General features: G+C 32.4%; 15 protein-coding genes, 1 long non-coding RNA gene and 1 pseudogene across 28 annotated transcripts; 11 read left to right on the top strand and 6 right to left on the bottom strand.

Moving 5' to 3' along the window:
- Positions 1–697: 697 nt before the first annotated feature.
- Positions 698–9,635, top strand: LOC114182202. Its single transcript, XM_028069005.1, has 7 exons — positions 698–1,418; positions 1,528–1,760; positions 2,733–3,411; positions 3,763–4,114; positions 5,167–5,261; positions 8,217–8,411; positions 8,652–9,635. The coding sequence occupies exons 1-7, from the start codon at positions 1,221–1,223 to the stop codon at positions 9,303–9,305; spliced, it is 2,406 nt and encodes an 801-aa protein (XP_027924806.1). The 5' UTR covers positions 698–1,220; the 3' UTR covers positions 9,306–9,635.
- A 278-nt stretch (positions 9,636–9,913) lies between these two features.
- Positions 9,914–12,175, bottom strand: LOC114181398 (pentatricopeptide repeat-containing protein At4g19191, mitochondrial-like). The gene has a single exon (XM_028067844.1). The coding sequence runs from the start codon at positions 12,029–12,031 to the stop codon at positions 10,187–10,189; it is 1,845 nt and encodes a 614-aa protein (XP_027923645.1). The 5' UTR covers positions 12,032–12,175; the 3' UTR covers positions 9,914–10,186.
- Positions 12,176–13,748: 1,573 nt separating this feature from the next.
- LOC114180361 (alpha-galactosidase-like) lies at positions 13,749–19,605 on the bottom strand. The gene is made up of 15 exons (XM_028066664.1): positions 19,189–19,605; positions 17,757–17,815; positions 17,606–17,662; positions 17,461–17,495; positions 16,833–16,936; positions 16,678–16,753; positions 16,527–16,585; positions 16,385–16,450; positions 16,140–16,223; positions 15,826–15,890; positions 15,632–15,714; positions 15,451–15,541; positions 15,319–15,368; positions 14,102–14,242; positions 13,749–13,999 (listed from the first exon to the last, which is right to left on the bottom strand). The coding sequence occupies exons 1-15, from the start codon at positions 19,413–19,415 to the stop codon at positions 13,913–13,915; spliced, it is 1,284 nt and encodes a 427-aa protein (XP_027922465.1). The 5' UTR covers positions 19,416–19,605; the 3' UTR covers positions 13,749–13,912.
- A 5,036-nt stretch (positions 19,606–24,641) lies between these two features.
- On the top strand, positions 24,642–29,032 carry LOC114182057. Of its 2 annotated transcripts, none has more exons than XM_028068805.1 (7): positions 24,642–24,828; positions 24,922–25,341; positions 26,097–26,216; positions 26,337–26,390; positions 27,552–27,715; positions 28,303–28,485; positions 28,689–29,032. In XM_028068805.1, exons 1-7 carry the CDS (start codon positions 24,787–24,789, stop codon positions 28,912–28,914), a joined length of 1,209 nt encoding a protein of 402 aa, XP_027924606.1. In that variant the 5' UTR covers positions 24,642–24,786; the 3' UTR covers positions 28,915–29,032. The 2 variants fall into 2 exon arrangements, with proteins under 2 accessions (XP_027924606.1, XP_027924607.1); XM_028068806.1 differs by having other exon boundaries at positions 24,643–24,805.
- Positions 29,033–29,156: 124 nt separating this feature from the next.
- Positions 29,157–30,772, bottom strand: LOC114182058 (probable aquaporin TIP-type alpha). The gene is made up of 3 exons (XM_028068807.1): positions 30,434–30,772; positions 29,940–30,190; positions 29,157–29,794 (listed from the first exon to the last, which is right to left on the bottom strand). The coding sequence occupies exons 1-3, from the start codon at positions 30,564–30,566 to the stop codon at positions 29,408–29,410; spliced, it is 771 nt and encodes a 256-aa protein (XP_027924608.1). The 5' UTR covers positions 30,567–30,772; the 3' UTR covers positions 29,157–29,407.
- A 1,849-nt stretch (positions 30,773–32,621) lies between these two features.
- LOC114181695 (probable leucine-rich repeat receptor-like protein kinase At1g68400) lies at positions 32,622–35,270 on the bottom strand. The gene is made up of 3 exons (XM_028068219.1): positions 34,213–35,270; positions 33,633–34,022; positions 32,622–33,547 (listed from the first exon to the last, which is right to left on the bottom strand). Exons 1-3 carry the CDS (start codon positions 35,081–35,083, stop codon positions 32,949–32,951), a joined length of 1,860 nt encoding a protein of 619 aa, XP_027924020.1. The 5' UTR covers positions 35,084–35,270; the 3' UTR covers positions 32,622–32,948.
- Positions 35,271–39,755: 4,485 nt separating this feature from the next.
- On the top strand, positions 39,756–45,998 carry LOC114180260. 6 transcript variants are annotated; one of them, XR_003603651.1, is made up of 6 exons: positions 39,756–39,987; positions 40,966–41,128; positions 42,382–42,763; positions 43,718–44,337; positions 45,143–45,319; positions 45,412–45,998. XR_003603651.1 is itself a non-coding variant. In XM_028066549.1 (6 exons), the coding sequence occupies exons 1-5, from the start codon at positions 39,906–39,908 to the stop codon at positions 45,255–45,257; spliced, it is 1,362 nt and encodes a 453-aa protein (XP_027922350.1). In that variant the 5' UTR covers positions 39,756–39,905; the 3' UTR covers positions 45,258–45,285; positions 45,412–45,998. The 6 variants fall into 6 exon arrangements, 3 of the variants coding, with proteins under 3 accessions (XP_027922350.1, XP_027922349.1, XP_027922351.1); XR_003603653.1 differs by having other exon boundaries at positions 45,149–45,319; XR_003603652.1 differs by having other exon boundaries at positions 40,969–41,128.
- Positions 45,999–50,598: 4,600 nt separating this feature from the next.
- On the top strand, positions 50,599–55,690 carry LOC114181623 (abietadienol/abietadienal oxidase). Of its 4 annotated transcripts, none has more exons than XM_028068127.1 (10): positions 50,599–51,004; positions 51,789–52,071; positions 52,465–52,789; positions 52,892–53,041; positions 53,365–53,604; positions 53,752–53,835; positions 53,969–54,047; positions 54,389–54,510; positions 54,616–54,743; positions 55,330–55,690. In XM_028068127.1, exons 2-10 carry the CDS (start codon positions 51,839–51,841, stop codon positions 55,430–55,432), a joined length of 1,464 nt encoding a protein of 487 aa, XP_027923928.1. In that variant the 5' UTR covers positions 50,599–51,004; positions 51,789–51,838; the 3' UTR covers positions 55,433–55,690. The 4 variants fall into 4 exon arrangements, with proteins under 4 accessions (XP_027923928.1, XP_027923927.1, XP_027923926.1 ...); XM_028068126.1 differs by having other exon boundaries at positions 50,600–51,004; positions 51,802–52,071; XM_028068128.1 differs by lacking the exon at positions 50,599–51,004 and having other exon boundaries at positions 51,219–51,807; positions 51,906–52,071; positions 55,330–55,689.
- Positions 55,691–57,429: 1,739 nt separating this feature from the next.
- Positions 57,430–61,024, top strand: LOC114182459. The gene is given in 7 exon segments (XM_028069329.1): positions 57,430–57,670; positions 57,780–57,850; positions 58,731–58,779; positions 58,888–58,994; positions 60,274–60,356; positions 60,458–60,477; positions 60,480–61,024. Coding segments are annotated over 7 exon segments (660 nt in total). The 5' UTR covers positions 57,430–57,621; the 3' UTR covers positions 60,761–61,024.
- A 7,077-nt stretch (positions 61,025–68,101) lies between these two features.
- LOC114182276 (receptor-like protein kinase HSL1) lies at positions 68,102–71,918 on the top strand. The gene is made up of 2 exons (XM_028069107.1): positions 68,102–70,859; positions 71,038–71,918. Exons 1-2 carry the CDS (start codon positions 68,255–68,257, stop codon positions 71,448–71,450), a joined length of 3,018 nt encoding a protein of 1,005 aa, XP_027924908.1. The 5' UTR covers positions 68,102–68,254; the 3' UTR covers positions 71,451–71,918.
- Positions 71,919–74,495: 2,577 nt separating this feature from the next.
- On the top strand, positions 74,496–77,241 carry LOC114181068 (protein N-lysine methyltransferase METTL21A). The gene is made up of 5 exons (XM_028067399.1): positions 74,496–74,766; positions 75,378–75,520; positions 76,026–76,210; positions 76,734–76,847; positions 76,925–77,241. Exons 1-5 carry the CDS (start codon positions 74,527–74,529, stop codon positions 77,050–77,052), a joined length of 810 nt encoding a protein of 269 aa, XP_027923200.1. The 5' UTR covers positions 74,496–74,526; the 3' UTR covers positions 77,053–77,241.
- A 795-nt stretch (positions 77,242–78,036) lies between these two features.
- On the top strand, positions 78,037–88,574 carry LOC114182267 (alcohol dehydrogenase-like 6). Of its 2 annotated transcripts, XM_028069095.1 has the most exons (10): positions 78,037–78,416; positions 78,524–78,660; positions 79,660–79,697; positions 80,033–80,355; positions 81,432–81,514; positions 81,605–81,680; positions 81,771–81,832; positions 82,088–82,183; positions 82,264–82,425; positions 88,142–88,574. In XM_028069095.1, exons 1-10 carry the CDS (start codon positions 78,380–78,382, stop codon positions 88,256–88,258), a joined length of 1,131 nt encoding a protein of 376 aa, XP_027924896.1. In that variant the 5' UTR covers positions 78,037–78,379; the 3' UTR covers positions 88,259–88,574. The 2 variants fall into 2 exon arrangements, with proteins under 2 accessions (XP_027924896.1, XP_027924897.1); XM_028069096.1 differs by lacking the exons at positions 78,037–78,416; positions 78,524–78,660 and having other exon boundaries at positions 80,025–80,355.
- A 98-nt stretch (positions 88,575–88,672) lies between these two features.
- LOC114182234 lies at positions 88,673–97,693 on the top strand (annotated as a pseudogene).
- A 3,696-nt stretch (positions 97,694–101,389) lies between these two features.
- LOC114182239 lies at positions 101,390–103,088 on the top strand. Its single transcript, XR_003604049.1, has 3 exons — positions 101,390–101,484; positions 101,600–101,672; positions 102,854–103,088. It is a non-coding gene; the product is annotated as an uncharacterized LOC114182239 (long non-coding RNA).
- Positions 103,089–105,468: 2,380 nt separating this feature from the next.
- LOC114182222 (TMV resistance protein N-like) lies at positions 105,469–109,940 on the top strand. The gene is made up of 6 exons (XM_028069040.1): positions 105,469–105,944; positions 106,122–107,235; positions 107,362–107,644; positions 107,732–108,546; positions 108,635–108,897; positions 109,523–109,940. Exons 1-6 carry the CDS (start codon positions 105,469–105,471, stop codon positions 109,752–109,754), a joined length of 3,183 nt encoding a protein of 1,060 aa, XP_027924841.1. The 3' UTR covers positions 109,755–109,940.
- A 1,074-nt stretch (positions 109,941–111,014) lies between these two features.
- LOC114182224 lies at positions 111,015–114,913 on the bottom strand. 3 transcript variants are annotated; one of them, XR_003604045.1, is made up of 5 exons: positions 114,512–114,913; positions 112,952–113,909; positions 112,659–112,825; positions 112,122–112,386; positions 111,015–111,467 (listed from the first exon to the last, which is right to left on the bottom strand). XR_003604045.1 is itself a non-coding variant. In XM_028069041.1 (4 exons), exons 1-4 carry the CDS (start codon positions 114,697–114,699, stop codon positions 112,179–112,181), a joined length of 1,521 nt encoding a protein of 506 aa, XP_027924842.1. In that variant the 5' UTR covers positions 114,700–114,913; the 3' UTR covers positions 111,854–112,178. The 3 variants fall into 3 exon arrangements, 1 of the variants encoding a protein (XP_027924842.1); XR_003604046.1 differs by having other exon boundaries at positions 111,066–111,495; XM_028069041.1 differs by lacking the exon at positions 111,015–111,467 and having other exon boundaries at positions 111,854–112,386.
- A 1,827-nt stretch (positions 114,914–116,740) lies between these two features.
- Positions 116,741–124,545, bottom strand: LOC114182229. Its single transcript, XM_028069047.1, has 13 exons — positions 124,262–124,545; positions 123,436–123,487; positions 122,671–122,946; positions 122,498–122,572; positions 122,349–122,407; positions 122,101–122,239; positions 121,425–121,521; positions 121,244–121,310; positions 120,237–120,335; positions 119,860–119,949; positions 118,723–118,877; positions 117,312–117,413; positions 116,741–117,221 (listed from the first exon to the last, which is right to left on the bottom strand). Exons 3-13 carry the CDS (start codon positions 122,915–122,917, stop codon positions 117,080–117,082), a joined length of 1,272 nt encoding a protein of 423 aa, XP_027924848.1. The 5' UTR covers positions 122,918–122,946; positions 123,436–123,487; positions 124,262–124,545; the 3' UTR covers positions 116,741–117,079.
- Positions 124,546–134,230: the final 9,685 nt, after the last annotated feature.

The following is a 134,230-nucleotide window of genomic DNA, read 5'->3' on the forward strand; positions in this document are numbered from 1 at the left end:
CTATTTCCAATCATTGTTCAGAGATTACTTCATTATTCTAATGATTAGTACCTTAAGTTGATGGAATTAAGAAAGAACACGACAATTAAGACCATTTTATATTAAGAGATTATTCTGAACTAAAACTTTGAATTCTTTTTTCTTCTGTACATGGACCAATTCCTAAAGTGACCAAAAAGACTAAATCTGAATTTTATTTCCTTGAAGAAGTAATACTTAAAATGCCATTTACTAAATAAATAATTTAATAATAAAATATGTATATCTTTCTAAAAGTTAGAGTATACTAAAGTTTTTAAATCATAATGCAAATAATAAGTTGCCTAGAAATTTTGAAAAAGGTAAATTATATAAACACTGAGGAGGAAAAATTGTGAAAAAAAAAAATATAAACTCTATAACCATTTCATCATCTTTTTGTATCCGCATTTTTCTTCAACTTTTTCATTACTTATTATACTCGTCTCCTATTAACGATGAACGGTAAAACACAGAAAAATTAAAAAAAATGTGTAATAGAATTAACAAAATAAGAATTAAATTTTCTTGTTTTCTAATCATATTCTCCATTTCAAGATCTTTGAAAATCCATGGTAAAATTAGAGATTTGTGACAAACATGTGATGTTGTTCATGGATGATGAAAGAAAAGGTGAATGAAAAATGGTTAAAAGCTGTGGCCAAAAGGCAATATTTGGATCACAAAATCCCACGATCCCATGCGTGAAGAAGAATGAATAACTCAACTTTGATTCATTTGGTGTCCATAAAATGGTGACCCACTGCAATGCTTAATCACAATGTCCACATCTTTCAGTTTCTTCAACTTCCACTCTTCCTTCTCTGCATGAACACAACACAAATTCTGGGAAACTCAAAAACCCCGTTTTTTTTTTTTACTAATGAAATCCCTTCATCTCTCTCCCTTTTTTTTCTCACCCTTATTTTCACGTTCCCTTTGTTTGTTGTTCCCTTCCCCTCAAACAAAACTTACACGGACGCGCTTTCTCTCTCGTTCTCTAACCGTTAAGGAAGAAAAGTGATCATTGCTTGCCACTTTGTTTGGCATCAGATTCTTTTGGAAGTTTCCATTTTGAGTATCTGGGCATCTCTTTCCCCGGCTTTTCCTTGGTTTCCCCAACCTGGGTCTGTTTCATTTTGCTGTCTTTGGTTCGTTCCTGCTTTCTCTGATTCAAGAAAATTGAGCAATTGAGGTGTGAAATGATTATTGTTTTAGCTTTGATTCTCCTCGGGTTTTTTCTTGGGGTGGTGGTGGTTGTGGCCGCCGAAGCTTTTGGGTTGTTGTGGCTGGTAAAACGACTGCGTAGAACGATCGACAAAGACCAAGCTAAAATCGCGTCGAAAACGCAACCGAATGGTACTCGAAGTGATTCCCATCAGCAGTTGCTAAAGAAGGAGGTGAATTTCTGGTTCCCCATGATATCTGTTTTTTTAGTTTTTAGTTTTGTTTGTTTTGTGGGTTTAATTTTGTTGTTGGGTTTGGCTTTTTGTGTTGTTTTATCTCCAGGGTGTGGTTTGGGTTTTGGAGCCTGACAAGGTTTCAAAATATCGGGCAGAGAAACATTCAAAAGAATTGAAGAAGAAGAAAGAGGTGATGGAAGTGACTCCGGTTAGGAAGTATGGAAAAATCAATGGGCAGTCACTTGTGATCACAGATGCTGATGGCTTTCACACCACCATTCAGCTTATCGGGTGCTCAGTGGAAGCTGTTTCAGCAACAAGTCTTCCTTCAAAAAAATGGTAATTTGTAATGTTAAGTGGAAAGAGCAACACTTTTGTTTTCATTTTTGTCTGGTTTTTAACTGAGTCCCCTGTGTGATCCATGTAGCCGACATTACCTAATTGGATAATAAGGCTTTGTTGTCGTGATGGTGGTGTTGGTTTGGTTCCATTTGGGTTAAATGCATGCATTATGTGACTTCACTTCATGGTTGGTGGACTGCATTATGTTTTTTAAGTTCCCTTCTTTAGATAAGTGTGTCTATATGTTGCATGCAAACTGGGAGATGAGGCCATTTTGAGGGGAAGTAATTCACAATGTTAGAGTTACAATTGTTGGTGTTAGGAGTGTTTCAGGGCTGTTTTTGTACTAGTCGTATTAGACTTGATCTAGCCAATACCTTATTGTGGTACTGTGTAGAAGCTGTAGTTGGTATTGAGTTTATTTCAATACAAAGGTATAATACATGTTGAATCAGTGCTATCAACTGTATGTTAGACTCATAGTTCCTCATATACAACAACATTTTTTTATTCTTTCAATTGGATATATATTGAAATGTCCATCATTTTGATTCAACATAGGATTCATAGATTAAAGAATTTTCTTTTGAACTTTTCCTGTTATTAAATTTAAAATGGAGAAGTCTCATTTCCTTTATGCCATGCATACATCCTAATGAGAGGAATGTGAGTAACACATCCTCTAACATACTCTTTTTGAACACACACTCCTATTATTTGGAGTTTGTTGGAAATCATAAATTTTTGTTTGTCTCACTTCTTATTTAATGTTTCTCTCTCCTATTTTTTGGTTCTTAATTATTCTTAAAAATACTATGGTGTTTTGCTAGCACTCCTCTCCTGATGAAGTAGCTTGTTATTTCTTGACTTATGATTGTCTTACTTCAAATGATAATGGATAGATAAATTTTTTATATTATTGCTTATTTACTGAAGAAATTAGGTGCTTCAATGTAATGAATCGTATAGGGCGAAAAAATACCCCATCAAAGTGGATGCTAAGACGTCTGTGATCTACCATGGAAGCAAGACAGTTTACATATATCTTGAGACTGCATGTGAAAAAGAAGCATGGTGTAAAGCCCTTCGCCTGGCGTCTTCTGATAAAAAAGAAAAGCACCAGTGGTTTGCCCAGTTGCAAGATGACTTTCACAGTTATTTGATGTCATTAAATACTGAATATCATTCTCATATGAAACCATCGGTAGGATCAAGTGCTGATGCAGTAGAAAGGGCTACTAAGTCTGATGGGGGTTCCTCTAAGGTTCGTCAATTTTTGAAAAAACTTACAAAAAAATCTTCCCGAGTTGGCGTGGAAAATAAATCAGCTTGGACTTCATTGTCAGGCCGTGAAGAAAGAAAGAGCACTGAGAAGCTCCGTGCTTGTCAAGATGCAGTTCTAGCCACTAGTTACATGAAATTTACTTCAGCAGCAAACCATCTAAAAGTTCCCTTGTTAGAGAATGTTGCACCATCATCTTCAACCTTATCTCATTCAACAAGCCAGAGTCAATTCTCCGATGTAGATGTAGATGAAAAGTTAGGTACTGACGAAGGAACATTATGTTGGAATTTGTTGGTTTCTCGACTCTTTTTTGATGTAAAAGAAAATGTGCTAGTGAAGAAATCCATACAAGAAAGGATTCAGGTAACAAATGTTCCCTTATGATGATATTAGTATGCTTTTCATTGAGTCTGTTTATATATATATATATATATATATATATATATATATATATATATATATTATGTATGTATGTATGAAAGTAAGAGGGATCGAATTACTCTTTATCCCTAACCCATTATTTTCTTTTAATCTAATTGTTAAAGGTGTGTTACTCTTTAGAATCATTAGATTAAAAGAGAATTAATCCCTTCTCACTTTTCTATACTCACACACACACACACACACGGTTTATTTCAGAACATCCTATAGAAACTTCATTTTGTTTTGGTTTCTGTTAGATAACTGTTACTCTTTTCTATATTATTTTTACAGAGGACATTGGGAAACATGAGAACTCCCAGTTATGTCGGTGAAGTAATCTGTAGAGAAATCAACTTAGGAAATGTTCCACCCTGTATAATTCGAATGAGGGTTCTTCCAATGGAAATGAGTGAGGCGTGTGCCTTAGAGGTTGACATTGAATATGCTGGTGGTGCATTGTTAGAGATTGAAACAAGGCTTGAAGTAGGAGAACTAGAGCTCGAAAGGGAAACAAAGGACTCAAATCCAGAATCAAGTAATGATGAGGCTGTCCCATCAGATATTCTTAAAGGATTTGAATATTTGGGTGAGCAATTGAATCTTGAAGAAGGAATGAATGATTTACAAGAGGCAAAAGAAGATGGTGAGTGGATAATTGGTTAGTACGTTGTGTTGACAAATCCAACTATTTATGCAATTTCTCTACATAGTGCTTTGCTGAAATTATACTGGATTTATTTCCCACATAAAAATGGAATTAATGAGGACCATGGTAGTAGCTTTTGTTCAAGATATAAAACCATTTTTGGGCCTCCGTAAAACATCTTCAGCTTTTGAAATAGTGTATCTTTGACATGGTATTAAATCCTTTATAATCAACTGATCTGGAGTTCAATTCTTGTCTTTGCAATTCATTATATTAAATTCTATTTCTTCACAAGATAGTGATTTTTTGTGCATTGTCCACATCTCAAGTTCAAATCCGGTTGGCATATTTGAATACTAAAACCATTCATTGGTCTCATTCTAATAATTAGGCTTTTTAAAGACTGAGTCTTTGAATATTTTGGACATATTGTATACTGAAACTTCTTTTAGCTGCTTTTGGACTACTGTTTCTATATCATCACTGAAGGATGATATACTCTTAATTTTGTTTGGTTGCTTCATAGGATATCGGTTTGTCATCTAAGGTTTCATCACTTTCTACGATAACCATGCATGTGTATTCTACTTTAATTTGGATCTTGATATACCAGGTTGACGGAAGGTGCCTTCCAAATTCCTGTAGTATCTCTACATTGTACCCATGGAATATGACGTCTTCTTACAGTACTAATTTTTTTTTTTTTTTTTTTTATATTTTTAGGAGTAATGAAACAGTGGTCATTTTTAATATTTTTATGTTTTCCTCTTGGATATCCTATCAGCCCTTTAGTCCTTTTCTCCTACAGATGATGAGTTTTAAAAATCGATTTGTGTGTGTTGGTTGGACGATGTTAAAGTGTTTCTTGTATCTAGATATTGTTATATAAAGCTCTTAGAATTTGGGTTCAGGTATAACTGAACTGCAAAAGCTAGTTCATGAGGGGAGGGTTACCTTCCAGTTATATGTATTATTTTGGTGATATCACTAATCAATGTAGATTTTCAACAAAAGCATTCATATTGAGAATTCCAGTCTGTGTTTTTCAGATGGGTCTAAGAGCTCTAAGCACAGTACATCTTCCTCCTCTCAGGGATCAAGATGGAAGTCCATGTTACATTCTGTTGCCAAGCATGTTTCACAGGTAACACCTTGTTATTATTCCCGCTTCAATTTTTCAGCTGTTCTTTCATTATTAGGAATCTGCTATATTATTGTGTAGTGTGGCTGTGCTTGTATGAGGTATGAAGTGTGGTTCTGTGTGTTAATGTTTTTTTTGTTCTCTCCAGGGCTAAAGATATATAGATATATATATATATATATATATATATATATATATATATATATATATATATATATATATATATATATACTTGCTTTGTAGTTTAATGATAGTTAGCTAAATTCTTGTTTAGTTTCTCTTATCATGTTTATTTAATCCACAGTCTTGTTGTTTGATTCTATTATGTTGGTGGGCAATGACTTTGATTTTTAGGCACGTTATTACACCGGCCTTACCTATTATAATTAGGGGTGGGCAAAAAATCTATTTTTCTTGATCCAGTCCACTTTTGCTCCAATCCAATCCATTTATAATCCATTTTATTACAAATCCAATCCATTTAAAATCCATTTAATGGATCTAGATTTCAATCTAAACTACATTTTATATATTTTATAAATTGGATATCCATTTTATAAATCAAGATTTTTAAATATGGATAATCCAAATAATCCAATCCAAATTTTTAATTTAAATTTTTAGTTGGATTAGACTAAAGGTTGAGATGGACTAGGCTAAATTCAAACTCGGACGGGCCTTGCTCAACAATCTATACGGATCTGGCAGGCCCAACGACCATAAGAGGTTGGGCGGGCCTAAAGATACGAACGGGCTAGGCGGGCCTGACAAACCGAACGAATCGATCGGACCCAACGATCCAAAAAATTTGAGTGAGCCCGATGACCCGAACGGGCCAGGCAGGTTCGAAGATCCGAACGGGCCAGACAGGTTCAAAAATTCGAACAGGCCTAGTGGGCTCGAAGAACCGAACGGGTCAGGCGGGCCTGAAGACCCGAACGGGTAAGGTAGGCCCGATGACCCGAATGAGTCAGACGAGCTCGAAGAATCGAACGGGTAAGGCGAGCTCGAAGACCCGAACGGGTCAGGCGGACCCGAAGACCCGAACAGGTCAAGCGGACCTAAAGACTCGAACGGGTCAGGCGAACCTAAAGACCCGAACGGGCCAGGCAGGCCCAATGACCAAAACAGGTCAGGCAGGCCCAAAGACCCGAACGGGTCAGGCAAGCCGAAAGACCTGAACTGGCAAAACGTGCCCGATGACCCGAACGGGCCAAGAGGGCCCCATAACCGAACAGGATAGGCGGGTTCCATGACCTGAATAGGCTCGGCAAGCCCGATGACCTGAACGGGCCCGACAACCCGGTGGGGCCCGACGATCCGAATGAACCTGACGACTCGGACGACCAGACGGGCATGACGACCCAAACATGCTTGACGATCCGGACGACCCAGACGGGCCATACGACCATGACAGGCCCGACGACCCGGATGGGCCTGACAACCTACACGGGCCATACGACCCAAATGGGCACGACGACACAAACGAGCCCAACGACCCAGACGGGCTCGACGTCCCGGATGGTCCCCACAACCCAGGCCCGTTCGTGTCGACGAGTCTGTCCGGGTCATAAGGCTTGTGTAGGTTGTCGGGCCCATCCAGGTCTTTGGTTTTTGGCCTTGTGGGCTTCTTTGATGGGACTTTTTTTTCAGTGTGGGCTTTTTTAGCCCTTGCCCACATGGGCCAGGGCCAAGCCTTGTGGGCTGGGCCAAATTGACACCTCTATGGGTCGGCCTGACGACTCAGACGGGTCGTGCCTGACGACTTGTACGAACTAAGTCATGTTGGCCTTAATGACACAAGTTTTAAAAAATTCAATTTAAATTTCTTTTATAAAGAATGGATTCTGGATTTTGAACTTGATCCAAATATTTGGATTGGATTTAAATATTGATCCAAATATTTGGATCTGGATTTTAAAAAAATCCAAACTACTTTTGCTAAAAAAATGGATTTGGGTCGAAAATCTAATCTAATTATTTGGATCTAAAATGGATGTGGATTGGATCATTAAAAATCCAATCCATGCCCACCCCTAATTATAATTCTGTCAGACAAATATCTCCTGTTTGTAAACTTTTTCAAGAAACATGATATCACATTTTTTTTCCATTAAAAAATTAATCTCAAAGGAGATCTTTGTATGATATGAAACTAGATGTGATACCTGCATATGCTTTGTGAAACCCTGTTGGAGGATTGTACTTTGCTGTACTTTTGTTACCTTGGCTTATTCACAATAGCATATCTCTGCAAATTATGACTGTAGAAATTAGGAGTGCATGGGTTCTTATCGAAGGTACTCATTTTTTGGCATGCATAGAAAATTTATTATCTGGTGAAATGTCAAGAAAATAGAATGTTAGCATTTGTTCATAACTGTATAAGTTGGTATTATGAAAGTCAAGCTCGTCTCTAAGCTGGAAGAAAGGGAGCCCAATAAGCAATATTCATTTGGGTTTAACTAGAGTTAATTCGCATATTTAATTTCAACAATTATAAATTATAAATTTAATTCAATTTTGCTGAAAGCTACTGCTTTTAGAAAAAAGATACATAAATGATTTTTATGTTACAACCCTAATATCCCTTCACACAAGACCTTGCAGCCCTGAAGGACAACGCACAGGCTCGCTTACCTACCTTGCCATAAAATCTAACTTTTTATTGAAAGGATTGTGCTAAAATCATTGTGCCAAAAATCTAAGCCTTTAGGTAAAATAGGAGATTTCTTTTTTCCATCTCTAACAATAAGCTATCAGAAGAATAATGTGAATCATGTCGTGGAGCATTTTCAAGTCAATTAGATGCACATAGAGACACATATCAGTGTTTCATTTATACTAATTTATATTTTATAATAATGCGTAGATGTTATGCTATTTTATCTATCCATACAGTTACAAATAGTTTAAGCTGTGTTATTCTGAAGTTAACGGATTATTCATTATCAAAAGGTTCCTCTCACCTTGGGAGTAAGGATAGCATCCCTCAAAGGGACATTGCGTTTACAGATAAAACCACCTCCCTCTGATCAAATGTGGTTTGGTTTCACATTTATGCCTGATATAGACTTCTGCTTGGAATCATCTGTTGGAGAACACAAGATAACGAATTCACACATAGCTTTGTTTATGATCAATCGGCTCAAGGTATGATAGTCCTCTACTCATTTAGTTATTACAGGATATTGATGAACAAATTATTAGTTTAAATCCGCCACCTACACCTTTAGACCAATGTCTCAAATATCTCAGTTAGTATGATCTCTTTTCATGTTTTCACTGTTGTAATGTATTGTAGTTCTGGACTGAAACCCTCTTTTGCCTATCCTTTTAAAAGGTATTACAACATTTTTCACTTGCAAACTTAATTTATGTTCTCTCCTGCAGGCAGCCATCCGGGATACTTTAGTGCTCCCAAATTCTGAAAGTATATGCATTTCATGGATGCTTGCTGAAAAGGATGATTGGGTTCCCAGGAGTGTTGCTCCGTTCATATGGATCCACCACGAATCGGGAAACGAGGCTTCAGCCTCAGTTGAAACCCATAATCAACCTTCTGGTGGATTGAAAGCTAACGCAGGGACCTTAATTGATGGTCCAGATCTCAGGCCACATAAACCACCAAAGTGTACCAAATCTAATCAGGAACCAGCTAGGAAATCAGATTCTTTGGCGTTTCCACCTTTTTCCTCTTCTGCATTAACATTAAGGAGCAGCAAAAGTTCGGAAGAACTGACAAGACCCTTTTTAGAGTATTGCAAACCACAAGAAACAAGAGATTTACAAGAACTTGGAACTACTTCATTGCAGATCGACAATACACACGAAGCTGATGAATTGGTGAAAATGGGGGATACTTCTGTTTGTGCATCACCTCTCAGAAACGCGGTGATGGACAAACAGGATAGTTCACTTGAACGGGATGATTCAAGGCCAAGAAAAATTGGGAGAAGGGAAAGAATTCTTGATTTGAAAAAAAGGATGAGTGAGAAATTTGAAGAAAAGAAGCGCAACATTGTTGAGAAGATGCGAGGACCATGAGAAATATGGACCAAGTAAATGTCAGAATGCTTACATATTTGTTACTGATTTTTTACCATGTCAGAGATTAGTGCCATTCATAATAAGAATGTGGGATATTAGGTATTGTTTCATTGATGAGTTGTATATTTTTAGGGGTTAGAAGATCAAATGGAACTAGATATACACATCACAGAGAATACTCTTATTGCATTCCACGGGAGTTCCACAACACTGACGTAATCCACTTGTAAATTTGCAATGGCCACAGGGTAAGATAGAATACACATTTAATTGTTGTGTACGAATTAATGTTGTTACAGAAAATAAGATATACATTTATAGTTCTCATTTGAGGAATATTTCCTGTCATTATTTTGCATACTTGAATTTCTATTAATGCCTTTCTTAACTAGCCATTTGCAAGCATTTTGGAACTATGAAGTGGATTGTAGAACGTAGTTGAGATTATTCCGCACATCTTTGTCTTTAAATTTGCTCTTCGTAGTTGCTATTAACACGTTTAAACTTGCATGAATGAAGGCAATAGTTTTTACTTGGAATAATAAAGAAGATCAACAAAAGAAGTTATGCAATATGCAAAAAAGATAGATGATGGTTGTTGTGACTAAATCAAGTAATCTTCCTCCAACTTGTAAGAATGATGTATTAATCCGGTGCAGTAACGGAATGTAGTGTCTGGCAGAAAAGACAGTAAAGGCATGGTGTTTTCAATTTACATTTTTCATCCTATGGTGAAGTTGAACTACACGTGAAGTAGAACGTAACAGAATCATGAGTAAAAACTTAGTCATTTGCTGATATTATTTCTACTGTATAGCTAGCTACCTTATTGAAGAACAAAGTTTAGATCTTCTAGTGTTTTATAAGCCAAGATGTGATCAATTTCCAGCTGCTAAAGCATCATGGCTACCACTGACCTCAACTTGGCTCCAGCCACATTCTTTTACTAATCCTTTACCATCTATCAAATTTCTCATCATATGCGCCTCCTTCCACTTGCCTAAAGAGGTATACAAGTTAGACATTAAAACATAACTTCCGGAGCTTCCAGGACTAGTTTCCAATAACTTAACAGTTGCAAGCTCTCCCAACTCAACGTTGCCATGAATCCTACAAGCACTAAGCAATGAACCCCAAGCTTGAGCTTGGACTGCCAGTGGCATTCCCTGAATTGCATCTAAAGCTAAATTAAGTTGGCCAACTCGACCGAGAAGATCTATCAAACAGGTACAATGTTCTACTGTAGGAGCTATTCTAAAGTCCTGTTGCATACTTTTGAAGTACTTCAATCCATCTTCAACCAATCCGGAATGGCTACAGGCCAACAAAACACTAGTGTAGACAATGGCATCTGGAATTATCCCTTCTTCAGTAGTCATTTTGTGAAAGAGGGTGATAGCCTCATTCCCCATCCCATGGATTGCATAACTATTTATCATGGAAGTCCAAACGGTTAAATCTTTATCCGTCACCTTTTCAAACACTTCTCTTGCTTTCTTGATGTTCCCACATTTGGAGTACATATGTATGAGAGACGTTTGGACTTGTTGGTCTGATTCCAACCCGCTTATAAAAACATACTCTTCAATCTCTTGTCCCGTGCTCAGTGATCCCAAATCAGCACAAGCTGATAAAACAGTCGCAAGTGTTGCCCCATTTGGTCTAATATCTGTCTTCACCATCCTTCTAAACAGATCCAGTGCTTCCGATGGATGCCCTGAATGGGCATATCCTGCAATCATTGATGTCCACGATAACATGCTCTTTTCAATGATCAGATCAAATATCCTTCTAGCAAAGGTAAGGTTACCACATTTTGCATACAGAGTAATAATCAAATTTTCAACGGAATCCACTTCATCACACCCGCATTTAAGTACAAGAGAGTGAACAGATGAAGCTAACAAAAGCTCTCCTACTTGTATGCAACCAGAAATCAGATTTAGAAACACAACAAAGTCTATGCCAACACTTTGCCGTTGCATTTTGTTAAATAAACCAAATGCTTCCGCAGCACGCCCAATTTTCACATAACCCCCTATCATAGTTGTCCAAGAAATTATTGACTTCTCATCCATCAAGTCAAAAACTTTCCTTGCTTCGTCCATTGCGCAAAACTGGGCATACATAGCCATTAGTGAGTTGGCGAGAGAGACCTCCGTGTGCACAATCCCAAGTTTAATCAAGCAACCGTGTATCGACACACCCTGCAAACGAAACTTGAAAGTATCCAAGTTTGAATAACCCGACAAAATTGAAACAAACGTTGAAGCAGTTGGCTCAAAACCAAGAACCCACATTTCTTTCAAGAGGCTGAATGCCTGGTCCATTGAAGACACGCGAGTGTAAGCCGAAACCATGGCATTCCACGAGACAACACTCCTCTGCGGCATTTCATCAAACACGAGGCGTGCAGATTCAACACGGGAGCATTTGGAGTACATATCAACAAGACCAGTTTGGACAAAGGCGTCTGCTTGAAACCCAAGTTTGAGGACATGCCCATGAAGCACAATGCCATGTTGAATGGAAGCGAGGTTAGCACATGCCTTGAGGAGCAAAGGGTAGGTGAGGTTGTTGCCATGGACACCAGAGTGTGCCATGGAAGAGTATATGTTTAAAGTTTGTGTGAAGAAGCCATTATTGGTGGAGTCTCGAATCATCAAGTTCCATAGGTAAAGTGGTCTTCGGAAGCTGGCAAGGGATGAAGAAAGCAATGACATTTACTTCTTCTCAGTTTGAAGGCATCTTTGTTTCTTTTCTTTGTTGTTTCCAGAGAAGTTAGCATGATGCCATTATCACCCCTCCAATTCTTTGTTTCTTGTTTCTTTCTGTTTTTTATTACCATGTTGTGGAATTCAACGTTAGTTCAAAATTTGTTCCGATTAGGAATGCAAGCGGAAGAAACCGGTTTATTATCCCAAAACAAAAAAAAAATAATGTTATTAAATATTTAATATTAAAAAATAAATTTTATTTATTCAATATTAAATATTTAAAATTAAACTATAATTATATAAAATTTAAACTAGAGTATCAAATAATAATAGATAAAAGTGAAAGATTTATAAAACATGTCTCATAATTATATATAAATAAAATTTCCTTACAACAAAAAAAAAATGTATTAATTTTATAAATATTAATTAAACAAAGATGATGAAATCATAAAATATTTTTAAGGAAATATAAAAAACAAATATTTAAATTTAAAAACATTTCACAGTATCTTTCTTTAACTTACCTAAATATAAAAACATGAAGACACAACTATAATACCAAGAAAATTTCTTTAAATAAACAAGTAAAAGTGATATTTTGAGTTACTCGGAGGAATACTTATGTTATGAGCGTAATCTCTTGCAAAGTTTGGAAATCGAAAAGAATTTTATTTCTTCAAAAAAGTAAGTTCTCTTTTCTTTCTTTATTTTTTTTTGTCAGAAAAGATCTTTATCATCTAAAATAGTTTCTGAACAAAAACAAACGTTAAGTGCAAAATATTTTAAAAATACAATTCAATGGTCTTAAACTTTGTTTAACTTTTACTAACTAATGTGTATAAACATAATTAATGAGTTAATTATATTTTTAGTCATTTTGAACGTAAAATTAGAATTAGAATTTGTTTATATTTGAAACTTTGATATATTTTTTCTCAAAATTTTAAAATTAATGGGTATAATATTTTTAATTAATTGACAAACATTTTTCTTTACTTTTATGTTGAATTGTGTTTAAGGAATTTGAGCTGCCAAACGGTGAAAAACACCAATCTAAAATATTATTTATTACGTAAAAAAAATTCAACAGTTAAATTAAAAAGATTACATTTATTTTTGTATATAAAGTTTAAAGATCAAACTGTATAAAATTTAAACTATAAATGAATTTCAAATTAAACGCTTAAATCATCATTTACTTAGAAATTATCTCTGATTTTTCCCAAAGGCATCATGCAAAATTGATTTTGCAATATTGGCTTAGACTCATAAGATTTCTTTGCACCAGAATAATTATGCTATATAGTTACTGTACTCAAAGACAAAATAATCAGATGAGCTCAAACATACATAAAATTTTGCCATATTTAGTCTTTAACCAAGACTATAATTTGAACATTGTAGTATAACAAATCTTTTTTACACAAACAGTACAATTTTTAAAAACACACGTCAATGGTGTCGACAAGTTTTTTCCAGTTACAATTACTCATGGCCATAATAAGGTTAACCATGATTGGATGAGAAAAAAATCAGAATAATTTAAATATATCTTCCTTCTCCAAATTTTTGTATATATTTTAAGAACAAAGTTGTAACAGGAACTTCAAATTTTAAAACTTTAGATGAAATGATAGATATTATTTCAACGTGAGCTTGCAAAAAAATATATAACTTGATCTCAATCATAATGTATAATTTAATATTGAAGTCTTGGAGAGATAACAAATAATATGTATTTTTTTTTTTTTTTGTATTTTCTACTGATAAATTAATATCCTGTTCATTTCCTTTTCCTTCTGTGGAACACCCAATCATTGTCGGTGCATTTATTTCTCTTGATTTCTGTTTTTACCGTATTTTCTGACTCATGAAGTCAACAACTTATTTAGGAGTCAGGACATACATGTTACAAGCATGAGAATCTAATTCAGCAGATATTTCTTCGGAGACAGATGATTGTGTTGAATGCTGCAAGATTCAAAACAAATAGTAAAATGAATCAAACTATTTTAACTATTTTTAGATGATTTGCTTTGTAAAGAACACAATGAATCAAACTATATAACTCACCTTCCATAAATCTCTTGCATCAACTACAGTTCCTGGTTTCAGGCCAATATCTGACCATGATGCAGTAACTTTTGCTTTGGATGAACTTCTATTCCATAATATCACTGCTAACTTGTTATTACTCAGAGGACCAGCCCAAACCTGCAACACTTGCTTTCACTTAAGAAGTTCTACCAAGTAATTTCACATACAAGAAAAATTAAAATTACTGAAAGAATAATTTGTGTAACTTTCGTAGAATATGTCACTAAAATTTCTGTGACCCCGAAATTAGTAATCTGAAACGAATTTTGTCACTACATTTGGTCACAAACGGAGACACTGGTGGTTTTGATTTTATGTACATATCTATTAGCAGCTACTTTGTTTTTATCTGTTAGAAAAACAAACAAAAAAACTAGGTTGGTGGCAGCATCGAATTATTTGAAAATATTGAATAGGGTGAAGTAAGCATGCCTCATTGATGAACCACGTTATGAGTTATAAGTAATCATGGTTTGAAATGCTTCTATTTGAAGAGAAGTATCAATGTAAATGGGCTTGTATTTGGAGACAAGATTATTGAAAAATCTAAGTATAAGTCTCAGTCTTACATTGAGCAGAGAGATAAAAAAATTGAGCACTTTATAGAAAAGAAAACACATAAACTTATTATTTTAAGGTTTTGAATTGAATCTAATATCAATTTCTTACACGGATTGAGTTCATGTCTTATTATTATTGTGTTTCACGAGTGAATCCTCCTTTGAAAAACTCATTATAAATTACCAGGTTAAATATGTTTTTAGTAGCTTCACTTTCAGTGAAAATTAGAAGTAGTCTCTCTTCGAAATTTTGACTTAATTTACTTCCTCAACCTTAGAAAATGGTGAATTTAGTCATTTTAACCAAATTTTGTTAAGTTTATTTTACGTTTCAAACGCATTTAATGATAATATTTGAGTTGTTTATACCATTTGACACATTTTCGCTTTAGTTGAGAAATGCGTTTGAAATATCAAATAAATTTAATAAAATTTGCTTAAAAGGAATAAATTCATGCATTTCTAAAGATAGGGAAACTAAATTGGTCCAAAGTTTTAAAGAGTGATTCATTTCAGTTTTTACTGAAAGCTGATGAACCAAAAACATATTTAACCCTGAATTAAGATATCAATTTTATCATCAGTTTTAAAGGAAAAGAAACACACTGCACAGGCGAAAGAAAATGAAGTTACCTCCAAATCATTATTACTTTTCACCTTCTTTCCTTGAACTCCAAGCTTGTCTGCAACACCCTAGGATGATTAGTTACAAAAGCATTCCCTTTTTTAAGAAAGGATAAGAATGTTAATTTAGTATTTCCATACCTTGGTTTACTGCAATAACTTCTTCGTTGCTTAGCAAATCTTTTGTGGTGGCATCCAGTGTTCTAATGTCACAACCAATCAATAAAGGAGCCTATATGTACAAAAGAAATGCACTCAATATGCAAAACTACATTATTATATGCAAAAACATAAATCTGATAATTTCCTTGTTTCATGTTACCTTAGCCAGTGCCCATATGCTGAAATGAGCACGATATTCTTCTGTTGTCATGCCTCCATTTCCAATTTCTAGCATGTCAGGGTCTGTAGACAGAACAATGATCATAGTAAATGAAAAGTGTACATATTCATAATTACTAAGCAATCTAAGATTGATTACTATGTACAAAACTAGTGTGAGGTGAAGATTATTACCATTCCATCCTCCTGGTCCAGCATAAGAAGCCCATTTGTCATTCAGATCTGCACGAGATATCATACTGTGGAGGGAGAAAATATATCAGATTTTGATGTGGGAAATGAAAGAAAATAATTCCTTGAAAGTGATGAATGTGATGCAGACAGATATAACTCAATTATCATGGCCTTTTCAATTGGGATGAATGTGATGCAGACATGGACCAGGTTTTAAATTGAGTACTAGATAATGAAACTCCTCAAATTAGATTCATGTTACATTGACATTGAAGATAAATAGATTTGTATAATATGATATCATGCATGCTTACCTATCCCACTTATCTTCAATGTCTCCTGTTGTTCTCCAACTATTTCCCACACTTTTGGCCCAAGTTGCTGGATCTTCTGATCCCCTATGTTTGAGAAACCAATTAATACTTGTGAGTTCTTTGGCTTAGATGAGTAACAGAGTAGAAGAAAAGCCTACACTTTCTTCTAGCAATGTAAACTTCTCAAATGAAGAGTCAAGTTCATCAGAATAATGTTTGTGAAACGTGATCACCAATTTTCTCACCATTCACACAAAGAGAAGAAAATTGGCCTTCCAGTGTCTGACAAAGCTTTACTCATTGGAGGGTACCTGTGTTACAAAATGTATCAATCCCTGAATTCTAGAGGTGTGTTGATTGTTTATGTGTATTGAAGGTCACAAATACCTTTCTTTGGGGCTTATGTTGTTATTCTCACAATTATCATATTTCAAGTAGTCAATCCCCTAAAGTAACATTGAGAGTAGTTCTTAGTAAAATTCAATAGGATAGAGGTTTATGTAAATGCAAAATGACTTTGAAATGAATTGGATGTTACCCAGGAAGCAAATGTTTTTGCATCTTGCTCTTCATGTCCTAGTGATCCAGGCATAGTTTTGCTGCATGTTTGGTTTCTGCAGAGAATTTGTGAGAGATTGAAAAAGGTTGAATAATCATAGAGATGCAAAATTAAGAGTTTAGTTTGTGTTATACCCTGCATCAGAATAGATCCCCAACTTTAAACCTTTTTTATGAACATAATCAGCAAGAGCCTTCATTCCTGAAGGAAATGTTGAGGCTTTTGGAACCAAATTTCCCTGCCACCAATTTGCTTTAGCCAAAATATCATATAAAATGGATATCATACTGTGATATGCAAGTCTAACTTTAATTCTAACTCAATTTTACAAACTCATTTGACCTTATATCGAATTGACGAAGGATCTCCAACACTGAATTAAATATCTATTAGTGATTCGATAAGTTGCTGATAACAGATGAAATAAAAAATCCAACAAACAATAAACTTCACAAATATAGACTTTAAGGTGACTTTGACACTATATTGAGAATTAAAATTTAAATTTACCTCAACTTTATCGAACTGACTCATAATACACTATTTTAATCTTATTATTGACCATGATCTTCAACAAAACACCGAACACCAAGTACCAAAAATTTAAATTCATCATGAACCAACAACAGTCAGTAATTTGAGGCACCTGTGTTCAAATTCAAACTTTGCAATCATCATGAGCAGATTATTAATTAGGAAAACGAATCAAAGTGTCTAATGCAACTTTCTAATTAAAATTATTCAAACTAAATAATATAATACCTGTAAATCTCGATTAAGTTCTCCCCAACAATCATCTAAACATTTGAAAAAGAGTTGCCCATTATTTTCTATTATGAACAGATGAGCCATAATTTTGTACTACTATTAATGGCAATAATAATTTTTCTAATACAAAATGAATTACCTATATTAATATATTGGTAACCGAGAGCAGCAAGGCCAGTTGACACCATAGCATCAGCTGCAAAAATTACAACATATATTAACAAGAATATGTCTAGTATTCTAAATAAAGGTCTAGTAAATTCAAAATTCATGTAGAAATAGTTAAGTACCTGTTTCTCGAATTAAGTCTTCGTTAATGTTGCAGGAAAAGTGGTTCCAGCTATTCCATCTGAATTTTATCATCAGTAATTTGTCACTGTACATTTACTTTCATATATTTGCAAAATTTCATCACTAATGAAATCATAGAAACTCCTTTACCATTTCCTTTCAGTTATATTTTTTATTCATAAATGTATAAAATGTAATCACAATCTAAAATGTTGAATTTCCATGATAAATTCCCATTTCTTGCTGGCTTTATACAGGCTGGGTTTCATAAAAAATAAATAATCTATCAACTAAACATTGTAGAAGTGATTTGGACAAAAATTTTGTCTAAAGTTCAAAATAAGATCATTTAGAAAATCATTAACTTTTTATTGGCCTACCCTAACCATAATAAAAAGTGGTTGGAGGGTCAATTGAAAACTTATGAGTTGAAAGCTCAATCAAAGTAAGAGGGAAGATAGTGGATTAGAACCAAATAATTCTTAGATGGGGACCCTAAAGAAACTTGTGACATATATTTCTATAACATCATGAGTCAATCCTAATTTATATATGTTAATGATTATATACTATATAACTTCTTGGTTGATGATTGTGAAAGCGATTAATAAAGATGAAACAAGAACCTAGGATTTTTTTATTTACAAAAATTAGTATAGGTTAAGAAATTGGTAAAACAAAGAAATACAATAGTAACTCTTCTTCTTAACATTTTGTCCTGTTTGAATCAATAAAGTCACTAAACGTCCTTTTCATTTTGCCAAGTGCCAACTGGTTGGTGAAGCTAAACAACTAATGAAAATTCCACAAACCCCAAACAAGAATCATAATTGAAGGTTAACCAATTACAAGACAAATCATGGCACCACCATGAACATCCCTTGGAGCACTCGCATCATCTTCTTCAACTCATGATTATGCAAGCTGGATGTGGTGGCAGAACTTGACGGTGCGACCATAAATTATTCATTGATATGAATGAAGAATCAGATCATGATAAGACAGAATACTATTTTTATAACTTTTTATTGAAATCTGTGTTTTGAACTTCATACATGGCAGAAAAAATTGTCTCATTTTAAAGACCCTTTAGATATCAGAAGTATTCTCTTCAATTACAATGAATACATAGGAAGAAAAGTAATTCCAATAAGATAAATTTAGATTAATAAAGTAAACTCTGATTTTGATTGAAAATGATATTAAACAAGTTTATAGCTATAAAGTTAAATTTAATTAGTCTTATCCTACAATGATTAGTTAAGTTGAGACATGATGTGAATCAATGTTAGACTTGCAGACACATGTGAAATAGTATTTCAATTATTTGAGCATGTTGGTTAGATGCAAAAGGTAAAGGAGACAGGGTTCACAAAGAAGGAAGAAAACCAGAAAAAGTTTGGTGAGGAAAGTGAAGAAAAAGAAGCTTACCCCATAGGGGGTGTTTGGCCAAGTCCATTCTCAACCAGGTTTCTTCTATGTTGCTCTCTAGACATCATCATCTTCACATTCATCAACCCTCCTTCTCTTGTTCTATTCATCAAACATCTGGCAGATGAAAATCTTGCACCACTCAACAACACAAGGAAGCACAAGGCAAGTTTTCCCATCATGGATAACGTCAATCTCCAACTTGAAGATGAGTATTGAAGTGCCATGTTGTAAAGTATGCACTATATGAACATATAAATGTGTAAAGTTTTTATCTTTATCATATGGGGTGGTATTGAATGTGCCAAAAGCTATTGAAAGGGATTTGAAAGGAAGAAGAAGGAAACGAAACTTGATAAGGTGTAGGAGCTAAGCTACCATGAGTATGGTTCGGTTTATTGAGCAATCTTAGAAGAATAACTTGCAATTTAAAGAGCAATAAGTAGTGGAAGTGATGGTTGGTTCAATGGACCAACTTTGTCTACTTTTCAAAAATAATATTAGCATATTGGAAATATTGATTAATTATTAAAAACAATTTTTTAATAAAATTTAAACTTCAATTATTCATGAGCAATGTAAGTTTTTTGTTTAATGAATTATATCCTAATAAATGGAAGAAAAAAATAAGTGTTTTTAAAATATTGATAAATTAGTCATTTTTTCAAATTACTCTTTAGTTCAAACATGCGGAACACTTAAAAAATTATTTATTTTGCAAACTTTAAAAAAATATATTTATAGATCAAGAACAAACTTTAAAAAATTATTTATTTTGCAAAAATAAAAAACTTATCCAATTCATTTTTAATAAACCTTAATTGAACCGGCCCACTTAACCACTAATCTCAATTTGCTTTGCTGTATTTTTATATGTATTCTCAAAATAGATGAAAACAAGAAATCATATCACTTCGAATTAATTCATTTAAAAGCAAGTTGGTGACAAAATCTGAAAATTCACAAAAAATAATTATCATCGAAGCTTTGTACATTTATACTGTGTCTTACTCTTTACTTTTATATAAAAAAGGATATATCTTTTAACTATTTGGTTACTTTTGTAATATAAGTCATTTTACCTTTTATTAAATTAAATAATTTTATTATGTGGTGAAATACATAATTATACTATCTCTATATTATTATTATTATAATAATAATAATAATAATAATATCATAATAACTTCAACTTACAAATAATCACTTTTTTATATAAATATATTTATTTTTTATATTTTTAAATTTTATTATTTTAGTACAGAAACTCATATTTTTAAGCTACTATAACAATAATTTTAGTGTCGATAAATCCCTGGACCTTTTCATGTCTTGTATGATACAAACGACAGCGAAGTGTTAATTTTGTATATAAAGAATCAAGAAAAATACTAACTTTACAATTGTTGAAGATTTGTATAAACAAAAAATAAATTTTCTTTTGTAAGGTTTGATTAAACTCAACTATAAATATTAACAACGTGTGTTATTTTGGATTGATGCCCTTGACCTCATGCTTTAATTTGATTTTTCTTTTTAAATTTACTATTCAAGTTAAAATTTTATTTGTTAATTTATGGGTTCCATGGTTTATTTATGATTATACTTTGTTTCCTTTAACTTTACATTGAACATATTTTTCCATCATCCTAAGAAACAAATTTTCTTTTATTATATTCTTCATATATTTAATCCCTTCTAAAATTTAGGTTAAAGAGTAAGATATATGATAAAAATTTAATTCAACAAAAGAAATACGATAGGTAAGCTTTTTTTTTTAATTAAATTAGCAAAGCAACAATGAGTTTTTTTCAATTTAGCTCAAGACAATAATAAATAAACTGACAAAAATGGTTAATTTTACTAAGGTGAAAGAATTAAACTTAACTTGTATAACTATTAAAATATTTTTTTGATAATGAAAATACAAAAGTTAAACTTAACTTTTACAACTATTAAAATATTTCTTTCGATGACGAAAATACAAAAAATAAACTTAGTATTTATATAGATTTTATTATGTTTTCCTAAAAATATAATTTGATAAAAGTAATAAATTCATTTTAAAAAAGAAAAACAATACATTAATATTAACACACCAACCAAAAAATACGAAGTATTCAAACTTTTTATATAAATAAAAAAAAATCGATATAGGAAGTTACATTTTAAATGTCATTTTCTATAGAGATATCATACATAATTACTAGAGTTTTAGATCCTTCACCCAAAAACACTTTTAAATAATAATTTATTTTAGTGATTAAAAATAATTAATTATTATAGTGACCAAATTATATATCAACTTATAAATTAATAATGATCTATAACTAAAATAATTTTTATTATGAAATAAAAATTATAATTAATTTATAAATTGGTAATTAACAAAATTTATATTATGAATTGATATTCAAATTGGTCACTAATATCAACTAAAAGGTTTTAACTATTAAAGAAATTGGTCAACTCTAATTAAAAAATTAGTTTCTAAATATATTTTTTAACATTATTTAAAATTTTTCTTATAGTATTTTAAACTGTTAGTTTTATTTATTTTCTTCTGTGGATAGATGATATTCATTTATACAATTTCTAAAGAGACATGCTATAAAACATTAAATATACAAATGTTTGATAAATTCATATATAAAGAAAAAAAATAGAGTACGCAATACTAACAAAATATATGTGTGTAGAAAAGTTCACAGGTTATCATAGATATTTATTAAAAACATATAAAACATCATATGTTGAATTATCGATATATATGTTTACATATTTTCAAAATAATATACATATTTGAAAAGATATTATTTATTTTAGTTTAACAAGTGAGATGTCTATTTTAGATATTTTAGATGTTTATAATATAAATTTATTAGAGAGTAAAATTTTTTAAAAACAGTAAATTACACTACAAGAAAATAATGTATTATTGGTAGAAATAACTCATCAATAATAATAAAATTTGTTGGTAGTTTGTCTGATAAATGTTACTGATGATCAATAAATTCTTTAGTAATTACTGACAATCTCAAATTCATCAATAATTATCGATGAATTTTGATCGCTGATAAAATCCGCAATATTGTCTTCTTTTTCTCCTTTCATTTTTCTTTTTTTCCCTCTTCTTCTTCCTCCTTTCCTTTCCTCTCCTCCTCCTCCTACTCCATCGTCACTATCGCCTAGTCCGTCGTTATCACCTCCTCTTCCTCCTTCTCTTTTTCTTCTTCTACCTCGTCGAAGTTCAACTGTCATCATCATTGTACCTCCTTTTCCTCTTCTCTTTCTCCTCATTATTTTTCTATTATTATTATCTCCCATCTTTTCTTAATATACAAAAAAATGTCATCAAACTTGATGAAAAATTTAATGTTCATTTTATCAATGAATATATCCATTGTTAATAGGAATCACAAATTATTGACAAAATTTATCAACATAATTAACCATAGAATACAATATCGACGAAATTTATTGACAAATCTTATCAATGAACTTTACAGACAAATTTATTATCGATGAAAATATTTGCTAATAATTTAAATCATAAAGAGTTAAATATGTTTTTGGTTCCTTAAGTTTTAGTGAAAATTAAAATTAGTCCATCTTCTAAATTGTGACCTAATTTAGTACCTTCATTCTAGAAATGAGTGAATTTAGTCATTTTAACCAAATATTGTTAAGTTTATTTGATGTTCCAAACATGTTTCATGATAGCATTTGAAACATTTACACCGTTTGACACTTTTTCACTTCAATATTAGTTGAAATGTTAGTTGAGAAACACATTCAAAACGTTCAATAAACTTACCAAAATTGGCTAACAAGACTAAATTCACACATTTTAAAAGGTTGAAAGTCTAAATTGGATCAAAGTTTTGAAGATTAACTAATTTAAATTTTCACTAAAATTTAAAGGACCAAAAACACATTTAATCCAATTATAAAATTTCTCAACAAATTTGGATTTATTGACAAATTTATTTTCAACATAAAATAAAGATAAAACAATAAAATTTTAGCAATGGGGGAACGAGAATAATTTAAGGTTAGGCATAGCACAATAATTACATTTTCATTAGCCAATCTAAAAGTGATAGAGAATCTATAATCACGAAATATATAAAATTATTTACTAAAATAAAGTTTTAACGAACACAATAAATTAAAAAATCTTTTTACATTCATTTCCACCAATCTTGTCCAAGACATAATTTTATATATATATATATATATATATATATATATATATATATATATATAAAATTAGAAATTATGTGAATTGGTGGAAAACAAAAGCCTTAAATTGTTGTTGTTGGGCCACAAATTCTCACGCTCAATTAATAAATGACATTTACTTCCTGCACCCAATCTATTTTTTCCTACACCCATATTTTTTGAAAATAACCATTTTACACTTTTAAAAATGACTTTTCAGAACAGGACTTCTGGAATTTTTGAAATAATATTTTTAGAACCAAATTTTAAGAATAGAATTTTTGGAATGATATTTTTGAAACGAAAATTTCAAAATAAAATTTTCAAAATGTATGAAATATATTTTGGAACACGTTTTTTGGAATATATTTCAAGAAAAAACTTTCCGAAATGCATATTATAACCTTTCAAAATGAATTTTCCAGAATCTCCAACATGAAATATATTTCGGAAAAAGCTTTTCAAAATACAAGAAATATTTTTCAAAAACAACAAATGTGTGGTTTTCTCTTTGCATGCCCTAACATTTTGGTCACCTCTATTTATATCCGAATAAGCTTTCCAAAAGTATAGTTTTAACATTATCAAAAGTTCATTCTAAATTTAATTGGAGGTACACACAATTTATAGGATATGAAAAGAAAACCCTAAACTTGGCCTTCATTTGAGTTCCGAATCATACCTCAACGTAGTTTAATTTCTTGCCAACTTTTTATAATGAATTATAAAATATAAAACTTCATAGATATTACAAACATTGTATGACTGTGTTGGAAAGGTGAAGTTTAGGTCCTTTGTTAGTTTTAAACTTTGTCGTTGACTCTCTAGGGTTACAAAATGTTAGCTCTTTTTAATATCGTACAATATGCATTTTTCTGGATTCATAGAGAAAAATCAGATATAAGCAAAAGATAGTAATTTTATTACAATTAAATATTTTTGTAAATTTCCAGAGGCAGAAATTCTGAGAATTTCCTGAATTGATTGATAAGAAAAGAAGAAAGTTGCAATCTTTGTTCATGAAAGTTTAGATAGGAAAAGATGCCTAATCCTAAAAAAAATGAGAATCAAAAGAATCAAGAGATGATCTCACAAAAAAAATATCTATAAAAGGTTTTTTCTTCAAAGAATCAAGATTAATTAATCGGTTAAAATTAAATAAATGGATTAGTAATAACACTTAACATGTACAACAACTTTAAACAGAATATAAGAAAAAAAGGGTAGCTTTTAGAAAATTCCTTCCGGGAAAAGGTAGTGTACACCGACATTAATCTAGTCCAATGAAAGTAAGAAATATCCTAAATAATCACTTCATACACCTGGCTATCAATTCATCATCAAATTGATTTCCCACCCTTTTGTGAGATTCGCATGATCTTTTGGATTTTGGGTATTTTGTTCGATGTTTCCTATGTAATTCTTTGTATTCCAAATTTAATCTTGACTTTTCTATTCTGAGCTAATTGACGCACTACCCTTTTTTTTTTTCTTCATTTTTTTGGTCAGCTTTTTGTGCCTATGGTGGTGAGCTTTAACCCTTCATGTCTCACCCTCTTTCACAATCCTCACCACACTGCATATTTCTCTAAACAAGCGAGAGTTAGGTGCAGTTATGGGAAACACATGAAAAGGGGTGGCCTTGGAAGGCCTCCGATAGTGCCTTCAGTTTTGGGGAACAGTAACAGTGAAGGGGTGAGTGTGTTTGTGGTGTCTGACTTGCACACTGACTATGCTGAGAATTTGAAGTGGGTAGAGTGCTTATCTAATGTGAAGCGCAGGAAAGATGTGCTTCTTGTGGCCGGTGATGTGGCTGAGACATATTCCACGTTTGTTGTGACAATGTCTCTTTTGAAAGAGAGGTTTGAACATGTCTTCTATGTTCCCGGAAACCATGATCTTTGGTGCCGCCGTGATGGACAGAATTATGTAAGGTCGTTGTGCTTTGATTTCGAGGTTCAAGTTTGTGCATTATGTGTGATGTTTGATTTACACTCGTATTTGTTACAGATGAAAATTATTCTATGCCTCTATCTGACTAACTACTGAGATTTTTGGGATGAATACTGGTTTTAATTGTCAGGCAAGGATGGTTGGTTCTTGATGCTATTTATGACATTATTTACTTTGAATGTGCGATCTTTTTTCTCATGGTTCATGACTATGCTTATAATTTGAGACACCATGGAGATATGTTACTTGCTTCTGGAGAAAACTGTGCCATAATTCTTAAGGGACTAGTTTGTTTGCCAATGCCATCTTAATTAGCTATGCAACTATTATTTGAAAGTAGATGCTTTTACTTTGACTTTGTTAAATATTATGTATTATGAATTGTAGCTTCTTTGTTAAATTTGCTTTTGGCCATGCTTTAGTCTAAACAATGAGCTGTTATCCTTATACTTGATCGATGAATGAACCATAACATTCCTGCGGTCTAAATATCTGAATATGAGTTCTAGATTAGTGACTTTTGTTTTTCTACTCTGTGTCGGTCGATTGTAGTTTCCCTTTGAGCTTTCCACACCAAAATCTAAACAAATAATGGGAAAGATTTGTTACTTTGTTTTGGAATGTCATTCTATTTATTCCATGAACATTATTTCAGGGGTTGTTTATACGTGTTGAATCCTTCTTTTTGTAATAGTTTTAGTATGATGAAGTTCATACTATTTTTTTTCCAGGTTGATTCTCTCGAAAAGCTGAATAAATTGCTTGATGCATGTAAGAGAATTGGAGTGGAGACAAACCCAATGGTTATAGATGAAATAGGAATCATTCCTTTGTTCTCTTGGTACCATGAGGTGATTACTTATATAGTGACATTTTTTTAGCTCCTCAATCTTATATACCATGTGCCGGACTGGATCCAAAGTGTTCCTCACTGACAATTTATTTAAATGCCGAACCTGTTTCGCTGACAGAGCTTTGACAAAGAGAAGGACATAACAGGCTTTCGCATCCCGTCTTTGGAGATGGTGACTATTCTCCTTAACTCCTAGTAAGCCATTTGAAAAAATTTTGTTGATGGTCTGATCATGCGCTTGATTTCCTACAGTGCTTGATTGAGAAGGACTATCTGCATAATTGATATGAGGCCAATTTCTGTCTTGTGTGATAAACATGAATGTGATTTTGACTATATGGATATGGTTTTACTAGTGAACAAAATATAATATAATCACGATCCCTGAAATTGTTCCCTGGTGTTGAAATACCATGCTTGTGATGGTTTTGTAATTATTGTGTAAATATGTTGGAAAATTTCTTTCTCATCACCTGTCTCAATTCTTGGATTGTTGTTTATATATTTGTTGGACAATTTCACTTAAGCCAATCGGTTGAGCTGAAATATATCAGTCATGTTAAAGTCATCAAATTAAGAAGATTAGCTAGTTGGTAGAATCTAAGTCAATGCACTATTCACTCTTTTGGTAAGATGGAGCACAAAATCAGAGGATCGCACCTGGAAGATATCTCTCAACAGTTTTGTGAGAGCTTAATTACGCTAGATTGATGATATATATCCAAGATAATGTAGGTTGGTTATTCTAATGCAAGCTTCATGCAAAGTTGTTAGAGATGTAAAATCAATCTTAAACCTTCACCTAAAAGATCTAGCTTTTGAGAGTTGGTCCTTGACTTGTTATCATTGCTTCTATAATTAAGTGGTCAGTAGTTTGATTCTTGCCGCTACCCTTCTTTAAAAACAAGACTTGCATTTCAGAATATGTTAAAATTGACCGTGCTTTGTTTTCATTTAGTACTTTTTTTAGATGTTGTTATTCACAGTGGGGAGTAATAAGTTGTAAAAAATGATAGATAGTGCTGTTGTTTTTTTTTTTTTTTGGTATTAGGGATGCTAACAATTTGGCTTTAATGAAATGAATGGAACTAACTGTGTTAAAAGTGTCACCCTAATACACGGCTTAGTTCCCGACATATATAACTAGGAAAATTATTTTTTACAGTTCCTTGTGCCTGCTTTGGGGCAAGGTTAGGTGCTCAGATTATGGTAGGAACATTCTTCTTGAATAGCATTTTTGTATTCAAGTATGTCTATTGCTATGGTTTTGTTCTAACTTTCAAGTAATTCTCAATATGATAGATATTGATGGCAATCTGTACCCTTTTTTTAGGCATGTAAAGACTTCTATGCGTGCAAGTGGCCAGAGGGCCTTTCAAGTGGAGATATGTCCCTCGCTTTACATTTTGATGCCATGAATGATAAACAAACGGAACTGATAAAGGACGTTCAGATGACTTGTGATCACATCATTACCTTTTCCCACTTTGTTCCCAGGTGGTTAAATCTATCATTTAAATTTCAGCTTTATTGATCTGGTTTACTCATTTGTTTCTATGCATGTATGATGTGCTGTTTGAACTGACATTGTCTGACAATTAATCATGTTCTGAAAATGATGCAGTGGTCCTTTACTCCTTTACTGTTCTTTCCTAATTATCTTGTGGCACTGTGGTGGTTAATTGACAACCTGAAAAACTTTAATTAATCCCCTTTTGTAGTTTTTTTTTTCAATATAGAACTTAGGTTTTCCGGAGAAATTGATTAGTGTTCATAGATTTATCACACATGATCTGATTAAACGATACTGCTTATTGTGTTGAACAATTTAAATGATTGATTGACTTGGAAATTTTGTAGCAGTTACTTAGTCCATGGTGTTATTTGATCTTTTTCTTGACTGCAGCTAACTATTATATGCTTTACATAATTCCTCATAAACACCAACATGAGTGATATTAGTTTAACATACCCGTCTCTTGGTGGATGAGGAGCAGCTTCTTAAACAATAACACTTTTGTGATTGTGTTACTTCAAAAGCTGAGTATATTGATTTATTGTGGTAATGGTTGCACGTTTCACAGGCAGGAACTTTGTCCAGAGAAGAGGATGTTATTCTATCCCAAGCTTCCAAAGATAATTGGTTCAGACTCTCTTGAAGATAGAATAAGATCCATACATGGGGCTGAGGGAAGGAAGCATGCGTCTTCTTGTCATGTGTTCGGTCATACTCACTTCTGCTGGGATGCTGTTCTTGATGGTATCAGGTGTGTTTTGTGTTAGTAGTAGTATTTTGTCTTTAAATTACCATCTGTCCTTTATTTTTTTGTGGTTTAGAAACGAAATCAAAGTAGAACAAGAGGAAGAACCAAAAATGTGTTTTAGCCTAATATTTTTTACTTATAAGTATTGATTGAAGTGGAGATGAGTAAACTTGCTGTGTTGCTAAATGGTTTTGACACAATTACAGGTATGTTCAGGCACCCTTAGCTTATCCAAGGGAAAGGAAGAGAAGAATGAATGGAGGTGAAAATTGGCTACCGTTTTGCCTTTATGCTGAAAACAAATTTGCTGATAGACTCAACCCTTGCTTTTGGTCTGATTATTACTCTGCAAACCCCAGGACACCTCATAATACTGAACTTGCCCCTTGGGTTGCCAGATTTTATAAGCAAACAGAAAGCATAGATGTATAGTTTTCACTACTGACTTTAGTAAGCTGGATATATCTGTGGATTAGATATCTCTTTTGTATTGTTTTTATTGGATTAAATCAATAAACAAGTCCTTTGCTAGGTGAAAGTTGCTCTAACACAAGCCAAAATCTTGAATGGTTCCACTGTTATCTTTTGCAATCCTTTTATTAGTATTATTAGTTACTTTTAGAATAATAGTAATCTACGTGCAAGACTGATATAATCTGATGCAGCATCCCTACATACATAGCATAAGGTTTCGCACATTTTATTCAATGTGTACAAGACAAAATACAACAGCTACACACTCAACTAGGTTTTGGAAGTTGTGACCCCAAAACAAGAAAATAAACATGCACATGCAGAAGCCTAGAACCACTCAAGTAGAAGGTTGGCTGAAAAAACACAGGAAAACACAAGCATACTATTATATTTAGATGACCAAAAGCAAAACACAGTTTTGATGCATAAATGCAACAACTGGTAGAAGCAACTAGTAATCTTCAGAAGCCAAGGGTTGGTGGTGGTGTGGGGGTGGTTCAATTGGGATCACAGCATATTCATACACCAGTGCAGCCAGTGCAGCCCCAATCAATGGACCCACCCAGAAGATCCAGTGCTGGTGCCATCTCCAGCCCACTAGGGAAGGTCCAAAAGCCAGAGCAGGGTTCATGCAGGCTCCATCAAATGGCCCACCAACAAGGATGTTTGCCCCAACAATGAGCCCAATTGCCAAGGGTGCTATATTGCTAACAGCACCCCTTTTGGGATCTATTGCAGTAGCATATACAGTATACATCAGCCCAAATGTCATCACAATCTCAAGTATAAACATGTGTCCCACTCCAACACCTGGTGCCACGTGGAACCCTGATGGCCTCTACAACAAGCAACCACAGACATATCAGTTTCAGTTAAAAATCCAATTTTTATCATGTCACTCTTAAAATAAAAATCTGCAGTAACATCGCTCTATACATCATCCTTGATGTATACAAGTTATTTTGTAAGAGAAAATAGTGTACCATGTTATTAGTGACAAGCCTGAGCACAAGAGCAGCCACTATAGAACCAAGAAGTTGAGCAACCCAGTAGTATACTGCACGAACAACAGAGATTCTCCCCCCAATGAGAGCACCGAATGTCACAGCTGGGTTGACATGGCCACCTGATACATGCATGCTAGCAGATACAGCAGCAAATAGAGCAAATGCATGGGCAAGTGCAAGTGCTAACAGTTCACCGGCTGAGAAAGCTGAATCCTGGTAAATCTTAACTGCAACAAAGAGAAGTCACACAAATCACCTCCACAACCACACAATAAAAAACCAGCATATAAATTGTGTGTATGTGTGTTCTTATCATTCATGTATTAGGTAATCCAAGGTTAAGTAGCACCTTTAACTAAGCTGAAAAGGTTTCAGCTAAGGAAGATTGGATTATGTCATGTAAACATACAATAAACCATTCAAAAGCAGTGTATGCCAAGTATGAACCAAGATTTGGAATATGTACAAACCCAAAGCAAGGCCAGAGCCTTCTCCAGCAAAGACAAAGATGAAAGTGGAGGCAAATTCAGCCAAAGTGGCCCTCATGGAGTCAGGATGAGTGGCCTCATCAGCCCTTCCAAAAGCATATCTGCGGGTTGCCATCAGAAAGTTAAGTTCACTCTTGCAGAACTCCTTAGGACTACCAACTAAGGTTGTCACACACCTAGCCTTTCAAGATCAAAGATCCTTGGCCAGCTGAGACTATATTATTCGTTTTTCAGAAAAGGGTTTTCTCTTTGCAGAATGGAGATTTGGAGGGTGAGTATGGTGGAGCCGAAAAGAGTGCCCTTCTTGCATGTATGAAAAAGGTGGAGTGATTGTGCTTATAAGGGGAAACTCAGAGTAGAACTTAGTCGAGAGACACCTAGGTATGTGAAATGCTACATGGTTTACACGTAGGTTTATTTGTATGTGTTGGCCGCTTCTTACAATTTGAGTCATTCTTTATTTGCTACACATATCTACATCAATGTGATGCAGGGTTACGTCAATCCCATTTTCTGAACAGGACAAAAACCAAAGTGCAGCCACCAGCTAAGCCTTGCGGTTGCGGTTTCAGAGGTTTGGCTGACTCGTGTTTTGAAGTGTGTGATTTTTTTATTTTTATTTTTCACAAAATCCTACCTACATAAGGAAATATCATATCAACTTCATTAACCTCATTGGAGATAAAATTAATTTTTAATACATGAGTATAAATTTTATCTTATAAGTTGATTTTGTTAGATTGAGATTTATGTTTAAAAGTTTCATTTTTAGTATAATATCAAAATTATGGATATTTGACTTTATCCTAATGCGAGATTTTGTTGTTTGTTGTATTTATTATTCCATTCATTATCGAGTTGTTATTGTACCAACTACTAATGTTTAATTTCTTATACAAGATGTATATATCTCAACGAAGGTGTGTTTAAAGTTATCTTGTACGGTTCCCTACTTAAATGTTATCACATAATATTTTGTAACAAGAGATCATGATAACGATATCTCCATAAAAGATTTATTCTATTTAGTAAGGTATCAAAGTCATAGGTTTGAATTTATCTTAATATTTGTTGGGTTTATTATTCTACCCGCTATTAAGCTAAATCACTCATTAATATCTAGTCTAATCCTCCGTAAGATATGTATATACCTCAACATGAGGAGGTTGTGTTTAAAGTTATCTTGTCCTATTTTCCTACTTAAATGTCATCATATAATATTTCGTTACAAAGAGATCATAATGACACCATCTCCTTCAAGGATTTATTTTATTTAATGAAAATTATTTTTAAATTTAATTAAAATTATATAATTACAAATTATAAAAATAAAATAAGATATAAAATTAAAAGTTATGAATTATAATTTAATAATTTTGTAATTCATAATTTAAATGGTATAATTTCATAGTTTTATATTTTCATGATTTCGTAATTTCATAATTTTACAAATTTATAATCTTATAATTTTATAATTTATAATTCGTATTATATAGTTATATATTTTATCATTTTATCGTTTTTTATTTTAATTTTTTATAATTATAATTTAATTTAAAAATAATTTTTATTAATTATTTAAATTTTGAAAATTTTGTAACAAAATATTATATAACAATAAAATGACAGCGTCCTCTACAACTTAATTTTAAAATTTTAAATTTTGAAGAACTTAATAATTATAAAAATTTAATAGAAACTTAATTAAAAATTCTTATATTCACTTAAGACTAAACACATAATTAAATCTAAAATTAAAAACATCGACAATTTTTTCTTTTAAGTTAAAACTGTACAATTTTGGAAATAGTATGTAATTCCTTGGGAGTTATGTCCTGTATTCTCCTCCATTTCGGTTGCATCCTACTCAGTTTGTCAAAAGCAGAGCTTACATGCAAATTATTTATGTGTAAGAAGTGGACGTAACTGTGCTTGTAGCAGGTACGTACCCATGTGAAGAAGCTAGATTAGCCCAAAATATTTGGCCCAGTTCAAGTTCCTCCTTAACACTGACAAGTTCTCCACACAAAAAAACTTGTATAGTTTAATCTACAGAAATAATAGACAGAGATAAATAAAGAAATAAAAATTGTCATTCTGTCTTCGAACTCAAATGCTTCATTATGATCGTGATCATTCTCTCAAATGAATCTATCTAATAGAGAGAATGACACAAAAAATATTACATCCAAAAAGTGATACAAAGTGATTTTGAATAAGTGATATTTTATGTCCTAAAACAGTGAATGAAAATTACTTTCCTTCTTTCCATCTAGCTAAAAGAATGTGTCTTTTTACAAAGTTTTTCTTCTGTCTTCTAAAGTAAAATCATAAAAAAATCAAATGAGATAATAATTTTTCAATATTGAGAGATCTTATCTCTCTGGAAAAAATGTTCTCTCACATATTCTTAAGCAATGTGTGTATCAAATGAATTGAGTGTTCAGATTAATACAAAGACATTCTTGAGATGCACTTTGTGCAGTGAACTTAAACTTTAGTCATTCTCCTTTTTCATTTTCTCTATCTCTTCTATTCTCACCAACACTACACTCATTTTAGGCCTCTTCTCTGGTGTCATATCAGTACACTCTAGAGCTAACTCTGTTAGCTTTAACATTGCATCATGCCCTTCTTTTTCTGCAAGTATTTCTAAATCCAATATATCTGTGGACCAATCATTGTTCACCACAGTTCTTACCCAATCTGAAAGATCATTGGTTGTTTCCTCAATTTCACCTATGATATGGCCAGGGATTTTGCCAGTTACAATCTCTAGCACAATGATGCCAAAGCAATAAACATCAGCATAGCGTGTGAGCTTCTTCCCTTGAACAAATTCTGGTGACCTTCTTATGGCTAGTTTTTCTGCATTCTGTTTGGCTGGGAGTAGAGGCAAGAAACCATAGTCTGTGAGCTTGGAATGGTACCCTTTAGTATCTTGATGAATTAGAACATTGGATGATTTGAGGTTGGCATGAGGAACCTTTTGAGAAGGCAAGGAATGATGAAGAAAAAGAAGACCTTTTGCTATGTCTTTGATGATAGAAAGTCTTGTGGTCCAATCAAGTGGCATTCTTCCAACTCCTCTACCCTCTAGCACCAGCAGATTATGAATGTTAGAGTATTAACTTGTAAGTTAGTTCTTTTTGTGTTAAGGAAGGAAAGAATCAAAACTAACCATGTAGCAGTTCAAACAAAGTGCCATCAGAGGTGAATTCATATATGACCAACTTCTGCTCCTCTGAATAATAAAATGAGATTATTTCTGCTATGTTTTCATGCTTCATCTGTCCTAGTAATTGTATCTGCTGGAGAAATTCTTTCTTGCTCAGTTCATTCATGTGGTTAAGTCTCTTCACTGCAACAACAGTTCCAGTTTCAAGTGTTGCTTTGTACGTAATACCTAAGTTCCCTCTTCCCAGAATTTCTGCTGATGCCCTTAATAAATCATCCAAGTCAAAAACTGGCAGTTTCTTGTTAGAAAATTCCAATCTGCCTAATCTCTCAGAAACATCACTGCCCCCAGCATAAGCCACCATCTTCTTTGCCCATGCCCCAAAAACATGGCCTATATTAGAAAATTCAAAACCTTTTATAAGTTCAATTCAACACCTTTAGAAATCCTGAATCAGCATGAGATTGCATTTTACTACAGCAAATTTTTTGAGTTTACACAAATAGCATTGCAATAAGCTGTTAATAAAGTGAATGGTAGAATTGACATGCATAAGATATATATATATATATATATATCTTACCAGCTGAATCGTTTCTTCTTACTTCTTTTCCACTTGTTTGTCTTTTACGAAACAAGAAAGCAATGAGCATGATCAGAGAAAGAAGAATCAGTGCAGCTGCAGCACCAATCACAGCAATACTCCATGCTTGAAACCTGTTATTTGGCTTCATTGCTGGAATTGGAGGCATAGCAAAAGGAGGTGGTGCAGAAAATGGTGCTGGAGATGGTGCAGGAGGTTCAATAGGACATAACTTATCCAATGGCTCTCCACAAAGATCTGAATTATTGCCATAAGAACTCTCTGGGAACCTCAGCAGCACAGAAGTTTCAGGAATAGGCCCTGACAGATGATTATATGACACATTGAAACTTGTCAATGATGGTTGATCAAAGGGTGGAATTTGACCATGTAAGTAATTCTCTTGCAGCTCCAACACTCTTAGACTGGTAAGTTCAACATACTCCACAGGAATTGACCCTGAGAAATGATTGAAGGATAAAAGGGCTTGTTCCAAAAACACCAGATTCTTGAGGCTTGGCAATGATCCAAAAAGTGCATTATTTCGGAAGTCAAGTTGGCTCAAGAGAGTTATGTTCTGAAGAAATGTGGGAGGTAGAAAACCACTGAGGTTAACTCCTTCAAGAACAATTTGAACAACATGCCAATTTGAGCAAGTGATTCCAATCCACCTACTCAGATTGTTTATACAAGGAGGGCCTGTCCAATTCCCATGCAAATTCACAGATGAATTCAAAGAATCCCTTATGAGTATCAAAGCATCTCTTTCTTCTGGAAAGAACTCCTCAATTTCAACGCACAACACCATGTTGGATTTGAATGACACAAACAAGACCACATACAAAAAGCTTATGGTAAAGGCCAAGCTCATGATGGTGGATGAAATCGAACAGAACAACTTGACATGGATTTTTGAACCAAACAGTGGTTATTAGCAGAGTGAAAAATATCATATCCTCTTTTGTCTCCAATGATTTCACAGTTTGACGAAGTTGACAAAGTAAAGTTGTGCTAAGTTGCCGAACATAATGTTGAACAGGAACGATCAGAACAAGGTTTTGCAGTTTCTTTGTGAACATTATTATATTACTTGAGTATATAATATATTAATTATAGTTACATAAGATGACAGCTTTCATAATAGGATCTTTGCATGATGCACTGTTCCACATTTTTATTTGGTAACTGAGTTGTTCATGAATAAGAAATGTTGGTAGTTTCAAATATAGTGACATCGTGGGAAGCAGGGAATGTCAATGATCTTTAGTTTGGAATTTTTCATGGTTGCTTACCCATTTTTTTATTCAGTTTATAAATAAGTTTTTACGTATTAACAGTTTTGGTTATTATAGAACACATTAAATTAATTAAAAGTGAATTATTTCATGGTCTAATTAGGTTGGCTAAGTAACTGTGAAAGGTTATAAATTCATTCGTGTTGGAAGTCATATATATATATATATATATATATATATATATATATAAGTGATTGTCTTATATGTCAGTTTTATAGAGTTGAGTTAGGTTTAAAATAAATTCTTAGCGTAGTATCACGATTATAAGTTAAAATCTATTCTAGTAAAATTTTATGTTTTTTGAATTTATTGTTCCACGTACTATTGAACCACCTATTAATATATAACAAACATACAATATATATGTCTCGGTATGAAGAGATGTATAAAAGTCTTATATCAGTAAAAGATAAGATTAATTTATAATATCAATATCTATAAACCCCACCTTAAAATTTACTTCTTAACAATTTATTTTTATTTAATTCCTACTTATTAGAAAAGTAAATTATTTTGTTGTGATTATCTTTTGTTGCATTATGTGACAGATTGGTCTTATAGAAAAAACAAAATTGTGATTATCCTTTGAGAAAAAACAACTAACAAAAAAAAAATGGGTTTCGTGGAAGATAAAGTAAAACACTGATTAGTCGCCGTGGATTCGTGGCTACGCATGTTCATATTTATCAATTAATTTGATTATTCCATAATGAATCATTTTATGGATTGAAACATGTTTATTATTTTTACATTTGTTTTGGTGTACCTACTGTGAATAATGATGGAACATGAATATTTTATAATGAATTTCTTAATCTTAGAGAACCTTTTAGTCTTTGAGATTTGTTGTTTAGATTTGTTTTTTTTTTCAATGTCAATTCTTGCGTCTTTATCATTTCTAGAAGATAAAGTTCTGGGGCGGCGAGAGGTCCTGTGAGTAAGAGAACATTCCCTTCAAACATTTAAATTTTAAACACAATTATATATTATTCATTGAGATTACTCATTAAATTAGAATAGTTTTATACTAATTCATTCTTCGTACATAGTTTAAGATGAGGGATTCATTAAATTTGTCATTTTCAATTAACAAATATTGCTAAATAACACTCACCTTCATCAAATTTGGTATAAAATAACCGCTTAAAAGAACTAGATAATGTTCTTTAATTTTATTAATCTGATTTACTTTTGTTTTTAAATTGTTATTCTTTGAAACTGAAGGAAGAAAAAGATGATTAGATATGAATCTCAAACAGAATGAGATGTATTTTAGAAATTCTCGTTAAATATGTTAAAATTAGTTAATTTTTTGTTTTATATTTTAAAGGTGGGAGACACAATACAATTATGACATGTCTTTAATACAATCTTTGACTTAAAAAGTATGATAATAGATTTATGAGTTTTTTTTATATAATTTTTATTGTGAGACTTAAATTGATATTTCAATTTATAACAATCTCATTAAGTGTGAGTATCTTATATTAGAATACTTTTCTTTAAGTGGAAAGATTTCAATTACGAGTATTTTAAGAGTAACTTTCTTTTATCGTCGTTATACCATAACGAAACATGTTTGTTTGGAACTTTTGCTAGAAAAACTTTCAATACAAAGAATAATCACTTGTAAAATTCTTTACCTATATTGTACATGTTTGAGTTTGTTATTAAGATAAATTATCAGTTCTAATACCATTGATAGATCTTTCGAGGAGATTCACTAGGGATATTTGACATCAAATGAGACTTACCAAACCATACAAGAAATTGACATCAACCTCGACTCAAAACCTTAAAAGCAACGAGTTTTTGGATCTTTTTCCTTATATGTTGCTCAAAACTAAGATCGTGATTCTTTTTAGCAATGCCGATTATATTTGTAGTTTCAAGTATTATAAGGGGGGTCTAGGTTTAGTCCTCAAGTGAAGTCATATTTGGCCAAAACAATTTTTCTGTTGGTGGCAAAGTTGTGTGGCACAAATATGGCTTTGTTTAGTGCAATCCAATTTGTTTATTTTTTATTCTTTTATTTACAATGAAATTGTGTAAAAGAGGCACAACTTCAATTCAATTAAGATTGAAACTAAAGTCATCCATGAAGATCACAATTTCAATTATTTTTATATCGTAGTAAAGTTGTACTCTATTTACAAAGTTTTGCTACTATACAAAGGTGATTTTAAAAAAAAAATCATTTGTATTTATTATTTTAGTATTATGTCATTTAAAAATACTGATTGATATTATACATATTTGTTTAATGTCAAAGTTGTGTAGGTAGTGAACGACTTCACTATAACATAGAAACAATTGAAGTACTGATCATTTGCATGATTTCAACTTTAATGACAAAACACTAGTTGAATTGAAGTTGTGCCTCTTTGCACAACCTTACCATAAATGAAAAAAAAAATCATATTAAGGTGCAAAAAGTCAAATTTGGATTACATGACTTTCTAACGAACGCATAAGTCATTTTGGTCAAACATAGGCATATTAATTTGTCCCAGCCAATAGGGCTTGACCTTTGCCCACATGGATCAAGATCCAAAAGGTCCATAAAGCCAAAAAGTTCACATAAAAAAAAGCCCACACGACCAAAATTGCAACATAAGCCCCATGGGTCATGACAAACCCATGGGTCAGTTTGTATGAGTTAGTCTTAGGTCAAGATAGACAAGGTTGGGTTGGGTCTGAGATGACTCAAATTTACCCTTCGACCAAACCAACTTGATCGAACCTTCAGTTCAGGTCAGCTCGACTGGACCTTCTGCACGAGCCGACTTGGCTTGACTCTTGGATCGGACCAACTTATCTCAACCCTCTAACCCTTCGACTTTCCTTTACCCTCCAACCTTAAGTCGACTCATCTTAAACTTTAGTGTGGATTGACTCAGCTCGAGCTTCATCCCATACTGATTCACCTCGACCTTCGACTCGAGTTGACCTTCAGATTGATACCCCAAGTCAAACATGACTTCAATTGGGAGTCAGATACCAACAACCAACTGTGTTTAGGTAACATTACTACTAGCAGCTTAGCATTTCGAGGTGTCAATTTGACCCATGGTCCATGATCAACCCAACCCACTCTTAAATAAACCTCCATTTTATTGACTCACCAAATGAGGGGCCTTAGAAAGCCCCATCGCCCCCAAAGCCCTATCTTTAAAGTCGGTTAGAGTTAAGGTTAAAAAGGGTTTGATCTATTACAAGACTTTAATTAAACCTTAAATACAAGACCTTCAACTTTGATTGAAGGTTGAGATGAGTCAATATGGGTTGAAGGTTGAGCCAAACTAGCCCATACGGAAGGTCGAGTCAAGTTGTACTAGGTTAAGGGTCGAGTCAAGTTAGTTTGAGTTGAATCAACCTATGCTTATAATCGAGCCAATTTAGTCTAGACTGAAGGTTAAGCTGAGTCAGTCCAAATTGAAAGTTGAGATGAGTCGACCCAAATCGAAGGTCGATATGAGTTGACTCGAGATGAAGGGTGGAGAAGAATCAGATCTAACCATAGGGTTGAGACTAGTCAACCCATGTCGAATATCTTGCCAAACTGCCTTGGTAGAAGGGTCAAACTGAGTTTGATCGTGTTAAAAGATAGAGCTAAGTCATATGAGGCCTAACCTAACCCTGTCTAGCTTAACCTGAGTGTGACTCAAACAACTGACCTAAGTCATAAGACTTTTATCTATTTTGACCTTGTGAATTTTTCTTATGTAAACTTTTTAATTCCTAACTATTATGGACTAGATTCGAACCTTGTGAGTTAGAACAAATTAACATGAACACTCATCATTGACATTTCTATTATATTAATTATTTTAAGGATTAAATATGCTTTTAATTTCTAATTTTTGTCATTACCTCCAAATTTGATTCTCAAGGAAATGAATAATTATATTTTTCACAAACCAATTACATTATTATTTTTATATGTTAAAAATGTTTTAAACTAACATTTAAATTATTTATCTTATTTCATCCGTTCCATCTCAAATATTAGTCTGGAATGTAATTTAACAAGCCTAAAACAATTAACACAAAAAGAAAACTATATCAATTTAATTCCACGGGTAACTAAAAATATATTTAAGCTTTATTTTTAAGAAAACCTTCTAAGATGATATTATATAACTAATGTTCGATAACTTTTAACTTTTAACGTGAAACACTTAAAAAAAGAAAAGATTGAAATAACATTAGACAGACTAAAAAAAACATTTAGCATAATTAGTTGAGTGTAATTAATTTTGCATTGGGCTCACCCGCTAATTTCTGGGACATCGAAAATTCTGCGCGTTTGGATTTTGAATGAAGCAACCTGCAAAACCCTAAACCCTGTTACTCTTTCTTACTCCCTTTCTCTTTCCTTTTGATCACATAGATGAGATGAGGAAGAAGCTTCTGATCGCAACCACAAAAGGCATCTCCTTATGCTCCAATCGCAACATCTCTCCCAAACCCAACCTCTGTAACTTTCTTCCCTCTCATTTTCTTCTCATTTTTCGTCTCTGTCTATGTTCTGGTAACCTTCTTATGTTATTTTTCTCAAATAACAACTTTACGTTTTTTTTTTCTATTTTTTAGAAGTAAGTTTTTTACGGTCTTACAGAAATGAAGCCGAGTTCAGTAATCAACAGTAATAATATTTTCGGCACTGTTATGATTTTAGGCTTGGTGCCTTGTTAAGTTTAATCTGGCTAGAAATGGAATTAGAATGCGGGATCGGGTCAATGGCATTATGACATTTTCGTGTTTTTCTCATGTCTGTTAAGGTTTCTGTTTTTTTTTTCTTTTTTGGCGTCTATGTTCTTTGGAAAAAAAGTTGGGGAGGTTAAATGATAATGATCTTAAAGCAAGAGGAATGGTCTGTAGAGTGTTTTAAGGAAAGAGGAATATTTTGTGATTTTGGTGTAGTTTTTACAAAGAAGACTGTTTTATGACTTTTAGTTCCGCCGCGAAGTTGTCATAACAATAGGGGTAGAATAAAAAATACTCGGTGGAAGTTTTCAAAGGAGATCTCACGGTAAATAATAACCCGCGAAGCTCTATCTTGCCAAATGGCGGTGTATGATCCATGTTGCAGACCTCAGACAGTGAATACGGCTCTATTGTTGTATGTGTGATATTGAGTATGTCTTAGTGCTGGGAGGTTTGAGAAGTTTGCATAAGGTTGTAGGTTCAAATCTCGTTACTGCCATTGTATAACTCTTGATTGTTACTTTTGGGGAAGTGGGAGCACTTTTCTTGATGCTTACTGTAATTTAACTAACTTTTTTGTTCAACGCTTTGGTGTTACTTGACGCATACCAATGTGACTGTTTTTTACCTTTTGGAGTTTCTAGTTGTTAGTATTGATTACTGTTTTCCAATGCCTTTCTTTGGAACTGTGGTTGTAATACATTACCAGTTACTGAGATATTGATTCTGTTGTTGAATAACTTGACAGCAGTATCCTTTGAAGTATGCTATTCTGCCGATCCAATTAAAGTCCAGAGGCATGGATGGTCACATGCTGCTACTGTCTCTTCTGAGGCACCGGATGCCCAGAAAGGCCAAAAAAGGCTTCCAAGACATGAAAGAAGAGCTATGGTGGAGTCTTTTGTGAACAAGTATTTCTTGGTTTCTTTTGAATTTGAAGCTTTATTTGACATTTTATGAGCTTTCCTGCACTATGTTTCATCCTGGCATGTTGGTGTTTCAATTATTCAGGGACGCTCACATCACAGATACCTGACTTTTTTCTGACTATTTTCACATGTAGTTAGAATTAAAATAGTTTGGCATATTGTATTTGGTCTCCCTTTGCCTTTATCTATTTTAGTTTTTTATTTTTATCATCAAAGAAATCAATGCATTAAAAGGTTCAAGCAGTATCAAATCCAATTTTTTTGGATTTAAAATTCAATCCACATAATTGGATATGGATTGGTATTTGTTTGGGTTTTAAAAAAAAATTCTGAAATCAGTGTTCATCCTAGAACATCATTTGGTCAAGAAATTTTATTAGCCTTGGCCAAAAAGTCACCGGCTCTGACTCAACTAGGAAGCCATTGCCTGCGAGACCTCAACCATGATGTCATTGGTTCAGGCTCAGCTGGCATGTTGTCTGTTGGGCTTTGTCTTGGATGTTTTCTCTTTTACTATTTAGTATATGCTAGTGTTTGCAGCAGATTATCTGCAAAATCCAAACCAGTGTTGGAAACCTATTGTTAGGGACCAGAATACATTCATCCAAGTGCAAGGGATTCAGAAGCAAACAACCCTGCTTCATGTTTAAAACAAGGAAAAATCTACGTTTTTATTGTATGTTAACAAGTCATAAGGGGTAATAAAATAGATTACGGGTAGCAGGAATCGAAAAATGATATATTTAATTTTTCATGTGCTCTTGCTTGATCTAAAGGCTTGGTTTTATTGATCAGTCATTCTTTCTTTTTATCTTTTGTCTAAGTCTGACAATAAATTCACATGATTGCATAAATCCTATCTCACATGATTTTATATGTCCTATCTTGTTCATAGTGGAGTAGTCTATATATGTACTTTCCTCACACCTTTGTGCTAGTTTTATTCCTTGAGGTGCAACAAGCGGGTTCTCAGGGACAGGAAAGGAGAATACATATAGACTACATACTTTTATAGTCTTGTGTCCATACTGTTGCAAAAAACTGGATTTTACTAATTTACTTAAAAATAGAGATTTTTTGTGGATTTTCTTAAAAGATCCCTTTATTATCGAAATAATGCAACATTAGAAACACTGTCATTGTTTATGAATTTTGGTTAACTATTCAATGATTGGACTTCTCTTGTTGTTGAACTGTTTGCTATTACTTATTACGGAATAACGCTATCTCTGTAGGTATAGAGCAGAGAATGCTGGGAAATTCCCTACAATATCAGATGCCCAGAAACAAGTTGGTGGCAGTTTTTATGTTGTCCGGGATATCATTCAGGAATTAGAATACAAGTCTAGAACAAATTCTTCAAATATTGTGAATGAGATTTTGGTGGGAAAACAATTTGATGACAGTAAACATCCCACCACCAAGTCTGCCGGTGTTTCATCTGGTAATATTGAGATTGCAAAATACAATGCTATCCAAGATGGTTCTCAATCTGTAGATTTGAATGACAAGGAGACCGTGAACGCTGGATATGAGCATCATGAAGGAAAGAGAGAGACACGTACTTCTTGCGGGGAGAGGAGGTTGTTTGAAGAAGTAGAAATCATGGCTACATCAGTAAGCATTGCATTAACAGCGATTTTTGTTGTTATGAATATATTAAATATAGTAGGTCTACTTTATTAGATTATGAATTTTGTTAAGGGTGTGCAAAATATCCAAATTATGAAAGCCAATCCACAACCAAATCAAACCAAACCAAACCAAATCACTTCAACTCCGTTTTAATAAAATTCCAATTCAATCCATCCATTAACAAGTTAAAAATACATTCTTGAAATATTTTTAAAAAGGTAAGCTCAAGAATTATTTAATTATGAAAAAATTGGTTGGATAATTCATTTAATCAGTATTGATAGAAGGATCCATTGGATTTTGAGAAATAAGGGATGAATAATTAATTATCCATAAAATTAAATGGACGAATTTGATTTTATCAACCCTTTCATATTTTTGCAATAGATAGATTGGATGGATTTACATGTGGATGGACAGGATGCATGATAGATAAATGGATTGCTTTGGTACCCCTAGCTTCATGTCCAACTCCAAATTTTGGATTTTAAAATCAATCCAATTAATTGGATATGGATTAGATATTTGTTTGGATTTTAATAAATCTTAGACTGTACATCCTAAAATATCATTTGGTCCAGAAATCTTTTGATTAGCCTTGGCCATAGAGTCAGTGCTCAATCTTGACTAGGGAGTCATTGTCTTGGTCTTGATCAAAGTCATTTCTAACCCCTTACTAAACTGGCCTCAAATTTGGAAAGCTTCAGATTTAAAGTACTGTCGTACTGCATAACCTTCATCATCTACCTGACAACAAAATATATAATGTGCTTATAAATTGTGCAAAACATCTTAAACTGCATCTCATTCTTTTTCATGAGGTTAGTCAGTAGTTTGACCTTTTTGATCTGGCTCCTTAAATCTTCACTTTTGTTAATTTTATACAGAAAATAAGCAGTTTTCTCGCACTACTCATAATTTGCCTTTTGATGACAGAATAATCATTGCATTGCACCTGAAAGTAATCTTGTGGAAACGTGTTCTAAGGAACCTAACCCATCAAGTCTCCATATGCCAAATGATATCAAGACAGAGGAAGCTGTTCCTACTTCTTCTGATTCTTTTGCACCTGAAAGTCAGCTTCTACAAGAGGAAAGTGAACATTTTTCTCCGTCGTATAGTCAAAATGATGGTACTGGTTATGATAGAGCTCGGGGCCACAAATATGATTCTGTTCACGTAGAAAATCATCGAGAATTGGAGGAAAAATGCATTAAGAAAGCAGATTGTGAGAGAAGGGAGCAACTTGATTTGGAAGACCTGTCTAGAGAACTTCCCCATTCAAGTCTTCAGGTGCCAAATGATGTGAAGTGTAGTGAAGCTGTATCTAGTTCGTCTGATTCTGTTACCCTAGAAAGACACCCTCTAAAAGAAGAAATAAACCAATGTTCTGATCCTTTTATTGAACAATCTGTAAGCAGTTGCAGCGAAGGTATGAGCCATGATTCTAAGTTTGTTGATATGGAAAACCATTCAGCATTCGAGAATGCAGGGTATGAGAGAAAAGACAAAGAGGCTGCCGATGGTTCAAAGCTTGTAATAGAGCAACCTCAAATGTGAGTTTTTTGATATCTTTATAGATATATAGCTAATATAATGTTATTATAATTTGCATTACCACTTAATAATACCAGCACTAGTTAACTACTGAATAACATTGGAATGGTACCTAATTTAGTAAGGTGAGGACAGACGTAGTCGAATTATTAATATTCCATGGGCACTCCTTAGTGTTCATGCAGAAAACATTGACGAAGAAATTTGAAATTAAATAATAATTTAAACAATGATGTAGAGAAGAACCAAAGAACAGGCTTGTAGACAGTTTTAAAATTAATGATATTCATGTACAATAAGCAAATACACAATCTGAAACCCACATCATCCTATTATATACCCAGGAGAATATTCAGAGAATAACATCCCCTAGTCTTGATCAAAGTCTAAAAGTGAAATGGTGCAACAAAGTTTACATGAGAGCATCATTTTATGTTAATGAAATAGATGTCATAAAATTTATGAAATGAAATTTACTAAGGTAAAACAAGCCACTTCTATGCGCAAAATACATCTGTGGTAGATTAAAATTATGCACACACATAAGTTGAAGTACTGGGACCAGATGTGGGTACATCTTCGTTGTTCATAAATATATTATTTTGTTTTCTGAGTTTTGAAACTTAAGTGTATTCTTCCTGAAATAGGCTTTCATGGATTGTGCATGTGCAAAGAACATATGTCTTGTGCAAAAATTTCCTGCCTTTTCTATGGGTTTCCTTATATTATTCTATTTTTTCAATTTTCATGTGTATTTTGTTTGATGCAAATGTGTGTGCGATATTAAAGTTGCTTTCTTTCCAGGGACAGCCCTAATAGCAGGGATAACAATGTTTCAGTCTATTCAGAAAAATCAACTTTGTGGGGAAATGTGAAGTCATTTGCTAATGGCATCTTAAATATCTGGAAAAAATTGTGAAGCTTGATGGAAGTGTATGGTGCAACTTGTAAGAATCTCAATCTTATTGTGCATCTTAGACGGTATGCATAGAATTCATGGGATTCCTAACTCCTTTTGACTAGTCATTACATATGTACCTGCAAATCTTATTCTCCTTTTTTGCTATCCTTAGATATTTCCAGAGGTTTTGCAGCTGAGTTTCGGCTATGATAAAGCTGCCTCCTGTTCGACTTATTTGTAAGATATTTGCGCATGAGTTTGTTGCTCCTCTGCTCCCTTGGCCCCCATCTGTGGCGGGAGGGGATCAGTACTATAGTTCCCAATCTAGGTAGCTTTCCACTGTAAATGTCTCTCAAAGGAAATGCTCGATTTTTTAAATTTCTCCCCTACTCAAATTATGTTTTCATATATGAATTTGAGGGGCAGAATGGAAGGGTGAAAGAAAGCCAAGATCAGTTTACGATGATGAGGCTTTTGTATTTTGGATACATTAGAAGAATAACCAAGTGGTTTTCAAGGACTGCATCCCTCCCCTCCCCCTCCTCCCAGGCACAAGACTAAAAAATTGAAGAAATTATAAGGGTTTTTGAAATTTTGTTTTTATTTCCATCATTAAGTATACTACTGATTACCCTCAATCCAGAATAGGTTTATGTTGTCCAAACTTGCAAAGCATGAGCACCAATTGCTGTGATTAGAAATTGAAACTACGGTAATTTGGAGTTAAATAAAAAGATTGTAGTCTTATCCTTTATATTCCATCTTTGTCCATGTGATTTGCATCTGATTCGAATGTGTAATTTGCATTATCTGAACTTTTTTCGAATATGGCCAGATTCGAATGTGATGTCCAACATTTATGTTAGGACCCTCTACCGTTTGGCAACTTTTTGTTTCCTTTTATAATACAATAATATGTATTTTTCCTTGGTATCTGACAGAGAGACTTTTCATGTTATAAATGACATGTAAAGCTATGCGTTGTTTTAATAGATGATATGATAATACACTGTAATATTATAATATAATTTTTTCCATGCTATCTGGTGAAGCACAATGCGGGTTACATGTAAAACTGGGTATTGTTTGATTGGCTCTCTGCCACCCATATACACAAATGAAACGAAGTGACAGTTCAATAGAGATTAGTTCTGCAACTGTGTTGTATTCATTAATGGAAATGGATATATTTTTTTATGCAAATACTATTTTTCTATGTAATAATACCTTTTGGAGTGGAGCAAGGATAATGTGATATTTCGAGGTCAGGTATATGTTAGAAAGAGATTGTTGCTGCATTGATATATCTGGTTTGGAACATTAACTTACAAAGTCAAATATTAATGCACTCACAGGTACCCAATTTAAATTAAATAAATAATTGTAATGGAGACAATTTAGGGTAGTGATGCATGTGAAAAAAGGTTTCATATGTCTTATCTTGGTGTCACAATGCCGGCTTGCAAGTTGCAGGGCTACCATATGGTGGATCTTGATGTCACAATGAAGTTCTGCAATGCAAGTTGTATTGTATTTTGTCTCTAAAGTTAGTATTTGAATATGTATCTGTGATCAATTTCTTTTAAAGTATTGTAAAATATGAATAAGTAATATTTAGGAACTGATATATTTCTACTTTATCATTTTAGACAAGACTTTGTTATTATAGTTTTTTTCTGAACAGCCATAGTAATCAGATGCTGAAACACAGATGAAAAAGAAGAGTCTTCAAAATGACATTTATTTAGTCTAGCAACAAAAAATATTTGGAATTAAGAAACACTGTTTTGTTTTATCATAAGCTGTTATCTTTATTAACATTTTTTTAAATGTTATCATATAGTAGAAATTCATAAGAAAGATCCATCATGTGTAATGTAAGATGTTTTTGTGGCAAACAAAACTGCTGCGTCACTGAATTCATGATGCAGCAGAACATTGTAATATAAAATTTAAGAATGACAGCTCTTGGCTGGTATTGCAAGATAACTATAACTCAAGTAATTTATTTGTATATTCTAACTCTGCAAGATGCTTTTGTGATAAAATTAATGGGGTGGCTTCTGCAAACAAGAAACGCCAATTCTCAACTGCTTTAAGTAAAAGCATCGTTAATTTAATATCTGATTCTAGCATCTTAGATTAGTTCATTAAACAACATTTCATATTAGTTCCCCAAAAACATTGGAATGCTCTTAATGATGATAGTGTGTGAATTGTGGATGTTGGTAACTACACTGATTATAATATAGTCCATTTCTCAAAGCATGTGAGTGATCAAGTAATTTAATCGAGTTGTAGATAAGCATGAATGAGACAATCAAATAACAATCACTTAAAAATGAACTGAATCAACATGAAGACATTGCTAGTTGATTTGGAGGGTTAATAAATTTAATTAAAATTAAAAGTGTGTTAGGAGGACAATGATAGATTAAAGTGGACAAAACTACATTTAGATACTAATGAACTAAAAAGGAATGTGAAAATAAGAGATTAGGCAATCTGTAAATGGTAAGCATGAACACTAACAAATACATTTTTTGACACACCCTTCTCAAAACATATTTATTTCTTGACTAAAACTTATTAAAAATTACAAAATTGAGAAGAGGGATTTAATGAATGATAATTAAGACCCATCAAAGTTTATACTTTTCAATAAATTTTAACTAAAAACAAAAAATTGTTAAAAAAATATTGGAAATTGTTACCTTGCTACATTTTTAAACAATATTTCAATCGGTTCAATGTCATTTCATTGTTGTTACAGATAATTGACCCGCTACTCTAATAATCATATTTACAGAAATAAGGTTAAAATTAATTTAAATATATTTTTCTTTTTCAATATTTAATGATATTTTTTAAAAATAAATTTGTGACAATAATTTAAGATTTTAAAACGATAATATCTCAAATATAATAATTAATTCTTACGATATTATTTAAAAAAATTTGTGGATGAAATAATAATAATTTTTTAACTTAATTTAATAGTCTTACATCAAATTTACAAATTAAAGTTAAAAGTAATTTAAATATATATTTCTCCTTTAATATTTAGAAACATCTTTTAAAACCAAAAGTTACGATAGAAGTTTAAAACGACTATACCTCAAATACGACCCTAATCATATTAAACCTAAATTGGTTGAAATAATAATAATAATTTTTTTTTTTACTTTATTGGAGCACTATATAAATGATTTGAATTGCTGATAATGAAGGTATAAAGTTTATGTATGAGTATTGTTTGGTTTATTTTGTATAGTGTTGAAGCAAGCTACCCTAGTTTGCTGACATAAGTGGCATTGTGTTGCATGGCTGGCTGTTGCTGGCATTTATTTATAATAATTGAGTGCACATCAATCACCCAATAACCATTCAACATTTATAATGCTTAAATAATTTACTGCATTGCTTTAGGGTGCTCATTCCTTGAAAAATGCCTTAAAATTAGGATTCAAACTCTTTACCACTTTGACTGCTCCATTTAGTGGCTCCATAATAACCCATTCATTCTCACCTAAGAAACCCAATCTTTTCTCCTATAAATGGATTAGGTCTTTGTATAAATCACAATGTAAACTAGTTTTTAACTTTAGTAATAATAATAATAATAATCTTAAAAATTATATCTACCCAGATTTATGATTAATAATCACACACAAAAAAAAAAAAACTTAAAAATTAAACTCTTTAACTATGAAAGGAGGTCTGGTTTTGATGGATTTATATTTTACGTAATATGGATTATGATTATATGATATTAGTCTTACACATATAAAATATTTAACATCACTTTTTTTTTTCAAAACTTTAAAGACAACGATGTTATGAGTTTTTATTCTTATATAATGTTTATCTTTGTCTATTTTATCCAATGTGAAATTTTAACTCACACTTGACTATTTCCGACAGGTTTCTGATGTTCATATTTTCATGTGTTTAGTTTTAATATGTATTTGAAATGTAAGCTTTTTTTTATTATTATGTTTTTGCTGCTTACATATTTATTGCATTTAGTTATGTAGCAAATTACATATTAATTAAATCCATTAAATAATAAGGAGGCAACATAATTGCTAGACATACAAAAATCATATTCTAATATTTTCACTAGATAAGTTTAAACGTTACAAAGCTTAGTTAGATATAAACCAATAAATTAACCTTACGGTACTATGTAGGTCATAAAAAATGTAGTTTGTAATTATTTTGGACTTGGTTAAATTCAAATAAATTAATGGAATTGGAACAAGTGAAAGAACTTTGTCAATTAGAATATTGTTTGCTTATACGTCCTATTGTACTTGTGTTTATATTATAAATCCATCATGGGTCTCAAAAGTAAAAGTTCTGAACAGTATGAAAACATAAATTCGATTTCTATTGTCTTTTATAAGTGGATATTTTCTGTTGTCATATTTTACAACGAATAATATATGATGTTCTTTGATTCATGCAGTCAATGTACTTAATAAAAAAAACAACTCTTTGTTATTGTTGCTGTGTAAAGCTATTATTTTTCATTATAAACACTACAACAATTTATAATTTGGACCACACTAAAATAGACAACGGCTAAATAAATGTAGTCTAAACATATAATAAACAACATTTTTATAAATGATGTATAAATATCATGAGAGTCCATGATTATATAATTGTTGCTTTAAACTATGTAGGCAAAACTAGTAAAAATGTGATCTAAAAACATATGTAAGGTATAAAATCAACATGTAAAATTGTTGTTTATTGTAAGAATTTTAAGCAACGGTTTTAAAAATATTGTCATACTAAAAACCATTGTCTATTACCTATAGCTACACTCATCTATATCACGCCTAAAAAATTGTGGTATAATCTTTAGACCATGGTTTTTATAATTTATATCATAATTTTATGTTGTTATCTAAAGTGATTTTTGTTGTAGTGAAAATTGACTTATTTTAAAAAATTTATATAGCATCACAGGGAAGTTGCAAACCATTTGTTGTTTTGCTTGTGGTTTGAACATTTGAAGTAATTTCTCAGGTAAACTTCTGCTAACAACAATCCTAACATGGTGTACTTACAAGAATCTAACAAACACTTCTTAAGAATGATGTTCTTCTTTCTTGAGCAACAGACAGGTCAAAATGTTGTCAGATTCTTGCAAGTATATACATTCACTGACAGTAGTTGGAACATGTATTCTCATCCAAGCACTCTAGAAAAACCAAAGAAGAAAAAGAAACTGTTGTTATAAAAAAAAAAAAAAAACTTATTATGTCTATTCTATAGGACAGGGAACACACCTATTCAATGTCTGTCACACTATTTATAGCAGCAAGAAATATGATATTCTGATTATAATACTTTCTCAGATGATTTCTTTTCTTTGTTTCACAAAAAGGTATGAGTGTTGCGTCACTGGAATGTGGCAAATTCATTGATGCACTGCTACATAACTGCATAGCGTAAGAAGGGCAAAGTCAAACTCTAGCTAACTTTTCTTGATGACAACCTCTACTACTTGGTCATTATGCTCCTTATTTTGTGCTCATCAATTTCAACATATATGAGTTCATGACACTATTAAATGCACAGCAAAAGCTTTCTTTTGGACCAGTTAACTGACCCTTTTCTTTATATATTCTAATTTGAAAGCATCACAACACAAGACACACCTTCTTCCCTTTCTTCAATGTTTCTATGCTCTAAGGAACACACAGGAAGTTCTTAAATGCTGCATATTACTTCATCAGCAGAGTTATAAGGTGACTGTTCTTTCTGGTAGGGTATGTTAATGTTGTGTTACCACTTGGTATTAAAATTACTGTCTCATCAACCTTTTGCTCAAATTTTCATCATCAATTTTTTGTGGTTCACACACCAGAAAGATTTATAGAATCTATATTTGGTTGTTAAGATGTGAGGTATTTTTGTGAGATTGTGAAAAGTCAGCAAATCTTATATATAGTAAATTTTTTTGGTCTTATGAGGTACCGCGTATGATTATCCTTTAGATTGCATATGGAGACAAAAAATTGGATTCATATTCTCCAAATAATGCTGCCAGATTGTGATCTTGTGTCCACCTTTTTTTATTTAATTTTGGTTGAATGTTTACACGTTAAAACTTGCTTTAATAAAATAGATTCTGGGAATGATTTGTTCATGTAAAATAGGAGAGTGCACTTGGTTGGATTTATATCAAATAAGGGAGATGTATTGTCCAAAAAGTTTAAAATCAATTGAACTCAACCCTTTTATGTTTGTGTACACTTTTTCTTTGTTCAATGTGGAATTTTATAGTTCTCCAACACAACTTTTTTTATTTAGTTTTCGTTGTATCGGTACATGTTCAAACTTGTCTTAATAAAATATATTCCGGGAATGATTTATTCACGTAAAATACTAAGTTAACATGGCCCTACCAGATCTTCGTAAGTTTGGTCAACTATGCGTGTTTGGCCCTCATAAATTCTTCCTTTTCTCTATAAATAGTTGAGATTTGCATTGACAAATGATTACCATGTTTGGCTCAATATGAATATGCAGTTTTCTCTGCCAGGTTGAGGTGTGATTTCTTTTTCTCTGCATCTTATTTCATGGAGAAAATGAGAGAGAATATTTCAGAATCTGGGCTAGTTTTGATCTCAGTGATATTGGTCACAGCCATATTTGCAAAAATAATTCTATTCAAGTTAGAGAAGGAGGATAAAAGAAAATGCAGATTACCACCAGGAAGAAGAGGATGGCCTTTGATTGGAGACAGCATCAATTGGTACAATGCTGTTGCAAGTTCTCATCCTCCTCAGTTTGTTGAAGAAATGGTGAAGAGGTATTTCCTGCCAATTTGCCACCACAACAAAAAGTGCTACATATTCTAGCTTTTGAAATAGTTAAGTTTGGTTGATTTGGAATTTTAAGTTGCTAGTTAGGTAACAATTTTAACTGGTTAGTTTCTGAGTTTTTAAGAGCTGATTAATCCAACCACAGACCCTATGAAAGGACAAGTTTAGAAGCAACTCTTTTGGTACTTTTAGTATTGTTTTCTAATCAAGTTGAATTTTTTATCTTGATAATCAAGGTAATGAAGACCTACATTAAATGTTAACACAGTTCTGTATGAAAAATTCTCTGAAAACTAAGTTGTTCTTAAGGGAATACTTTGCAAAAGCTAAAACTCCATTTGTGAAACCAATCTGATAGATGGAACCTTCATTTGGCGCAGGTATGGAAAGATATTTTCTTGCAGCCTATTTGGCAAATGGGCAGTGGTGTCAGCAGATCCAAGCTTCAACCGCTTTGTAATGCAAAATGAAGGAAGATTATTCATTTCAAGCTACCCAAAATCTTTCAGAGATTTGGTTGGAAAAAATGGTGTGATCACAGTGCAAGGAGAGCAACAAAGGAAGCTACATGGAATTGCCTCCAATATGATGCGTCTGGAGAAGCTTAAGTTCCACTTCATGAATGATATCCAAAAGGTCATGCTCCAAACTTTGGGAAATTTTAGCAACAACCAAGTCATTCTTCTCCAAGATGTTTGTAGGAAAGTAAGTAATTTCAACTGATAATGCATTTGTATATGTGAAGTTACCATTAGTATTTAGTGCATGTGGCTCATTTTCAATTCATATCTGCATGATTTACTTCAGGTGGCTATACATTTAATGGTTAATCAACTCTTGGGGGTTTCAAGTGAGTCTCAAGTCAATGAAATGGCTCAGTTGTTTTCTGATTTTGTTGATGGTTGTTTATCCATTCCTATCAACATCCCTGGCTATGCATACCACACTGCTATGAAGGTACAACAATTAAATTTCTAAAATCATACAGAAAATACAGAGTTATATGATTTTTGAACTATGGCTTAAAGAGGAATATTGTCATTCTCATTGTCAATACCTTCAATGATTGAACTCAAGAACCATCTTAAATGTAGTGAAGAAACTTGGAAAACATTGTTATTCAAATTTATCACTGCAGACCCTTCTTTCCTTTTATGACTGTTATTAGGCCATTATTCTAGTAATGATCTTACATTTATAGAACACAATTCTGAGACTAACATGATTAGATGAGATTATGAAGTGAAATGGTATTGAAGTTTACATTGTTTGGATATCAGGCAAGGGAGAATATCATAAGCAAGATAAACAAGATCATTGAGGAACACAGACAAAAGGGTGCTCCCATGGAAGGCAATGGTGTACTTGGAAGATTGCTAGAGGAAGAAAGCTTGCCAGATGATGCTGTTGCAGACTTCATTATCAATCTTCTCTTTGCAGGAAATGAAACAACAACCAAAACAATGCTCTTTGCAGTCTACTTCCTTACTCAATGTCCTAGAGCCATGAAGCAGTTGCTGGTATATATATGGCACAACTAGTCTTGAAATTTTTTCCTGCATGTTTATTTGATATTTTTACTCATTATCATTAGGTGAGTTCTTGAGTTATATTTAAACTGAAGAAGAATTTGTTCTATAGTTCTTACAAAACTTTCCCTTGAACAGGATGAACATGGTTCACTGAGGAGTGATTCTGGAGATGAATTGCTCACATGGCAGGACTATAAAGCAATGCCATTCACTCAATGTGTAAGTGATTAGCTTTTCACTGTTTAACAAATTTAGATTCCATTTATTTAGAGTATATTTACATTTTTTTGTATATTCAATAATAGAAAATAGTGGGTTTTTTAAGTTTTCATGTTCTTGTCTTCACGAACAGGTCATTGATGAAACACTGAGACTTGGGGGCATTGCAATTTGGTTAATGAGAGAAGCAAAAGAAGATGTTCAATACCAAGGTACAGAATTTTGAGTATGTGTAAATATGATAAGCAAAGTTAGTCTTACAATAGTTTTTCTGCCACATTTTAGATTCAATGATATATATATATATATATATATATATATATATTCACACTTTATCATTCATCAGTTAAATTTCATTCTGATAAAACAAAAGCAATCAATAATAGTCTGTTAAAACATTGATACAATAGTAGAACTCTTTTACATGGATAGTAACATAACAATTAGATTCTAAACCTTTACTTGCTGATAATTGATTAATAACTTAGCATTGATACATTCTAGTACTATTGCAACCAATTTATCTAACACAAACTTCTCTGGTTTTGAGCAGATTTTGTTATTCCCAAAGGGTGCTTTGTGGTTCCATTTCTTTCAGCCGTCCATTTAGATGAGAAAGTATACAGTGGAGCTCTAGACTTCAATCCTTGGAGATGGATGGAACAAGAAAATGAGGTTAGTTTCTCATACAATTTTGATGCATTCTTGACTTTATTAAGTACTTCATAGTTCTTTAATTTTTATTGCATTTTTTTCTTAATTTTTATGGTGTGAATGCAGGAAAAGAGAAACTGGAGAAGTAGTTCATTCTACGCACCATTTGGAGGAGGTGCCAGATTCTGTCCAGGAGCAGAGCTTGCACGCCTTCAAATTGCTCTTTTTCTTCATTACTTTGTTACTACATACAGGTAACGCTCCTCTCTAGTAAAGATTCCACACCGATCAGAGATAAGACGAATTTACAATGTATAAATAATGTATAAATACGTGTAAACATTATCTTATACGTTAAGTTGATAAGGTTGAATTAGATTTAAAGTTCACTTCTCAAGACTCTTAACTCACCAGACTTATCTTTAGACCTAAAAATTTCACAAATTTCACTTCTTGTCTAAGAATGAGAATCACAATACACCTTCTAACACATCTTTTTACTATTGATAATGATTCTCACTTATAGTTCTATAAATTTAAACTATTGTTAACTACTATTAGAATGTACTAAAAGATCTATCTATTTTACAAATCTGCTGCTAATCATTTGAAAAGTGTTAATAACATGTTTACTAATTTATTTGTTAAGTATTACTACACATGTCTCAGTTTTTTGGTAACTTTCAAACTAGCAGAATCTATGATTTTCAACCACTATATCAACTTTGTAGAATAATAATACAGAATGTGTTGAAAGACATTTAGGTGCCATAATTTTGAGCTTAATCATAAATTAGCAAACTTAACCATAGATGATTGATTGAATGTTTTCATGAACAGATGGACACAGATGAAGGAAGATAGAATGTCCTTCTTTCCCTCTGCTCGTTTGGTGAATGGTTTTGAAATCTGTCTAACAAGAAGACAGAATGAGACAGATTAAAAGATGTCACCAAGTTCACCTCAAAATCAAGCCTAGTTCTTCACTTTTTTCAGTAATTGTTTTCTCTGGCTATTGTTTTTGCTGAGTTCTTTCTCAGTTCTCCAACAACAGTATGTTTCAGAGTTCAAATTCTGCAGTCACTTGCCATGTATAAAATATGAATGTAAAATTATACTTTTTATATTGTAACATGTACATTACTCATAAAAGGTTGTATAGCATACACCAATTCAGTTTATGGCTTTCTATTTATTTTTTTCCTTTTTCCAAAGTCCCATCTTCATTACTTTTTGTGTAATCAAAATAGTGCCTTTATTATTATTATTATTATTTTTTAATGAGTAGATCATTAGTTTAGTATGGATGAAATTAATAAGTATCCAATAAATTTTTGAAATTGAGATCCGTCAGAGGTATCGATCGCTTTCGAGTTAGGATTTCGTTACTTGTTTTTAAAATTGACGTAAAGAATTGTATTTAAACGGTCTTAAACATAGGTTCTGTAGTACTATGTAACGTAATAGAATCCGATAATAAATTATAAACATACAAAATTAAAATTAAATAAATTTATATTTTAGAGACATATTTTACACTTCGTTAATTCGAAGGACTATTATAATAGTATTTAACTTTAGAAATTACGAAATCTCTTTTTAATTTTGGAAACTTAAAAAATAATCCATTTGTTAAATATATCAACAAATATATTTTTATATATAGTATCACACGATTTTTTTAATTAACTATTATTTTCGAGAATGGTTTATAAAAATTTAAATTGTATTAATAAATATAAAAGTTAACAATTAATATTATTAATGTTAATAAAAGTTATTCATAGTACTAAATTTAAGGTTTAATTAGTCGGATGACATTCACTTTTGTTCAAATGTATCAGTTTGCTATCTGTTTTTATAAATATGTCAATCTAGTCCCAACTTTTTAAAAAAAGTGTCTTGATCAAATCCTTTTCAGATAAAAATTACTAAAGTCATTAACTTAATTCATAACTTTTTATTACTAAATTTTAATATAAATATCAATACTTAATTTTGTTAGTCATTTTAAATATCAATACGGGTATTACTATTTTTTTGGTAAAAATAATCTAATTGAAACATTTTATAAAAAGTTGGAACTCAATTAACACCTTTTTAGAAGCGGGTACCAAACTGACACATTTAAATAAAAGTGGATATTATCCCACTAATTAAACCTAAATTTAATTCTTTATTTTATGTCTTAAATACATAACATATTTGTTTATAAAACTACATAATAAAATATAATTCCATTCATCAAATTTATTGGTTTTAATTTGACTTGTTAGGATTAAATTTTTTTATTTTAATTATTTAATAATTTTATAGATTAAGTCAATTCTTTCATCAAATGTTTATATTAACTACGCTAATTTTAGTTAACATACTAAATGATTATTTCTCAAGGTATTCGATATTATATTACGCCTCGCCAAATTAAAGAGATGACATGAAAGAAAAACTAATTCTTCTAATAAAAATGTTTTAAAAGATGAAAATTGAAAATTTTAAAATTTATTGATGAAATAACTATAATTTTATTATGTAAAGTAAACTTATAAACTCTTCATAACTATTTTAAACTTTATTTATTTCTCTTATAGTCAATAAATATGTAATTTATATTTGATATATTTAATAATGGATATACCCTTATCCATCAAATATATATTAAATAGTTCGTTTAAAAACTAAAAGATATAGTATTATCAATAATGTAATATAAAAACATATTTTTTCATTTTAGATATATACTGTACCCAATTTAAGAAAATAAAATATTATTCATTATGTATGTCCAATTAATACATATATTTTGTCAATAAAGACAAATTTATTGACAATTTCCCTCTTTTGTTAATTCCAATTTTACCAAAAAAAAAAAAAATCAATTAATCAGTTCATTCACACTATTTATCCGTTTTCCCCCACAAATTAAAACAAGAAACCGCATTGTTTTTTTTGTAGGTTTTAGTGAAATAAAAGTAGAAAAGAAGATTTATGTTCGGGAAGGGTCATCTTCCCCTTTGAGTGTCTCTCGCACGCACGGACGCAGCGAAGGAATCAAATCCAATTTCAGATTCTCGGCGTTCTCTTCTTTCATCACTTCCCACTATCAAAGACAATTTTGCAGAGTAAAAAGCTATGGCAGGAAGAGAAGTTAGAGAATACACAAATCTCAGCGACCCCAAAGGTATCCCATTCTTCATTTCTTTTTTGTTCGAACTTTTCAATTCGTTGTTCTTGTTTAAAGTTTTGATTTTTCTTGCATTTTAATTACTGGGTATGTGTTGATTTCGCAGATAAGAAATGGGGTAAGGGAAAAGATAGGATTGACGATGAGGATATTACTTTCCAACGAATGGTTGCAAAGGTTAGCGCATTGATTCACCCTCCGTTATATTATGTGTGTGTGTGGATATTAATGCAATATGTAATTTGGTGCTCTTTTGCAAGTATGCTTTAAATTGCTGTTGAAGCTAATCTAATGTCTGATTCTTTTTTGTAAGAAACCCTTAGTGTTAAGGGCCTCTTTTTTAAAAAAATGTTTGGTGATATTTTGGAATTGGTTTTCATGTATTTGTGATATGCCGAAAAAACTTATTCATGAAACTATTCTATGATTTTCGATTGTTCTGTAATCGTTGTATGGGCCTTAGGATAGTAACTTTGGAATAAGCCTTGTAGCTGTGTTGCATGACATGGTGTTACTAACATTGGTATGGTATCAGTACCAGGGACTGAAGAAAAAAAAATTCTACAACATTGGTACGGATATGCGATGTGATGGTATATCATTTATTTAGAGAAACATGAAAGTTTAAGACAAACGTATTAAAATGATTATGTAAATGCAATTTTCATAATGTTCGGACAAAACTATGTTCGAAAATTAAACTGAGAAAAGGTTTTGAATGAAGTAGCTGTTTGCTTCAGTTATTGTACTGAACACAACGACACTGCATGAAACTTGGTGTTATGCATGGAATGATTTATTCTTTAGTGATGAATCAGGTATTTAGTATATCTATGTTTGTGGCTTCTTTAACTTCACTGACCTTGATCAGGGAATGTAGCTAATCAGAATTTTGTAATTTTGCTGTGTTGGTTTTCTCTTTTGGCCATGTGCTGCCTTCCTATACTTTTGTTTTTTCAATTTTCAAGCATTTTTTTTGTGCAATTTGAGGGATTTTGCTGATAACATGCCCCGGCAGGGAACTTGGCTTCCTGTATTGGGTGGCTGATGCAAGCAGATGCAAGAGGTTGCTGGGGAGCGTGGAGGTTACCTTCATGGTCGAGGCGGTACTGTTCATTTCGTCTTACTTTTGTGTGTCTGTTTGTTGCTTGTGCTTCTACTTCACCTTCTTTTTTAGTTTCTTTCTTCCCTTTTTTTAAATTTTAAGTATGCAGCCTTGGACAGTGATGATCTACTTTATCTAAAGGAGCAAATGGAAGCTGAGGAGGATGCAGAGCGCCTCCTTCGCCGAACTGAGAAAAGGGCATTTGCTGCATTTAAGATATCCTTTTGTGGTGATTGCAATACATAACAATCCATGTTTCCATTTTCATCTTGAGTTGATTTGATACTGATTTTTCATGCCCTATGACTACAAATTTCTTGCTTCATTCTTGCATGTATGTTAGCGTATGACCAGAGTCATCTTATTTTCTTAATTGCACTTGAAAACTGTGAATCAATATATTCTTAACTAGATATGACTGTGAACTGATAATGGGAGATGTTGAAGGTTTTGGGGTGGGTTGAACCAAGATTTTGAACAAATTACATAGTATGATAATATATATATATATATATATATATATATATATATATATGTGTGTGTGTGTGTGTGTGTGTGTGTGTGTGTGTGTGTGTGTGTGTGTGTGTAAGGTGTAACATATATACGCTTAAGTGAAAATATAAGAATGTGTGTGTCTGTATTATGGTACAAGTAGTTTATAACAAATCAAACTACTACAAAGTTACAATAAATCACTGTTATTCTTTATAAACATTTAAATATGTGCTATAACAAAACAAACAGATTTCTATGAATACAATTATTCTCACAATGCATAGTGTTTCTTGGTATGTAGTTTTGTGCTGACATATGGGGCCCTCACTCTGTACTTTTAACAGTTGACTCCTGACTTAGTGCCTCGATGATGCATTAATTTTATTGCACACAGGGTTTGAATCCCTTTCTGCATGATTTTGGCTGTACTCACATTAAGCTTGTATTGGTTCAATTGGTCAAACCCTAAATGACCAGTTCCCGGGTTACTTCAGTTCAGTTCACTTGGAGTTTAGCATGTTCTAGGCTGGCTTTTAATGTTATTTAGCATTGATTGGGCTGTCCAGTAGTGCACAGTCAATTCAATCAAACTAGCCATTCTGGTCCAGTTTTATAGACTATGCATTGGATCTTACGTCATCCATTTAAGATGTTGAATGCTATGCAAGTGCTTTAAGATGATATGTAGGAGTAGTGGGGTTGTTCTTTAAGCATGACAAAAATTCATATTTCAAGCTATATGATTGTAATACAGTTTTTAGTCTAGAAATTTTATTCAATGAATTTAAACAGGTGTTACATTTTTCAATATAGTTGTCTGATCCTAATAACTTCTGTTGAATTGATATGTACAAAATGCAACCTAGGCTCTATTTACATATTCATTTGTCCTCTTTCATTGTTTGTGAAACCTATATTATATGATACTGGTAAAGTGTTTCTGATAAAGCTGCTTGTTAAGTTGTATGTATTACTTTGTTTCCCCTTCACCAACAAATACAGAGCTGCAAGTTTAGCGGATTCGACACCTGCATCTGTACCATTGGCATTTCGCGTTGAGCCAAAGCCAAAGAGTGGTATTAGGTAGATCTTCCCAATCCTTCTTGTCCCTCCATGCATTCCCTTGTCTTTCCTAGCTTCAGTGATTCTCATTCTCAAAGTATTTATGAGTTTTTATGATATAGGCAACAAGATTTGCTGAAAAAGTTGTTGAGATTAAACCTAAGAGGCCAAGATCTGATGGCAACCAGTCAACCCCAGCTTCTCAAAATGCCCCTGTCACAACTTGTAAGCCTGATCATGATCCTTCAAAAGAGAAGCAATCTTTGACAGGACCAAAGAAAGTGCAGGAACAATCTTTATCTGTATCAAAGAAAGCTGAGGAGCATACTCCTTTGGGGTCACATGAAACCGAAGCTAAGCCTATGATTGAAAACTCTGGTGGGGGATTACTGGGCCTGGCATACGATAGTTCTGATGATGAATGATTGGTAATTGCAGTTTGATGGCAGATTACTTCTTTCCATCATTGTCTTTGTAGGTTTTAGTTTTAGTACAGAATGCTTGATTTGTTTAGAGAAAGTATTAAATTGTAGTCAAGGCATAAAAAGTTTCCTGTATGAAGCATTAGTCTTTTGAAGGTTGGAAAAGAAAATGAAGTACTACTCCATCACTATATCTGTTCAATTATGTGAGATACAATTTTGTATGTGAATTCATCTCATCTCATCTCAATGTGCCAGTTTTGTTTATCTTGCTATAATTCTGAAGTGATGGTATGGTCCTTGAGGAATTACTTGTTCAGAAGAACCATGCAGTATGGATGTTGCTTGTTGTAGCATGGATTCGATTTTGACTTTTGTGGTATGGTGTCAAGAAAATTGTTGAGTAAACAAATTTAGTGAGGAATAATGTTAACTTCCATAGAAATTAAATCTTTCCTATAAAAGACTTTTTCTGTAAACATGTGACACATGAGTAACTTAGTATAAACATGAATAAGGTGGACGAAAATATTGTTCTAGTAATGTGAATGTTATAGTATTAGTATTAAGGAGAAAAATGTTAAAAGCAAATGTTTCAAATGTGACTTGTTGAAACATGGATAATTAATGCAAGTTATCCATGTTATACACTATGGTTTAGGAGGGTTAAAGAGTGAATCAATTGAAAAAAGAAAGAAAATCTGAGAATTGATAAGGTTGGATAAGAAAAATGTTATGTGTAAATAAATTTGGTGAAGAATAATCTTAACTTCCATATAAATTAAAATTTTGTATAAAAACATGACAGATGAGTGATTACGTTCTTTGATTTTTCTTTATTGTAAAATAATGGACATCCTTTTATATTTAATTACTGACGACAAAAGGAAAACTATTAATATATTTAAACAAATTATTTAATACTATTCAAAATATTGAAGAGAATAAATATATATTAATAATCAAGTTTATTCGAATATCACATATACTAAAACAATAAAAATGTATTGATAAAAAAAAGTATAAAATAAAATCATAAAACGGATTCAAGCTATAAAAGGTTTATTTACGGTTTATGTTCAACTGCATAAAACTTTCATATTTGGTTCTAATGTATTTTTAATTAAAAAAAAAACTGTCTAATTTTCTATGTTGAAATCTGAATTTATCTTTATTGTGTTAATTCATTTGAATCACGTATAATATATATTTGTATGCTCTTTTGGTATTTTGATTATTATAACATCTTGGAGTAACAAAAGTAGTCTATAGTTGCAGACATCATTCAACTCTGTTGAAACTTTAGGCATGAAAAATTACATCTTTTATAATTTTATTTCACTAAAACACTGAAACATTAGAGACAAGAATCAAACACAGATACCCTCACAATTTAAGATTAGGCTTTTACTAATTATGCGTTGAACAATATACAATTTCATAAATTTATAATAGTTTGGATACTATTAAATTTTCTAACCAAACAAACCTGGGGTGGTGGCGCAGTTGGCTAGCGCGTAGGTCTCATAGCTCTGAGTTATCCTGAGGTCGAGAGTTCGAGCCTCTCTCACCCCATTGTTTTTTTTTTTCAAAGTAAAATGTTATATATATTTTTTAATTTGATGAATGATTATGTACTTCTAGTGAAAAAAGGTACTAATTAGATTTCATTATTGTTATGATTTTGAAAACAATTATTATAAATAAAAAAATTAAGTGGATGTAATAGGATGATACATAAATCATTGTCCATGTTTTTTATTTTACCGTCACTTTTTATATATTTTCCTAATATATTAATTTTGTATCGGATTGATAATGTGTCACATAAGAATAAAATAGAAAAAAAACGTCATTATTTTTGTAAGATCCTTTGTTTCTACCAATTTCTTTTTAATAAATTAATGTTTAGCAAGTTTAGTTACCTTTTGAATGTGAGTGATGATGAAGATGGATTCAGTCAAATATTTCATTCTAAAAGGCTGCAATGCAATTAATGTTTCTGTTTAGTTTGTCACCTAAGCTCTTTATACTGTCTTTCTTGTTATAGATTCACCTCATTACTGCCTTCATTAACATGATAGGTTAAGTTGTTCTTTTTTTTTTTTTAATTAACTTTGTTATATATACACACAATAATGTAACTTATAAAATAAAGAAATAACGTTATGAAACTCTTAGCGAAGAGTGTTACAATTTTATTTAATCAGAATCTTAAATAAAACAAATTTTTCTTTTATTCTTCTTTTGCGTCTTTTATTGAAATTTGTTCCATGCAAGGGTTTTTGAGTTTGTATGTGTTTTAAGAGTTTAAAGTGAATATTTATTTTATTATGATTGTTAGAGTGTGATTAGATCATTAATCTGAGTTTTCTATATATAAATATGTTATCCCATGTGATTAAAGGTTTTTAGACAATTAAGCTTTTTTTGATAGTGACATACATCTTAGATAAGTGAAGCTAGTGAATTATAATTTAAAGAATTGTGTTTGTGGTTTGGAATACAATAAATTTGATGAAATGCTAATTTGATATGCCAAAATTTGAAACGTGTGTTAAGAATTTTTTTAATTTTTGAAAACCTTGAAATGTGGAATGATTGAATTTGAGTTATATGAGTATTGAATTGATTAATTGACAACATGTTAGGAGTCAAATCATATATATCTCAATGTTGAAAAAAAGTAAAATAACTTAGATATGCCACCAAACCAATTATATATATATATATATATATATATATATATATATATATATATATAGTGAAAAATTCAAATAAACAGTAAATATTTTCTTCAAATGTTTCATTAATTGTACTAGTGATGTGCTAGTTAAATATTATTTTTTTCTTTTCATTTTAAACTTTCTTCTTCAAGGAACCTGTGCTATATTAAGTACAATATTTTTTTCCTTCTAAATAAGTTGTTCTTTCTCTTTATTTTATTCTTTCCTTTCATTTAATCACTCCAAATGTCATGAATTTACAATTTTGTTTCGATCACAAACGACAATTTCGTGATAGTGAGAAGGTTTATATTTGAGACTGATGATATCACAATAAAAATGTATATGTAGTGTTCGAAATTGAAATAAGTAAAATTGATGAAAAAAAAAAAAACTGAATTGAGCTACATTAAACCACTTAAATATAATATTATGAATTTAAAATTAATTAGCCACAAATAAACATAAATGAAGCGTGTCTTGAAATTTATTTTATAATTTAATTGTATTATACTAAAAATATATTTACGCTTATGAAAATATTATAACAAAACTATGTTATTGTATTTAACTATAAGATTATACAATTTATTTATAAATAACATGAAAATTTTAACGATGTTGCAATAATTACATAAAGAAAATTATACCATATATTTATTTATTTATTTTATCATAAAATGCTTAATAAGTTTTTTTAACCATGTTTAATAACTTTATAAGACGTTTATACACAAAAACTGATAATTGATACAATTAAATTGTAAATTACTGGTTTAGTTTAAATTTTATTGGAAGAGCCAAATAAGAAATGAAAATTTCACACACAACATTTTATGAAAGATGCATTTGAAAAAAAACATTAATAATAACAAGACTTAACGTGAATATTACAAAATTAGACATGATTCTATCACTTTAATTTAATGTCACATAAACTCTTTATTTACGACAACATAATATTTTTATTTTCTTATATTCTTCTCTTTGTTTTACGAAACAAAAAATTTCGACACATTCTAGAAACAAAAAATTTCGTCACGCAATCCAAAAGCCAAAACAAATTTGAAATTATAATATTGACACAATTCTATGTTCTTTCTACCTAGAATATCATATTAATTATGATAATGTTCAGGACAGATATCATTTTAAAGAATTTTATATAGTACAGTTGTCTCCTAATTTTCTATGTAATATATATATATATATATATATATATATATATATATATATATATATATTGAAAATCAAAAGAATGCAAAAGAAAAATGTAGACAGAAATATTAAAATTTATAAAGTGAGACTAATTTAACCCAATGATAATGAATAGTTTAATAATGATGTGACATATTATCTATTATTGGTGAATTTGATTCAAAGTTTAGTGTTTGGAACTAACATAAATTTATTTATTGAGTATTGGAACTTGAAGCTAATTTCGTAAGCAAGGTGAATATTATACTCATTGAGTTGACCAATTTTTTTAAGGGTGGACTTTCTAGAAGCTTTTATGCTTAGGGCAAAATCTTTAGAGATTTAATATAACCAACGATCCGTCTTTATACTAACTTTTTTAAGTTTTTAGACATGTAAAATTATTATAGTTTTATAATTAAGTAATTTTAATATTTCAAGTTAAGTTGTTAGTCCTTTTTGCATTATCATTAATTTCAGATAATGATTTAAATCACTTTAGTTTTGAAGAACATTTTAAAGATAAGGGACAATATGTTAAGCAATATACGGAACGAGGTATAAAATTTTTAAAGTTAATATGTTCCAATGCTATTATTTTTCACTATTCATTGCACTACAATTATAAGATTACAAGGTTATCTAAAGCTTGTTTATGGGTAAAGGTATTTCAAAACAATATTAAATTTAGGCTAAATTATATTTTTTGTCATTGTTTTTTAAGAGGTGTTCAAATGGTTTTTCAATTTCTTTTGTCTCAATATGATTATGTTTTTGTTTTAAAAATACCATTAGTTTTTATAAATAGTGATAAAGTTAGTCTTACATGTCAACTTGTGATTTTTTTAAATTTTTGAATTTTTTTTTTTTGAATTTCTTTTACAAATGTTATTAGGGGATAGAATTTCAATTTGGTTTCTATTTTTTTTTATTTCAATTTAGTTTTTATTTTTGAAAAAATAAAGTAATATTATTCTTCTTTAAATTAAAAGACTCAATTTATTCTTTGTATAAATTTTATGATGATATTTTTACTAAAATTAATATTTTTATTAAATATTTATAGAATTATTTTTAAACAAACTTTGAAATTTATATAAAATATTTAGGACAACTCATATGAGTAGATTGATAGAGTTAATACTTAAATCTTGAGAATTACAACTTATTAATTTTAATTTGTTTATATATATTTTTTGTATGATTTATGTTTCTTCACTTACGTTAAATTTAATTATTCACATGAAAACTCTAATTAATATGATCTCAAACATGTATTTCGTATAAATTTTAAAATTAATTTAAAAATATTTTTAAAATTATTTAATAAAATATTAATTTTAGTAAAAATATCAACATAAAATTTATACAAAAAGTTAATTAAATCTCAATTTAAGGAGACAATAATACTTAACTTTTACAAAAATAATTGAAACTAAAAACAAAACTAAATTGAATCACTTTTAACAAAACCAAAACTAAATTGAAAAAAAAAAATAAAGGCCAAATTTGAAACTACTTTAACGAAAACAACACCAAAAGAATAATTTAATATTAAATTTATTATGAAGTTAGCTTTTAAATTTCCTAAAGATCTAATGTGAAAAAATTAATCAAAAAAACTTATCAATATCAAATATATTTAATTTAAGATTTTATCAAAAATTAATATTTCAAAAATTTATATATTTTTAATTAAATTTTTATTAAAATAATTGTGATATTGAATTCTCAAATATTTTTTTTATTTTCATTGGTTTTTGTGTGAAGGTAATTGTTATTTTTATATTTTTATCCCAATTTATTAATTATTTTTTTCTTTAATCTCTTTTAACTGTCAATTAGTTTCTTTTCTTTCTAAAAATAAGTTAACAAGTAAGCTGGGTGATATTAAAAATTTAATTATATAAAAAAAAATAACAGTTTCATCATTCAGACAAAAATTAAATAAAAATAAAAGTATTTTAAATACTTAAAAAAATTAATAAAAAATTATTTAAAAAATTTAAAATTATAAAATATTTAAAACTTGATTAACTCTTATGTTTTGCATATTAGCCTATTATAACAATTTAAAAATTTTGGTTAAATAAAAGTGAAACTAGAACAACGCATAATACAGAGTTAAAGTGATTAAAATAAGACAAAAAATAAAAATAAAAAGTGTTCTCTTACAAGGACTAAAATCAGAGTTAATAATCTAAAATTAGAAAAAAAATTCAAAACCAAAATTTATTAATAAACATTCAAATGTCGGGCTCATATTTCTACAAGTGGTTATGTATCCATGTACATACAGCACAGGTGGGTATATTTTCATTAAAGGCATTAAACAATTAATAAAATAAATAAAGTCAATTTAACTCATGATGAAATCTGTTATTTTTTATACATAGAAAATATATATAACTAAAATCGAAAAAAAAATCAATTTTATTTAATTTATTAAAACTAAAAATTCCATTATTCAATTTCTTATTTTAACTATTGGTTTGTGTTTCACGCCTCAAGGTCATTGTCAACGTCACTATCAAAGCATGTTGTTAACACTTGGCTTCAAATATAATTAAAGATTCATAAATGTTGATCCAAGACTATAGTATAAAAAAAATACTGCATTTCGTAGAAGCTTCTCATATTTTTTTTCATAACATTAATTTCCCAGCTTATAAAATCAGGACGTTCTCTTCGTCACACAAAATAAATTCTTTTGATAATTGTCGTATTTCTCAAAATTTTAATAAATAAAAAATAATTAAAATCTAAATGAGTTTTAAATAATATTAGATTAAGTAAAAATGAAAAAAAATGAATAATATATAAACTAATTATCTTAATATTTTAAAATAAAAATAATAATAATTTTTTATATGAATTGAGTTCAGATTTAATTGGTATTATGTTTTTCTAATAAATTCCTATGGAAAGGTTCATAAAAAAATAAAGATTACTATTCCAAAAATCGTATCCATAAGTATATATAAAAAGATATGGTTATCTTTTATCACTCTAATCAAGTTATTCCTGACAGTAGTTCAAAATAAAATAAGTTAAATATGTTTTTGGTCTCTTAAGTTTGAGCGAAAGTTGGGTTTAGTCCCTCATCAAAACTTTTGACCAATTTAGTCCTTCATCTTTCAAAATATGTGAATTTAGTCTTTTTAACCAAATTTAATGTTAACTTAAATACTATCATGAAATGCGCTTGAAACGTCAGATAAACTTAACAAAATTTGGTTAAAAAGACTAAATTCACATATTTTGAAAGATGAAGGACTAAATTGGTCAAAAGTTTTGATGAGGAACTAATTCCAAATTTCGCTAAAACTTGAGGGACAAAAAACATATTTAACCCAAATAAAATAATACGATAAAAAGAGTTGTATATAAGCACTAATATATCACAGTAACGTGTGAATTGTCTCAAAGCAAGCTAACCATTTTCGACTTTTCTATGTACACATTCAGAACTCATTTGTAACAGTGCTGACCAGAATCATCTTCTCCTCTCTCTGCAGAACACCGGAAAAACTTGTTTTTTCTCTCTTTCACTCTCTTTTGCACACTCACCTAGATGACTATACCAGTTCAATCATGTATACACTTTTCATGTCACATTTTTCTGGTTCTGTTCTTCTTCCTTGTTCACACAAGCTCACAATCTTTGAATGATCAAGAGCATGCAGTTTTGCTTAACATAAAGCAATATCTTGAAGACCCTTCTTTCCTCTCCCATTGGAGTTCAACTTCTTCTCACTGTTCATGGCCAGAGATCACATGCACCGCTGCCTCAGTCACTTCCCTCACCCTCTCACATTCCAACATCAACAAAACTATACCACCCTTCATCTGTGACCTCACCAACCTCACACACCTTGATTTCAGCTTCAACTTCATCCCTGGTGATTTCCCCACGCCCCTCTACAACTGCTCCAAGTTGGAGTACCTAGATCTTTCAGGGAACAACTTTGATGGCAAGGTTCCTCATGACATTGACCGTTTGGGTGCTAATTTGCAATATCTCAACCTTGGTTCTACCAATTTCTATGGTGATGTTCCTGCTAGTATTGCAAATTTAAAGCAATTGAGACAGCTTAAACTTCAGTTTTGCTTATTGAATGGAACTGTTGCTGCTGAGATTGATAGCTTGCCCAATCTTGAGTTCTTGGACTTGTCCTCTAACTTCTTGTTTCCTAAATGGAAGTTGCCTTGGAACTTGACCAAGTTCAACAAATTGAAGGTGTTTTATTTGTTTGGCACCAACTTGGTAGGGGAAATCCCAGATAACGTTGGAGATATGGTGGCTTTGGAGAAGCTGGATGCATCAAAAAATGGCTTAACTGGAGGAATTCCAAGTGGTTTATTCTTGCTGAAGAATCTGACCTCACTCTATCTTTTTGAAAACAGCCTCTCAGGGGAGATACCAAGTGTGGTTGAGGCATTAAACTTGGTCAACCTTGATCTTGCAAGAAACGATCTCACAGGGAAAATACCAGATGATTTTGGAAAACTGCAACAGCTCTCATGGTTGAGTCTGTCTTTGAATAGCTTGTCAGGTGTGATACCACAAAGCTTAGGCACTCTTCCAGCTCTCAGTGATTTTCGCGTGTTTTTCAACAACTTATCAGGTACTCTTCCTCCTGATTTTGGCCGTTACTCAAAGCTTAAAACCTTTTTGATTGCATCTAATAATTTTACTGGGAAGTTACCGGATAACCTGTGCTATCATGGGACGTTACTTAACTTGTCTGTTTATGAGAATAAGCTGAGTGGTGAGTTGCCAGAATTTCTTGGAAATTGCAGTAGTTTACTGGACCTGAAAATTCACGAAAATGAGTTTTCTGGTAACATTCCTAATGGTCTTTGGACATCTTTCAATTTGTCAAATTTCATGGTGAGCCATAACAAGTTCACTGGTGTGCTTCCTGAAAGGCTATCTTGGAATGTTTCGAGGTTTGAGATAGGTTACAATCAATTTTCTGGTGGAATTCCTAGTGGGGTATCATCATGGACTAATTTGGTAGTGTTTGATGCCAGTAAGAACAATTTCAATGGAAGTATTCCAGAAGGGCTAACAGCTCTTCCTAAGTTAACAACCTTGTTGCTTGATCAGAACCAACTCACTGGGGCACTTCCATCAGATATAATATCATGGAAATCCTTGGTCACTCTAAATTTGAGCCAAAACCAACTCTCTGGACAAATCCCTCATGCAATTGGTCAGTTACCAGTCCTTAGTCAGCTTGATCTATCAGAAAATGGATTCTCTGGCCAACTTCCTTCCCTCTCTACCAGACTCACCAATCTCAATTTGTCTTATAATCATTTAACTGGGAGGATTCAAAGGGAGTTTGAAAATTCTGCGTATGCTGGTAGCTTTTTGGGCAATTCTGGTCTTTGTTCTGACAACCCAGCACTGAACCTTACCTTGTGCAATTCTGGCCTTCAAAGAACAAGCAAGGGCTCATCTTGGTCTATTGGTTTGATTATATGCTTGGCGGTAGTAGCCTTGTTACTGGCCCTTTTGGCATCAGTCATGTTTATTAGATTTCAAAGAAAGAGAAAGAAAGGATTAGACAACTCTTGGAAGCTCATTTCCTTTCAGAGGGTGAATTTCACAGAATCAACCATTGTCTCATCAATGACAGAACAAAACATCATTGGTAGCGGTGGATATGGTACGGTATACCGCATTGATGTTGGTTCAGACTATGTTGCTGTGAAAAAGATTTGGAATAACAGAAAGTTAGAGAAGAAGCTTGAGAGCTCCTTCCGTGCAGAAGTTAGAATATTGAGCAACATTCGTCATACCAACATTGTGAGGTTGATGTGTTGTATCTCTAATGAAGATTCTATGCTCCTTGTGTATGAGTATCTGGAAAATCTCAGCCTAGATAAGTGGCTGCATCAGAGTGTTAAGCCAGGTTCAGTCAATAAAGTGGTCCTTGATTGGCCAAAGAGGTTGAAAATAGCAATTGGGGTTGCTCAGGGTTTGAGCTACATGCATCATGACTGTTTACCACCTATTGTTCATAGAGATATAAAAACAAGCAACATCCTTCTGGATTCTCAGTTCAATGCAAAAGTTGCTGATTTTGGACTAGCTAAGTTGTTAATCAAACCAGGAGAACTTAGCACCATGTCAGCTGTTATTGGCTCATTTGGCTATATTGCTCCAGGTGAGTGACATACAATCTTTTTGCTCCTAACCATAGTGATTGATACTTATAATCTTAGTACAAAATAGAGGTTTACACTTTTCTCGACGCATTCAGTGAAAAAAGTCACATAACAGTCTCCACTCTCGAATGGCATATATGTTTATTCTCAATTTAATTTTTCATATTTGAATTGCAGAATTTGTGCAATCAACCAGAGTTAGTGAAAAGATTGATGTGTTCAGCTTTGGAGTAGTGCTATTAGAACTGACAACCGGTAAAGAAGCAAGTTATGGAGACCAACATTCATCTCTTTCAGAGTGGGCATGGCGTCACATTCTGATTGGAGACAATGTTGAAGAATTGCTAGACAAAAATGTCACTGAAGCCAGTAACATAGATGAAATGTGCACTGTTTTCAAACTTGGTGTCATGTGCACTGCAACATTGCCTACAAGTAGGCCTTCCATGAAGGATGCCCTACAAATATTGCAAAGCTTAGCAGAACCATTATTTTATGCAGAGAAGAACTTTGGGCACTACTATGATGCTATGCCTCTTCTCAAGAGTTCAAAGGAAACCAAATTGAATGTTGATCATGATAGTGAATGATTAACAAAATGGATAAGATAGTGGCAAAAATAGGTTTAGCAACTTGAGGCAATGTTTACTGTGTTTGAAAATGAAGAGTGGGGTAGTTAGTTTGTCACAGAGTTGTTGTATAGAATGAATTTAATGAAATGTGGAAGCATCAACAACCCACTAGTTAATCTAGTTACAGATTTGGAAAGTTTTCATGTAAAAATATTAAAATGTCAACAAAGTTTTGATGTATTTGTCTGTAGATATTTTACAGACTTTTTTTCATACCAGTATCATTAGAACTTTTGAAAACCTTTCTCTAGATTGCACTAGCTGGCTGGCTTAGAGAATCCAAATTGAAATTTGTTTCAGAGGAGAATCATTGGTGACAGCAGAATTCTGTTTTGTAAGGTTGGAACTATGTGCCGTGTAGAATGAGTTAGATAAAGAAGAAAACTTCAACTTAATTTATGCAATATGAATAGTTTGTTCTTGTTGGATTCTAGCATCATAGTAGTGGCCAAACTGCTTTGACTCTGATGCCGGTTTAGTTGCAAACTTGGAAACAACTGATAAAATCATAAACTATATATATATATATATATATATATATATATATATACACACACACACACAATTACACTGAATGGGGTGGGATGAACTTCAATATATTTATGGAAAGGAACTTTTCATTCAAACTAAAATATATGTTCTCTAGATAGGAATATGAAAGTGTGTTTACTTTATTTTATTTGAAAAATACATTGGAATATTGTAACTTTTTTTGAGTGTTTTGTTGAGAATGGAAAATCACTTTGAACAATGCAATAAGGAATTTGAGTCTATTTATAAATCTATTAGTCAATACTTTTTTTTCATAATCATATTAAGTTTATACTTAATGGAGAGAAGTGAACAAAGTGTCACCATCACAATTAATTGTTCTTGACTTTTGGTAAAATTCTCACTTAAGAACTTAGACAATACATGTATAATTCAAATAGTCATTTACATAAAAAAAAGTTATTCAAAGACCTATCACTTTAATATTTGAGAGACCAAATTAGATATTATTCCTTTTTATATTTAATATATATACTTTTATTTTAAAGAATATCTTAAACAAAATTACTGCTCTTATTTTTCTTAATATTTAAAAACAAAAACGTAAAAGTAATCTCATGCCTTCTTCTTACAATTGATTTAAGAAAAAAAATCCATTAGAGGAAATATATATATATATATATATATATATATATATAATGTTTGTTTATTTAATCATGTGTTGACTCTAGGAAATGTGAAATCAAAGAGTGAGTTGTCCTACTACTTTTCAATCATTATTTTTCCAATCGGACAAAATGATCGATATACTAGTAATGATTTTTGTGTCAAATGTTGTTATACCAAATAAAATCTCTCTTATTTTTTGACAACAACAACAATGTCATTAAATCTATAGGTTTGGTAATTTTATTCTTGATTATATATGTGGCCTACAAATAAGTTCTTTATCCTCTTACAAGTTATATAGAAAATATAAATTACTCATTTGTTTCTTATATTTGACTAAATTTTATATTTTAATCTCCATTCTTTCAAGTTATTCTTAGCTAGTTATAGATGCCTTTTTTATTTTTGTATATTTTTGTCAATTTAAAGCCTGAACACTAAAAGGATAAATGAAAAAAAGGTTATATATATTGTTTTCAAACTGGTATAAAAGAAGAGTTTTATCTATAAATTAAATTATAATGTATTTATTCCTTATATTTTATGAAAATCGATCTAAAATATTTTTTTTTACAACAGAGTGTTTTTCATATGACTGACTTTCACAGTAAAATAAAATATAATTCTCACATACATTTGTTTTTGAAGAAATATTTTACATAATTTTCATAGAATATAAACACGGAATATTTTATAATTTAGTTTAAGGATTACATACATTCTTTTATAATAATATGAAAATAAAAAACACATTTAACTCTTGTACATAGATATATAATTATTTTTAATATTATATTTTGTATTATTAAGGTATTTTTATTGTCAGACAAATCTCCAGTGTAACACAACAAGGCTTGAAGACTAATTATGATAAAGGGAAAAGCTTCAAAACTTTTGTTTTTGAAAGTTTTCTCTCTGTTTTTTTTTTGGTCAAATTTAAAACTTTGTCTGTTTGAACTCCTAAATGAGTAAGTAAATTAGGTAAGCAAACAAATGAATGGACTTAAAGTAGTCAACATTAGGTTTTTATTTTACTCCCTCGTGTGTTGACCGTTGAAAAATAGGCATGCAAGGAATAAGTGAAACCATAAAAGCTACAAAATGAGAAGTAGTTACAAAAGCTCAGTGTTGTAAAGTAAAAGAATGAAAAACCACTTGTCTTTCATGATTTACCTTAAAATTTGTTGTACGATGGATACGTATAACCTTAATTGGGTGTTTGGTTCCATTTTTTACTTTAAAATGCAAGAAAATTGGTGCTTTTTGAAAGCTACAAATTGACTCACCAAATTAAAACCAAACACAGACTATAGTAGAAGTTAAAGGTTTTCTTTCCAAAACTTTGGTATAAGAATTTTTTAAGATTTTTTTATGAATTAAATTTAGTTTATTCAAAAGTTAGAAATACAAAATTAGAAAAGTTATATGTCACAGCTTCTAGATATTAGTATAGGTTGATTTAATTTTGGATTTTTTTTTCTCTCTTAAAAGTCTTTGAAATGAATGCTATAAACTTTTTTAACATGAAAGCTACTTTTTTTTATCACTAACTTTGATCATTGATAGTTTTAGTAGGAAATATTTTCATGTTTTAGATAATCATAGGAACTTGTTGCCCTGTAAGTTTTTCACGTAATGTTTTCATATTAATTATAATTAATTCTTCATTCTGTATAATTAAATTTCTTTGTTTATCTATTTTCTTTAATATGTGAGGGTTGTGTTTTTACACACCCTATAGAGGTGTAGGAAGAACCACGGGGCGTTAAACGAAATAGCCCAATACAAGGCCCTGTTTGTTTCAATGTCCAAAACAAAAAGGCCATAATAAAATGAACCCAATTGAAACCGAAGCAGAGTGAGCGAGGACGCCATGGAAAAGGAAGAGGAAGAGGAAGCAGTGGCACCAATGGTGAAGTTGGGATCGTACGGTGGTGAAGTTCGGTTGATGATTGGTGGAGAGGAATCTGCTGCGGAGGAGACCATGCTTCTTTGGGGTATTCAGCAACCCACGCTTTCTAAACCCAACGCTTTTGTCTCTCAATCTTCTTTGCAACTGTCCCTCGACACTTGTGGCCACTCTCTATCCATTCTTCAATCCCCTTCTTCCTTGGTATCTTTCTCTCTTACGCTCCCTGCTTTAGTTAAAAAGATTATTGGTAAAAAAAAAGCTTTGATTTTGATCCTGGTTTGTGTTCTAACTTGATGACCCAATTGCTTTGTTTAACTCGAATGTGATTTCCCTTTTCATAAAATACTATGGTACTGATTGTTATTTCTTAAAGGTGGAAGCTTATGACATCCCTGGTTGATGACTTGTACTATTGAGGCTCTGATTTTTAGAAAACGAAAACCACTTAACTTCACATTGGGTAATCATCCACAGTTTGATCATGGTTTGAGTTATAACTTGATGACCTGGTTGTTTTTAAGCCCGAACTTGATTACCCTTTTCATAAAATGGCATGCTGCTGATTGTTATTGGTTAAAGTTAGAGTCTTGCAGTAGCCATCCATTGGTTACGTGTGTTATTGGAGCTTTGAATTTGGAGAAAATGATCAAGTTAACTTCACATTACTGCTCAAACGGCTTTTGCTTTAGCTTGTGCCGTTTTTAATTGTTGGTTTATTGTTTTAAGATTTAATGTTGAAATTTCCATCATGCGGTGAATTGAATATTGTTAATTCAACTCACAGTTATGGTATTTTCGAGTTTTGATTTTAGGGAACTCCTGGAGTGACTGGAGCGGTGATGTGGGACAGTGGAGTTGTATTGGGGAAGTTTCTGGAGCATTCTGTTGACTCAGGGATGCTTGTCCTTCAGGGAAAGAAGATTGTCGAGTTGGGATCTGGTTGTGGATTGGTTGGGTGAGTTCAATTGCAATCTCTATCTTCTTCTTTATCTGTTCATGATATATGGCTTTGGTTTCTCAGTAATTTCTTGATTAGCTTTTGGCTTTTTCCACATGGACTAAATGATGTAGGAAAGTAGAGGTTTGGGCTTTGGCATCGTTTTTCTTTACAACCAAGCGACAATTTGGATAAACTTTTCAATGAGCTAGTATAGGAGAAGAAATAAGATGAATTAAGATAAAATTGAATCAAATTTCTCTCACTAGTTTAAATATACTTCTCTACCTTAACTTTGTCATAAGCCCTAGCTACCTTATTTGTTGTGGTGTATAAGTTGATTCCATCTTATGGGAGAAGTCTGATTCATTTCACCTCCTTAATTTGTGTTCTTTTCCTTTTCTGTAACTGTTTTTTAAGAAGTTTAACCCTACTAGCTCTAGGTTGTCCAGCAATGGAGAACAATTATTTTTTGGTTGTTCTTACTCAATCTATGATGCACCTTTCTTATTTTCTTCCTTAGTTGTATTGCAGCCCTCTTGGGTGGTGAAGTTGTTGTTACTGATCTGCCAGATAGGCTGAGGCTACTGAGAAAGAACATTGAGACCAATATGAAACATGTTTCTCTACGCGGTTCTATAACAGCTACGGAACTCACATGGGGAGAAGATCCTGACTCAGAACTCATTGATCCCACACCTGATTTCGGTAAAAGTTATCTCCCTCAACCCCTCCCCACTGCTTAGAGCTAACAAGGAGAAACAAACAAGATTCAACCACGGGCACCACAAAACTTATGAAATGTCACAGTGATTTGCGTTCCTATAATAGATTTGTAGTTAGTTGTATTTTTTTTTCTTCTGTTGATCCGAATGCCTATTGGAGTTACCTTTGTCTACTTTGTTAGCATTTTCTTTTATGTTTTTAATCTAATATTCGTTGTGAGATCATTGCAAATACAACCTGTTTTGCAAAATTAGAATTTAGATGAAGTGTTACAACTTATGCCACCATGGTCTCATGAAAATTTTTGCATCAATTCATATCAGAAGTGTTTTATTTTTTTACATTCTAGCATGACGAGGCTCTTGTTAATGCTATGTTTACTAAAATTGTCATTTTGGTGTTTTTGGCTAATGAGAATTGAATCAGAGTTCCATAAGAAGCTGTTAAATTTTGAACTATTTATAGGAATAGCTTGGTGATTCAATACTTGATTTCCTGTTATCAGTGCTAGGATCTGATGTAGTGTACAGTGAGGGGGCAGTGGTGGATCTGCTAGAGACGCTTATGCAACTCTCTGGATCAAATACAACAATATTTTTGGCTGGAGAACTCAGAAATGGTAAAGAATTCTATTCCTTTTTCTTCTTTTTCGGAACCACAATGCATGACCTGTGCTAAATAATGTTCTTATTTCAGATGCCATTCTTGAGTACTTCTTAGAAGCTGCAATGAACAATTTCGCTATTGGTCGTGTGGATCAAACACTGTGGCACCCTGATTATTGCAGCAATCGTGTTGTTCTTTATGTTCTAGTGAAGAAATGATTGTTGAGATTAACGTTTAATTGTCTTGTGTAATGCTGGTAGCATAATGGCATAAAGTGCATTAAGAATTTGAGAATTATGAGTTTTTTTATCACTATATTTTCTTTGTTAACCCGTGAGTATTTTGTTTTTTGTAAGGATAAATGATTAATTTGGTTCACGAAGTGTTGTCAATTTAATCTTTTGAAAGAACGAAATATTTATTTTAGTCATTGAATGTACAAAAAAATCTTGTAATATTTTATGTTTTGCGAGACTACTAATTTTAAGAATCGATTTAAATATAATTTTTTTAAAATAAATTCAATTTTTAGAATTTCGAAAGAGTAATTTAATTACTTAAAATTGAAATTCTAATTTTAATAACTTAGGTTTAAAGATCAGTAATATTTTAGGTAAGCATAGATGAGTTTTAATATTGTAAGTTTAAGATACTTATTTCAAATATTTTATTTTATATTTAAAATGATTATTTGACTCTTGTAATATCATATTTAAGCAATTATGTAAATATGAAATTAAGTAACTCTTTTTTATAATCTTGTTTTAAATTAAATATTAATTTAATTTTCTTAATTAATTAAACTTAACTCCAAGTCATTTTAGTTCATTTTTTTCTTGGAGTCTCCTGCTAACTTATTAGAGTTTTTTCGATGAGTTATTGGTTATAAGTTTTTTTCATGTCGTTGGTTCCCCGGTTGACTTTTGGACTTTGTTTTTGGTTTTTAATAAAAGTATTTTTATTAAATTTTTACTTTGTGAAAATTAAGTGATTTAGATGGTGATTTTTTTTTTAAAAAAACAAAAAAAGTAACAAATTTATTAAGAACAAAAGTAAAATACAATAATTTATAGGAACAAATAAAGTAATATATTTAAGATTTATTTTTGCTGATTTTGTGAGTTGATTTGTCGGCTACAATTTTCCTCATTTATTTTCTCAGTTCAATGGTTGATTTGTTCGTTCTGTTTTGCTTTTCTTCTTGTTCATTATTGCCATACTAATTTCTTCTTCTTCTCGCTTTCTCACACAAAAGTTTCAATCTTTGTTGGTTTTGCTCGATACGATAGGATATTTATTTTCTTTTGTTTGTAAATATGACCTATAAATTTTTTTTGTTATATAGATTTAAATACTACACCTTAAAATTAATGTCTCTAGTGGCACACTGCAACTACATTCTTAATCCTACCAAACACCAGCTAATTCTGTCTCAACAGTGTCACCTACCACCATCACCACCACCAACGAGAACAACAACAGCTATTTCAAGTTCTCTTCCACCCTTTTCTTTTTCACTTTTCTAATTCTTCTTCACTCACTAACATGGCGCCCTCAACCCCTCAAGTCATCACCTGCAAAGGTAAACTCAGTCACCCTTTTCCTTTGATATATCTTTCTGTCCATTGTTTATGATGAACATGGGAGGATGGGGTTTTTGTTAATGATGGCATGTGGAACATGGAACAGCTGCAGTGGCATGGGGAGCTGGGGAGCCACTGGTGATGGAGGAAGTGGAAGTGAGCCCTCCCCAACCAATGGAGATTAGGATTAAGGTTGTCTCCACCTCTCTCTGCCGCAGTGATCTCTCTGCTTGGGAATCTCATGTAAGGCTTGTTATCATTGTCTGTCAGAAGAATTTGTTTCATAGAACTTTTTAGGGATCTTTTGGAATGTCAAATCTAGAAAGAAAAACCCATCACAATCATGGATTGGCATGTCATTGAAAATTATTGACTTATGTAATTTTAAAAATAGTAATTAAGTTGATTTCTAACTGGTTGAGAGGGTAAAAGGTCCATTTATGACAAATGACCATGTATTAAAATTAAACTAATGAAAATTAATGGAATCATATCCTGGGCAACAAGGTTCCAGAAACCACTCTTTGTGAGATGTAATTGAATAACGTAAGAGGTTGTCAATGTTTGATGTTTAAGACGATTGATTAAAGTTTTGCAGATAAATCTTGAATTGAATATTGTGTTCCTCAAGATTATGCCTCTTGTTCTTTTATAAAATATATGACTTAAGTAAGTTTCAAGTCTTTTAATATATGGCCGATTTTCTTTCTGAATATTTAATATATTTTCTTTTTCAAATTGGGTATCTAGTAAATTATATAATTTTGGTTAAGTCGTTGACATTACCTTCATTTGTTCTACTTACCACGTTTTTGCTAAGTTAAAACAAGTGTCACACTATTTGAATTGTTGAATAGTGATATGTATGAAGTCCTTATGTTGGTTATTATGATAAAAAATAAGTAGAGAGATCAAAAGAGAAATCTAATAATATTTCAGGAATTGGTTGAAAGAGTAAACATAATTGTAAGAAGGAAATATAGATAAATATTTTTTTCAGGATCTTGAACCAAATTTTTTAGTCGATTAGGTACTTAATTTGAAGAAAAGAAATTTTGGGTTCTCAGAACAAAAAATTGTTATATATTGAGAACCTGAAACTTATTTAAGCCTAATGATGGTTGGTGGTGTGATGGATTAGTTTGCTGAACAATATATCTTTGTTGTCACGATTATTGAACTTTCCGTTGAAGATTTATGACTCTGCTGTTAAACATTTAACGCAAGGTGCTTTTTTTGCAGGCCATATTTCCTCGCATATTTGGCCATGAAGGATCAGGGTAATCTATTCTTAATTTCTATCTTTGAACTATAGACAACATTAATCACTACTGATTCTTAGGATTTTTTATCTGAATTTCTTATGAAGAATTTCTTATAGAGTTACCTATTAGCTAGTACGAGAATTGCAGTGCATCAAATACTGATGTATCGAGTTCCTTGAGTGACAATGATCAACTACAAGCGTGCAGCAGCATCGGGGAACATTACTGATTTTAGAAAGTGTGACACTGTGCATGGCAATGTGATATAGTTGCATCGTGAACATAACTTAAATCATGGAAAAATGAGTAAATTTCTGAATAGATGTTGAATATTTAGTGTAGTTTTGCAGGATTGTTGAGAGTGTGGGACTGGGAGTGACTGAATTCAAAGAGGGTGACCATGTGCTAACAGTATTCATTGGAGAATGCATGACATGCAGACAGTGTACATCTGGAAAAAGTAACATTTGTCAAGTTTTAGGATTGGAAAGAAGGGGTTTAATGCACAGTGATCAGAAGACACGCTTCTCAGTAAAAGGGAAGCCTGTTTATCATTATTGCGCTGTTTCAAGTTTCAGTGAATATACAGTAATCCATTCCGGATGTGCAGTGAAAGTCAGCCCCCATGCACCTCTTGAGAAAATTTGCCTTCTGAGCTGTGGGGTTGCTGCAGGTAAATGTTTCAAGTGTTTATTATTAGTTCTACAAAATTGGGAATAGATCAAAGGAGTTTTAGATCCACATTGAAAAGTTAAACTCATGTACTTAAATTACTTGAGGTAGTAACAGGGTAATAGCCATTAGAGACTCTGTTTTTATTTTTTTTTGTCTTGTTATTTCCCATGGATGGCTAGAGGAGGCATGACTGTGTCTCTGTATTCAGAAGCTTGAACAGTAAGGAACCGTAGGACCTCAGCAAATAAATAAAGGCAATATATATAATTGTAATCTTATAATTAGCGATCCTCTCAGCTGCAGATCACCAAGTGAATTGGCCCATTTTCTCTTAATTTAGTTAGAACTTAAAGAATAATGATTGCCTTTTATGTTGTTTTGTATTTTTGACAATTCCAATTGCATATTTGTCTGACACTGATTGATTGTTAAAGGTCTACTGTTCTTTATAGCTTAAATTGATTTTAGGACATATAAGTGTTCCATCACCTGGTTCATAGATGCTTGTCGCATAGGTTTACCCTGCAAAATATCCTAATCTATTTTTGTTTTGCATTGTTTGCTTTTAGTATCTTGTTGACAGACACAATTTTGTATGATGACAAAGATATCATGAACTAGTTTGTTTGATCCCAATAATTTTTTGAAAAAAAAAAAAACTTTTAATCCCATCATTTGCATATTCAGAGATATTAACTGATGATTTGTTGCTGCTTCGGGAAAAATATGAAACTAATTTGATAATAAATTTGACCCAAAACTCTACTGGACTTCCGAATTATTAACCAAAGCAGATCCAGAAATGATTGGTAAGGAAACATCAGACGGTGTTAAAATGTTTTAATATTAGATTTGATGATGCTAGAGCCATTGTCAGTGGCCTAGGTAAAGATTGGATCACTGGATACAACCGTTGGTTCTAAGTGACATTGGATGACTTTGAAGGGCGTAATACAATGCTGGACTTATTTTCCTCCTCTTTCTTATACCTCACATATAATTTAGTGTTGTTAATATCATTGATAAATTATTCATTTATGGTTGATTATGGGAATCATTGCATTGCAACATTAGGTCTGGGTGCAGTATGGAATGTTGCTGATGTGTCAAAAGGATCAACTGTGGTGATTTTTGGTCTTGGAACTGTAGGCCTATCCGTAAGTAAAGGCACTTAGCAATAGTATCTTAGCTTCTCAACTGACGAGTGATAATATTTTCCAAATTGTAGCTAACATTCCTTCAATTAGGTTGCTCAAGCCGCAAAACTAAGAGGTGCATCTAGAATAATTGGTGTTGACAACAACCCACAGAAGTGTGAAAATGGTACCATATTCAGTCCCCTAAATTACTCCTTAATCTATTTTTAATTATTCCCTTGATTATTTATTGTTGTCGTCTTGGTTGTTACCACAGCTAAGGCTTTTGGGGTTACAGAAGTTCTTGACCCGAATTCCTGTGAAGAACCTATTGCTCAGGTGGGTTTATCTTCTCATCACAAAATTATCCGATTTAACTTATCATACTTTATCATATGGAGAATATTTTATATAACTTTAATTGATGAATAACCAAAGTATGGTACAAGATCAAATATTTCATGTGATCCATACAAATTTATCATTAATCTTATTTTGGTTAAATATGATTTCTCTTCAGCACAAAAACTATAAGTATGTGGACAAAAAGGTTATGATGTCAAACAGCCATTAATATATGTTGAAAATTTCCAGGTTATTAAGCGGATTACTGATGGTGGAGCAGATTTCTCTTTTGAATGTGTCGGTGACACTGATATGATAACCACTGCATTGCAGTCATGCTGTGATGTAATGCTCTATATACCCAAAATCATTTAAAAGCTTTTATTCATTATAATTGGATTCATTGCTTTTCCTTGGTTGCGTAGGGATGGGGTTTGACTGTAACACTTGGGGTGCCAAAGGCAAAACCTGCGATGTCAGCTCATTATGGACTACTACTGATGGGAAGAACATTGAAAGGATCTCTATTTGGAGGTTGGAAACCAAAATCTGATCTTCCTTCGTTAGTAGAGAAGTATGTCAACAAGGTAACTACAACAGTACCCTGAATATTTCTTTTCTTTTTTTTTTCTATAAGCATGATTACTTCATATATTTTTACTCTAATTTGAAACATGACTATCTCTACTTCCTGATCAAAATATCATGTGTTCCCTTTCATGATGGATATATATTCTTATCAAACTGAATCCTAGTAAGCCGGGCAATTTAGGCTGTTACCTTCTGCATAAACGGTTCTCAATGACTATTTGAAAATGCCATTTTATCTCACACGTAGTTATGTTTTTTGGCTAGTGATTAGAGTAACTCTGTTGAGAAGATATAAACTGAGTGATAACTTCACTTAAGGAGATAAAACAATAAATTTGAAGAACCATTAGGTTTCATGATGATTTGTGCAGAAAATACGTTTTTAGCTGACAACACAGATACGAAGATAAGTCTAATGGTTCAAAAAAATGTATTTTTTCATAGGTAAACAGTTGTTGCAGCATGACCCTGAGAAAGTTCTCTCTCTCACTCTTGCTCTGCTTCTATATGTTTTTTCATAAGAACTTATAGGAGAAAAATTTAGAAAGTAAAATGAAATAAAATTTTCTATATAAGTTATAATTAGCTTGCCAACTAGTTAAAAATAGGATAAGCTCTTTGAGGAGCTAATATGAGAAAACTTTTACAAATAAAGTTATCTGCCTAAGCTAATTTCATCGTTCTTTCTTTTTTTATTCTTTTAAAAGTGTTAATATAGCTTCTTTGCGCCACTTTCTTACTTCCATCTGCTTCACTGGTATTGTTTATTAACGATAAAGTTGAGGGCAATTTCTTCTTATCATTGAAAGTAAGTCTTTAGTTTACAACGTTTAGCCTAGTATGTGATGTATATCTAGTATTTGCAACATAATCTTTTTATTATAAAGTCTGTCAAAAGTCTGTAACTTAGATTTTCTGAAGTGCCCAGAGAGAAAGGAATTGAGAATGCAACCTCAAATTCTAGTAGAGCTAGATTCTTGTTTATATACTTTTATCCCCATGGATTATTTTGTTGTTCTTTAGTTTGATATTGTTAGGATTGACGTGAAGAGAGAGAGAATGAAAAAGAGCTTTTGTATTATATTGAAAAGTGAGTTACATATTACAAGCGGAAGGTTTATATAAGAGAAAGCAGAGAACGTAAAAAGACGGAAAGCAAAACTAACTTGTAACTAACCTAACAGATTTAAAACTAATATATCATCTAACATGCCCCCGTAAACTAATGGGGTTGAGGAAGCGAGCACACCATGAGTTTATCACGAAACTGAGAGAAGGTTCCACCAGAAATTGGTTTTGTTAGAGCATCAGCAAGTTGAAGACGAGCAGGAACATGCCGAACAAAGATTTCACGTTTCTGGACATTGTCTCTGATATAATGTAGATCCATTTCAAAATGCTTGGTGCGAGAATGCATGACAGGGTTGGCAGTAAGAAGCACAACACTGAGATTGTCAGAGTTAATAATTGGAATAGAAGTGTGCAGGTTTATTTCCTTGAGAAGAGACATGAGCCAACTGATTTTGGTACTGGCAGAAGCGATACTCCTATATTCTGCTTCAGTGGAGCTGTGTGATACAACGGCTTGTTTCTTTGAAGACCATGATATCAAATTTGTGCCAATGAAGATGCAATAACCGGTGGTTGACTTTCTATCATCAGGATCTGACCCCCAATCTGCATCTGTGAAAGCTTGTATGGAGGGGTGTGTGTTTGGAGTGAACAACAATCCATGAGTTGGAGTGCCTGCAAGGTAGCGTAGAAGACGTTTCATGGCATTCCAGTGATGGGTTTGAGGTTGGTGCATATATTGACAAAGCTTGTTGGCAGCGTATGAAATGTAGGGACGGGTAAAGGTTAGATATTGCAGTGCTCCTGCAATCTGACGATATAGGGTGGGGTCGTGAAAGGCAGTGGATGCATCTGCGTGAGTTTTAAAGAAGAGACCATAGGAGAAGGAAGAAAATTAGCGTCTGTCATTTGAACCTTGGAGAGAATTTCTTTTATGTATTTTGTTTGTGTAAGATGTAAAGCACCACTAGAGGACCATGTAGCCTCGATTCCAAGAAAATAGTGAAGGGAGCCAAGGTCTTTAAGAGAAAACTGCATGTTAAGAGCTGCAACAAGAGCAGTAATGGCATTAGTATCATTGCCTGTTATCAAGATATCATCTACGTAAATGAGAATCAAAATGATAGAGTTTGCAGTAATATTAGTAAATAAAGAAGAGTCACTAATAGTTGAACGAAAACCCATCTTGATTAGCGTGGTGCTCAGCTTGTGATACTAGGCTCAAGGTGCCTGTTTTAGGCCATAAATGGCTTTGTGCAAACGACAAATAAGCTTTGGACTGGTTGAAAATCCCGGTGGCTGATCCATGTAAACGGTCTCTGTGAGCTTCCCATGCAAGAAAGCATTATTTACGTCTAATTGGCGTACTTGCCATTTCGCAGCAACAGCAACTGAAAGAACCACACGAATAGTGGTGGGTTTAACAACAGGGCTAAAAGTCTTAAAGTAGTCAATGCCAACAACTTGGTTGTATCCGCGAGCAACAAGACGTGCTTTTCGTCTCTCGAGAGTGCCATCTGAATTGTACTTGTTTTTGAATATCCATTTGCAACCTATGACATGTGCATTGGGGGGAAGCTCAACAAGAGTCCACGTCTTGTTCTTTAGAAGCGCATCATATTATGTTTGCATGACCTTCTTCCATTCAATATGTTTAAGAGCTTCTTTGGCTATAACAGGAACAACATCAGTAGCAATAGCAGAGAATACTTTAGGCTTAGTGATACCTGACTTCCCTCAAGTTTGCATTGGATGTATATTAGTGGTGACAGGTTGTCGTTGAATATCAGTAGGAGAGTTGGAATGTTAAGGAGATATAGATTGATCAATAGGAGAGGACGTGGGATGGTCTGTTTCAGGGGAATTAAGGTTAGACTGATGAGGTGATTTTTCCGGTGAACAGGATGTGGCAGTAGCATCTTGAGGTGCAACATTGGGGATGGATGACACTATACATTTTTCTGATGTAATAACAGAAGGTAAGGGTGGTGAATTGATATTGGGTGAAGGTAGAGGTGTGGGCTCGGGAACTATAGTAGGTTGAGTCTCAAACATATTTGTAGCAAGTTTATAGGGGAAAACCTGCTCACTGAAAAGAACTGAACGGGAGAAATAAATTTTTCCAGAAGGATGCATACAAATATAGCCTTTCCTATTCCGACAAAGACCCAAAAATAAACAAGCAGAAGATTTAAAGTTGAATTTATGATTGTTATATGGTTTTAATAAAGGATAACACAAACAACCAAAAATTTTAAACATATTGTGATCTAACGTATGACCAAACAAAACTTGATAAGGAGAACGATTATTAAGCACTGGGATGAGCAAATTGTTGATAACAATTGAAGCATGCATGAAAGCATAATTCCAGTATTTTAATGGGAGAGAAGCATGAGCAAGTAAGCTTAGGCCAGTTTCAATAATATGTTTATGTTTTCGTTCAACAGAATCATTTTGTTGATGGGTATGTGGGCACGTATAGCGATGAGCAATACCAGCATTATGGAGAAACTTATCAAAACATTGAAATTCTTTAGCATTGTCGGTTTGGATTGCTTTTATCCTTGTTCCTAATTGATTTTCAACAAGCAATTTAAAACGTAAAAAGAGAGTGAAAGCTTGAGATTTTGAGTGTAAAAGATATACCCAAGTAAACCTGGAATATGCATCAAGAAAGGAGATGTAATATTGATCACCATTAACAGACCGAACATGTGAAGGACCCCAAATGTCTATAAAGACAAGTTCAAGCGGTTTAGTATAGCAAGTATTTGAAGATGGAAAAGAAAATTGATGCAACTTAGAAAGAGCACAAGAATCACAAAATACAGTTTCACTATTAGTACGTATGTTGCAGAAATTTAGAAACTGTTTTACAGTTTTGTAGGATGCATGACCAAACCTTGCATGCCAAGTATGAAGAGTGTTGGAGCCAGCAGTGGAGTGATGAATTTGAGGAGCTGGTGCAGGTTTTAGAGGTGGAAAAACGTAGATACCATCTTTAATTTTTCCTTGAAGAAGGATCTCCTGAGTTCCCTGTCGTTTAACATTGCAAAAATTAGGGTAGAATTCAAAAAATACATTGTTATCTTTTGCAAATTGAGATACGCTCAACAAATTTTTGGTAATGATTGGCACATGTAAAAGATTACGTAAGAGAAAAAATGATGAATTAGCAGATGAAGACAAGAAGGCTGAACCAGAGTTATGTATTGGCAAACCTGTTCCATTGCCAAGAGTAATTTGTTCATTACCAATATAAGAAGATTTTGAAGAAAAAGTGGAAGGATCATTGGTGATATGATGGGAAGCTCCGCTATCCGGATACCACAGTGGATCAATCAAGGTGCTAGTAGAAGGCTGATCTGTTTGGTCACTAGGAAGAGATGATGTTTGGGAGTTATGTGCCTGAGGAGGAGGTTGATAATCTTCTTTGAATTTGTGCCAGCATTCAGGAGCACTGTGTCCTGGTTTATGACAAATCTGACATTGTATCTTGGTGGAGGAATTTTCTGCTTGTGAAGACCATTGTGTCCGGGTAGGGTTATGAGAGTTAAAAGATCTACCACCACGAGTGGATTGATTTGTTCTTGAAGAACGGCCCGAATGTTGGTTGGATCTTCCACGAGCGTTGTTTCCGTTCCAAGAATTGACGACAACATTGGCTTGAGGCATGGAATCTTGAAAGCGATGTTTCTCCATACGTTCTTCTTGAGCCAACAATAGAGCCTCAATCTCATCAACTGTATACGGATCAAGGCGAGAGAGAATAGACGTGACAAAAGAATCGTACTCCTTGGGAAAGCCATCCAATATGGCTTCAATGTGATCTTCTTCACTGATGGGTGCACGTATGGCAGCAAGCGCATCTGTTACCCGCTTGACATCAAGAACGTAGACAGCAACTGATCGATCACGCTTCGGAGTTTTAAGTTGAAGCTTGAGCTTTTTGATCTTTGCTCGAGATTGAGTGGCATAGTAAATCTTGAGCTTCTTCCATATTTGGGCTGAAGTTGTGAGACCCACCATCTTGGTTAGGAGCGTTGGTGTCATAGATGAAAGAAGCCATGCCACAATTAAGCTATCTTGTCGACGATATTGGAGAAATCTTGGATTGATAATATTGGAGACTTGATCTTCTTGACTGAGATATTGTGGAGGTGCTGTGGAGCCTTCAAGAAACTCTGAAAGTTCGAGGCCAGTAATTGTTGCTTGAACTTGTTGTTCCCAGGTTAAGAAATTCTCTTCATCTAGTTTAAAATGGATAGGGGTAGAGAAGACATGAGGAGTGGCAGAGGAATGAGCAAGAGTGGTGGTGCAGGAGGATGATGAATTTTCAGAAGCCATGGCCTAGTTTAGGCTCTGGATACCATGTTAGGATTGACGTGAAGAGAGAGAGAATGAAAAAGAGCTTTTGTATTATATTGAAAAGTGAGTTACCTATTACAAGCGGAAGCTTTATATAAAAGAAAGCAGAGAACGTAAAAAGACAGAAAGCAAAACTAACTTGTAACTAACCTAACAAATTTAAAACTAATATATCATCTAACAGATATTGGACATGCATTCCTATAAATAGTGTATTTTAGCAAAAAGTATATGTACTAAACTACTAATATTGTGATGATTAATATGCAGGAAATCCAGATTGATGACTACATAACACACAATTTGCCATTTCATGACATCAACAAAGCTTTCAATCTCATGAAGGAAGGAAAGTGTCTGCGTTGTGTTATCCACATGCCAAGATAATACCTTCAGTTTCTTTCTTTATTTTTTTCCAAAAAAAGAGTTATTGCAGAAATCAGTGCCCCATAGAATGTAGAAACTTCTTTGCATAGATATCATTGAACATTGATGAGAGTTGAATCTTGTAATAACAATATTGATTATGCTAATTTTTGTCTTCGCTCAACTATAAAAATTTACATATGCTAAATAATGTGACGTTGTATTTGTATACAGTGCATTTCTACCTTGTAATACACTATAGCCCATCTTGAAAAGTTGTTACATTACATCCTTAAGAAACAAGGTGATCTCAATTATGGAAGGCCATATTAATGTATTATTTGGACTAGTTGCTACCAGTTTGTTTCTATATCATTAAAATTTGTAAAATATTTTTAAATATATAAAATATATTTTCAATGTAAAATGAAACAATTTAAAATGTGACATAAGTGGTTTCGAATTTAAAACAGATAAATATTTAATAAAACAAAATACACGTATAAGAAAAAAGAGAGTAATTTGAAATGCTGGAGATAGATATTTTTTAGTGTTGAGAATGTCTGTTACAGAGAGTGAAGGGCGTGTTATCTAAGTTGAAGATTCTACTTTAAATGTAGTACAGACTCTACATAACTTCATAATGCATGTAAGGACAAGGTTGATTATTTTATAAATCTTCGTGGAATGTGTCAGCGGATACTGGTTTGAATTCAGAAAGTGAGGGTGCTTTACCTTATATATTAAACTGGTGTTACACAGCATCATTCACAGTTAGTATTTTTTAGACAAAAATCTGCATGTAGAACGGCATTTGCAGGTTGACCAAAATATTTAGTAGTTTTTTAATGCACCATCAAACTTAATGCATTACTTTATTTCATGCATGGCCATAACAACGAACACAAAGCTTCCTTTGAAAGTCTACAAGTTCTGGAGACCTAACACTGCACCCACCACAATCATACTATCATAGAGTATTTTTTTTCCAAGTTCTCATGGCAATGGGATCGCGTTCCTCTTCCTTCACCTATGATGTTTTCCTCAGCTTCAGGGGGGAAGACACACGCCATAGTTTTACTGGCCATCTCTACAAAGCCCTTCGTGACAGAGGAATCTACACTTTCATTGACGATGAGGAGTAACAGAGAGGGGAGGAAATAACACCAGCACTTGTGAAGGCAATTGAGGAGTCCAGAATTGCCATCACTGTCCTCTCTATAAACTATGCTTCTTCCTCATTTTGCTTAGATGAACTTGACTACATCCTTGAGTGCTTTAACAAAAAATATATGTTGGTTTTGCCAGTTTTCTTTAAGGTAGATCCTTCTGATGTTAGAGACCAGAAAGGAAGTTATGGAGAAGCATTGGCTAAGCATGAGCAAAGGTTCAACCATAACATGGAGAAGTTGGAGAATTGGAAGAAGGCTTTGCATCAAGTAGCTAACTTCTCTGGCTTTCATTTGAAACACGGGTAACCCACCTTACCAATCTTTTACCTCAACTTTTTTTTGATTAATTTTGACTCTAACAAATATATTGATGTCGTCATTTAAAGAGAAAATAAATACTTGCTATATCCATTACAACATTGGTGTCTAGACATGGACACAAAGCTATTAGTTTTTCATCACGAATTTTTGTTTGAAACAGAGATGGATATGAACACGAGTTTATTGGAAGGATAGTTGAGTTGGTCTCCAGCAAGATTAATCACGCTGCTTTACCTGTTGCGGATTACCCAGTTGGACTAGAGTCAAAAGCACTGGCAGTAAGGAAGCTTTTGGAAGTTGGATCTGATGATTATGTCCACATGGTGGGAATCCATGGAATCGGTGGGATAGGAAAGTCAACACTTGCTTTAGCAGTTTATAATTTGATTGCTCACCATTTTGATTGTTCGTGTTTTCTTCAAAATGTGAGACAAAAATCAAACAAGCATGGGTTACAACACCTCCAAAGCATCCTTCTTCGTGAAATGCTTGGAGAGAAGGAAGCAAACTTTGCAAGCATAGAACAAGGAGCTTCAGTGATACACCACAGGCTTCAAAGAAATAAGGTTATCTTGATTCTAGATGATGTTTGACAAATACGGGCAATTGCAGGCTATTGTTGGAAGACCTGATTTGTTTGGTCCTGGGAGCAGAGTCATCATCACTACTCGGGACAAACAATTATTGTCATCTTATGGGGTTACAAAAACGTATGAGGTGAAGGTATTGAATAAGAACAATGCTCTTGACTTGCTTTCATGGAAAGCTTTTAAAACAAAAAACATTGATGCAAGTTATAAGGAGGTCTTGAATGATGTAGTGATTTATGCTTCTGGCCTTCCATTGGCTTTGGAAGTAATAGGTTCCAACTTGTTTGGAAAAACTAAAGAAGAATGGAAATCCGCCATCAAACAGTATAAAAGAATTCCTAGTAATCAAATCCTAGAGATACTTAAAGTGAGCTTTGATTATTTGGAGGAAGAAGAGAAGAGTGTTTTTCTTGATATTTGTTGCTTAAATATATATGCCTTGTCAAAGCTTGAAAATTTACTTCATGCTCATTATGGCTATTGCATGAAATATCATATTGGGGTGTTGGTTGACAAATCTCTTATAAAGTTTAGTTGCTATCGGCAAGAAACTAGAATTGCATTGCATAGCTTGATCGAGGACATGGGGAAAGAAATTGTGAGGCAAGAATCGCCAAAAGACCCAGGGAAGCGCAGTAGATTATGGTTACCAGAAGATATAATTCGAGTTTTGGAAGATGACAAGGTGAGTGAAACAAATGGATGATTTGTTTCAGATCTATACTAATCCTTTTTTTACCATAATATGTTCAAATCACAGTTGTTTTCTTGTTTAAAATGTGTTGAAGTCTTGCGTATACTTGTACTGGTAGGGAAGTAGTGAAATTGAAATCATATGTCTGGATCTTCCAAAATTTGACAAGGAAGCAGTAGTAGAACTCAATTCAAAAGCATTCAAGAAGATGGAAAACCTCAAAACACTTATTCTTAGAAATGCTAATTTTTCCAAAGGTCCCAAATGTTAGGTAAACTTAAATATGGATAGTTGGTAGTTGGAAGGTGTGTAGTTGGTAGTTGGAAGGTGGGTAGTTAGAAGTTGTTGTATTAATTGTGAGTTAGGTAGTAGTTATATTTAATGAATGTAGTTGAAGAGTAATGTCCAAAGGCCTATAAAAGGACCATGTAGTGCTTCATTTTCAAGACACAACAAAATCTGAATACAAAGAGTGTTTATCTAGAGAGACTTGTTTGTCAACAAATTGGTATCAGAGCTTGAGAGCCTGAGTGTTTGAGTGAGTTAGAGAGTTTGATCGAGATGGCCAACTTAGCTAACAGCATGCCCCTGCCGAAGTTATCAAAAGGCGTCAGCTATGATAACTGGAGCCTGCAGATGAAGGCTCTCCTTGGTTCCCAAGAAGTATGGGAGGTGGTCGAAAATGGGCACCAAGAACCAGAGGATATTGGAGAAATGACGATAGCCCAGATTGCTACGTTAAAAGCAATACGAGCAAAGGACAAAACGGCTTTGTACGTGCTGTACCGAGCTGTTGATGAGTCCGGCTTTGAGAAGATAGCAAATGCTATGTCTTCAAAAGAAGCGTGGGATATTCTGGAGAAGGCATACAAAGGGGATAACCGTGTGAAGCAAGTTCGGCTTCAAACTCTCAGAGGCGAGCTTGAAAGGATGAGGATGAAGGAAGATGAAGGGGTGAAAATGGAGAAGACGCTGCCTGCTTGCCGAGTGGTGGAGAAAATCTTGAGGTCGTTAACCGACGATTTCGAGAATATAGTTTGCGCAATAGAGGAATCAAAGGACTTGACAACACTCTCGGTGGAAGAGCTTGCTGGATCGCTTGAAGCGCATGAGCAGCGGAGAAGGAAAAAGAAGGAAGAGTCCCTTGATCAAGCACTCCAAGCAAAGGCAACCATTAGGGAGAAGAAGGTTCCTTATACTCAGAACACTCGAGGCCGAGGTGGTAGAGGCAGAGGAGGATATGAAAGAGGTCAAGAACAGGTCGGCCAACAAAATTGGCGTGGACGAGGACAAGGTGGAGGTCGAGGTGGTAGAGGCCGAGGAGGTCATTCGAACAACTCAGGAGTTGAGTGCTTCAAATGTGGTAAGTACGGTCATTTTGCTAAAGACTGCTACTCAGGAGTCAAATGTTACAATTGTGGGAAGGTTGGACATTTCGCGAAGGATTGCCGATCTGAAAGCAAGAAGGAAACGAACTTCCTTTCCGAGGATGCTGATGAAGAAGGAATATTGATGATGTCTAGGAGATCAGGTGCCGAGCTAAGTCCGAGCTGTTCTGACAACTCAGTTTGGTACCTTGATACAGGAGCAAGCAACCACATGTGTGGGGACGAGAATCTTTTTAAGGAGCTCACCAAAGTTGACACTGGACACGTATCATTTGGAGATGCATCAAAGGTGGCAGTAAAAGGTCGGGGTACAATCTGGTACCTACAAAAGAACAACCAAGTTGGAGAAATCAGAGATGTGTACTACGTACCCGATCTCAAGAGCAATATATTGAGCATGGGCCAGCTGATGGAGAAAGGCTACTCGGTTTTGATGAAAGATCGAGTACTATACTTGAAAGATAAGTCAGATCGATTGATTGCCCGTGTAGAGATGAAGAAGAACAGGATGTACAAGCTGGACTTGAAAATAGTCCAAGAGAGGTGCTTGAAACTTGATGTGAAGGATGAAGCTATGATGTGGCACTTCCGGTTTGGCCACTTGCATTTTGGTGGACTAGCCGAGTTGGTGAAAAAGGAGATGGTGCGAGGACTTCCGACTGTGGAGTTTGAAAAGAAATTTTGTGAAGAGTGCGTGCTCGGGAAGCATCCAAGGACCTCATTTTCGAGGACTGCCGAGTACCGGGCAAAGGAACAACTTAGATTAATTCACACAGACATTTGTGGACCAATTACCCCTGAATCTTTCAGTAGGAAAAGGTATTTCATTTCTTTCATAGATGATTTTTCAAGAAAAACATGGGTGTATTTTTTGAAAGAGAAATCCGAGGTGTTCCAAGTGTTTAAAAGGTTTAAAGCAATGGTTGAAAAGGAGACAGACATGCCTATCAAATCAGTTAGGTCTGACCGAGGAGGCGAGTTCATCTCATCCGAGCTCATGAAGTATTGTGAGGAGCAAGGAATAAGGAGATTTCTGACAGCACCATACTCACCCCAACAGAATGGAGTAGCTGAGAGGAAAAATCGAACCATACTTGACATGGTTCGTACAATGTTGAAAAGCAAGAACGTGCCTAAGGAGTTCTGGGCAGAAGCAGTGCAATGTGCCATCTATGTGCAAAATAGATGTCCACATGCTAAGCTGAACGAGAAAACACCGCAAGAAGTCTGGAGCGGAAGAAAGCCGAGTGTGTCTCACCTAAAAGTGTTTGGTAGCATTGCTTATGGTCATGTTCCTGCTCAACAAAGGACCAAACTTGAAGATCGGAGCAAGAAGTACGTGTTTATTGGGTACGATGAAAAAACCAAGGCGTATAGGTTGTTCAACCCAATAACAAAGAAGGTGATTATGAGCCGAGATGTTCAAGTTGATGAAGAGAGCGAGTGGAAGTGGAACAACTCGGAGAAGGAGTTTAGAAGCTTGGAAGTAGATACACCACCAGCTGTGAGAGATCATGAGACTTCTGATGAAGAAGATGAACCTCTACAGCCTAGAGCGCGAAGCTTGCAAGACAGATACAACTCGACTGACGAAGTACATGTTGTATGTTTCTTGGCAGATTCGGAAGACTTGAGCTTTGAAGAGGCCGTGCAGGAGGAGAAGTGGCAAAATGCAATGAATGAAGAGATCGGAGCAATCGAACGCAACAACACGTGGGAGCTAACCGATTTGCCCAAAGGAGCTCGGCCTATTGGCGTAAAGTGGGTGTACAAGAAGAAAACAAACGCTGAAGGAGAAGTTGAGCGATACAAAGCTCGACTCGTAGTGAAGGGGTACAAGCAAAAGGAAGGAATAGACTATGATGAAGTATTCGCTCCAGTGACGAGGATGGAAACAATCAGGTTGTTGATTTCCTTAGCAGCTCAACACAGATGGACAATCTTGCAGATGGATGTGAAGTCAGCATTTCTGAATGGAGTCTTAGAGGAGGAAGTATATGTTGAACAGCCACTTGGATACATGCGAAGAGGCGAAGAGAAGAAAGTGTTGAGATTGAAAAAGGCACTTTATGGCCTGAAGCAAGCTCCACGAGCATGGAATGAAAGAATCGACACTTACTTCAAGAAGAATGGGTATGAGCAGTGCCCTTATGAACATGCTCTTTACATAAAGAAGAAAGGAGAAGATGTGATGTTCATTGCCCTCTATGTCGATGATCTTATCTTCACAGGGAATAATGCTGAGCTAATTGAAGCATTTAAAGAAGTGATGAAGAAGGAGTTCGAGATGACCGACTTAGGTCTTATGAAGTATTTCCTTGGTTTGGAAGTCATTCAAGGGAAGGACGGTATCTTTGTGTCGCAGGAAATGTATGCTGAGGAGGTCTTAAAGAAGTTCAAGATGACAAGTTGCAACCCGGTTTCCACCCCTATGGAACCTGGCACAAAACTTTCTAAGTATGCAGATGGAGACCGAGTTGATGCGAGCAAATACCGAAGTCTGATTGGAAGTCTCAGGTATCTTACAAATACCAGACCAGATTTAATGCTGAGTGTTGGAATAGCAAGTCGGTATATGGAGGAACCAAGGTATACTCATTGGAAGGCCCTAAAGAGAATTCTAAGGTATGTGAGAGGAACTGTATCATTTGGTCTGATGTATACCAGGACAGATGATTACCGACTAGTCGGCTACTCAGACAGTGATTGGTGTGGAGATGTTGATGACCGGAAAAGCACGTCTGGATATGTATTCTTCATGGGGAGCACGGCGTTCACCTGGCTTTCAAAGAAACAACCCATTGTAACACTGTCAACATGTGAAGCAGAGTACGTTGCAGCATCCTGGAGTGTCTGCCATGCAGTTTGGCTTAGAAACCTTCTAAGTAAACTGGAATTGAAGCAAGAAAAGGGGACTGTGATCCGAGTTGATAACAAGTCGGCCATTGAATTGGCAAAGAACCCGGTCAATCATGAGAGAAGCAAGCACATTGATGTTCGATTTCACTTCATCCGAGAACAAGTGAAAGAAGGAAATGTAGAGTTGGAGCACGTTGAAAGTCGTGCACAAGCTGCAGATATGTTTACAAAGCCGCTGCCATCCTCTCTGTTTGAGAACAACAAGATGATACTTGGAATGAAGGACAAGAAGAGCATTTAAGTTTATGGGGGGATTTTGTTAGGTAAACTTAAATATGGATAGTTGGTAGTTGGAAGGTGTGTAGTTGGTAGTTGGAAGGTGGGTAGTTAGAAGTTGTTGTATTAATTGTGAGTTAGGTAGTAGTTATATTTAATGAATGTAGTTGAAGAGTAATGTCCAAAGGCCTATAAAAGGACCATGTAGTGCTTCATTTTCAAGACACAACAAAATCTGAATACAAAGAGTGTTTATCTAGAGAGACTTGTTTGTCAACACCAAATACCTTCCAAATAGTTTGAGGGTGTTGGAATGGTGGGGATATCCTTCACATTGCTTACCATCTGATTTTCATCCCAAAAAACTTGTCATATGCAAGTTACCCCGTAGCTCCATTTCAACCCTTGAGTTATCAAAGGCAAGTTTAAATAGTATATTTTCCTTTGTCATTTAATTTAATACATTCACTTTATGACAATTCATTTCGTTCTTCCTTTTCTTTCCTTTTTTTTTTTTGCAGAATTTCGTGAATCTTAGGGTATTAAATTTTGATCAGTGCAAATGTTTAACAGAAATACCTGACATGTCTGTTCTCCAAAATTTGGAAGAACTTTCATTTGAAGATTGTGTGAATCTAATTACAGTTCACAACTCAGTTGGTTTACTGGATAAACTTAAGACATTGAGTGCTAATGGATGCCGAAAGCTTAAGACTTTTCCACCTATCAAGTTGACCTCTCTTGAAAAACTGGAACTTTCACATTGTTCCATTCTTGAGAGTTTTCCAGAAATATTAATGAAGATGGAAAACATAAGGGAACTTCATTTGGGTTACTCCCTCATAACAGAGTTGCCACTTTCATTTCAAAATCTTACGGGGCTTCGAACATTGGACATGTTTTATTTAAATAGTGCAATTGTTAAGGTGCCCAGTAGCATTATCATGATGCCAGAACTGACTGATATCTTCGTCTGTGGATTGAAAGGGTTGCAATGGCTAAAACAGGAAGAGGGTGAAGAGCAAATGGGGCCAGTAGTATTACCTTCAAAGGTAGAATGGCTCAGTGTCTTAAGTTGCAATCTCAATGATGATTTCTTTTCGATAGATTTCACAAGATTTGCTCTTGTGAAGGAATTAGCGCTACATGAGAATAATTTCACCATCCTTCCTGAATGTCTGAAACAATGCCAATTTTTATGGTATCTTAACGTGAGTGGTTGCAAGCATCTTCAGGAAATTAGAGGCATTCCACCAAACTTAAGACATTTCTTTGCAAAAAAATGTATATCCTTGGCTTCCTCGAGTAAACGCATGCTCCTAAATCAGGTTTTGTCATGTTTGATATGTACTTGATTTAAAAATACATAGTATACTTAACTTTGGTAAACTTATGAATATTTTATATAACCAACAGGGACTGCATGAGGCTAGAAGCACTGTGTTTTGTCTGCCAGGAGCTGGGATTCCAAAGTGGTTCAATCACTGGAACCGGGGAACTTCAATTTCTTTCTGGTTTCGTAATAAGTTCCCTGACAAAGTTCTATGCGTTCTTGTTGCACCTATCCAAGACAATTTTTTTCGTTCCAGGGTTTTCATCAATGGCAAAGAATACACCGGCTATAGTCACCATCACTTGACAGGGAAGCATCATGTATATCTTTTTGATATGCGAGAGTTAAGATTCAGCAATAGCCCGTATGAGGAGCCTTTTGAAAGTGAATGGAACCATGCAAAGGTTACATTTCCACGGGGTAAATATACCTCTATTAACCATGCAAAAATCGGAATCCACGTAGTCAAACAGGAAAATAGAATGGAGGATGTTACATTCACCGATCCTTGCAGCAAGACAAAATCAGATGTTGATGATATCAACAGTTCTGACTCACAATCTACCAGTTGCTAAAGAGCATAGGTTTGTGGACATGGAACTTTCATAGACGGTAATGATCTTCAAGTTATGGTAACGTCTATTAAGTTAGATTTGTATAATATTGTGAAGTTGTATTCAAATTCAATGGTGGCACAATTAGTGAAAGTTAAATTATGTTGTGGCTTGCAATATCATACTAACCGATTTTCGTTACCCTTATTCTTGTGATATGTGTAAATCGAACAAAAGAAAAGAAGTATTACAAATATTTTTGTTCTTGAAGAATACATAATAGGAATTCAATTTGGAGTTTTATTAGTGATAACAGAATAACTTAACTTACCCGGCTAATGTACATCGACACATGACTATACCTGTTTAAACATAAACAACATAATTAATTCATCTCAAATCCCAAAGTTTTGTGCATTTCTTATAAGCACTTCCAAATTCTCTTCCAGCCTTATAGTTTCAATTTCATTCATCACAACATCTTTGCCCATACAATTTCTCATAATAATTCTTAGTCAAAATCAATCAACACCACACTAGTTCATTAACAGGTATCTAACTAAGGTTCAATTCAACACAATTCCAAATTTTCCATCTTCCACGTATCTTTTAACTCAAAATAAGCTTAACAAATTAAATTGATTTCCCTTGGTTTAGATCTTGTCCTCTTCAAAATAAAATTCTCCAAAACTCTAAAAAGGCAAGTCCTAACTTGCTCTTGAAAATTTTTATTGAAATAGAATAAATTACTACAAATCTTAACTAACCAAGATATATATCTATTCACCTCGGATCTCACATGTATTCACATCTTGTATGTAATAAAAGTCACACATTAAATAAAAATGAATAAAATGGATAATATATAAATAGAAACACTCATAAACCAATTGTCTTACATTGTTTTTGTTTCCATAGACATGCTTTTATGCCAATGAAAGCGATTGAATGTCTCGTTTGTTTCCACGTATGTGTGAGTGTCCTAACTTGTGTGCATTTACACAAAAGCTCAATTAGAAAAGAATCGAGATCGATTCTTATAAAATAATTGATTATCTAGTTCTTATATATATATATATATATATATATATATATATATATATATATATATATATATATATATATATATATAATAATCGATTTTATAATTATTATATAATATAAAAAATAATACACTAACAACATTTTATTTTAAATTATTTTTTAAACATAAGAGTAAAATTGTAGTCCTACAATATTATTATATCAAAACAATCACCTCACTTTCAAACTATCTTCTCATTTTTTTCATATCTCACTATGTTTTTCTTAATCCAAACAAGCTCACTTTCACCTCTCTTTACTCTCAAATTCACTAATTCAAACAAGCTTAAGGTGTTAAGTTGAAAATGATGACCTAACAAGTAGGGATGGCAACGGGGCGGGGAGGGGACGAGTTTCGCTATCCCATACCCATCCCCGCATAAAAAATTCATCCCCATCCCCATACCCAAACCCAACGGGTATCAAACTTTTTTCCCATCCCCATCCCCACCGGGTAACGGGTATAATCTCGTACCCATACCCGTACCCGTGTTCTAACTACTTCAATATTAATTTTTATAAAAGAAAAAAATTACGGTAAAGAAAACATAATATTATGAAATATTCAATATTAGGAGGATTTTCTTCGTTGCCAAATACCTTAAAATAAATTATAATTGTTTACATTTTATATTAGAATACCAAATAAAATTTCATGTGAACCAAAACATTTATTAAATTTGCAAACTACAACATTGATGAACTTAGTTGATAAAATTAAAAAGTATTTCAAAAAAATATAAAAGGAAAACAAATATTCAAATTAAAATATATTTTAAATGTTTGTTTACTTCAATTTTTTAAATTCTAATGAATCTCTTTTTTATACACTAATAAAAGTTATAATATATCACTTGATCAAAATGATACAAAGAACAAATAATAAACATAATAATAAAAGGAAAACAAATATTCAGATTAAAATATATTTTAAATGTTTTTTACTTCAATTTTTTAAATTATAATGAATCTCTTTTTATACACTAATAAAAGTTATAATACATCACTTGATCAAAATGACACAAAGAACAAATAATAAACATAATAATAAAATTTTGACATAGATTTTGTATCTTTTGAACTTCAATATATGTTGGATAGTGACAAAAAAATATTCATAGCAATTACATTAAATTTTTATATTGTAGTAAATAAAAGTTATTTATACAATTAAAGTGAAAAAAATTACAATATGATTAATAGTGAGTTATAAAATAACAAATAATTAGATATAATATATCGAAATATTATTCTACATAATGAAAATAAGCAATAAATAAAAATATTAAAAAACTAACAAATGTGTGTTTTAGAAATAATTTGAGAGACTATCGAAAGAAATCGCACAAAGAAAATCAAATGAATAATTAAGGTATGATAAAATGAAAAATACCTTAAAGAACTAATTATTAAATTATGTTTGAAGTGGTTAAAATTAAATAGAAATATCATTAGTGACCAAAAAATTTGTCATTAAATTACAAATAAATTAGTAATTAAATTGGTCACTAAATCAAGTATCGATTCGATCATTGAATCGGTCACTAATTTAGTCATTGATTTCAACTACTACCACCAATGACGAAAAATAGTGACTGATATGGGTTACTGACTAAATTAGTCACCATTTTATGTTTTTCTTGTAGTGAATTATCATATATTATTCCTAAATATCATTATATATATATATATATATATATATATATATATATATATATAATTTTAACCATTTCAAACAGAATTTAAAGTGAAAAAATTACATTATGATTAATAATGAGTTATAAAATAAAAAATAATTAGATAGAATATATCGAAATATTATTCTACATGATGAAAATAAAAACAATAAATAAAAATATTAAAAAACTAACAAATGTGTGTTTTAGAAATAATTTGAGAGACTATCGAAAAAAATCAAATCAAATGTATAACTAAGGTATGATAAGACGAAAAATATCTTAGAGAATTAAGAAAACTTTTCAAATATCAACATATATACTTAATGGTTGAAAAATAACGAAAATTATTTTAATGAAACAAAAGAGTTCTTCAAATTAAACAAAAATTAATAATAATAATAACTAAATAATTTTTTTATATTACCTTAAATTAAGAGTATAAACATTCTCATGTGAAAGGAAAATTTATAATAAATAAAAATATTAAAAAATAATATAAATATTCAAATGTGAGGCATAATTTTTTTTAATTAACATACATCATTTTAATATAATTACATAAAGGTTATGATAAGATAAAAAATATATTGGAGATGAGAATGAGTTTCATGACAAATGAAATAATTAAAAGAAATAAAAGATAGAAAAAAAAAAATATATATATATATATATATATATATATATATATAGGGGTTACTTGATTAATTGTGAATATTTTAATAATTTAAACGAGAATGGAGATATGACGGGGACGGGTATTATGGCGGGTATATGTACATCCCTATACCCATCCCCATACCCAACTGAAAAAGTCGGGGATTCCCCATACCCATACCCATACCCAGTCAATGCGGGGATTCTCCGTCAAAACGGGGACGGGTTCGGGCAATACCCACAGGGACGGGTTTATTTGCCATCTCTACTAACAAGCAATTTACGAAGCAAAAAAGGATCCATATGGAAAGAATACATGTTTTAAATAAAGAGATTAAATTTTACAATAAATGAAAAATTAAATAATTTAAAACTTGTTATGATCTTTTCCAAAATACAAATTCATTCTCTATTTTGTAAACCCCATTTCCTTTCAGCTTTATAAGAGATTGGGCCTAGCCTTCCGTGGGTCTAAGGCCAGCCCAGTAAAGGGACCCAATACCCCTTTCTAGCCCCTAACCCCCTTCATTCTGCTTCATTTTCAAAAACCAGTTTCCTGTTCCCTTTCCTTTTCTCTAGTAAGAGCTCTGCTAGGGTACAATGAACCTCCCACTTCGAGCTAGCTAAGTTTGATCTGCTTCCAAGTAAGTTAAACCTTAGGGTTTCTTGATCTTTTCCTCTCTTACATTGTTTGGGTATGTGGGTTTGATTAGGGTTTAACCTTACACCCTCGTTTTGTCCTTGGTATTTCTGTTTCAGCTCACTACTTTCGTTCTTAGAGCTGTGGTGCCCTTTAGTTGCAGACCTGTTGCGTTTGCTAGCGTCTAAAAAGGTAAAGGAAGCTAAGTTTCTCGTCTTTTTGTTGTATGTGCTTGTTTTCACTCTTGTTTCATGCATAAAATGCTTGGAAAATGCTTGGAAAATGCTTGTGCCCGTGTGAGATTGAACTATAATTTTTGGTTGGATTGGTTCTGGTGTTACATGCATGGAACAGTGGGGAGAACTTATATTCTCGCCCAAGCGAGCTCGTCTCGCCTAGGCGAGAATAGCATAAGCTCGCCCAGATTTCTGCTTGAGCACTCGCTCAGGCGAGAGACTGCGTTTTTGAGCGACAAGCCAACTCGCTTAGATGAGAAGGCCTCGCCTAAGCAAAAGCTCGCGAAATCTTCCAGGACCCTCTGTTGCAGTCTCGCCTAAGCGCGAGCCTGTCGCTTGAGCGAGACAACTTCTCTCGTCTAAGCGAGGGCTCCTAGCTTGAGCGAGAACTGGCGTAGGAGTGCGTTGTTCTCTGATATGCTTTGGTTTGGGTGATTGTTTGTATGAACTATTCTCTTTAAAGCTTAAAGTATGTGAGTATGCATGAATTGCTTCGCTCTATGAACTGCAATTGGTATGTTAGCATGAGTAATACATGGATTTTATTTGGTTGGTTGAGAACTTGCATGAGAATTGGATGTTTGAGATAAAAGTGATGGTCATGGTATGAGAAACATGAAATTGGTGTGAGATAGGCGTAATTCCATAAGTCTCGTGGGGAGATCTCATGGTGGTGTGTAGTGTATATAATTAAGATAAGGATTCAAGTAAGGATCGCATCCCGAAATTCTAAAGGATCAGTTAGTCTCACATAGAGCAAACTGATTCTAGTTGTGAGAGTAGCGGGAGGCCCTAGTCTTTGGCAGGATAATGGCTTTAGATGCTTGAAGACTAACCTTGTGTGTGGTAGGGTGAAACCCATTACAATGGCTCTGCAGAGCAGTAGAAGCCACCACAAGCGCAAGCTTCCAGTGAATCCGATCTTATTATATGTATCTAAATAATTGAGTCATAGTGTCCTGCTTGTTTGCTATAACATGAATTTGTGCCTACTTTGTTGCATGCTTGAGAACTATTTTAAGCATTTGTTTGGTATAATATGTTAAAATTTATTTTGCACTAGCTTACCCTTTCATTTTTGTGTATGTTCTTGTCTTGCCTTCTCTTTTGCGATGATCACCTTATTGGTGGAAGCAGATGGGGAAATATTGAAGGTAGACCTGATGGTGGCAGCGGTGCAGTTTATATGGCCTATTGTATGTGGCTCTTAGGAGCAGTTTTAAGGCCCTGGTGCCTTTGTAATTCCGTGCTTTAGGAGCAACCCTTTTGTAAACTGTTAAACCTCCTTGAGATTATGTTCTCCTCATGTCATCTTTGGTGTGCCTTAGCATTTTTTTTAAGCACTTTCTTGGATGACTGTACTAGTGGATCCTCAGCTCATTTGATTACTCTTTTATTATTATAATTATGCGATGTTTTTATTTAGTAAATTTAATCTATTTAAATGGGATGTTAAACATTTAATTTAACTTCTTTCTCTTAAGAATAATAAATTGGTCTTACATGCTTGAGTAACCAAATGAGGTTTTCTTGTAAATTTTTAAAGGAATTTCCATGATTTAACCTCTTGAATGTTCCTTTTAGGGTTGAATATGTCTTCTATAGTGTTTTTTTTATCAGCAATATAATAAATAGATTAATAAAGAGGACATTTTGGATGTCATGTCGCGTATTCAAAGTCAAAAATACATATTTAGAAAAAAAAATTGTAGTACCAAATACTTTTATGAATTGATATGTTCTCATAAATTGTATACTACATTCCTTACAAGATTTCAAATATTTTGCACATTTATCCCAAAGTATGTTTTTCCATTACAATATAAACATCTTTCTCTCCCGTGGATGTTGTTGTCCACTGTTTTCGATGTTCCTTCTGTTTTGGAGTTTCACCTTCTTCTTAGTTATCCAAGAATATGTATTCAATGATATCTCTTTCTCCGCATAAAGATTAAACAAGAAAAAAACTAATCAAGTCACTACCTAAATAGAGATGTAAAATGTGTTCAATTCCAATGAATTTTAACGCTACAAGAAAATATCTAAATAAAAATAAATTTGAGATAAAAAATAATTAGTTATTATAGTAATCAATTTAGATACCAATCTATAAACTAAAAATTATTGGTATAAAAAATAGTCTTTATTATATACTAGCGTGCACACAGTCGCTGTTGCACCTGTGTGTACACATTTTTTAAATATACATAATATTATATTAGTAGGTGATGATAATGTACTGTTATTAAGTTAATATATAAAATAAAATTATATTTATTAATAATAAAGTGAAATATATCAGAAAAGATGAGAAAATAACTATTAATAAATAAATAAATAGAGAAAAAGAGAATAGCAGAGATAGACGATTTTATAAAAAATTTGTAAAATTTCAAAAATTTAATAAATAATTATATTTTAAAGGATAAAATTAGTATTTTAAAATATAGACACAAAAGAGAGAATCCTCTTTATATATTGTTATAAATAAAACATTATAATTAATTTATGAATTGATTATTAAATTAGTCTCTAAATTAATTATCAAGATTTTGACATATTGTGACATTGTCTAAAAGGTAACACTCTAACATTGTGAATTTTTCATTTTCACAAAACAAGGTTAGGACCTAGAATTTTGTGGGGAAGTAGAAGATCCCTAGCTCTGTTGTAAAAGTTCATAGTTTTATGATTAGGTCAGTACTCATTTTATCTTGTATTGAAAATGTCATTTATTTTTAAAACATTTGCAGTGCAAGAAAAGCCATATTTATCTCAAAACTATATTTATTAAAGTATAAAAGTTTTTTTTTTAAAAAAAAAAATAGGGCTTATCGAATCCTCGAAAATTTCACAATTATTTTCAAAACATTTATAGTGCTATTTCTTTGCAAAGTTTATTTTCCTTCCACTGTTTCCTCAAATTCCAACATTTTATTGGTTCTCTTGCTTCTATTTCTATTAATTAGTTACATAGTTCTTAAGGGAGTGGAGCTACATTAATTTTATCAATTATAAGTCTAACTGTTGTAAGTTTCAAAACGGGTGGAATTTACATATGTTAAAGAATGTGACGTTGTAGCTGTACACAGTGGATTTCTACCTTGTAATACACTCTAGCCCACCCTCAAAAGTTGTTACACTACATCCTTAAGAAACAAGGTGATCTATCAATTATGGCAGGCCATATTAATGTATTAATTATATCATTAATATTGGAAAATATTTTAAATATATGAAATATGTTTTAAATGTAAAATGTAATATAAGTGGTTTCAAAGAGAGTAATTTGAGATGATGTGGAGAGAGATTTTTTAGTATTGAAAATGTCTGTTTCAGAGAGTGAAGAGTGTTACTATAGAGATTTATAATGCATGTTAGAAGAGAAAGGTTGATTACTTTATAAATCTTGGTGGAAGATTTAAGTGGATACTAGAGAATAGGATCAAATAAGCAGTTAGTTTGAATTCAGAAAGTGAGGGTGCTTTACCTTATAACATTAAACTGGTGTTACACAGCATCATTCACAGTATTTTTTACACAAAAATCTGCATGTAGAACGGCATTTGCAGGTTGACCAAAATATTTAGTAGTTTTTTAATGCACCATCAAACTTAATGCATTACTTTATTTCATGCATGGCCATAACAACGAACACAAAGCTTCGTTTGAAAATCTACAAGTTCTGGAGACCTAACACTGCACCCACCACAATCATACTATCATAGAGTATTTTTTTTTTCCAAGTTCTCATGGCAATGGGATCACGTTCCTCTTCCTTCACCTATGATGTTTTCCTCAGCTTCAGGGGGGAAGACACACGCCATGGTTTTACTGGCCATCTCTACAAAGCCCTTCATGACAGGGGAATCTACACTTTCATTGATGATGAGGAGCTTCAGAGAGGGGAGGAAATAACACCAGCACTTCTGAAGGCAATTCAAGAGTCCAAGATTGCCATCATTGTGCTCTCTATGAACTATGCTTCTTCGTCATTTTGTTTAGACGAACTTGACTGCATACTCGAGTGCTATAACAAAAAAGATATGTTGGTTTTGCCAGTTTTCTTTAAGGTAGATCCTTCTGATGTTAGAGACCAGAAAGGTAGTTATGGAGAAGCATTGGTTAAGCATGAGCAAAGGTTCAACCATAACATGGAGAAGTTGGAGAAGTGGAAGAAGGCTTTGCGTCAAGTAGCTGACGTGTCTGGCTTTCATTTGAAACACGGGTACCCCACCTTACCAATCTTTTACCTCAACCTTTTTTTGATCAATTTTGACTCTGTCTAATACTTTGATGTCAAAATTTAAAGAGAAAATATATGTTTGTTATCCATTACAACATTGGTGTCAGGACATGGACACAAAGGTATTAGTTTTTCATCACGAATTTTTGTTTGAAACAGAGATGGATATGAACACGAGTTTATTGGAAGGATAGTTGAGTTGGTCTCCAGCGAGATTAATCACGCTGCTTTACCTGTTGTGGATTACCCAGTTGGACTAGAGTCACAAGCACTGGAAGTAAGCAAGCTTTTGGAAGTTGGATCTGATGATGATGTCTGCATGGTGGGAATACATGGAATCGGTGGGATAGGAAAGTCAACACTTGCTTTAGCAGTTTATAATTTGATTGCTCACCATTTTGATTGTTCGTGTTTTCTTCAAAACGTGAGACAAAAATCAAACAAGCATGGGTTACAACACCTCCAAAGCATCCTTCTTCGTGAAATGCTTGGAGAGAAGGAAGTAAACTTTGCAAGTATAGAACAAGGAGCTTCAGTGATACACCACAGGCTTCAAAGAAAGAAGTTTATCTTGATTCTAGATGATGTTGACAAATACGGGCAATTGCAGGCTATTGTTGGAAGACCTGATTTATTGGGTCCTGGCAGCAGAGTCATCATCACTACTCGGGACAAACAATTATTGTCATCTTATGGGGTTACAAAAACGTATGAGGTGAGGGTACTGAATAAGAACAATGCTCTTGACTTGCTTTCATGGAAAGCTTTTAAAACAAAAAACATTGATGCAAGTTATAAGGAGGTCCTGAATGATGTAGTGATTCATGCTTCTGGCCTTCCATTGGCTTTGGAAGTAATAGGTTCCAACTTGTTTGGAAAAACTATAGAAGAATGGAAATCCGCCATCAAACAGTATAAAAGAATTCCTAATAATCAAATCATGGAGATACTTAGAGTGAGCTTTGATTATTTGGAGGAAGAAGAGAAGAGCGTTTTTCTTGATATTTGTTGCTTAAATATATATGCCTTGTCAAAGCTTGAAAATTTACTTCATGCTCATTATGGCTATTGCATGAAATATCATATTGGGGTGTTGGTTGACAAATCTCTTATAAAGTTTAATTGCTATCGTCAAGAAACTAGAATTTCATTGCATAGCTTGATCGAGGACATGGGGAAAGAAATTGTGAGGCAAGAATCACCAAAATATCCAGGGAAGCGCAGTAGATTATGGTTACCAGAAGACATAATTCAAGTTTTGGAAGATGACAAGGTGAGTGAAACAAACGGATGATTAGTTTCAGATCTATACTAATCCTTTTTTACCATAATATGTTCAAATCACAGTTGTTTTCTTCTTCATATTGTATTGAACTCTTGCGTATACTTGTACCGGCAGGGAAGTAGTGAGATTGAAATCATATGTCTGGATCTTCCAGAATTTGTCGAGGAAGCAATAGTAGAACTCAATTCAAAAGCATTCAAGAAGATGGAAAACCTCAAAACACTTATTCTTAGAAATGCTAATTTTTCCAAAGGTCCCAAATACCTTCCAAATAGTTTGAGGGTGTTGGAATGGTGGGGATATCCTTCACATTGCTTACCATCTGATTTTCATCCCAAAAAACTTGTCATATGCAAGTTACCCCGTAGCTCCATTTCAACCCTTGAGTTATCAAAGGCAAGTTTAAATAGTATATTTTCCTTGTCAAGTAATTTAATACATTCTCTTTATGACTACTCATTTCGTTCTTCCTTTTCTTACTTTTTTTGGCAGAGTTTTGTGAATCTTAGAGAATTAAATTTTGATGGGTGCAAATGTTTAACAGAAATACCTGACATATCTGTTCTACAAAATTTGGAAGAACTTTCATTTGAAGATTGTGTGAATCTAATTACAGTTCACAACTCAGTTGGTTTTCTGGATAAACTTAAGACATTGAGTGCTAATGGATGCCGAAAGCTTAGGACTTTTCCACCTATCAAGTTGACCTCTCTTGAAAAACTGGAACTTTCACATTGTTCCAGTCTTGAGAGTTTTCCAGAAATATTAATAAAGATGGAAAACATAAGGGAACTTCATTTGTGTTACTCCCTCGTAACAGAGTTGCCACTTTCATGTCAAAATCTTACAAGGCTTCGAACATTGGAAATGTTTTCTTTAAATAGTGCAATTGTCAAGGTGCCCAGTAGCATTATCATGATGCCAGAACTGACTGATATCTTCGTCTGTGGATTGAAAGGGTTGCAATGGCTAAAACAGGAAGAGGGTGAAGAGCAAATGGGGCAAGTAGTAGTACCTTCAAAGGTGGAACGGCTTAGTGTCTTAAGTTGCAATCTCAATGATGATTTCTTTTCGATAGATTTCACAAGGTTTGCTCTTGTGAAGGAATTAGCGCTACCTGAGAATAATTTCACCATCCTTCCTGAATGTCTGAAACAATGCCAATTTTTATGGATTCTTGATGTGAGTGGTTGCAAGCATCTTCAGGAAATTAGAGGCATTCCACCAAACTTAAGACATTTCTTTGCAATAAAATGTATATCCTTGGCTTCCTCGAGTAAACGCATGCTCCTAAATCAGGTTTTGTCATGTTTGAAATGTACTTGATTTAATAATACATAGTATACTTAACTTCGGTAAACTTATGAATACTTTATATGACCAACAGGAACTGCATGAGGCTAGAAACACTGTGTTTTGTTTGCCAGGAGCTGAGCTTCCAAAGTGGTTCAATCACCAGAACCGGGGAACTTCAATTTCTTTCTGGTTTCGTAATAAGTTCCCTGACAAAGTTCTGTGCGTTCTTGTTGCACCTATCGAAAACGATTTTTTTCGTTCCAGGGTTTTCATCAATGGCAAAGCATACACCGGCTACTATAGTCACCATCACTTGACAGGGGAGCATCATGTATATCTTTTTGATATGCGAGAGTGATAGGTTATATTTTTTCATATATGAGTTATAGTCATGGTTATTGAGAGATTGTGGTTCTATATGGTTATATGACATTAGTCTTACACATATAAGACCTTAGACACCACTTTTACACCAAAACCTTAAGGCAATGTTGTTATGGGTCTTTATTCTTATATAGTGTTTAACTTTGTCTTTTCTATCCAATGTGGGACTTTTTGACTCACACTTGGACTATTCCCAACATCTCCCCTCAAGGGTGAGTCCCTTGTTGTTTTTTTTTCCTTTTTCATATGGTATATTTTCCCTTCAGGTGTATGAGTGACCCCTTTGGTTATGGTTATGCGGTCAGTCACATCGGTGACCCCTTTTGTTTATGGTGGTGGTTATGCGGTCAGTCACTCCGAACCATCGGCTCTGATACCACTGATAAGTTATATATATTTCTCATATACGGTTATGGGCATGGTTATGGCATATGGTTATGGTCATTGTCTTACACATATAAGACCTTAGACACCACTTTTACACCAAAACCTTAAGGCAATGTTGTTATGGGTCTTTATTCTTATATAGTGTTTAACTTTGTCTTTTCTATCCAATGTGGGACTTTTTGACTCACACTTGGACTATTCCCAACAGAGAGTTAAGATTCAGAGATAGTCCGTATGAGGTGCCTTTTGAAAGTGAATGGAACCATGCGAAGGTTACATTTCCAGAGGGTATAGATACCTCTATTAACCATGCAAAAATCGGAATCCACATAGTCAAACAGAAAAATAGCATGGAGGATGTTAAATTCACCGATCCTTGCAGCAAGACAAAATCAGATGAAGATATCAACAGTTCTGACTCACAATCTACCAGTTACTAAAGAGCATATGTTTGTGAATATTGAACTTTTATAGACGGTAATGATGTACAATTTATGGTCACATCTATTGAGTTGGAGTTGTATAATATTGTGAAGTTGTATTCAAATTCAATGGTGGCACAATTAGTGAAAGTTAAATTATGTTGTGGCTTGCAATATCATACTAACCGATTTTCGTTACCCTTATTCTTGTGATATGTGTAAATGGAACAAAAGAAAAGAAGTATTACAACTAATTTTGTTTTTGAAGAATACATATAGGAATTCAATTTGGTGTTTTATTACTGACAAGAGAATTACCTGACTAATGTACATAGACACATAACTCTACCTGTTTAGACATAAACAACATAATTCATCTCAAATCCCAAAGTTTTTTGCTTATATATAGTAATATATTTTATAATTATTATATATAATATAAAAATAGTAATACACTAATTACAATTTGTTTTAAATTATCTTTAAACACAAGGATAAAATTATACTGTCACAATTTTATTAATTAAAGTCTTTTTTTAATCTATCAAACTAATGACATCGCTAACAAACTTTCCTTTCATTTCTTAATATCTTTTTCTTAATCCAAATATATATATACATATATATATATATATATATATATATATATATATATGCTTTAAAAAATAAATTAAATTAAAAAAATAATAATAAACTTTAAATTAAAAAAATATTCATTCTGTTTTAACTTTTTTTATTTTTATTTAACAATTAATTTTTTGACTTTTAATTATCCGTTTTTTAGTTTATTTGTTTCTTGTTTCATTATTTTTTATTTTTAAATGGTAATAGTTTTTAAATTTATATATTTTACAATTTTTAATATTTCTTTATATATTTTAAAAATAAAACAATATATATAATTTTTATATATAATGTGTTAAAAAAATAAATATTATTAAAAATAATTAAACTTTAAATTAAAAAATAATATATATATATATATATATATATATATATATATATATATATATATATATATATATATATCAACATCTGGAAGTCCACAACCTTTACCGCATGTCGACATCCATCTGAAAACAATTTTAGATGATGATTTTGAAATTTGAAATGTGTTTCAGAGTGCGGAAGAAATTTTGGAAGTGCAAGAAGGAATCCCCGGCTTGTTTCATAAATTAGCCAATCTATTAACGGGAGTTGGGTTTTCTTATTTTAATAGAAAAAAAAAGGCATTTTCAATTAAAATATGTTCACTTAGTTGAGGATGAGTAAAGTAAATTCTCTTTAAAGAATGTTGATTCACCTGAATAAGCAAGTTTGCTACCTCCCTTAAGAGTAAGAAAGAATGAACTTTCTAAAAAGCTTGAACAAGTGTAGATTAGACCTTTACCCTTGAACTAAACGCAAAGGATGTAGCCATCACAAAAGATGAAATAGCAAGATTCAAACTGTATCCATGGCAGATCATCTGACATAGGATTCACCCTGTTGGAGTGGAAGCACCACGACCACCAAAGATATCACCATTGATGGTTCCAGGTTCCTCAGGATCAGAAAATGGTATGGTGCTGGTGCAGTACCATCATCCATTACTATATGATTGCTTGCAATAATCAACATCACCAAAAAGAGGTTACATTTGCACAAGCTTTCTTGTCTTCCAGATCGTTATATAGGGAAGAATCCCTTAAAACTTCCCGTTATTCAATTGCCAGCCTGAGGATAAGTGATCTAAGAGGAGGAATTCAATTAGACCTGGCTGGCAATTGAATTAAACATGAAAATTCCATTTGGCTAGTTACGTTGGCACCGCTAAAGCTCTAAAGAAAAAATGATACGATGATTGAAACACCAAATACAAAAGATTGTAGCCTGTATCATTTAACTCTTCTACATACATTCTCTGATTCTCATTCCAATCATTCTCATAGATGCCAGACTAGGAAAATGTACAAAATTTTTCGGTTACACAAAATTTAAAGAAATATGGTAGAAAATTAAACCTCAAATAATATCTATGAAGGCAAAATATTGTGATCCCAGTTATGATTAAATGTGACTCTCAAGTAATGTTGATGAGTAATGTTGATGGCTTTTAAAAATAGTCACATCATTCCTTGGAAATTTCGATATAGATGGTTAAATTGCTTGGAGAAAGGAAGGAGCATGTTTATACACATTTCAAGACCTTTAGAGAGGGTAATCAATGTTGGATAGGCTTGCTGATTATGGTACTAGATGTCAGGATTTTCATTGGTACCATAACATCCCTGATCTCTTAATGATGTATTTTTCAGGGAAAGATACATAGTGATGCAATAACACTTCTGTTTCTTTAAAAAATATAGACATGCCAAGAATTTAATTGAAAATAGATTTTAGTACCAGGTTTAGTGGTGCCTGAATGAATGCCTCAAGACTTGTTTTCAGGAATGTATGCTACTAATCACCAGTTAAGGCCCTTGGTCTATGTTCAATAGTAGAAAGGGACATCCCTGTCTGTGAAACTGCTCTGACAAATGCCATATTTGCAGTAAAAGTAGGGGCATGCCAATGGTCACCAGTGCCAAAGACAATTTTGTTTTTAAATGCCAGCTTCCTTGTTGTTGGGAGGCCCATCATGCGCTCTGAGGGAGTATCAGGAACAACCCTGAGATGATACTCTAGCTTGTCAGTGCAAATTATCGCAGATGGTATTTGAGGCAGTGGTAATGCGACAAAATAGTATCAACAACATTTGATTCAGGTATGAACTGATTACGTAAAAGAAATCATCAATGCAACTATATAAGTATAGCAGAACACCCTCCAATTGATTTCCTAACACTGATTACTTGGCATAGTAACAAACAAGTAATGTCAAAATAATTTTATGCTGCAAATTTTCTTTCTGTTTTTCAGGTAAACTTAGACTAAACTCACCTGAGATAATCTATCAACCTGGCAGCTCTCAGTTTCTCATTGGGTCCTCCACACATTGATACCAACTCCTTAAATTCCACAAGAACACTCTCACAAATTAGGCCATGCTTTCCATCTAGGATTCTACCAAATTCCAAATGGATTGGGTTTTGAAGTTCAGACATTATCTAACCAAAAAAAATTAAATAAATGAGGAAAACTTTAATAAGTTCAATTGAAGCTGAAGAATGATTTACAATACAAAGACTACATAAAATAATGGTTGTTGTTGTAATCTCAATAAGTTTACTTACTTGACCAATCACAAAATCGAAGTTTCCCTTAAACCGCTGCCTCATTTCACTCTCAGGAGTGGCAAGAAGTTTCTTTGTTCCACCATTACTAATCCCTGAAACAAGAGCTATCAAAGCTGTTGTATCAAAATTTACTAGGTCAGTCTCACCTAAGAGATTCCCAGGCTTCGCGGATTCAAAATTTTTAATCTCCATTGAAATTGGTTTCATTCCCTTAAGAATGGAACAGAACGTATCACCCAAGTTTGTTCCAACATTCTCTTCCGTAGGCTGTGCTTGAGTTTTGGCTTCATCTACCAAAAGCTCAAGATGAGAGTAGTCCCCAATTCTGGCATTTTCTTCCAATTTTTGTTGTTGAGTTTCGGCTTTTCCTACTGAAAGATCTATTTGGGAAGAGTCCACAGCCGATCCTTGAATAATACACCCAGAATTTGGAACAACATCCTTGCCAACAGCAAGGTTGATTTCAAGGACACATGAATTTCTATATGATCTTGCAATGACATTTATCCAGTCACCTTCAGTTTCTTCCAACACGTCAGAACTGAAAACTGAGAAATCCAACTCGATTTCAGATGCTCCAAGTTCATCTCGAAGTTTGTTGTAAATGTGGGTTGCAAGCCCATTGGCAAAGAAAAGAATGACTGATGAAGGTCTTAATGTTAAGTTAGACTGCGCAGCAGCAAGTACTTCTTGAATGCGTACCTTTAAACCCTTACTTTTACGGCATCTATCCCAAGAAATATACTCTGGATTTCTATCAGATACTATAATCCAGACAGGCTTTCTATTTAGGGTACAAACCACATCAACATGAATGTGTTTAAGAGAAGAACCACGTCTTTCTTCATTGCTAACAGAAGGTGAGAGTGGGATTGACTTGCAAACTCGAGAAACTCCAGTTATGAAAGACTGCTGGAGAATATGGACAACTGTTTCAAGGTGCCCAATGTTCACACTGGTATACCGTATATATTCATCACATACACAGAAATTCTCATAAATTGTGAAATAATATAGAAACTATTAACCAAGAGTACTCATTTAAAGATGAAACTATGACAAAGACAAACAACAACGATTTACAGGTTTGCTATTCTCTATTTAGAGTATAAAATTAAGAACTATTATTATTAAATAAAATAAAAGCATTTGATCATAGTAAAGTCTCAAAAATCCTGTCCAGTCATAGGCAATGTAAAAGGTTCCGCTGGTAAATGTTTATGATAAATGCCAGCAACACACTTCTTGATGCACTCCTTCCAAAACACTATTATTAGGTGCATTTCATGTAAGTTCCACAAAAAACTTGAATCAAATCTCTTTTCTGTAGGGCTCATTTAAATTCAACATCTTAAAATATTGCGCCAGTAAGCATTTCTCAATGCTTCAGTAGAAATTATAGGATGACTCAAACTTTGTTTAATGATCCAAAATTCCAAATCCACGAAGTTGGTCACAGTTAGTCATATCTAACAACTCCAAAGAGTAACACATAACAGGAATACCCACCAATATAGAATCAAATACAAAAAAGTTATGATATTGAAGAAGAGAAACCTGAGGGGCCCATAAGAAGATGAGGGGCGAGAGAGGAAAGCGAGCTCGGCACGTGCCAATTTGAGGAGGGTTCGTTTACACGAGTGAGTGATGTTGGTGGAACAAGGTAACTTGTCAATGGCATCAATGACGCACTTGCATCTCTGCTTCGCCACTTCGACTTGTGAAACCCTTTGCTCCTCCTCCATTCTGTTATTGCGCTGTTTTTCTTCCAAGGAATCGACTTTGTTCTTTAATCGCAAACCCTTTTCCTCCAATTTCCCATTTCTTGTTCCGTGTTGACGATTCTTCGCGACTGGAGAGGGGAACCCTTTTAAAACCCTAGTACCAATTTCACGGTTACCGCTACCATTTTCTTGTGTTGTCAACTTCTTCCATAAGTGATGAATTTTTCCCCCTTACGCATGCCACTTATTCTTAATTATAATTTTTAATGTAACCTTTGCACATAATTACAAGTATTTTTAATGTATTTAATAAACTCGACTAAATAAATATTTTTTATATATGTCTAGGTAATTATATGCATTAAATATTTTTATGTTTTTAATAATTCAAAGTAATATAAAACTATGAAAATAATATCTAACTTTAAATACTTCTGTAATTAGTTTATAGCAACTTCATAGTTGTTTTGTCAATTGTCATGGCACAAATGGAACTATCTTCTTCTCTTCGTAACTAACTACACGCACATTCATGATGTCTTTCTTAGTTTTCGTGGCGTAGATACAACTCTTAGTATATATGATTATTAGTGTTGTAACTTAGACATTGTTTTGGGTAAACCTATATATTACACTTAACTCTTGTAACTATTAATTTAGACTTTATTTTGCAGAAATCAAAGGTTTTGAGTCAGTTGATCTTCACAGGTTGTCAGAATATAAGGGAAATAGAAGAGGAAATCAAGGCCATTGAAACTAACATCTCTGCTTCTGAAATAGAAAAGAGCATGATCCATCAGAGCAAATAGAAAAGAGCATGACCTATGAGAGAGAGAGAAATCATTGAGGAAGGAAAAAGACGCTTAAAACTAAGAGATGAATTGTTGGAAAAACAAACAAGAATGAAAGGTGGTCAGAAATCAGGGGAAAAAAATGTAAGAACTGCTTCAGAGTGATATGTGCTGTAATTCAAATAAACTTTTTCAGACTCCAGAACCTAGATATTACCTATGGAAAAGTTGGATTACAAGCATCAACTTATTTGTTCTGTTCTTTGGTCATTCAAAGAATTCTATATAAGATCCCAAGGCTTATACAATTGAATAATTGGCATGTTTGGAAAATTTCTTTATTGTTACAATTCCAAGCGTGATTTGGTCTTAGATCGAGGAAAAATGAGTTTAAAGAACAGTATATAAGAAAAAAAAATTACATATCCATTATCTTAAAGTTTTTAATTTTTCTTGTAGGTTGCTGGTTATTTTAGTTTTTCTTTCTTTCTTTGGATGGAGCCCTTTTCAAACTTTGAAACAAGATTAGATCCTAATATATGAATTGTTATTTGGATAGACTCTATATAATGATGTCCTTTTCAAACAATCTTTCTTCTTAAAAGGACTTCTTAAAGATCGAATGGCTTCTTCATATGCTAATGATGATTCTGTTGTATTTTGGATGTATCCGTGTAGTCCTTCATGTTTTTTCAATATAAAAGTTTATGTATTAAAAATTTAAGTGTGAGTCTAAATCTCATATTAGTTAAAAATGAAAAAGTAGAGCATTATATAAAAACAAAAATCCATAAACTCATTGTCTTAAGGTTTTGGGTTGAGAGTGGTGTCAATGCCTTATGTGGTTGAACTTAGGTCTCTCATTGGTGTTATATCTCTCTAGTGAAACCCCCTCCTTAAAAGAGAAAAAAATCTAACAAGTAATATCAGAGCCAATGGTTAAAATCTAAAAATGAGTGTAAAGGTGTATTTTTTAAAACCTTTCTTTAAGCTTGTGATTTTGATTTCAAAAATAAATGTGCAACTGTAGAAGTTACGTAAAATTGAGGTAAGTGGTCACTGTTTTGATTTTGGCGTTTGGTGACATCAATGGCATTTTGCCACATCGATGACATCTTACGTGACTCCATTGTTTAAGATAGAAGCAATGGAAACATGAACCTAACACGTCCCTAAGGGCAGAAAATGATTCAATTTTCTTGCACTAAATATCCATGATACTGTGGCAAAAGAAAATTGAGGATATTTTAATGAAATAATTCTCTCTCCAATGCAAAAGTCAATTTTACACACGACTCCTTTACAATGAAATGAAATAGCAATGTTATTATTATTCAGGTATAGGCAAAGAGACACTTGCTTTTCCCTCAGAGGACAATTTACATTGCACCTCTAGTTGTAGGGCATCTTTCAAATATTATGGACGAAAGGAGGAAATTAATATATAAAATGAAAAAGGGAATGCAGAAGTTAGAAGAAGAAAAAAAACTCAAATAAACTAATCTGTTTTTTCTATTAACAAGAATTGGAAAAACACCCTTTGGCTGGTGACATTTTTCAAGTAGACCAACATTTCTGAGGTATGCAAATTCATTGTATCTTGTCACTTGTCACCCTTTGAGATGGTTAGGATCGGTTTGTCCCACTTTAATGTTCTCTGTTCTCCATGATGAGTCCACTTGAGGAAGTTGATATTCATCTGGTTTCAAGGCCAAGGAAAAATCAGGCAACGTTGGTGCTGTCTCCATGATCCTATAGCACAAAATATGGTTTTATTAGCCAAAAATAATTAATCAGTTACAGTTAAGTAACATGTTTATACATGCACTTTGAAAAGTTTACCTTTCATGAGAGTACAGATCTCGGTTTATCCGAACCTTGCTTGAAGTATCCTTTGGAATTTTCTCAGAGAGATACTTCATGGTCCCCCAAGGGGGTGGATTTCTGCAACCAAGACTCCCAGTTAGATAATACACAGCAAATGACCATCAACAGTGTTGTTATAATTCTCCAAGAGAAATAGAAAAGGACAATGATGAGTATGCCAAAGCCATGGTCATGATAACTCTCAATGAACTGAGATGAACACACAAGACATTGCAGGTAAATGCTCTTAAAAAAATAATAAAGGTAGTGCATAGAATCGAAAGTATTTTAAAATAAAAATTTAACTAATCACTCACTTCTCTTAAAGGAAAAGTTTAAAAGGGAGAAAGTGGAAGTACAAAAAGAAATGAAGGATCATAATGGCATATTATGTCACCACACCACATGCAAGAATATGCTAAAACTATTCTCCTACCAAGCATGTCATTAACTTTCATGAAAATGAAGAGCTACTATTTCTTCGACAATCACAGTAATTTTCTCTGAAGATTGTTAAAATAAAGACTATTAACACATTTATTTTCTATACCATGTCATTACTATGAAGTATTGACCAACTTTGTTGAAGACTAATCTTTGTAGGAAAACCTAGATGACCACTTTTAACAGGGTCTCTCCCCTCTCCCATCTCAACCATTTTTCATTCACCAGATCGAATTTGAGACTTTGCTTAAGGAAAGTAAGTCCAGTACAACTCAGACCAACAACTTTTGGTGACTTCAACATATTTTAAGTTCATGTAAATATGATCAAATTTGGTTGTTTTCTGAAGAAAAAAAAAATGTTTTTGTCCTCATAAATTTGAAAATTTCTTAAAATGGGAACGTGACATGTGCGTAGACATGCTATATCAGTGACCATTTTGAGATAGCAAGTGACGCAGTAAGTGGTGATAGGAACCATTTTCTTAATTTTAAAATTTGTATGGACCAAAAATATCAGAAAAAGGTTGGTGGACTAATCAAATTTAGTCATTTTTAAAGGGGTTAAAAGTGCATTTTACCAAAACTAGATAAGCATATCATAAGATATTGCTAAAATATTGTAAGCTTGTCACCCACACATACATAACCACATTCTCATTACGTGCACTCCAGTATTTTTACTATTGCACAGTGCACTTTTTTTGCAATAAGACAAAATGGCCACATCTGCTTGGTTAATGAAAATTGGCACATATATACCAAGTACGCACTTCCGGTTCAGCAACAGGATAGCCACAACAATTAACAATGATATTATATTATTTAGAAAATAAGTGCATTACATGTTGTTGATTCATCAAGGTCATAAAGAAGGGTAAAATCCTGTTTTCTGAAAGAAGAAAACAACGTAAAATTGTGTAATAGGGAAGACATGGGATTACCTTGACAATGGAGACGCTGCGTTGAATGCCTCACACAACTTCTTACTTTCTTTGAAATACTCATCTGCTGCTTGTAAAGCAGCTACAGCCATTCCATGAGATTTTTCTGTATTTCCCTCATCAAGAATCAAACCATGATAATAATATGCTGCAGCCTAGTAATCATTACAACAAAATTATCACTTGCTTTTTCAGAACGCACCCCCTATACTCATTCCCAGATTATATAATATGAATATACTGAAAGCAGAAGAAACAATATAAGGCATAGTACCTATGGTGCTTGTGCCATCAAACTACACCACAGCTACTATGCAGATAACTTATCTCATATATCCAAATCAAACTGTTTTTCACTACTACGAAAGATACACTCGAGTCTAGATCCAGAAACAAAGACCATTAAATCCTTTAGTAACTTTTCATTAATTCAGACGTAACCCATTAACCAAGCAATCACTTTTTTTTCCAAAAACAATATATATTTTTCTTACTCCAAAATGAGTCCTCGGTAGACTAATGTTTTGATCTGAATATGCATTACGCTCCCGAAAAATGTACTTTGAAGGTCGGAATTTTCAAAAGTTCATAGTAGACAACAAGAACATGAATACTTGTATGTCTTCCAGACTGCAGACTTGTGTACAATACATATACATAAACTTGCGCTGAAAAGTATATTGAAACAATCTTAGGTACTGATAGTATATTTAACAGTGAAATGCAAGATGTACTACAGGATACAATATAACGGTTCAAGAAAATCGAAGGTATTTGGCTTGATAGCATTAGTAAAAGATTTAATCATCACCATCTATCACAAGATTAGCAATAGCTTGGCAAATATTTCACCATGTTATACACCCAGCATTACCAAAACACGTATCTGATAAGAACAATCAAACAAAATTCCCTCTAGCCAGTTCCAGCTAAAGTTGGTCTAAGACAAATGAATATTAAATCCCTCAACTTCTAAAATTTCCTCATAAACTACACATTTCATCTTGAAGTTGTAGCGAAAAATAAACTATTTCTTACTTTCATCTCCAATATTTGCATATGGTAACCAGTAAACCAGAAAATCAATCTCCATTTATAGTACTATAAATATGCAAATAGATGGGGGCAAGGACATACCTTTGCTTCAACATATTTCCATTTCACAAAGAGACAATGTTTTTCACCCCAACCATTTGTTAATGGAAGATTCATAATGTTATCTTGAGCCTGTGAAATAGACGATGTGATCAAAGCAATGAATACTGATCAAATGCACCCGTGTTAACTTACTAATGTGCACATTAGGGCATAAACACACATAAACAGAGCATGTATGACACAGATTTGTCATAGGGACAAAAAAATTTAACAATAATACAGTACAGATCCAAGAGAAACAAGTTAAGATATCCAGTAACAAATGTAGGATACAACCAAAAAAACAGGAGTGATTTTCCAGTGAAAAAACAGTCAAACAATCCAGATTAGATCCCATAGAACACAAGTTATTATACCTGTTGCCAACATTTCACCATCTCACATGCAAGCCTGCGCTTCACTGCAAGTGTGGCTTTGGTGCTATCAATGGCCATTCCAAGTTGTATATCTACACCCTGAAACAAAAGAAAAAGGGGAAGAAATAAATAAACAAATATCTAACAAAATGGATTTGAAGAAGAGTAAAGGTATTATATGTTGAACTTTCTCCTTCTCCAAGCTTCCATTCAATATTAGTATCACTACCCAAGCAACTTTTCTCCCAGAACATTCACCATACATATACTTACCCTCACACAAATTACTAAAAGTGACACAGGAGACCAAAACATCATAACTATTACTACATTACTTGAAACAAAAATTCATGGGTATTCATATATGATGGGAGGAAAAAACATCTCTTCAACCTTCCATGCTTATCAATTCATCACTTTCTTTTATTATGAAGACAAAGTCAAGTAATAAGAGACTTGAAAGTCAAATGCAAAGTTATCAGATTCAGTTATTCAGCATGCAGTGAAAAGTTTGCTTACTATCCAACCCTATAAGAAAAAAGTGGGATATTTTTAAAACTACTTATTCAGACAATTCTTGCATTTTTTTTTAAAGAAAAAATCCATGTAGAATCCGATTGACCAAGAAAACTAAAAGTAGCCCTGAATTTTCTTAAGAAATCAATACAAATATGAGGTTGGAAGGTCAATTTGATGTCTATCCAAAACACTTTTCAGGGTTGTGAAAAGAGAGTCGTTGTCTCCATAAAAGACATTTGTAGTGCCAAATCATGACCAATATACCAGGTAATCCAATCCTCTGGACTTCAAAACCAAGCATACAATTAAAATGGATACATAAATACCCTGGCAAAGCTAAGTCAACTGATTGAATATCATAACTTTGTGAGAAATTAAGTTCACAATAAATTTACAATGCTAATAAAACACAAAATGTCTAGCCATTAACTAACAAGTAACGAATAGACTCTTCAAGTAGTGTGTCCATAGGAAAGGAACATTAGTACCTGTCCTAATGCTTGTAGAGAGAGTGCTCGCAGAACTCCTTCTGCTAGGTCTACGGGTAAATTTCTCCTAAAATCAGAAACAAAGTAATGACAATTAAAGAAAGAAGATAATCATTTAGATTACAGTAATAAGTGAGACATTCCATTCATCGCACACATTATGCGCTAAATATGTAAAAACCTGAGTTCTGCAGGTAACTGTGGAAGAACATGTCTAACTGCACAATCCAGATACCCAGCCGCTTTTAAGAAGATATCAACCGAGGCTCGTCTGTTTTCTGTTAGCAGATAGCGAAAGGGAGATAATGAAAAAACAAATAAGTTAAGTATAGATCAGATAAAAAGGTTACGTTTGCTAGATAGTTGGTTATGATACTAGTAGACGTAGAAACAACTGTGAATACTTTGTATTAAGATAAACTTTCCAACACAGCATGTGTATTGCGTGCATGTCAAGTCCTAGTTATGGAAAAGATCAAAGCTAGGAATTATTTTCTTGATTAAATACTTTTTTAGCCAATTTTTACCCATTAATCAAATAGAAATATAATCCAAATAATAAATACCAAGTGAAGGGTCCACATAATTGATGTCTTTTTATACAAAAGCACATCCACCACACATAAAAAAGAAGAAACACGAATTTTTTGGAAACTTCAAGAATATTTCTTTTGTGTGTAACTATTTACCAACAGAAGAGTGAAGTGTTGATGTTGGGAGTGTCTCCAGTCTGAGGTCTAATCTGATCTATTCCAATGTATTTTTGCAGTTTGTTATATTAACCAAAAAGAGATTCAGGAAGAGGCAATAAATTTAATGACAGGGACCAAGTCTTTTGCAGTATTTCTACTACCTACCTTCTGATACTTTGGGCTGATGACCATCATTGGATGATGATCTTGGAAGCAGTAACAAGTTAGCCTGTGATAGTGATAGCATTGCCATCAAATGTAAAACTGACAACACCTCGTACCAAGCATTAGACATGGTTGTTTCCTGTAAAGATCGCCAATCATGTAATAAATCATGAGCATTTCCAATATAAAAGTAACTTCCACATCAAATCCAGAAACAAGTATGGGCTTTAAAAATAAAAAACGGATACCTCTTTGTCATCCTCTTGATTCACCCAAACAAATTGTACTTTGTACTGTAAATGGCTTCCTGAACCACAAACATAGGCAACAATAATCAATACTTGTCTCTCAGAGCGCATACATCATATACAAATGGACTAACAAACACAAGCTTTACCATCTTTAACTAATCCCAGAAGAACAGGCAAGTAATCTTCAAGAGCCTGCACAAGATCAGCAAGTGTTGAACCTCCTGCAGAAGAAACCAAACCATGCCGATGCATCAATAAGTTATTAGAGTAGTTTACTCAACATAAAATAATTTCATTGTTGTTAAAATTAAGTACTAACCATGCTGAGTTTTTCTTTTTGTTCTTGTAATTGTAGGACCTTCTTGACCAGCCATTACAACAATACGTGTTCTAAGAGCAGACAGGCGTTCCACTATATTCTTGGACAAATAATCACCAAGTGATTGAGCAAAATCAACAGGCTTAGGAATCCTCAAACCAGGAACATACACTGAAACTTCACCAATACTCCCTGGCCTCCTTCTATTTCCACCAGAGTCCTTTGGAGTTGACACCACACAGCCCATTTCCAAAGGCTCACTATATCTACTGAATGCTGGTACAAATAAGATAAAGTGAATCACCCCAAAAATCTCTATTTAAGTGACTATAGTGAGTTTCTATTGTCCATGACATCAAGCAGCAGAAACTTAAAAAATAAATGCTGAGGAAGGGATACATGCCAATGACAAAAAATTCAGTTCATTATATTAAAGTTCTAGAAAACACTTACAAGGAGGCTGAGAGATTAACACTAAAAAAAGACATTAACCTGACTAATTAAATGGCAAGTTGTCAGCCATCAAAAAAGTGGTAGTAGGTTACTCACGAGCACCATTACATTTAACATGTAATGGGACAGTCCACATCATTTTAAAATTGACAATGTTTTAGTCAGTAGCCTTACTTTTATATCCTTTTTTGGTTTGTTTACAGCAGCATTAATGATTCCCTCTTCATTATCCACTTCCTAAATAAGCCAAAACCTTCATAATCTTCATCCTTAACTAAAAATAAGCACTAAAGATTAATCTAACCAACGAACCTTGTCCTTTGCCCTGGCTGTTGACTAGTCAAGTCAAAAGTTCTGGTATTCTCTGCAGAAAAAATTCACAGGTAGAGACTTCAGTTTGAGAAAGAAATAGAGCTAAAAGTAACAACATCACAAGAACTGCGTGAGATATGACAAGTGGCGTCCGTATTCAACGTTTAACTGTGACAACAAGAGAAAAAGCTTCAAAAGGTTGCACCATGCTTACACGGTGACAACTCTTAAAGGTAAAGTAGCATCAACTAAAAGCTTTTATTAGATTCCTCATTTCAACAAGAAAACAGCTGAAACTCTTGTGAGTAAAGGGTTTCCAAGGAAAACCGAACAACTAAACAAGCAACAATTGCTGAAATACAGAGGAATATTCGCATTCATTCATCGTCATTTCATAACTTCCGTGTTCCAAATCATAAAAAAGCGTGTCTATTAACAGTTTCAGAATTAACTTCAAAAAAAAAAAAAAGCCCCAGTAATTTAGTAATGTTCCAAAAATGGATAAGCTAACTCAAAATTGAAAGTTCAAAACTTTCGGAAACAATTTAGAGAAATGTTCCATTGATTTGATGCATAAACACAAGATATCCAAAAAAAACCCTTTCCCAGATTCACCCAAATATCAAACTCGAGCTTGGTTGACCCGATTTTCCAAATTGGGATAATCAAAAATACCCCCAAATAAAAAAACATTTTTTAGGAACAATTTTCAAAGTTGCAATCATTTTTTCTTTTCCTCACTCTTCCCAACCTTAAACTTATCACTTCCAACGAAAAAGGACAAACAGAAAACCAAGCCATATTTCCATGCTAATTAGTTTTTTACCATTAACAGCACAGTGGTGGCAAATCAGGAAGCTGAAGCACTCAATTGAACGCACAAGAGTGCCACTCAATTCAACTGAAAATCAAAGAAAGCAGAGATTTTGAAAGGTTCCCAGAAGCACAACCACCCTGAAGATGAAACTTAAGATCGCGGAACCAAAATTCAAAAGAATGGGACTCAAAGCTTTCGCTTCAAAGGGAGCAACAGAGACAGATAAAGAGACCCTTCCGCGGAAACAAAAGTAGAAAATTGTATTTTGATTTAATATTGGTAAACACTATTTCCATGTTTATATATATATACACACACAGAGTATGTTGTGTTGCATTCTGTGTACATACACACGTTAAGCATTCCTTCTAACATATACTCTCAGATAGAGACACACAAACTATAGTTAGAAAATGAAATGACATTATGTCGATTTATTCATTCCATTTCCAGTACTGTAAAAAAAATGGACACGGAAAATATTTCTATTTAAATTTTATAAATGCGTCATTTTATTATTATTTTTCATGTAGTTTTATAAAATTCGAGTTATTGATTATTGAATAAATAATATATACATGTTGACAGGTAAAATTTTTTACAATATTATCAGTCACAATTTTATAGAATAAAGTTCGTTAATTTGATTATAACCATTAAAAATCACAAGTCATATAAGGACATTTTTTTGCTGTTGTTTACAATTTTTTTAATGCATGCTTATCAACCTTTAATTATTTTAAACAAATAGATTTTGTATTTTAATTTAAAAAAATCTTTGTTGTTCTAGTAATCATTACCATCTATTGGAATTGTAAAAGTATAATGGTTACTTCAATAAATTAGATGTTACATCAATTCAATATTTCGTCAGCATAAATTTAAATGGTATGTAAGTTTAAATTAAGAGAAATAAATAAAATTATATGGGATTATTTTTTTAAATGTAAGAAGGGAGTATTTCACTAAAGTTGTAGTCCATTTTTTAAAGATATTACTAAGAATATATGTTTATTTCATAATAAATGTTTAAATATCAATATACTTATTTTACAACTTAAATATAATTTTCCAGTTCTTGTAAATATTATTTTATCTATTTTTTGCAAAAAAAAAAAACAACTTTGCTATATGTAGATTCTTGATTTTTTATGTTTTGTTCTTAAAATATTAACTATAACTAATATAACACTGAAAATAAAAAGCATTAATTAAGATAGAAGATTATTTTAGCTGTCTCCATTTTTAGGTTCCTACATATCCAAGTTCTATATATTTTTACCTTTGTTTGTTGATATAAGTTAGTACTCGTGTTGAAGCCTTAAGGTTAGGATAATAATAAATGATACAACAAAAATAATATATTGAAGTAGGTCATGGGTTTAAATTTTACATTAACATCAAATTAATATATAGGTAATTAAAATTTATTGGATGAATGAAAATTCAAGTTCTTACTCAAAAAATAATAATTAGTATACGATTTTTGTCCATGAAAAATAGATATGTTCCCACATGTGATGCTGCGTCTCAACATTGAACTAATTATAAGACGTAAAAAAAAAAAGAATTATAAGAGTTGGAAAAACTTTGATGAAATTGGGTGTTTGACCTTTAAAAATGTAAAATCCATTAATTATTAACACCCAAATTTAGTTTTAAGCTCCACGATAAGACAAATAAAATGTGAGCAGAACTAGAGAAAGTTACGGGTGGAGATAGTTAACAACAACAACTGATAACTAACCCAATTTAAAGCCTAATGGGTGAACCTTACATTTTAATTAACATAAATGGAACTTTAAATTTTAATGTTAAACACAAATTAAATTTAGATTCTTCCTAAGTCCATTCAGATACTTTGATTTATACTTCACCAACAACTTTAATAATCTTCCTATTTTATATAACTTGTTGTTTTAGGATGAATTACTGCATTTATTTATTTTAAATTTTGGATGATGCACCAGTTTCATGTTTAAAAGACATATACAATGTTAAGTGAAAAAATATAATTTAAATTACTTTTGTCTCAATTTATTTTAGATAAAAGTCAAAGAAAAATAATAGTTTATTTTAGAAACTTATCTCTCATTCTAGCAAATCATGTTAATAGCGGTCAATATTTCAACTTTAATTTCATTAAAAAAATATTTGAATATTGTTCACTTTGAATTTCCGTCAAATTTTATATTTAAAAGACATATTAAAACGTTAAGAAAAATATTTCAACATTTTAAATCAATTCTTTTTCAACGAAGTCTAAAAGAAACAAAGATTCATTTTCAGAATCTATATTTCATTCTAAGAAATGACGTCAATATTTCAATCTCAAATTCATTGTGATAACATCATTAGGTCAATCACCATATCTTTGTAGTATTCACTTTGGAGTTCTAAATTGTGTCACAAATTTATCTTTATAAAGTGTTTTTGAAATTAAAAAATGACTATTAAATTACTCTTAACCTTAACTCTTTAAATTATGTGAAACTATTAGATATACTAAAAAATATATAACTTCACACCAACTTTAAATGTATAACTTGAATCTTAAATTTCATGCTTAAATTAACCTTGTTCAATTCATTTGTTTTTATCATGTAAATACCTTTTAACCCCTAATAACATTAACTTGCAAAAAAAACAGAACATGTTTGACTAAATGTTGGTCTTGACTTAAATTTTGGTTCTTTTGAGTCTTGTTTGAGTTCAATCTTCAAAATGCTTGTACAAATTATGTTTAATAAGTCTTGTTTCAAAATGAATTTATAATAAAATGTAAGACTTTTCTATATCTTGAAAAAACTCCCTTTTTATTCCAAGTGTATAATACGTATATTTGTATATACACCTATATATATGATTTGTATTATAATTAACACAAAAGATAAAGTTTTCCAAAAATATATACGACTATTATCCACAGGTATAGCCATGAAAAGTTACACATGACAACTCACAAGCCTTCTTGTTTTTGTCAAACACAACATGTGATAAGGCATTGTGCACGTTACTTTCATTATATGCATTAGTGGTTCATTTTGTTCTCATTCTCAAATTGTGGTGTTTACATGAAGAAACTTGAGTGTTGTTGATTCTATGAAGAAAACGATGTCAAAGAAGATATAAGTTTATTTACACTAGGTTTGTTGTTAATTTGCAGTGGAAAATGCATGTGAGGGTAAGGGTAGGTAAAATATTCAAATTTTGAAATTCAATCTATAATAATCCAAATTTATAATTTTTAAGTACATTTAAATAAATTTATCTCAAATCAAAATTCATATTTTTAGATTTTAAATTAAATCCAGTTAATTGGATTTGGATTTGATCTTTTTTTGAATTTTGAAAATCCAAAATTAAGGGACGGTTAAGTCGAGTCAAGGCGGTTGAGGGACAAGTCGAAGGTCGACAAGAGACGGTCTTAACCGAAGGTTAATAGATTCAATCACGGTTGAAAGTTGGGTCAAGTCGTCCCTAACCAAAGATTGACTCGAGTCAATTACGATCGAAGATCAACTTAATTTGGTCGTCTCAGCCAAATATCAACCCAATTAATCGAAACCATAGGTCAATCTCAATTGAGTTGGACCTATCAAGTCGATAAAGGTCATCTTCAGTCAAATCAACCTAGTCAAATATCGACTAAAGTCAACTTTAACCAAAGGTCAACTAAAGGTAGTCTCAATCAAAAATCAACCCGCATCAATCCCAGTTAAAATTCGACTAAAAAGAGAGTATATATGAACTTAATAATATTAAAAATCTTAATTCATGATATTTTATGTGAAATTTGAAGTAATCCAATTTTTAGGTAATTCAACCTCTCATAAAATTATAGAATTTCAGCCATTTAAAATTTTGTTTGAAAATAACTTAACCTCTTAAAATTTCTTATCACGAACACACTATAAGACCAAATTTAAATTAAATTAAATTTATGTTGTATTATTACGGCTCTTTTTTAAAAATATTATTGTATTTGTTTGTTTTACTTATTATTTTGTCAACCTGTCATTGTTTAGTCAAACTAACCTGCTTATACTTGTCGTGTTTGCCAAAAAAGGAGAAAGCTAAAGAATATGGTGATTCACCAAAGAAAACTAACCTGAAAACTCAAGTGTTATTTCATTGGGGAACAACTTTTCATTTCAAGTTTCACCATATATGGTGATTACACTAAGAAAACAATTTATGATTATAAATAACCAATCTAGAGAGAGAAAAAAAAGAGTGATATATATAATGTGATTAGAAAAAGAAAAGGATAAAGAGAAATAAAATTAAACTTATAATTTTTACGAAAATCATATAGCATGTTGTTTTGGTAAGTAGTAAATTTGCACAACGTGTACGCACCGATTTATATTTCTCTTTGACAAACATGAAGATGGACCAATCTATTTGTTTAATGTTTAATGAACATTAAATGTAGTTATAAGGATTGGTTTGGTGCATGACCAAATCAAGTAAAATAACAATTGCACACCATGTAGGTTTAGGTCAAGGTGCTAGGTGGGGGGTGGAATATACACGAACCTCATTAAATGTTTAACTAATATATATTTTAACAATGGAATGAAACATGACTTGAGGTTAACATAAATTCATTGTGTGAATTTTTTAAGGTTGTTGGATTTGAGTATGGATTAGAAAAAAATATATGAAATAAACATGGAAAATCGAAGCTCTAATTAATCAAAGTATTGGTTGTTTGAGTCTTTATTTTGTCTCTTCTATTGTTTAGAGAAGGTGACATGTAATTACATTTTATTAGGATGTTCTGTCTCATATGTTTGGCAAAACTACTATATGTGGTGGGACACTCATGGTCCATTACCATTGACAACATGTGTTAACCATTTTTTTCAAAGGCTAATGGAGAAAATGTGCAAATGGTGTTATTATTTGGCTAGATATAATCTAAAACCGTGACTAGTATGTGTAGAAAATAGTTTTTCTACTTCAAGTTGAAGTTGTGATTTTATGTGTTGAGTGTAGAATCATAGTATGATTTTAGAGTGCAATATATATAATATTATTGTTATCTTTCCTTAATGTGATGGAATATTATATAGTAAGAAGGACACGTGACAAAGACTTTTTAGGGGGTTTTATGAGACATTTTGAAATATAATATATTGGTGTTTTTCTTGGGGTTTGGGTTGTTAGTAACTATTTATGTCCTTTATAGGTAAAAACATAATTATTTTATATATACACACGCATGCTTATTGTATGAATATGGTTTGAAATATTTTTAGTATCTCATTTAATATTTGTTTTCTAACAAAAAGAATTTGGGGGGACTAGAATAATAAAACTTGTGATTCCTATGCATATTTTGTCTTTATTTATATATATATATATATATATATATATATATATATATAAATATTATTGTCATGTAGGTTTAGTATTGATAAATAAAATATAGGTTAAATATAATATTTTTCATACAACTTTTAAACCGTTGAAGTTGAACATTAATATTCTAGAAAATTATTCGTAGAATTTTCAAAAAAAAATATATTTCAAGTATAACATTATATATTTATGAAAAGGATGATAATAAGTGGTATGATAGATTAAATATATAATTTAGATAACTTTAATATTATATTAAAAATTCAATTTTAATTCAATTTTATAAAATTAACAAATGTACTTATAAGTAAGATAATGTTAAGTATCATTATCAATCTTGGTATATTTCAAATATGACGAGACTCTGAAGTTCATTAATTATTTTGTTATCACATATAATTTATTAAATTAAAAAGGATATAAAAAGGGAATACATGATTATAAAAATAACATCTCACGAAACATAAAACAAATTATATTTATTATGAAAACAATATATAAATAAATACATAAAAAGTAAAATATTAAACTACTTATATTCATATTTATGAATCAATGTTAAAATAGTTACTTTATCTTTATGAATCTTTAAGTTGTGTATAAAAATGATATCATAAGTTTACATTTATAATATAAGTTATACTCTTCAATAAACAATTATGATTTGCAACATTTTTATTATTGATAATATTTTTCACTCTTGTATATTATAAGTTATTCTCTTCAATAATCAATCCATGATTTTCAACACTTTTATAATTAATAATTTATTTTTCAACCGGATGAAATACTATGACACAAAAAGGTGGTTACAAAACACGTGAAAGATCATATCTATCACTATTATAGTCATATTCGAATATCACAGTGTCTCTTTCAGATCTCATGTATATATAAGTACGTGCTAGCAACAAATGTCCATTAAATGTATTCTAAATGCAAACAATGTCTGGTAACAAATTTCATATCTAAACTCCAAAATAATAATAATAATAATTAAATTAAGGCTTATAAAATTCACAAATTTGGTTTATAACTTTTTTTCAACAATTGCAGTAACTTAATTTTTGACAAACTATAGTTTTTGTTTGCTATTTTTTTATGTAGTTTTGATCCATTGATTGTAGTTATCTATAATTTTATTCAAATTATTTTAGACTTGAGAGAGTGAAATTGAGAAAAACAAATATCACAATAGTAACTGTTTCATAAGAATGAAAAGAATAATTAGATAACGATTTAGTATAATTTTTAAAATTAGAAAACAAGTAAAGTCACATATAGTTAATGATTAAGAAATCCAAATTATATAAAAGTAAATTCAAAAGTAAAAATAGAAATTAATTAACAATATACAACTAAAATCACGGATTTTTTTTAAGAAAAAGGTTACAAAATTTATAAAATATAACCAACAAAATCATAATTAAGCCTCGATAAAATATACTTTTCAACCTAGTATAGCTTGTTTTTATTGGAGTCATTGACTTTCTTTTAACGATTTTCTGGAGTGGTTTTTTCCATACTAGTTTTCTAAATTAATTATATTAAACATAATAGTTTTCAAAACAAATTTGGATACAACTTTTTTTAGAAAAAAAAAAACTTTGATGATTTATTGATTAAGATATTTTGAAATAATAATAATGATAATACATATAATTTTAATTTTCAATAACTTCTAAAAGAAACAAAACTGCAGCAAATAATTAGATTTTTGTGTTTGGCAAGGGTATGTTGGTCCCAGACTCCCAATAATAGTTCATCCAACACCGTCCAATGCTGCTGGCTCTTCCACGTGCACGCACGTGTATCATTTTTTCACTGGCTCGCACGTGTTGCCATTGAAATGCACAATAAAACGACAAGAGTTGTTGCGCGAAACGACGGGCGTTGCGGGACACGTGGAGCAGCACATGGCGTTTCAGTTTTCAACGAAGCTACGCTTTTACGTATCTTTGCCTGGTCCAATCAGAGAAAAACACGTGGAAGAAACAAAAGTGTGAGTTACGATGGTTGTGAACAGTTTTTTGGTGGGTCAGGAAAATCGTGTTGAGTGGTGAAGAAAGAAGACATTAGGGTCCATTGCTAGTATAATATTTTTAAATAATTAAATGAATTAATAGAAAGATGGATAAAAAAATATCAGATGCTTTTAGCAATTTTGTATAGACTCTAACATAAACATTTTCAAGACACCAAAATTATATTACTATCTAATTATGCATTATCATATATGGTTAAATTTCTGATATATGTAAAAAAAATCCGAATTATGTAACAACTTATTAAAATAAATACATGTCTATAATTATTTTTAATTTGTTGACATAAGAAAATGACAGTGATAAAGTATTTAAACTGAACAAATGGTAAGATGTTACGACATTAAAATTAAGAACTTAAAATAGTAATGTTGATATCACACTCACAAATCACAAATCACACACCACCGTTTTTAAACAATCTTCAGTTTATTTTAATAAAGTTTCGAAATAAACAAAACTTTTTTAGTATATATAAACTTTTCATGTTTTAAAATTGTTATTATCAATGTATTATTAAGGAAGGAATACAATTTGAATAATTAAATAGGTCCAAGTTCCCCCAAAATTATAAAATTATAAAATACAACATTGTCATTTATGCTTCAGGGTGTTGAGCACCAAGCTCTCTCATGAGCGCCACTTTTTGCAAAGGGTTTGGCTTTGAGTGCTAATAAGGTCGTTGAGCTCCAATTTTTGTAAGTTATGTGACGCTAAGCATTACCATTGAGTATCAGTTTCATTATTTGTTTTGTTTTGCTTTTTAGATAATTTTGGTAGTTTGTTGGTTAATATTATTTATGTTTACTACCTTAATGGTTGATTGATTTATGGATAAATATGCATGAGTATAGTGATGTATGAAAATGTGATGATGATGATGATGATGAGCTTGTTCATGGGTGTGAGCATGTATGATAATGATGTTTAAGGAATTTCAAGGAAAAATACTTCGTGGTGGTGGCTTAGAGTACACATTGTCATAGGAAAAGCATAAGGAAGTATCATAATACTCTAATATTCATTCACATCAAATAGAGTAGAATGAGTTATGTGGTGAAAGTGACAAGAAGTTTTGGTCTATGGACTTGTTTGGTCCTAAACGCGAAAGGAATTAACTTTGTGAGTAGTATGATGATAACCCTTTTGTTTATGACTATGTAGAGCGTAAATACTACTACAAATGCACTCCTCCGGTGATCTCCTATGTTAAGGGCATGTATATGGATAATCGAGTCTAGAAGAGTTTGGTGATATATAGGATTTTGTAAATATATATATTTTGATAATAAAATGGTGTAGTATACTGTGAATATAAATACACATGTACTTCTTTTCGGCTAGCTTACCCTTGCATTTGTTGGTTGTTGTGTTTTATTTTTCCTCTTTTACGATGATATCGATGTGAGCAAATAAAAGTACAGGTATAGAGATATTTCTAGAGAATGAAGAGTCAACTTATAAAGTTGGGAAATGCTTTGAGAGAATAAATGATTAAATTTTGTTATAAGACTCTTTTTAGTATAATGAGCTATATAAATGCTATATTTATATAGTTTTATCTTTGGTTAGACTTTATTAATTTATTTTATACTTTGAATTATCTGTTTTAAATATTATTATAAAATGTTTTATTTTATTAATTTTATGCTAGTAAGATATGATGTTATGATTGTCGAAAATGTATGATTATATAATATATATTATATTGTATAACTCTCACTTTGTTGATGGAGTAACTTTATCAAACACTTTCCAATTTTTCAATTTTCGACTAGTTTTGAAAGTTTCAACTAACTTTTCAATTTTTAACTAATTTTACAAATTTGCCTTACTACATAGAAAACAATAAGAAAAGAAGCTATAGGGTCAAATTTAACGAAATACGACGTATTACAGTATTTAAAAAAATAAATTTAGTCGAATTTAAATAAATAAAGAAAGAAAATTATAAACATATAAGGAGAACATTTATATATTATTGCAAATTGAATAAAAGGAAAGAACATGTGATTAGTCTGAAAATAAAATAGATCAGCTTTAATTTAAATTGTGACGTATATTGTGAAAAATGAACCAAATATTAAAAATTAAGTATTATGAAAAATAATATGGCAAATTCGATCAGTTACGTAAAAGTAAGAACTTCACTTCATACATAACTTTTGTGTAAACGCAAAAACAAACGCATAAATTCTTAGAAACACGTTACCAAAACTTATACACTGAAATAATTATCTAAAATAATTTTCTTTTGCGATAGTAATTGAATATAAATATCTCTTTACATTATTTCTACAATGTATTAATTGTGTTAAACTAATGTTTTAATTGATCGAGTTCTATGTCTGTAATATAATATAATATATTTTTTTTGGTTTGTTTTTCTGATTGATGGGATTACACACGGTATAGAAATGAAATTGGAAAAGAGGAAATGAATGGAGTGAAGTGAAAAAGGAATTGCACAAAAAAATGAAAGAAAAGGCTTAAGCCCATTAACAAACATGGACCTTGCCTTAAACTCTTTCTTTTCACACCTCCTTTGTAATTTGTATTTTGC

The sequence above is a fragment of the Vigna unguiculata genome, chromosome 4 (genome assembly GCF_004118075.2).
Source record: "Vigna unguiculata cultivar IT97K-499-35 chromosome 4, ASM411807v1, whole genome shotgun sequence".
Classification (NCBI taxonomy): Eukaryota; Viridiplantae; Streptophyta; class Magnoliopsida; order Fabales; family Fabaceae; genus Vigna; species Vigna unguiculata.

Excerpts from the sequence above, each read along its gene's own strand:
- LOC114182202 (XM_028069005.1), top strand. The coding sequence starts at position 1,221 with ATGATTATTGTTTTAGCTTTGATTCTCCTCGGGTTTTTTCTTGGGGTG. Across the intron at positions 4,115-5,166 it reads ACAAGAGGCAAAAGAAGATG|ATGGGTCTAAGAGCTCTAAG; the intron begins GTGAGTGGATAA and ends TGTGTTTTTCAG. Across the intron at positions 8,412-8,651 it reads TTATGATCAATCGGCTCAAG|GCAGCCATCCGGGATACTTT; the intron begins GTATGATAGTCC and ends TCTCTCCTGCAG.
- LOC114181398 (XM_028067844.1), bottom strand. The coding sequence starts at position 12,031 with ATGTCATTGCTTTCTTCATCCCTTGCCAGCTTCCGAAGACCACTTTAC.
- LOC114180361 (XM_028066664.1), bottom strand. The coding sequence starts at position 19,415 with ATGGCACTTCAATACTCATCTTCAAGTTGGAGATTGACGTTATCCATG. Across the intron at positions 17,663-17,756 it reads AGACTTAATTCGAGAAACAG|CTGATGCTATGGTGTCAACT; the intron begins GTACTTAACTAT and ends TAATTTTTGCAG. Across the intron at positions 15,369-15,450 it reads AGTTATTGCAGTAAACCAAG|ACAAGCTTGGAGTTCAAGGA; the intron begins GTATGGAAATAC and ends AGGGTGTTGCAG.
- LOC114182057 (XM_028068805.1), top strand. The coding sequence starts at position 24,787 with ATGATCTTTTGGATTTTGGGTATTTTGTTCGATGTTTCCTAT. Across the intron at positions 24,829-24,921 it reads TTTTGTTCGATGTTTCCTAT|CTTTTTGTGCCTATGGTGGT; the intron begins GTAATTCTTTGT and ends TTTTTTGGTCAG. Across the intron at positions 27,716-28,302 it reads TTTTCCCACTTTGTTCCCAG|GCAGGAACTTTGTCCAGAGA; the intron begins GTGGTTAAATCT and ends CACGTTTCACAG.
- LOC114182058 (XM_028068807.1), bottom strand. The coding sequence starts at position 30,566 with ATGGCAACCCGCAGATATGCTTTTGGAAGGGCTGATGAGGCCACTCAT. Across the intron at positions 30,191-30,433 it reads AGGCTCTGGCCTTGCTTTGG|TTAAGATTTACCAGGATTCA; the intron begins GTTTGTACATAT and ends TCTTTGTTGCAG. Across the intron at positions 29,795-29,939 it reads GGCTTGTCACTAATAACATG|AGGCCATCAGGGTTCCACGT; the intron begins GTACACTATTTT and ends TGCTTGTTGTAG.
- LOC114181695 (XM_028068219.1), bottom strand. The coding sequence starts at position 35,083 with ATGAGCTTGGCCTTTACCATAAGCTTTTTGTATGTGGTCTTGTTTGTG. Across the intron at positions 34,023-34,212 it reads AAGAAGAAACGATTCAGCTG|GCCATGTTTTTGGGGCATGG; the intron begins GTAAGATATATA and ends TTTCTAATATAG. Across the intron at positions 33,548-33,632 it reads TTTGTTTGAACTGCTACATG|AGGGTAGAGGAGTTGGAAGA; the intron begins GTTAGTTTTGAT and ends TGCTGGTGCTAG.
- LOC114180260 (XM_028066548.1), top strand. The coding sequence starts at position 39,906 with ATGAGGAAGAAGCTTCTGATCGCAACCACAAAAGGCATCTCCTTATGC. Across the intron at positions 41,129-42,381 it reads GTGGAGTCTTTTGTGAACAA|GTATAGAGCAGAGAATGCTG; the intron begins GTATTTCTTGGT and ends CTATCTCTGTAG. Across the intron at positions 44,338-45,142 it reads GTAATAGAGCAACCTCAAAT|GGACAGCCCTAATAGCAGGG; the intron begins GTGAGTTTTTTG and ends CTTTCTTTCCAG.
- LOC114181623 (XM_028068127.1), top strand. The coding sequence starts at position 51,839 with ATGGAGAAAATGAGAGAGAATATTTCAGAATCTGGGCTAGTTTTGATC. Across the intron at positions 53,605-53,751 it reads GAGCCATGAAGCAGTTGCTG|GATGAACATGGTTCACTGAG; the intron begins GTATATATATGG and ends TCCCTTGAACAG. Across the intron at positions 54,511-54,615 it reads GGATGGAACAAGAAAATGAG|GAAAAGAGAAACTGGAGAAG; the intron begins GTTAGTTTCTCA and ends GTGTGAATGCAG.
- LOC114182276 (XM_028069107.1), top strand. The coding sequence starts at position 68,255 with ATGACTATACCAGTTCAATCATGTATACACTTTTCATGTCACATTTTT. Across the intron at positions 70,860-71,037 it reads ATTTGGCTATATTGCTCCAG|AATTTGTGCAATCAACCAGA; the intron begins GTGAGTGACATA and ends TTTGAATTGCAG.
- LOC114181068 (XM_028067399.1), top strand. The coding sequence starts at position 74,527 with ATGGAAAAGGAAGAGGAAGAGGAAGCAGTGGCACCAATGGTGAAGTTG. Across the intron at positions 75,521-76,025 it reads TCTGGTTGTGGATTGGTTGG|TTGTATTGCAGCCCTCTTGG; the intron begins GTGAGTTCAATT and ends TTTCTTCCTTAG. Across the intron at positions 76,211-76,733 it reads TGATCCCACACCTGATTTCG|TGCTAGGATCTGATGTAGTG; the intron begins GTAAAAGTTATC and ends TCCTGTTATCAG.
- LOC114182267 (XM_028069095.1), top strand. The coding sequence starts at position 78,380 with ATGGCGCCCTCAACCCCTCAAGTCATCACCTGCAAAG. Across the intron at positions 80,356-81,431 it reads GAGCTGTGGGGTTGCTGCAG|GTCTGGGTGCAGTATGGAAT; the intron begins GTAAATGTTTCA and ends TTGCAACATTAG. Across the intron at positions 81,833-82,087 it reads GTGAAGAACCTATTGCTCAG|GTTATTAAGCGGATTACTGA; the intron begins GTGGGTTTATCT and ends GAAAATTTCCAG.
- LOC114182222 (XM_028069040.1), top strand. The coding sequence starts at position 105,469 with ATGGCAATGGGATCACGTTCCTCTTCCTTCACCTATGATGTTTTCCTC. Across the intron at positions 107,645-107,731 it reads AACCCTTGAGTTATCAAAGG|TTTGGCAGAGTTTTGTGAAT; the intron begins CAAGTTTAAATA and ends TTTCTTACTTTT. Across the intron at positions 108,547-108,634 it reads AACGCATGCTCCTAAATCAG|GAACTGCATGAGGCTAGAAA; the intron begins GTTTTGTCATGT and ends TATGACCAACAG.
- LOC114182224 (XM_028069041.1), bottom strand. The coding sequence starts at position 114,699 with ATGGAGGAGGAGCAAAGGGTTTCACAAGTCGAAGTGGCGAAGCAGAGA. Across the intron at positions 113,910-114,511 it reads TCTTCTTATGGGCCCCTCAG|TGTGAACATTGGGCACCTTG; the intron begins GTTTCTCTTCTT and ends ACGGTATACCAG. Across the intron at positions 112,826-112,951 it reads TCGATTTTGTGATTGGTCAA|ATAATGTCTGAACTTCAAAA; the intron begins GTAAGTAAACTT and ends TTTTTTGGTTAG.
- LOC114182229 (XM_028069047.1), bottom strand. The coding sequence starts at position 122,917 with ATGGGCTGTGTGGTGTCAACTCCAAAGGACTCTGGTGGAAATAGAAGG. Across the intron at positions 122,240-122,348 it reads ATCAAGAGGATGACAAAGAG|GAAACAACCATGTCTAATGC; the intron begins GTATCCGTTTTT and ends CGATCTTTACAG. Across the intron at positions 118,878-119,859 it reads GGAAATATGTTGAAGCAAAG|GCTGCAGCATATTATTATCA; the intron begins GTATGTCCTTGC and ends AATGATTACTAG.